Source organism: Meles meles, chromosome 2 (genome assembly GCF_922984935.1).
Source record: "Meles meles chromosome 2, mMelMel3.1 paternal haplotype, whole genome shotgun sequence".
Taxonomy (NCBI): Eukaryota; Metazoa; Chordata; class Mammalia; order Carnivora; family Mustelidae; genus Meles; species Meles meles.
This window is the reverse complement of record NC_060067.1, coordinates 4,997,918-5,142,096: the sequence shown is the minus strand read 5'-3', so window position 1 is coordinate 5,142,096 and position 144,179 is coordinate 4,997,918. Positions and strand designations below refer to the sequence as shown.

At 37.4% G+C, this 144,179-nt stretch overlaps 1 protein-coding gene across 3 annotated transcripts; it reads right to left on the bottom strand.

Moving 5' to 3' along the window:
- Positions 1–23,885: 23,885 nt before the first annotated feature.
- On the bottom strand, positions 23,886–141,389 carry CNOT6L (CCR4-NOT transcription complex subunit 6 like). Of its 3 annotated transcripts, none has more exons than XM_045994840.1 (12): positions 141,071–141,389; positions 99,298–99,419; positions 96,260–96,446; positions 94,792–94,877; positions 75,407–75,496; positions 56,405–56,473; positions 53,599–53,756; positions 51,264–51,418; positions 39,231–39,382; positions 34,591–34,818; positions 32,296–32,498; positions 23,886–27,574 (listed from the first exon to the last, which is right to left on the bottom strand). In XM_045994840.1, exons 2-12 carry the CDS (start codon positions 99,407–99,409, stop codon positions 27,362–27,364), a joined length of 1,653 nt encoding a protein of 550 aa, XP_045850796.1. In that variant the 5' UTR covers positions 99,410–99,419; positions 141,071–141,389; the 3' UTR covers positions 23,886–27,361. The 3 variants fall into 3 exon arrangements, with proteins under 3 accessions (XP_045850796.1, XP_045850800.1, XP_045850793.1); XM_045994844.1 differs by lacking the exon at positions 141,071–141,389 and adding an exon at positions 140,772–140,899; XM_045994837.1 differs by lacking the exon at positions 141,071–141,389 and adding an exon at positions 140,703–140,886.
- Between the last annotated feature and the right edge of the window lie 2,790 nt (positions 141,390–144,179).

Sequence of the window (144,179 nt, the reverse complement as noted above, 5' to 3'; positions counted from 1 at the left end):
AATGGTAGCAGTTTCCTGCTTTTCCTAACTTCAGGATTGCCTCAGTATCTTATTTGGCTTCTCGGTTCTTCCATGACCTCTGTAACTAATCGCTTGCACTGAATTTCTTCTGTTTGTGACACCCAAAGTGGTTTCTGCTTTTCTGAATGGCTCCTTACTGATACAGCTCTTGTTACCAGGAGCGGTCACAGGAAACTGATATTCAGCATGGAACTGGGATTGAATTGTCATCTATTTGACTAGAATGCAATGAAGACTTCCTTACACTAGTAATTCTGCATGCAATGGCATCATAATTACTTAAAATGTAACCTGTGATTTCTTGAAAACTAGTACAGTACAGGGTAAAAATGACTTTGTTCAAGTCAAGTTTTGTTCAAGTAATTAATGCACTTGACCATCTTAATAATTTTGATTAATAAGAATTGTGATTAACAGGCAAAAGTGTACACAAAAATAAGCCAAGACCTTGAACTTTTAACACAAAATCTTAAGCTATGTAGCCATATTCCATAGCCTTATAGCCTTAGGACAGACATGTCTGAGAAGCAAGCCCTAGTCTTAATAACACAGGCTACAAAGTTGCACATTAGTTAAATTTATTATCAAGTATTTTATGTTATGGAAAGGAGTATTTTGCTGAGACTTTGGATGGTGACATTTGGGCAGACAGAGTGGAGGCTGCGGACTCCAAACTCCCCAACTCCCTGGACCTTACTAGTGTAGGGGCCTGATTAGGCAGAGGAACTGTAAACCCTGGATATAGGGGCGGGCCAGGCCAGATAGCCATATCCAATCAGTGGGGTACGCATATATTAACTGTGGTGAGTTGAAATCTCATTGGCCACCTGTCTGTGGGCCGGGCTCAACCACCTCTATAAAGGTCAGTCTGTGAGGCTGGGTCGGGGGAGAAGTAGGAGGTGTTAGAATAGCCGTTGGAGAAGTGGGAGGAGTTAGAATGGCAGTTAGAATAGCAGTTAGAATAGCCGTTAGAGTAGCTGTTAAAGTAGCCTTTGGGAGCCGTTAGAGTAGCCGTTAGGGTAGCCTTTGGGAGCCATTAGGGTAGTCATAGGAGTGATAGCGTCGGGGTCATCGGGAGCAGTGCCGCCCCAAGCCGCGGCCCCGCAGCCGGCGGCCTTGCCGCCCCCAGCTGCAGCGCTGCCGCCAGGGGCCTCGCTGCCCCAAGCCACAGCCCCGCCGCCAGGGGCCTCACCGCCCTGAGCCGCTGCCCTACCGCGACCAGCCTCGACCAGCCTCGCCGCCTCCATCAGCCTCGCTGCCCCCAGTTGCGGCCCCGCTGCCAGCGGCCTCACTGCTCTGAGCCGTGACCTTGCTGGAGTGGCCTGGTCCGGAGCGGCCTCGCCAGAGCGGCGACATTCCGGGGAGTGGCCTCGTTGGCATGCGGCCCCGTCCTTGAGCGGCCTCTTCATCATCGGAAGCGGCCTCGTCCAGTGTGTGGCCTTGTCCGGGGAGTGGCCTTGCTGGAGTGGCATCATGGGGAGCAGAGTCTGTGTCTTCGGGGTTGTTGTCCTTGTCATCCTCGCCTCTTTGTCATCGGGAGTGGCATCCTTGTCGTTGTCGCCTCTACGTAAGAGATGGCCCCGACCGGTCGGTTTGATTCTCGAGCGGCATCGCCCCGTGCACCGCCCAGAGCAGCAGCGGCAGCAGCGCTGCCGCGAGTGATGCCACCCTGAGCCAGAGTATCAGCGCAGCACCGCCGCAAGCAGCCACACCGCCTCGGGCAGCGCTGCCATCAGGAGCAGCCTCTCAAGAGCCAACGGTGCAGCCACGCCGGGAGTGGGTCTGTGGTACTGTGAGGGTGAGGCAGGGAGCCTCCAGGGGGGACCCCAGCGACTGGGAGGTGGTGGTCCCCAGCAAGACTCGGGCACCTACTGGTCAGTTTGGTTTCTGATGCAGTTTGGTTTCTGATGCAGTTTGGTTTCTGATGCAGTTTGGTTTCTGATGCATGGCGTGAAATAAAACTTTGCTTGATTTTCGCTTTGTGTCAGTCTCATTCCTTTGATCACGGACCCTAACAACTAGCTATCAGAAGCAGTTGGTCAATTTAACACCTCACCTGAGGCAACCAATCTTCACTTACATAAATACATTGACATGATTTCACTTGTGGCTGCTGCCTGAGAATGGAATACTGATTCTTTGCAGATGCCATTCTAACTACCCATTGTTGTCTCTAGTCTCACAACAAGAGTTCTATCCAACACAGACCAGATGGAAAAGTGCAGGTCCTGCTCCAATAAGAGACAGCAAACACACCAAAGACTTTCAGAATTCTGTCAATTTGTATTTAAAGAAATCTGGGAAACATGTATGAGAATATGTCTTAGTCTTTTGGGGCTGCTACAACAAAATGCCAAAGACTGGTAGCTTATAAACAACAGAAATTCATTTCTCACAGTTCTGGAGACTGGAAGTCCAAGATCAAGTCATCAACATGGTCAACTTCTGGTGATGCACCTCTTTCTAATTCATAGCTGGCAACTCCGTACTGTGTCCCCACATCGAGGAAGAGGCATATGCTCTCTCTAGAGCCTCTTTTATAGGGCACTAGTACCATTCACAAAGGATCCACCCTTATGCCTTAAATACCACCCAAAGACATCATTTCCTAATATCATCATCTTTGGGGGTAAAAATTTAAACATACGAATTTTGGAGTGACACGGTCATTCAGACCACAGCAAAACATATTCTAAGAGTACTCAGAAGGAAAGAAATAAAGATTGGATCACACTGAATTTATTGACAAAGATACCCTTGCCTGGGGTTCAGGGTTCAATGTATTGGCTCAAGCACCAGGGAGGTAGCATTAACCACCTCTTAGGTCAGTAAAATTAGGCCAAAATGGTATAAAGTAGAGATGGCAGAACTTGCTTGGCACACTGAAGAACAGTGCTATCAGATAGAAATGTAATATGAGCCACATACATGCTTTCTAATTCTCTAGTACTCATGTTTTGATCAAATAAATATTTTTTAAATTATTACTTCAAGTGCTCAATAACCACATGAGGCTAGTGCCTACCATACTGGGCAGCACAGCATAGGCCAAGGAGTCTAGAGATGGGAATTTGGAGCAGATTCTAATGTACAAACTCCTTAGCCACTCCCAACCACACCTTCACTGTGAAGGGTCCAGAAGACATTTCTCTCAGCCCAATATTAAGAAATTCATTGGTGAAAGCATATTCGTATAAATGATAGTTGCATCCTGTTATACAGTAGCAACAGATCATGGTTGTTCATGGATTGGAAGACAGGGTTGTCAGGATATCCATACTCAAAGTGATCTACAGAGTCAATGTAACCCTTATCAAAATCTCAAAGACATTTTTTTTTTTAAAGTAGAAAGGCCCATGTTGAAATTTACATGGAATCTCAAGGGATCCTAAATAGCCAAAACAATCATTTTAAAAAATGGACTAAAGCTGGAAGACTCATTCTTCCTGATTTCATAACTTACTGCAAAGCTGCAGTAATCAAAACACTGTGGTACTGGCATAAAGACAGACATATAGACCAATGGAACACAACAGAGAGATGAGCCAGAAATAAAGTCTCATGTAAATAGTCAATTGATTCTTGGCAAGGGTGCTGAGAGATTTGATAGGAAAAGGACAGTCTTTTCAAAAAATAGTGCTGGGAAAAATGAATATATAATGCAGAAGAAAGAAATTAGACCTTTACTTAATACCAGATACAAAAATTAACTCAAAATGTACCAAAGGCCTAAATGTAAGACGAAAAACTATAAAACTTTTAAAGGAAAATATAGGGCAAAAGCTTCAAGACATTGGATTTTGATAATGCTTTCTTAAATATGACACCAAAGGCAGAGACAACAAAAACAAAAATAGATAATTAGATTTTATCAAAAAGAAAAATTTCTGTGAATCAGAGGACACTATCAACAGAGTAAAAACACAATCCCCAGAATGGGAGAAAAATATTTGCAAATCACATATCTGATAAGGAATTCCTACCCAGAATATATAAAGAACTCCCAAAACTCAACAATTAAAAAAAACAAGCAACTCAATATAAAATGCACAAAAGACTCAAATAGACATTTCTGCAAAGAAGATATATAAATGACCAATAAACTCATGAGAAGATACTCAATATCACTAATAACTAGGTAAACACAAATCAAACCTACAATGAGACATTGCCATCTCACACCCATTAGGATGGCTACTGTCAAAGAAAATGAAACAAAGCAAAAATAACAAGTATTGGTGAAGATGTGAAAATATTGGAACCCTTGTGCTTGCTGACAAGAATGTAAAATGGTATTGCCACTATGGAAAATAGTATGGTGGTTCCTCAAAAAATAAAAACAATTATTATATGATTCAGCAATTCCACTTCTGGGTACAGACTTAAAAGAATTGAAAGCAGAGTCTCAGAAACATTTGTATATACATGTCCACAGCAGTATTACTCACAGCCGCTAAAATGCAGGAACCATTTAAGTGTCCATCAACAGAAAAAGGGATAAGCAAACTGTAGCATATATACAATGGAATATTATTCATTCTTAAAAAGAAATTCTGACACATGCTACAACAGGGATGAATCTTGATGACATTATTCTACATGAAATAAAACCAGTCACAAAAAGCAAATACTGTATTCCACTCATATGAGGTATTTAAAGTAGTCAGAGAGGGGAGGAAGCAAGATGGCAGAGGAGTAGGAGAATGAAATAGCATTAGGTCCCAAGAGTTCAGCTAGATAGTTATCAAACCATTCTGAACACCTACAAACTCAACAGGAGATAGAAGAAGGGCAGCAATTGTAGGAACAGAAAATTGACCACTCTCGGGAAGGTGGGGCATGTGGAGAAGTGAACCCAAAGCAAAAGGAAGATAGACCTCAGGGGTTGAGGCCAGGTCCTAGCAAGCAGTGGAGCAGTGGAGCACAAAATCAGAACTTTCAGAAGTCTGCTCAACTGAGGGAAATTGCTCCAGAGGCTAAGCAGGGATGGAGCCCTCGCAGGGACAATGTGGTCTCAGGACCCACAGGGTCACACAAAGACCAGGGGTATCTCAATGTGGCAGAACTCCCATGTATCAAAGCAAGGAAACTGGTTAGAGACAGAGCCAAAGTGGGGGCCCTCAGCTCAGGGTTATCTTAAACTGTGATCCAAGGCACAGTCAGGCCACTGCTCTTTGAGCAGAGACCCCACAAGTGGCAGATTTGGATAGACTCCCCTCCATCCTCCTCCAGGAGGAGCGGCACCAAAATGCACTGTAGTACTCTGCTGGGTTTGGAGACACCAAATTGGGCTGTGTGCCAGAGACAGAAATGTTCGGTCATAGGCCAGGTGAGCACAGAGAACAGCCGGAGACCAGGGAGACAGGAGGGATTGACTGCTTTTATCGAGGGTGAACTGAGGAGGAGGGCCCCCAGCTCTTGGCTCTTCTGGTTGGGATATTGGGAGGCTGCCATGTTCATTCCCATCCTCCAGGGCTCTACAGAAAGCATTCAGGGAACAAAAGCTACTGAGAGCAAATCCGAAGAGATTACTTAGCCTGACCCCTGGCAAGGGCAGTGCAATTCCACCTTGGACAAAGACATTTGAGAATCACTGTAACAGGCCCCTCCCCCAGAAGATCAGCAAGATCATCCAGCTAAGACCAGGTACAGCAATCAACGAGAACTGCAGAACCCAGAGCTAGGGGAAAGCAACATATAGAATTCATGGCTTTTTCGCCATGATCCTTTAGTCTTACAAAGTTAAATATTTTAATTTCATTTTTTCTTTTTTTATTTTTTCCTCCTTCCTTTTTTAACATTTTAAAAATATTTTATCTTACAAATACCTTTTCTTAAAAAAGCTTTTTAAATTTTCATTGTTATATTCATATTTTATCCCTTCATTGTATGTAACCTTATTTATCATATACATATAGGGGTTTTTTTCTTTAAAATTTTGGGATATAATTTCTTCTAATAGACCAAAATGTACCCTAATTCTAGCTCCAGCCTGATCACATTCTCCCCTATTTTCTTTTCTTTTTCCAATCAGCTTATCTTATCAATTCCTTTTTTAGAATCTTTTTAAATTTTTGTCTTTACCCTCATATTCCATCCCTTCATCGTGTTTACCCTTATTTTTGTATAAATGTAAGTCTTTCTTTCTTTAAAATTTTGGGACATACTTTCTTCTAAGAGACCAGAATACATCCAAAATCAAGTTGGTGGCTCTGTTCTATTCACCAATCTAATATACATATATATTTTTTTTCTCCCCCCCTCTTTTACCCCCAGTTTCGGGTCTCTTCTGATTTGGTTAGTGTACATTTTTCTGGGGTCTTTGCCACCCTTTTAGTATTTTACTCTCTCATTCATATACTCTTATCTGGACAAAATGACAGGGCAGAAAAACTCACCACACACACACATAAAAGAACAAGGGGCAGTACCAATGGCTAGGGACCTAATCAGTATGGACATTGGTAATATGTCAGAACTAGAGTTCAGAATGATGATTATCATGGTGCTAGCTGAGCTCGAAGGGGTATGGAAGATAATTGAGAATCCCTTTCTGGAGAAATAAAATCCCTTTCTAGAGAAATAAAAACTAAAATTTAGCCAAGTTGAAATTTTTAAAAAGTTATTAATGAGATGCAATAAAAAATGGAGGCTCTTACTGCTAGGATAAATGTGGCAGAAGAGAGAATTAGTGGTATAGAAGGCCAAATGATGGAGAATAAAGAAGCTGAGCAAAAGAGAGACAAACAATTACTGGACCACAAGAGGGAGAATTCAAGAGATAAATGATACCATAAGACAAAACAATATTAGAATAATTGGGATTCCAGAAGAAGAAAGAAAGGGGCAGAGGTATATTGGAACAAATTATAGCAGAGAATTTCCCTAATATGACAAAGGGAACAAGCATCAAAATCCAGGAGGCATAGAGAACACCCCTCAAAATCAATAAAAATAGGTCTACAACCCAACATCTAATAGTAAAATTTACAAATCTTAGTGACAAAGATAAAATCCTGAAAGCAGCCCAGGAAAAGAAGTCTGTAACATACAATGGTAGAAATATTATATTGGTGCTGACTTATCCACAGAGACCTGGCAGGCCAGAAAGGACTGGCATGATATATTCAGAGCACTAAATGAGAAAAATATGCAGCCAAGAATACTATATCCAGCTAGGCAGTCACTGAAAATGGAAGGAGAGATAAAAAGCATCCAGGACAAATAAAAACTAAAAGAATTTGCAAACACTAAACAGCTTTACAGTAAATATTGAAAGCTGTCTTCTAAGCAAAGAGGGAGTCTAAAAGTAATAGACCAGAAAGGAACAGAGACAATATACATTAACAGTCACCTTACAGGCAATACAATGGCACTAAATTCATATCTTTCAGTAGTCACCCTGAATGTAAATGGGATACATGCCCCAATCAAAAGACACAGGGTAGGGGCGCCTGGGTGGCTCAGTGGATTAAGCCGCTGCCTTCGGCTCGGGTCATGATCTCAGGGTTCTGGGATCGAGCCCCGCATCGGGCTCTCTGCTCTGCAGGGAGCCTGCTTGCTCTTCTCTCTCTGCCTGCCTCTCTGCCTACTTGTGATCTCTCTCTCTGTCAAATAAATAAATAAAATCTTTAAAAAAAAAAAAAAGACACAGGGTATCAGAATGGATAAAAAAAACAAGACCCATAGATAGGCTGTCTATAAGAAACTCATTTTAGACCCAAAGACACCTCCAGATTTAAAATGAGGGGGTGGAAAACAATTTACCATACTAATTGACATCAAAAGAGGGCTGGGGTGACATTCATTATATCAGATAAATTAGATTTTAAGCCAAAGACTATAATAAGAGATGAGGAAGGACACTATATTATACTTAAAGGGTCCATCAAACAAGAAGATCTAACAATTCTAAATATCTATGTCTCTAACATGGAAGCCAAATATATAAACCAATTAATAACAAAATCAAAGAAACACATCAACAATAATACAATAATAGTAGGGGACTTTAACACTCTCCTCACTGAAATGGACAGATCATCTAAGCAAAAGATTAACAAGGAAACAATGGCTTTAAATGATACGCTGGGCCAGACGGACATCACAGATGTATTCAGAACATTCCATCCCAAAGACACAATACACATTCTTCTCTAGTGCACATGGGATTCTCTGGAATGGATCACATCCTGGGTCACAAATAAGATCTCAACCAGTACCAAAAGTTTGGGATCATTCCCTGCATATTTTTAGACCATAATGTTCTGAAGCTAGAACTCAATCACAAGAAGAAAGTTGGAAAAAACTCAAGTACATGGAGGCTAAAGATCATTCTACTAAAGAATGAATGGGTCAACTGGGAATTTTAGAAGAATTGAAAAAATTCATAGAAACAAATGAAAATGAAAACACAACTTTTCAAAATCTTTGGGTCACAACAAAGGTGTTCCTGAGAGAAAAGTATATAGCAATACAAGCCTTTTTCTTTTTTCTTTTTTTTTTAAGATTTTATTTATTTATTTGACAGACAGAGATCACAAGCAGGCAGAGAGGCAGGCAGAGAGAGAGGAGGAAGCAGGCTCCCTGTCGAGCAGAGAGCCCGATGCGGGGCTCGATCCCAGGATCCTGGGATCATGACCTGAGCTGAAGGCAGAGGCTTTAACCCACTGAGCCACCCAGGCGCCCCAAGCCTTTTTCAAGAAACAAGAAAGTTCTCAAGTACACAAACTAAGCCTACAAATAAAGGAGCTGGAAAAAGAACAGCAAAGAAAGCCTAATCTCAGCAGGAGAGGAGAAATCATAAAGAGCAAAGCAGCAACCAATGAAATAGACACCAAAAGAACAATCAAACAGATCAATGAAACTAGGAGCTGGTTCTTTGAAAGAATTAATAAGATGGATAAAGTCCTGGCCAGACTTCTCAAAAAGAAAAGAGAAAGGATCAAAGTTAACAAAATCATGAGTGAAAGAGGAGAGGTCACAACCAACACCAAAGAATTACAAACAATTATAAGAAATATTATGAGCAAATATATGTCAGCATATTTGACACTCTGGAAGAAATGGATGCATTCCTAGAGACATATAAATTACCAAAACGGAAGCGGGAAGATATAGGAAACCTGAACAGACCCATAACCAGTAAGGAGATTGAAGTAGTCATCAAAAATCTCCCAACAAACAGGAGCCCATGGCCAGATGGCTTCCCAGGGGAATTCTACCTAACATTTAAAGAAAAATTAATTCCTATCCTCCTAAAACTGTTCCAAGAAGTAGAAATGGAAGGAAAACTTCCAAACTAATTTTATGAGATCAGCATTACCTTGATCCCAAAACCAAAGACCCCAGCAAAAAAAAAAAAAAAAAAAAAAAAAAAAAACAGAATTGCAGACCAATATCCTTGATGAATACAGATGCAAAAATTCTCACCAAAATACTAGCCAATAGGATCCAACAGAACATTAAAAGGATTATTCACCACAACCAAGTGGGATTTATTCCTGGGCTGCAAGGTTGGTTCAACATCCACAAATCAATTAATGTGATGCTCTACATTAATAAAAGAAAGGACAAGAACCATATGATATTCTCAATAGATGCTGAGAAATCATTTGATAAAGTACAGCATCCAAAGTACAGATCAAAACTCTTCATAGCGTAGGGATACAGGGCACATACCTCAGTATCATCAAAGCTTTCTTTGAAAAACCCACAGTGAATATCATTCTCAATGGGGAAAAAAATGAGAGCTTTTCTCCCAAGGTCACGAACATGGCAGGGATGTCCATTATCACCACTGCTATTCAACATAGTACTAGAAGTCCTAGCCTCAGCAATCAGACAACAAAAAGAAATAAAACATCCGAATCAGCAAAGAAGAAGTCAAATTCTCACTCTTTGCAGATTAAATGGTACTTTATGTGGAAAACCCAAAGACTCCACTCCCAAACTGCTAGAACTCATACAGGAATGCAATACAGTGTCAGGACATAATATCAATGCTCAGAAATCAGTTGCATTTCTATACACCAACAGCAAGACAGAAGAAAGAAATTTAGGTGTTGATAGCATTTACAATTGCACCCAAAACTATAAGATACCTAGGAATTAACCTAACCAATGAGGGAAAGAATCACGTACTAAGAAAACTATAGAATACTCAAGAAAGAAATTGAGGAAGACACAAAGAAATGGAAAAACGTTCCATGCTCATGGATTGGAAGAACAAATATTGTGAAAATGTCTATGCTACCTAAAGCAATCTACACATTTAATGCAATCCCTAACAAAATACCATCCATTTTTTTCAAAGAAATGGAACAAATAATCATAAAATATATATGGAACCAGAAAAAGCCCCCAATAGCCAGAGGAATGTTGAAAAAGAAAGCCAAAGCTGGTGGCATCAAAACTCCAGACTTTAAACTCTGTTACAAAGCTGTCATCATCAAGACAGTATGGTACTGGCACAAAAACAAACACATAGATCAATGGAACAGAACAGAGAGCCCAGAAATGGACCCTCAACTCTATGGTCAACTAATCTCTGACAAAGGAGGAAAAGAATGTCCAGTGGTAAAAAGACAGTCTCTTCAACAAATGGCGCTGGGAAAATTGGACAGCCACATGCAGAAGAAGGAAACTGGACCATTTCCTTACACTATACACAAAAATAGACTCAAAATGGATGAAATACCTCAATGTGAGACAGGAATCCATCAAAAAATCCTTGAGGAGAACACAGGCAGCAACCTCCTCGACCTCAGCTGCAGCAACTTCTTCCTAGAAACATCACCAAGGCAAGGGAAGTAAGGGCAAAAGTAAACTATTGGGACTTCATCAAGATCAAAAGCTTTTGCACAGCAAAGGAAACAGTCAACAAAACCGAAAGATAACTGACAGAATGGGAGAAGATATTTGCAAATGACACATCAGATAAAGGGCTAGTATCCAAAATCTATAAAGAACTTATCAAACTCAACACCGAAGAACCAATCAAGAAATGGGCGGAAGGCATGAACAGACATTTCTACAAAGAAGACATCCAGAGGGGCAACAGACACATGAAAAAGTGCTTCACATCACTCAGCATCAGGGAAATACAAATCAAAAGCACAATGAGATACCACCTCACACCAGTCAGAATGGCTAAAATTAACCAGTCAGGAAATGACAGAAGTTGGCCAGGATGCGGAGAAAGGAGAACCCTCCTACACTGTTGGTGGGAATGCAAGCTGGTGCAACCACTCTGGAAAACAGCATGGAGGTTCCTTGAAAAGTTGAGCTACCCTTCAACCCAGCAATCACACTACTGGGTATTTACCCTAAAGATACAAATGTTGTCATCTGAAGGGTCATTGATGCATCTGAATGTTTATAGTAGCGATGTCCACAATAGCCAAACTATGGAAAGAACCTAGATGTCCATCAACAGACGAATGGATAAAGAAAATGTGGTGTGTGTGTGTGTGTGTGTGTGTATACACACACACACTATGGAATACTAATGTAGCCATCAAAAGAAGTGAAATCTTACCATTTGCAACAATGTGGATGGAACTAGAGGGTATTATGCTGAGTGAAGCAAGTCAATCAGAGAAAAATAGTTATCATATGATCTCCCTGATATGAGGAATTTGAGGCAGAGCAGGGGTTGTAGGGGGTAGGGCAGTAAAAAATGAAACAAGATGGGATCAGGAGGGAAACAAACCATAAGAGACTCTTAATCTCACAAAACAAACTGAGGGTTGTTGGAGAGGTGGGGGGTAGGGATAGGGTGGTTGGGCTATGGACATTGAGGAGGGTATGTGCTATGGTTATGTTTGAAATGTGTAAGCCTGATGATTCACAGACCTGTACTCCTGGGGCAAATAATACATTATAGGTTAATAAAGTTTTTTTTAAATACAATTTTAAAATAAATAAAACAATTTAAAGTAGTTAAATAAATAGGAACAGAAAATAGAATGGAAGTGGCCAGAGGCTTGGGAGAAAGGGAGAAAGGGGGGTGAATAATGAGTTATTGTTCAATGGGTATAGAGTTTCAGTTTGCAAGATGAAAAATTTCTAGAGATCTGTTGCATAACAATATGAATGTATACAACAGTACCAAACACTTAAAAAATGGTTAAGACAGAAAATGTTTTTTACCACAATAAAAAAAAGATAATGCAAATAAAGTACAAGAAAAAAAAAGATTGATTAAAACATGAGAACAGATGCTGAGTGGAAAAAACAAAAGTGTATGCTAATGATTTGCTTGCTTGTTTCCACACCTATTTCTCAGTCTTTATTCTGAACATACCATGTGAATATTTTTCAGTCTTCTTGGCCAATCACTTCTGGTTAAGTTCAGCCAAGGAGAGACATGGTAGAAAACTGTAAGGAAGAAGAGAGAGAAAGCCAGCATCTTTCTCTTTCTCTTATTGCTACAGGTAGCATTTCCAGCAGATACTTGGGTCTTCTCTGTGATTCCAGCCCTTAAAAGAAAGCTCCTCCCTTTGTGACACCACCTCCCACGGGCAGTGCCTGCCATGGTTCTAACTCCTGATAGGTAACCCCATCTTCTCCTGATTTCCAGTGGCTTAAACATTACAGTGGCTATTAGATGTTGTTAATCCCTGTTTTGCCTTACAACCCACAATTTGACATCATTTTCTCCTTGCCCATTTAACTCATGTCGTATATTCTACTCATCTTGATTGAAAGAGTGTATCTTCTGTTTTTCCAACTGAATCCTAACTAATGCAATCTCTTATTATATGTACTTCCAAACCAAATTCATAAGAAGAGACCATAAGTCCCCATAAATTATACCATTTGACCTACACACCTTTTTTTCCTTAAGATTCCTTAAGAAAAGAAAAAGAAAAGAAAAAGAAAGGGTGCTCATGAGCTGGAGAGGAATAGAGGAAATGAATCTTAAGTAGATTCAATCTCAACTGAGCACAGAGGCAGAGCCCATATGCAGGGCTCAATCCCATGACCCTGAGATCATGACCTGAGCAAAAAGCCAGAGTCCAGCACTAAGTTGACTGAGCCAGATACCCCAGATCTACAGACCCTTAAATAAGGTCTACATATTTGTTTCTATGTTTTCCACATCCTTAAGTGTTTAATATATATTCATGGAATATACACACACATACTAGGAACTTATCACATTTGTCAAGTACTACAGTCTTCTTTAGTAAGACTCTTCTGATCCAAGAGCACTGGTGTAATTACCCACCCTGTGCATATGCCAGGAAAACAGATTGTGAGATGGAGACTGGCACTCAGGAAGTTTTGTGGAGAGGTCCAAGATCAGACCTGGGGGCGGAAGGAATGCAGTCACAACAAAGACCTTGGCCATTGCCATGAGGGTTCTAGAGCTGGCCACATCCATTCAGAACTGTCACAGGTCTATGTGATGAGGCTCAACTCATTAACCCCACTTTCACCAGCCATTGGCCACAGATAGGTATCCCCTCCCAGAACAGGGCATAATGTCTGGCAAGGCAGCTGTCCTTCCTCAGTCTGGGGTACTTTTGATGAATATTCTCAGTGGACATCCCACTCCCAGATGAAAGTCCCTTACCAGTAATCAGAGCACCACCTTGAGCCAGTCACTTGTCTTGTATAATACATTTTGAAAGTGTCTCCATCCTCTGCCCCACAGAATTACAAGGGAAAGTTAAGTAAGATGAACTAGTTTTGTGTTGCAGCTGTTCTCGGGCTACAGTTGATACCCATCATCTCCCTCCTCCACTACCCACCAACACTAAGCTTCCTGTCATTCTCAACCAGCATCTGTGTTCTCAGTGGCTGATCTAGTGGGGTAACCTAGAATTTGGTTACCATGCCTTTTTCATGATTTTTGCATTTGTCAGTTACACTGCAAAATGGAGCAAGGAAATGCCCGGAGTCACCAAGTATACTCCTGGGTGCCAAATATATCCCTCCCTGTGCCCATTGTGTAGCAGCAGCTGGACCTCCAATGCCAGAGGTCTGCATAGCCCAATAAGAAAGGCCACTTGCACTCTAGCCTATGCTTGCTGCCAAGGCCCTTCCCGTCTCCTACACCAACTCATGACCAAGAGCACAAAGCTATTGAGTTGCCTCAATATTGAGTTACCTCATCTAAAAAAAAATTAAGAGAATTACAGTACATATTTTACTGGGCTGTTGTGAAGATTGAATGATTTCATGTATATAAAGCAAAAAATAGTACCTGGCAAAAAAAATCATATAAGAGTAAATTCTAGTTTTTATATTACCTTACATATTTGCCATGATTCACAATAAAGGGATGCAAGTACCTAGAATATGCTTAGAAAGCACAGGACTACTCTTAAGTCTATTTTAATAAGAATTTTATCATTTGCTGTTGTAATTTTAAGTACATTTACTTGACTTGGGTTTTTTACATTTCTTTTCAGTGTAACAGAATTCATTGTTTATGTACCACACCCAGTGCTCCATGTAATATGTACCCTCCATAATACCCACCACCAGGCTCCCCCAACCTCCCACCCCCGCCCCTTCAAAACCCTCAGATTGTTTTTCAGAGTCCATAGTTTCTCATGGTTCATCTCCCCTTCCAATTTTTCTCAACTCCCTTCTCCTCTCTGTCTGCCTAGGTCCTCCATGTTATTTGTTATGCTCCACAAATAAGTGAAACCATATGATAATTGACTCTCTCTGCTTGACTTATTTCACTCAGCATAATCTTCCAGTCCCGTCCATGTTGATACAAAAGTTAGGTATTCATCCTTTCTGAAATTGGCAATGAAGAAGTCAAACTCTCTCTCTTCGCAGATGACATGATACTTTATATGGAAAACCCCAAAGACTCCACCCCCAAACTACAAGAACTCATACAGCAATTCAGAATGTGGCAGGATACAAAGTCAATGTACAGAAATCAGTGGCTTTCTTATACACTAACAATGAAAATACAGAAAGGGAAATTAGAGAATCGATTCCATTTACTATAGCATCAAGAACTATAAGATACCTGGGAATAAACCTAACCAAAGAGGTAAAGGATCTGTACTTGAGGAACTACAGAACACTCATGAAAGAAATTGAAGACGACACAAAAAGATGGAAGACTGTTCCATGCTCTTGGATTGGAAGAATAAACATTGTTAAAATGTCTATACTGCCTAGAGCAATCTATACTTTTAATGCCATTCCGATCAAAATTCCACCGATATTTTTCAAAGAGCTGGAGCAAATAACCCTAAAATTTGTATGGAATCAGAAGAGACCTCAAATTGCTATGGAAATGTTGAAAAAGAAAAACAAAACTGGGGGCATCATGTTACCTGATTTCAAGCTTTACTACAAAGCTGTGATCACCAAGACAGCATGGTACTGGCATAAAAACAGACACATAGATCAGTGGAATAGAGTAGAAAGCCCAGATATGGACCCTCAACTCTATGGTCAAATAATCTTCGACAAAGCAGGAAAAAATATACAGTGGAAAAAAGATAGTCTCTTCAATAAATGGTGCTGGGAAAACTGGACAGCGATATGTAGAAGAATGAAACTCGACCATTCTCTTACACAGTACGCAAAGATAACTCGAAATGGATAAAAGACCTCAACGTGAGACAGGGATCCATCAGAATACTAGAGGAGAACATAGGCAGTAACCTCTTTGATATCAGCCACAGCAACTTCTTTCAAGATATGTCTCCAAAGGCAAAGGAAACAAAAGTGAAAATGAACTTTTAGGACTTCATCAAGATCAAAAGCTTCTGCACAGCAAAGGAAATAGTCAACAAAACAAAGAGGCAACCCACGGAATGGGAGAAGATATATGCAAATGACACTACAGACAAAAGGCTGATATCCAAGATCTATAAAGAACTTCTAAAACTCAACACACAAAACAGATAATCATGTCAAAAAATGGGCATAAGACATGAACATACAACTTCTCCAATGAAGACATACAAATGGCTATCAGACACATGAAAAAATGCTCATCATCACTAGCCATCAGGGAGATTCAAATTAAAACCACATTGAGATACCACCTTCCTTCCACCAGTTAGAATGGCCAAAATTAGCAAGACAGGAAACAACATGAGTTGGAGAGGATGTGGAGAAAGGGGAAGCCTCTTACACACTGTTGGTGGGAATGCAAATTGGTGCAGCCACTTTGGAGAACAGTGTGGAGATTCCTCAAGAAATTAAAAATAGAGCTTCCCTATGACCCTGCAATTGCACTACTGGGTATTTACCCCAAAGATACAGATGTAGTGAAAAGAAGGGCCATCTGTACCCCAAAGTTTATAGCAGCAATGGCCACAGTTGCCAAACTGTGGAAAGAACCAAGATGCCCTTCAATGGACAAATGGATAAGGAAGATGTGGTCCTTGACTTGTTTTAACAGAAGTTCAAGATCCCCCACCACATCATATTTGAGGATAAAAGCTGAACCTAAACAGATGAGAGAGTTAACATCCAGGTAAATGACCACTGACAAGGGCCGAGCAGCCATTGGATAAATCTTCTCCTCTTCCACTCTTCAGGTGGACATTCACAGGTACATTATACTTGGTTCCTTGGAAGGCTCCTGGCAGGTTCAAGCCTTAGTTGCTCACAGAAGTCATCAGCTGAAGAACACACCATTGAATGGGCTTGTGTTCTTTCCCCATTTAATTCTTCCTAGTTCCCACTCTTGTTTCTTAAGATCACATCTCAACATCAACTACCTGCAAGGAAGATCTCCCGGACTCTGTCCTTTGGAGAAACTTGGACCAAGACGGTCATTAACAGAAGGAGCCCAGCAAAGCAGATGCTTCTGGGTCTTGATCACTCTCTAGTCACTCCGTTGTTGGCGGATGACCCCAGTGCACTTTCACTGGTGGTGGATTTGAAGCACAGGTGGCAGAGAAACACCAGCTTACAGGGGAAGCAGTAACACTTCAACCGCACAGTGCAGTTTTAAGTATAAGGATTGTGAGGTTGTCAGGTTCTCAAAATTTACTTTGGACATCTTGAAAAAAGAAAACGACAGGCTCAGATTAGCCAACCTCAACTCAAGACATACTGTGAAAGTCAGATACATCCAGAACAGTGCTTTAACAATTATTTCAGCAGCCATGGGGTAAACGGTGCTAAAGATCAGACACAGGATGTGTGTAACAGTAGCAGAGCCACAACAAAGATGAGCATAATCTTCAAGGTTGTGCAAAGTGAAATTCTAAACCCTGGGATAGGAACACGTGATAGAAAAACCAGAGAAGAGGCACCTGGCTGACTTAGTTAAGCTTCTGATTCTTGATTTTGGCCCATGTCATGATCCCAGGATCATGAGATCGAACCCAGCACTGGGCTCTGCACTCAGCCGGGAGTCTGCTTGAGATTCTCTCTCCCTGTCCCCCACTCCTCACACCCTTTGTCTCAATTAAATTTTTAAAACAAGTGAAAAGCCTGAGAAGCGCAAATCCCCAGATGTCCTGAACTCTTAGGGCCCTCCCCCTTCCTAGGAAAAGAAACTTCCTTTTGCCTGGATAACTTGCAAAGTTCTTACTTGTGAAAGATGCCTCAAAAGACTGTTTGTCCTCTTTAAGACCCACCCATGCCTCCCTCATTTGAACCTGAGATCAGTAATTATGGTGACATCACAGTACCAACTGAATAGACGTATACGGCACTTAACCCGAAAGAAAATAGCTTTCACACCCAAAGACTTCTAAGACCTGACTATGTCCAGGGACTGAAGAAACATACAGCAGTGATCTTGAAAGTGCTGAATCTGAGATACCTAAGACTGCATAAGGAATAACTTATTGATATGGTGGCATTCTATTGTGATTCAAGATTTTAGTCTAGCAAAAAGTCAGTCCTAATATGCTGCTGGCATGATTTCTTGAAATTTGGTGTGGCAGGTTGTGTTCCTTCGGAAGCATCCTCTGAAATAGAGATTAGTGTGTAACTTGTGGGAAACTCTGGGATGGGATGGCGTTTCAGAGGTGCTGAGGTGAACTTAGACTGAGCCTTCATACCCACATATCTTCCAGGCACTGGAGGTCCCCAGGAAGGGGTCATTTCAAGTTCACAATGCTAGTGTACAAAGATTCATCGTTCTGGCACGAAAAAGTAAGGTTGCTGGTACACAACGGGAGGCAAGAATAAGCCTATCTGGAACCCAAGTGATTCACGGAACAGCTCTTGCTTCTTTTATGTCCAGGGATGGCTGGACAACTCAAGCAACGAGGCCCAACAAGCACAAAACATCTTGTTGGAATGAAGGTCTTGGTTGCCAAACCTTAGGAAAGCAATCTAGATCCACTGGTGCAAAGCTGAGTAAAATCTGGAACGCTGACAGAAGAGAGATGGTGACAACTATTCACCATAGCCTCAAAATCGGCGCCGCAGTGGACTCTACCTTGTTCTCCTCCTCCGTATTTCGTTGAGATTACACCGCGTCATTACGTCAGAGTCCTCAGATGCCTCGCATCCTCTCGGCTCACTTCCTTACTGCCATCATAGCTTGGCGACCAGTTGCACACAGGTGTAACTTAGTAGCACTTTGCCTTTTGCTTTCTGTACCACTGCCCACTCCATTTCCCCACGATTATTATATGGGATTCCTGCAGGAACCTACTTAGTGAATTTAATAGATGTTCAAACAGATAGGAAAAAGAATTAACACACTTTTCTCATGGGAGCCCACAAATTCTCTTCTCTCTCATCCCTCATGAAGACAATTTTGAGTGCATTCTACTCAGCTCCTCAAAGGGTCAGTGGCAAGTTTATGTCCCAGTTGCCCAGAGAGGTGATTGGCTCAATATTGCACCCTTGACTTGGCTTTCCCTCTTTCTCTATCGTTATTCCTACACCCTTTTTCTTCCCTGGGATCATTTCTCCAAATAAATTACCTGCATGCAAACTTGTCTTGGTGTCTGATTTTTCTAACATGTCATGAGATTCAATTTCTTACATCCACTTTACCATTAAGGGTGCATTTTTATCAAGGTCACATGATGGAATACAAGGACACTTGGATTCCTCTATTTAAGGAGTATCTTCTTAATAAGCCAGTTGTCCTAAAATCTGGTTCCTCTGAGATACACTCGAAGTGATTATATTTTTGGAGTGCTTCCTAAAGGCTGGCCAGTGTTAAGACCTCTATAACGGAAGGATCCTTGGGATCAGTAAAAATGGCCAGTCACTAGGCACTGAACTAGAGATTTGTTGATGCTCACAATCTGTTTCCACAAAATCTTCCATTACCTTCCCTAAGCACTAAACTGGACAGCTGTTTTTTTTTGTTTTGTCTTGTTTTATGCTCTTCAGCAATAATCTGGTCTCAATCACACCATATCTTAAAATCACTTTTCAACTGAATATCCCTAAACAGTTTCAAAATAGCTATTTGTGAGCCTTTCCCTCCCTCCTTCCAAGATTCTAAAAGTTTAAGACACCTTTACTATAACTAAAACACTTTAATATTTTATGTCATAAAAGAGTGCTTGCAAAGTGAATTCTTAGGAGGATGTGGAACTTGTCCAACTTTATATCCCCAAAGCACTTTTGTTCATAGTAGATACTTGAAATGTTTGTTGAATGAGTTTATTCTGGGTCTTGGGAGGTCGACTTATTGAGACAGATTACTGCTGGTAACTCAGCAGATCTGATGGTTGTTTATCAGTCAGGATGGGCTAGATCATGCTGCAGTAACAAAACTTGACTTTATGAAGACATTGAGATTTGGCTGTTGTTTCTCTCACTTCATTTTCTGTGTATTTCAGCAGGTGACCTCTATTCGTCAAAGTCAAAGATCTAGGATGGAAAGTTGAATCTCAATATACACTTCTATTATCACCAAGGCAAGAAAAGGGAATGTGGCACATTGCAAGCTGGGTCTTAAAGCCTCACTTCTGAGTCCCTCTGCTCAGATGTCTTCAGCCAAAGCAAGTCATAACTAAGGCTAACTTCCAAATCTGTTCTAAACAAAGTACTATTTAAGCAGTAACACAGTTTTCCCGGGGGTGGGGGGGAAGTAGCATGAATTTGTAACTTTTTGCCTGAATTACCTTGGCTTCTTACTTCACTTTCCAAGAGATGTACTGACCTAAAAGCAGACACATACTGCACAAATACAGTAAAAAACCAAGACAAAGGTATGCAGTTGCAAAATGGCCATTTATTGCCTATAGGGGAAGGAAAGGGAGGGAGAGAAGAGGAAGTACACAGGTGCAAGGAAACAAGCATATATTTAGCCCTATACATCATGTGTGAGCAGTACCCAATCTCCAAAATGGAAAAAAGTATTTTGTCATCTGACATAGTAGTTAAGGTTCTTAAGCACCTCCCTCTGAGCTGCCACAAGATTTAAAGGCAGGACTGCTTTGTTTAGTCAATGTTCACATTAATGAAAAAATACCACCACCCAACTGTGTCCTTTTGCACGCACATTTTGTACAGTGTCTATTGTGAAAACATCTAGGCTGAGCAGTTTGCTCAAGTTTCAGACCTCATCAACTGTTTAACTGTTAATAAATAGAAAAATAAAGCAGCTGGTGATTTTGTCAGAGAGAATGTGTTCAGTAAGAGCAGAACCACTTTCTCCAAGGATGACAGAGTGTTAAATGATTAGAACACCACAGAACCAGTCTATTAAACATTAAACACTAGTAAGCTATAATTACATGGCACTTCATTAAGTCTTCTAATTAAAAAGAGAATGAATGAAAAAAGAACACAAAGAAGAAAAAGAAAAAGAAAGGAAAATCTTAGATCTTAAACTGATTACTGGAACACAGTAACAAATTGATTTAGTGCTTGGCTTTTTCTTAGGACAAAAACAAAGTAAATATACAACCTAAAACAGGAGAATTTGTTCTGAAATAGTATCAGTAGAAACCCCCAAGTATTCAGAGGAAAAATTACCAAAATATCTTGTTCAGTTTTAAACTGAAGTGCTTTGCTTACCAACCATTAAATTAGTTACAAAAACACTTTATAGGCCATAGAATGACTCAAATTTAGGCAAAACAATGAAGTATCAACTTACTGCCAAATAATGAAAATAAATGAACGTTTCCCTATTCAAATGGTAAATTGAGTTGAAGAGTAGATCGTCTCATGGATATTTAGTTGGCACTTGTTTTATGGTTGAAAGAAATCACAATGGAAGATATAAATTAACCCATAGTGAATGTGATCAACACCCTGGCCTTTCCGAAAGAGAAGGTACAAACACACACTTTCTCTTAAAAAAACAAAAACAAAAAACAAAACTCCCTCCATACCACCCCATCCAGAGGTAAAAAAGCCAAAGTTTGAAATGCTCATCCTCAAAATATTCCAAGGACTCCAATGAACTCTATTCCTCCACTTCTCCTAGATGAAAGAAATGCCTGCATTTGGACAACTGTACGAATGCCCATAGTGCACTTCTCAGTGCTGCTGGTGTTTACGAAATTTGCCACTCACAACACCGAACAATTCCAGATCCAGTGTGCAGTAATACAGCCATCCAAACTCCTCCCTCCCCGCCCCCCCAAAAAAGTTGGCAGAGCACCGCTCAGGAATTTCACAGGTAAGGGAATATATTTTTAGCAAGTTAAGCACAGAGAAAGAACAGTACAGCTTCTGAATACATACACACCCAGACTACTGCATCACTTACTGTATCAAGACTGAAACAAGTAGCAGGAAACTAAGCCTGTTAAGAAGCAAAGCCATTGTTTGACACATCAATGCTGAGCCAATTGTGTGAGTTAAGATAACTAACTAAACGAATGTGGTACATATAACCATTGTTAGCTTCAAAGAAAATACAGTTACATGTCAAGTAACTAGAAATTAACACAAAACTAAAATGAGCAAGGATGGACCACTTCTGAGAGGGTTACCATGATTCTTATGCTTTTAGAGTTAAAAGTGACAGATACACAAGTAGGAAAATTATCTAAATCTGGGGAGATTGTTGAAACAAAGAACTACTAACAGGTGCCAAACTATGACTTCTCAAAGTTTCGGAAAGCTGTATGTACCAAGGTACTATGCCAAAAGAGTCATATCACTTGGCATTTACATACCCTTTTCAAATGTGATTTATTGTTCCTGATAACACAATTTCTAATTTCGGGACAATGCTACTGAGTTTATACTAAGTGCCATAAAAAAATGAACATTTAATAGACAGAAATGTCCTTATTTCATATGCTTTGAAAGTAAAATTTTACTTAAAAACATTCCATTACTTCCATGTCATAACGTATGCTGAATAAAACCTCAAAATGCTTGTTTTCCTTTGGTTCCAAGAATAACCCAAACAAACTTAGGCCAAAAGGAAATTACTAAGTAGGTTAACCAAGCTTGTATTTCCTAGTTATCTCCCTACTTCTTGCTGTAGGACTTGAGTAATTCAACAGAGAAACTTACATGAAGAAGGCATTTGGTTAAAATAAGAAAACATGCATGCTCTCCCTGACCACCTTCCTGAAAAGAAATTTTGTTCTTTTCATGGATCTTATTCAGAACACCCTGCAGTATAGCTTGAAGAGCTTTCTTTTTTCTTCTTCCCTAGAAGCTTTAAGATGATGCTTATACAATAAACATTTCCAAATCATTCTGTAAAATGAAAGATGCTCTTGCCATCCTGTTCTGGAAACAGATTTCAACTTTGGTAAATAAGCCAGGTTAAAGGTGTACTAATTTATTTAAGTCTCAATTTGAATTTGGTGATCATGATGCCATAAAAAATTAAATCAAAGCAACCATAAGTATAAAAGTTCTCATCTGCCTACAAACTGAAAACTTTAGTTGAAGTTCCTGGCTTAGAAAAATATTCTACTTTTCCTAGTTAATTTATCTACCTAGAATTCTCAGAGTTCTATAAACATGATATAATTCAGAAGGAAAGGGTTAAACAAACCTACACATTAGAAAGTTGATTTTTTTTTCCTAAGGGTAGGGCAGGTCGAGAGAAAGAGAGTACCTCATAAATGTGAGAATTCACATTTCTGTCAAAATATAGGTATATATGAGTGCTACTTTTGAAAACGTGCCATAAAGTCATTGCTTGCTATATAACCATTATTCTATGGCCTGCCAAATGTATCAGAAACTATGTTTTCTGTGACCAAAGCTACTGCTCAGTCAGTACATTTTACAAAGCTATTAAAATCTCTCAGAATAGAAGACTTAAAAACAAATAAGTACTGGTAAGTACTGGACACGGTCAATTTGCTAGAAAACCTAGCCCTGTATTAGGAATGAAAACCACATGCCTCTCGTTCCGTCAAAAAACATATTTAATCTATTTTGTCTTGTGCTTTCTCTACTTCTTGCTAGTTGATTTGAAATATAGATAGCATTTGTGATTTTTAGAAACTCTTGGAAATGCAAATACAAACTTAATTTTTCACCCACTTAATAAGAGATACTTAGGAGATACAATTTTAAAATGGAACACAGTTATGTTGGCCTATGTTCCAGTTTTAATGTGCCACATCCTCAACTCTAATACAACCCACCAAAGAATCAAGTGATATGAGCCTTAGGTATCTTTCAACTTTCTCCCTTCTCTGTGATTCAATACGTAACTGTAACACACCAAATAACAGGGACAAATAAGAAAAGAAGCTTTATATTTCTGCAAACTACAACACTAAAACACAGTGGCTTCTTTAATACATTCACACAGGATGCTTATTAGTAAAATTAAATATCTGCCTATGAATATCAGAAAAGTAATTTGAAAAGAAAGAGCTTGGAACAAGGCAAATGGGGGAGGGGGCGGGAAGCTGGTCTCAGAACCCATTGTGCCATTACCTGACTTTAACATGTGATATTCAAACGAACGTTCACACGCCTTACATCAAAGAAATGAAACAAAAATATTCAGCTACGTTGTACAAAATTTTTTTTACATAAAACATCATAAATCTTGAACAGATTTACTCTATCTGAATTCTAAAAAGTTGCCTATAGAATGGTGCTGGGATTCTGTTCTCTGCTTGCTTTTAGGCAGTGCTGTTGCTTAAAAGTGGACACCAGGCACAATATTTTAAAACAAAGTCAACAAGCAAGGAGCAGTAAGTGGATTTGAGCCTTTCCCAGATGTCAGTCCTGAGGATGCTGCAATATTCCCCATCAAAATGTGTAAAGCTATGAGGCGGATACTGATGCCTGAGAGAGTGGGTGACTTGACATGCACTTGTATGACTGTTGTAATAGCAAACAGTGCAGTTTTCCCTTCCTCAAACAACACTGTTTTAATAAATTTAAAGAACACTCCAGTTCTTAGACAATTATCAGAAATCATATTTAACAGTTAAAAAAAAAACACACACTATCACAACCTAAAAATGCCCAAATTTTCTCTTAGCTTCAGATAAAATATGCAGCAGCCCCAATGGCATAAAGCTTATTAAACTTAGATTCTGAGAACTAGAAAGTATATAAGCATAAATATTTACTTTCATTGAATATATACCATATGTCATTCACCTCTTCCTTTTGGCTTCTCACTGCCAAAGTTCCAAATGGCATGCATTGTAACAAGACAATACTGAGGAGAGCAGCATTTCTGATCATCTGAATTGGCAGCTCAAAACAGATACCACTCCTTTTACAAAGGGAACAAAGGGTGAAAGGTGTGTGAAATCTGGGCAGTGGGCTAGAGGGAAACCGTGCACATGAAATTTGGGTTACCATGCCCCAAGTGTGTGTGCCACCCAAAACATAACACAATTACCTACTTCAACAGAGCTACTACCAACATTTACTAAAACCACATTAAAAATACACAGGATAATGAATGGTTTGAAAGAGTGCATTTGGAAGCAGAGAGAACCCAATTACACACCTTCCTGCAACAGAGTGCCTCGATCATACACAAAATAAACTTAAGCTGTTTACAATGTTTCCCAATTTTTTTTTATTTTTTCCCTCTACATTTAACTATTAAAAAAGTTTTTTATTAATAAATGGGCTCCTCTGTGGTTCATATACAATCATAAGTGAACTTTAAATTCCATTTTATACAAACATCTCAAAAAATATTGGGAGTGAAGTATGGTAGGAAATATTGCTCACATTGCTAATTAACATGCGTATATGAAAGGAGGAAAATGTTTTGTTAGTGCATATACCTCCAGAGCAGAAAACCCACCCAAAACAAAAGATTTAAAATAAAACATACAGTAGCTGATTACAAAAAAAGGTAATGTCCACAAAATTAAGTTTTTCATGCTATTCTACTTTCCAGTACTATGGTTCAGGTAATCAATTTGCATGGCTAGATGTTGAATGTTTGAGGTATATAAGAAGGGATACCTGCACATTGAGGAAAATCTGTCACCTTAACGGTTGTTTCTTTGTTATTTGTTTGTTTATTCGGTACTTTACCATTTTTAAAAGAATATTTTATTTACATCAAACTTCACTCAACTACAATGACATTCCAATTATAATAGATGACAAACAACGCCTCTATCACTAGGCACTTTTAAAAGGAAGTTTAGGCTTTACAGAACCCTTCTGATGCAATCCCGTGTATGACATTACATCATCCCACCACCCTCGTCCCACCAAAATTATCCTTCTGGGGAAATATTATCTTATACAGCCTGATTAAGTTACTATGGAAGAAATTAGTATAAAAGGACCAAAGGAAATGCATCATTTAAGACTAATAAAACAGCCTAAGATGTTAGGTTTGAAAGAGGAGGCAAATTGTATATATTTAAAACTAATTAAATAATTTAAATTTGACCTGTACTTTATATATTAGTGAGACACAAATATAGGCTATTTTCTTTTAAAATTTCATTCACATAATGGAAAATTTCTTGTTTATTAAAAATATCACATTTTGAGACTAGAAACAGTAAAGTGCATGAAAAGTTTAAAATATAAATTTCAGAAAACTCTTATAGCAGCAAAAAAGCAGAATAAAGAAAAACTTAAAAACACAGACACAACCTTTTCCTGTTAACTGTGCCATAATTAACATCAAGTAGCCAACCAATTTTTCCCCCAGAAAACAGTATTACGTTCACTGCCTCTTGAATCACAGATTTTTAACTGGCCCCTCCTGGGCAAAAAAAGGATTCCAACACTTCTAAAGAGCATCGACAGTTGGGAATAAACCAGTAGCTTCTTAATTCAACCCTGACAGACAACGGAAACAAAGATTAAAAGCATATAATGGCCATTTGGCAACTAGAGTCAGGAAAAATGATCCGAGGTTTTCAGCTACTCCCTGTTCTTTCTCCCCCCCGCAAATCCTTTCCACCGTTACCTCAAAAAGCCAAAACTAATAGCCACTTGCCCTACTTTGGGAAATACATGAGATATTTGTATCGCTTTTCCCTTTTAAAACTTGGATCGGGGGTTTTTATTCAGTAGTTTGTTTTTTTTTTAAACATTTGACTATAACAGCAAAAGTTATTATACAGATCATATAATATCTGTTTCTCTAGCACAACCAAACAGAAAAAGGTAGATGAGAATAATGAAAAATACCGGACACTAATTTTGTGGGCATCCTAATATATAACATATCCTATTTTCAAGATGTGTGGCAGTAGAAATTACCCACTATTTCCCAATAAATAAACTGGACAGAAAGGCTTAAAATTAATACTTCTAATGAGGTTATAACTAATGGAGGAACTAAATACAGAGTGATTCCGCAAAAAAAAAAAAAAAAAAAAAAAACAGCGCTTGCCCAACAAACTGTCATGTGCTGTTGAATGCTTGATTTTGAAAGCATATTGTGCAACCATCTTTAATTTCTCTATTTTTCATATTATGGTTAAAGGCTATATCATAGTTTATGTACAGATCTAGCAAATTTAAGTGCTTTGTTAATGTGCAAAAGACTTGGGGAACCAGAAATCAGTTTGTTATAATGGAAAACAGAAATCCAAGAAATTTTTCCTGTAAGGCATGCCATCATTCAGTTTAAAACGTCATATTTATAGTTTTTAAAAATTGCCTTTTACAAAAATGGTTGGCTCATTTGAAACCATTCAAAAGAAAGTATTTGTTTTGGAAAAACAAATACACTCTTGTTGGGCCTTGAATTGGTGATTGATTGATTATGAATGTTGACTCCTAATATAATACGAAGAAGGTCGAATTTAAAAATATGTTAAATTAAAAATTTGGAAAGAGTAATACTTTGGTTCCAGCCCTAGTGCCAAATGATACCAATATGCACAAAATTGTACAAAATCTTAGAGCAAACACATAATGAAAGGAACCTGAAGAAGCAGCTTAAGGATGGCCATACTTCACTCCTACATACTTTGATTTACAACTGTACAGGTCCATAGCAACAGCTCCCCCGGCGTCGCGGGGCAGTACTCCACTACCTCCGGTTAGGCAAGTGAACACCATTGACAAGAGGCAGAAGTGGAGGGTGGAGTTCAAGTTGTGTTAACAGTGAGAAGTGGTCTGAAGGGATGTGAGGGTGTGGACACCCAGTGATGTTGTTCTCAACCAGCCATTGAGGATCTAAAGGCCCCAGGACACCAAGCACGTTCATATGAGTCTTGGAATAGAAAATGTAGTCAATCACGCCCTGGAAAGAGATGGGAGGTTGGGGAAAAAGAAAAATAAATGCTTAGAAAGAAAGAATAACTCAAGATACATAAAGAACAATCCATAATTTGTAAAAGCCAAATACCTGAGTAACCTGTACGTTCGGTACCTGTTGTTGAGACAAGTCAAACAGGACTCAAGTCTTCAGTGGGTATTAACGAAATAAAGAGGGCTCAACAGGGAAATACATGACCCTACTGGTCATAAAGCCCTGCATTTGTGCACAAGTGGTAAGCAAACTAATCTAAACACACCATATTGTGTCTAGGCATCTCTTTAAAAATGGCTTGCTTAGGTCAGTGAAATCTAATACATCAGTATAAACATTATGGGAACTACACTAAATCTATCAGTTTCAACAAGCTGTTTTTATATAAATGCATTTCAAAAAGGTATGACTCAAATTAACTTTTTAATGTTAACCTGGCATTATTTTCAGTTACTTGCACATCAAGATATCCAAATACATCTGAACGAAGTCATGGTAAAGCATGTTTCAGATTTGCCAATTCTACTTCAGCTTTCCCAGATACGCCACATATGTACAAAATACTACATACAGTTAATTTTTTTAATGTCTTCTTTTTCATGTGTTCTCATTTTCACAAATTCTGGATTCTTTACCAAAAAAATTTCAGCAGGGATATATGTGTGTGTGTGTGTGTGTGTGTGTGTGTGTGTGTGTATACACATACACACACCCAACTCTAGATTTCTGCTCAAGTCTTAATCTCAGGGTCTTGATCTCAGGGTCTTAAGTTCAAGCCCTGCACTGTGTTCCACACTGGGCATGGAGCCTACTTAAAAAGGGAAGGAGGGATTATAGTCAAATTTCTTCCTAGATATCAAGATATGGCTGCGCCCAAGTGTGGAGAAATATTTCCAGATACGTAAGTATCTATTTAGAAATGCTACACATAATGAGTTCCAGTAGTATTTTAAATGTTATCACAATGAAATGGGCTACTTAAAATAAAAAGAAAAAAATTTAATGAAAAAAATTGTATTATCGAAATTTGGAAATAATTACTTCAGTTTGTTGGTTCTGACATGACCAAGACCAAAATAACGACATTGTTCTTTTAAGGAAGAAGGCCTCATTCAACATTTAGAAACCATAACCTTGCCACAAATTAAGGTACCTACTTGAATCCAAGAAAAGGACTTTCTGCCATTAATACTCCAAGTTCAAATAGTTAAGAAATGGTATTTGTACAAGGTATTATCCTTTCATTTTGGCTCATGCCCTGTTTTACAGTGACATTTTAGGAAAAGGGTTAATAAGGGTCAGGGTATATTTATTTGCCTTTATGAGACCCCCTTTTTGCTTCAACTATAAAGTTAAAAAAACACAACTGAAATACTCTGTTACTTAGGTTGGATAAACCTAATGACTTTATTAGAGTGCCATTATGCAGATCAACTGCTAGACTTACAGAATCCTTTGCAAACACAGGCCTCAAGTAGATGTTAAACATTCTAGAAAGTAAGACATATTTAATTGGAGGCATCACTTGTAACTATTTTCTCAGTGTGAAACATCCAGAGTAAAATTTCTTATCAGAACCTTTAGCAAGGACATATCTGCAAACTCATCCAAATATCTGTACATATGTATTTACATTTATATACAGCCATATCCAAAAAGTAGGTTATTAATGATTCCTAACCTTTTTCTGACTCAAACTTTTTAAAAGGCTATAACGTAAGGAAAGTAATCTTTATATTAGGAAAGACTGTAATAAGTCTATAGAAACGTATTGGGGAAAAAAAGGTAAAAATAATGAAAATAATTTATGAGCTAGCATTATGCCAAGTTTGTTATATAAAAAGAATGTTAGAAAATTACATACTATAAATTTCATAATGTAATAGAGGAAGATTTACTACTTGACAAAACAAAGAAAGATTTACTACTTGCATCAACTGGCTCAGGCACACCCTTAGATTGGTGGGATAGAGAACAGCAACAGTGAAAAGTCTGAATTAAGCTGTTAATTCAATGTATCTGGTGTTAGAGTCTAAAGGTTTCTGTCCCCCTAAAATTCACATGCTGAAATCCTAACTCCTAATACGATGGAGGTGGGGTTTCAGGGAGTTAATTAGGTCATCAAGGTAGTGTTCTCATGAACGGAATTAGTGCTTTACAAAGAGGCCCCGGAGAGCTCTCGGACTCTCTGCCACTTGACGATACAGGAAAACAGCAGTCTGCAATCCGAAGAGGGCCCTCATCCAAACCCAACCATGCTGGTACCCTGATCTTATACTTCCAGCCTATAGAACTGTGAGCAATGAATTTCTGTTATTTATAAGCCACACAGTCTACGGCCCGTATTCTGTTAGCTATTATGAGGACACCTGGTCTACAAGTAATTCTCCTAACTGCTTACCCACCCTTTGGTATCTTCCCAATTAGTTCTAGATTAAAGGAATCTGACTTCTAAACATCACTTTTCTACATTTCTAAATCATTCAAGGACCAAGAAAGGAAACAAATGCTAAGCCAAATGAGTAAAATTTAACAATACTCTACTGATCCGATGGCAGAATGCTGTATTTAGATCCGTATGTAATGCTAATTACATTATCCTTTTATATTAACTACCCTTTTTTTACTGATTGACTTTAATAATAGGATGGCATAAAACACTTTACATAAAATGGAAACACTCACTGTTATTTGGACTAACAGCTTCATTCTCTGTTGTTAGATACGCCCAGTTTCTCCTCTGGTCATCCTCTCTTTCCCTCCCCAACCACCTGTCCCACCCATCTGTCTATCAAGTCAGCCAGTGTATTTATCTTCCCATGCACACCTGTCTCTCATGGATTTACAGCTCTATCCTTCTGTCTCATCCCATCCTACATACTCAAACATCAAACACTCTCTGAGTCATGCACTTGTGGTTCTTTACCTGTACTTCCTTGGACAATGAAAATGGTTCAATAAGATTTTTTTTTTTTTGGTTCAGTAAGATTTTTGATTCAATTATTAACACATGTATAATCTTTTGAAGAAATATCAACAAAGGATTTTAAGACAATTTGGATGGTTAAGAAAGAAGGCTCAGATTACTATCCCAAATTTTGTTTCTCTAATTTCTATTGATGGACAAGGAAAAATAACATTTATCAAAGCCTAGATGTGATAGAAATGATTTGGTCTTTTTAGCTACACGCATACTATAACAGCAATAAGAGCTGCAAAATTATTAAACATTTATTTTGGGGAACTTTAATTCAGATTTTCTGGGTTGTGCTGGCAGAGATGTATTACATATCACTATAGTCACAAGGATAGGAATTACCCTATGGTAAACTGTGTGCCAGGAAGTCTGGAGGTTTTCCTTGAAGGCTGCACAAGAGCAGGGGTATACTACAGTCAGATAGTACCTGCTTTCTTAATGCCCATCCCCACTCTGAATCCAATGGTATGTTGGGAGCTTGAACTCTACCAGAATGGGAATACTTACACCACAGAAATCAGCAAGCACCTCAAGTTAGTGTTTCCTTTTCTCAGAAAGCTGACTTTCTACCAGCACATGACTGCGTATGAGTGATCTGAATAAAATGAACTATCACTAGGAATAGTACTAACTACTTTAACAGCAAAAATACTAAAATTAGATTCAATTTACTCTACACAATTTTTTCCTCCACCTCATGATCACAAAAGTCAACTAATAACATCACACAGATTTCCCTTCTTCCTATTTGTTCCTTAAAAAGGGGCTAACAAGCACCAAAAACATAAAATGGTTATTGGAGATGTGAAAGGCCATTTCGAGAATTTCCTTTGGTATTTTCATTATATTCCCCCTAGGCTTCTTATATGAAACCACTTTCTAATATCTGCATTTTTTCAAGACAGTGCAAGATTTTAGTATAGATGCCTGAAGTGCCAGAAAGTCAAACAGAGAGGTACAGTGGAGGAGTTACATACAGTCAGAAAGACTGATCAGATCATTGGCAAAGGGAAAGTAATCTTACCTACAGAAAACAACTACAATCAATCTTTCTAAAGAACAATTTGTCTTGTACAGTGGGTCCTCTAAATTTTTTTATTTTGAAAAAATATCTTTTTCTTTCATTAAGCTGGAGTGTTCCACTGCCTGGGAATATATTAATTTGACTACGTGAACATATATATATATATATATATATATATACACATACATACATACATACACACAAAATAGACCCTAAGTACAATCATCTCTAACCCCATCTCCCAAAGAAACTTAGAAAATTTAAAGATAAATAAGACATCAATGGAAAGTACAAGGAAAATTTTGAGAGAATATTATGTAAATTCATTCAAGGTCAAATTACCCATATACCCATACCAGGTTGCTTATTATTTAGATCCTTACTGAAAGTTAGGGATGGTATGGACAAGTGAAGGTTAACTATATTAATAAATATAAAGTGTTCTGAACTAAGCATTTGGAAGTTTTTGTTATTTATCAGTATTACTTCAAATGTGAAAATCTGAAGGTTTAAAAGAGTTCTCAAATCAGTAATAACAAAGAGCAAAGCTAACAGATCTCCTGACATCAGAAGCATACTTAGTCAAGACATTTTGAGAATCTAAAAATTTCTGAAGATTATACAAGTAAGCATTATAAATGATATTTATCTTTCTTGTCCTATGTTTGTATTTGAAATAATTTCTGTATCAGCCCAGAGGCGGTCACTCACTTTGAAATCAAAGGTGTAATTGGTGTAAGGCATCAAGTTATTTTCATAGGCGCTCTTCAGTTGGAAGCCATGTGTGATTCTCCCTTCTGAGCTTCCATTCTTGCCGTTGCAGCTGAAGTTCATAAGACACTCATTGTACCTTAGCTCCTTGAAGTCTTTATGGTTGTCAGCTACTCCTCCATTGCTCAAATATTCCACGACACCTAGTAAAGAAGGAAGGAAAACTACCATTTAGCATTTTAGACCTTCTATAGGACTTTATGACCAAAATTTTGTTGTCAGGTTCAGAATGATTTAATTAGGTTGAGCCATATGCAATTGCCTTTTCGTGGTTGTCACTGTTAAAAGAAAAAAAAAAATCAAACACCAACAATTTCATATGGTTAAATCAGACTGAAGAGTATTTCCCTATTTCAGAACAAAGTATCAGGATCATCCAGAAATATCTTCAGGTTTCTTAATGGTTCTTCAAGCTAAAGATGATTCCCTGAGCCCGAGGTGGCATTCACCAAGAAGGTCTTAACCCTGAAGGCTTTTAGAATATTATCCTAAACCACTATATCTCGTTAGTATTTCACTATTCTATGCAGTGAATTAACAACTTTGGGACTATGTAAAATACAGCATACATAATAAAAAGTCATTTACAACAAAAATAGATTTTGGATCTTCAACACTTTTATGTCTAATGGTTAGGTAGAAAATATTCTTTATTTTGAACTATAGTGAGGCTCTTTCAGTCTCATACTATAAGGGACATTATATGCTACTTGGTCAAAAATATTAGATATTGTATAAAGAGTTAAAAAGAGTAGAAGCATTCGAAAAATATATTGCTTCCATTTAACAAGCAAATATGAGAAATATATCACAACCCTTTTGATGATGATTAGTGAACACTGTTAGCCATCTCTTTCTGTCTGTGTCAGGAATGACAGCAACATATCATGAGTTAAGTGATGAGCACAGTATCAGTACTGTGAATATGTGAAAAGCAACTGTCACTTATCTAGCACTTACTACATGCTAGGCACTGTTCCAAGTGCTTTATACACTTAAACCTCACAAACAACTTTATGTGGTGGATGAAATTGTTATCCCCTTATTTAAAAATGAGGAACTCAGAGACTGCACTTGTAAGTGGTCGAACCAGGTTCCAACCCTGACGGTCTGGCTCCAGAATCAGCTCACCATGCTGTACCGTCAAACGACAGCTCACTGGCTTAAAGAAAGCAAATGAAGCAGGAGAAACTTGTACTTGAGAGCATTCAACTCAAAAGAAGGACTAAGAAAAAAAAAAAAAAAAAAAAAAGAAGGACTAAGAAAGGAAGACATGGTTAAGGTGCCAACTGGGTTAGGTGCTGAAGACAAGTATTCATAAAAGGATGATTCCAACATTTATTCATTGAGGAGAAAAAGTAAAGATATTTTCTAGATTTGTGACTTACGAGTTTCCAACTGCAAGTATTTGTGTTATGTCACATTTACTGTCGAGAGAGTAAACAACTTAAAATAGCTTATTAAAAATATAAAAAATTTAGTAATAGCAAAACAGTAATACTTAAATGTTTTACATTGAACTTTAATATCTAAAATGCAGATATTAATTTTTCCAGAGATCTAAAATAATGTAAGTTAGGACATGAAGTAGTTTAGTGGAGCTCTAGAAGTAATGTCAAATCCAAGGAGAATATGGATCAGTCTTTTGCACCAAACATTAGTAGTCATTTATCTTAATGAATTCACTGAAAAGTTGCAACCCTATTAAACTACCCGTGCTGAGTATTTCCTGGTTGCCTCTTCTCCACTGCGCTCCGTGCCTCAGGAGGCTGATGTGATCAACTGCAAACCCCCCCCCCCCCCCACTCTACCTGCTGGCTGGATTTGGTCATGGGCAGACCGGCCGGAGAGCAGAGTGAGACTCCCACTTTGTTGATGGCTTTGCCTTCACTCCTACTACATAATCCTCTTCTTATAACGACTTTTTCCAAGTTCTGATAAAAGTTCCTACCATTTTCTAAACCCTTAGGTGTAGATGTGGTAAAGGTCCCTAATTCCCTTAGTAGCAGAGGACTGCACCACCCCTTATTTTGTGTACCTTAACCCCGTACACATTTGTGCTAATAGCTTCTATATAAAACTCTCAATTACCCCAGGCCCTATCATCCCTGGATGTGTACTAATACACTCCCTTATACTGGCAGAGAAATTCACTCAAAAGTTGGAAGCTAGCTAGCCCTTCAACTAGCAGTTAAAGCAAAACTGAAAGGAATGAGGAAATGATGTTATAAATACCTGAATCTGGCAATGAGTTAAGATCTGCACATAGCACCAGCGGGATGGAATTAGGATCTGCGGTTGGGCTGCCAGGCCTACTAGAGGCTTTCTCCAGAATGTTTTTAACCTCTGAGACAAACATCATGGTCTGGATGAGTTTCACATCAGAATACTCTGGGTCCCAATGCATGTGGGCATTTGCCACTATAAGCAGCTGTTTGTCTGCAGCATGAATAGGCTTCATACCTAAATTTAAACATTCGAAAAAAGAGGGTAAGATTAGGCTTTATGTATCAAAAAAGCAATTATCTTAAGGTTTTCTCCCAAAAACCCATAGCCCCTTATTTTTTTTCCCATTAATTTGTATCTTCCATTTTATCTCATAATGTAGTTCTCAGAAGCTAAACTGCTAAGATTCTGGTAATCCCACCATGGGAATTACTCCTCTAGATCAGGGTACACAAACTGCAGCCACAGGCTAAATCTGGCCCACCATCTGTTTCTGTACAGCCTGTATGAGCTAACCCTGGTTTTACATTTTCAAAGGAGTCTACAAAAATATCTTCGAAAGACTGTCAAAGAGACTGTATGTGGCCCACAGAGACTAAAATGTTAACTTTCTGGCCCTTTACAGAAAATGTTTGCCAACGTCTATTCTATGTGCCCAAGTTAAGAATTATATCATGATACAATCAAGATTTGATTATAGTTCCTTGATTTGCTGAGTTCTTGGTGTAAACAAGCACTTTGAATGTCTGTGTCATTTAAAGATCACAATCACTTAGTGAGGCAGGTTTTCAGTTATTTGAATGACCTAAACCTTAATTTAAATTCTTCCCACTGCCCAGTACTCACTCACCTTGCGTTTCCTGAGCACATCAGTGATGGATCAATAAAAGGTAATAACACAATATTAACTTACACAAATTAAGTAAGAAAGTTTCCTACCAAAACAAATTCATACTAAAAACCCAAAGAGAGTAATTTTAAAAAGGAGACACGGGAATAGTGTGCTCTCAAAAATCTGAACACGCAGTTTTTGGACCTGGCTTTTCTACTGTTTATTTTGGTGTTGGGATGCTTAACTTTTTTGGTACTTAGGTTCATTTGGAAAGTGAGATATTCATCTAAAAAAGGTTCTTTCTTCCCCCGAAAATTGCTTTATAAATTTTGTCAAAATAAGTGTTAACACAGTATTAACTGTCAAAATGGGAAACAAAGTAGACAATACATTAAAAATTGTGAAAATTAAACTTGGTTAACAGGTAGAGAAAGACATCCATAAAATACTGAAAACACAAAGTTCAATGTGTATGAGGCCATTTAAACTATACATACATATACATACAGTCTCTATTAGTAATGAAATTACTAATAATAAATGAAAGTAAGAAATTAGCAAGAGCTACTCCTAGAGAATATGAATAAGGAACTTCTTACTTTTTATTTTATATACTTTTGCACTACTGCAGTATTAGTAAACATGCACGATTCATTTTCTATTAAAATTTCTATAGAACTACACCAATATCCCGCAATTGTGCTATAAGGTATTCAGTCAAAGGACTCAAAAGTAGTGCTTCTAAGGGATTTGTGCACCCCAATGTTTATAGCAGCATTATCTACAATAGCCAAATTATGGGGAAAGGCCAAATGTCCACCTATTGATGAATGGATAAAGATGCGGTGTGCACACACAAACACACACACACACACACACACAGGAATATTACTCAGCCATCAGAAAGAATGAAATCTTGCCATCTGCAATGATGTGGAATTGGAGAGTATCCTGCTACATGAACTAACAGAGAAACACAAATACTGTATGATTTCATTCATATGTGGAATTTCAGGGAAAAAAGATAATGAACATGGGGGGAAAAGGCCAACCAGAAAACAGACTCTGAACTATAGAGAACACAGTGCGGTTGTGGGGTGGGAGGGCGGGGAAGGGGACGGGCTAAATGGATGATGGGTATTTAGGAGGGCACTTGTGATGAGCACTAGGTGTGGTAAGAACATGATGAATCATTAAACTCTACACCTGAAACTACTATTACTGTATTTTAACTAACTGAAATTTAAATAAAATCTTAAAACTACAAAAAAAATCTGTAGAAATGTCTCTTAAATTTTTCTATTGAAAATATAAAACTCTGCAGAAAAAGACCTAATTTTTAAGTCTACTGTTTTGATAAAATTGTTTCCTTTCACCTTACTAAGATATAATTATCTTCAATGTTGAGTATGAGCAAGTAACTGAAGTGTCTGCTATATGTGAAGTAGACATTTACAAAAAATTCTACTGAGGTATAATCGACATTACATTGCTTTCAGATGTACAACATAATGATTCAATATTTACATACATTGCAAAATGAGTTACCATCTGTCACCATATAAAAGTTAACTCTTGGGATTTACTTTTTTTTTTCCCCCTTAAAGATTTTATTTATTTATTTGACAGGCAGAGATCACAAGTAGGCAGAGAGGCAGGCAGAGAGAGAGGAGGAAGCAGGCTCCCTGCTGAGCAGAGAGCCCACTGCGGGACTCGATCTCAGGACCCTGGGATGATGACCTGAGCTGAAGGCAGAGGCTTTAACCCACTGAGCCACCCAGGCTCCCTGGGATTTACTTTCTCATCAACTTTCAAGTGCACTGCCCTCAGGCCATACAGTATATCCCCATGACTTATTTGTAAGTGGAAGTTTGTACCTCTTGATCCCCTTCTCTCTTTTCCCCGTTCCCTAATCCCTCTCCCCTCTGGCCATCACCACTCTATATTCCTGTATCTGTGACTCTGGTTTTGCTGTCGTGGTTCATTTGTTTTGTTTTTTAGATTCCAGATGTAAATGAGGATATACAATATTTAGCTTTCTCTGACTTATTCCATCTAGCGTAACTCCTCAAGGTCCATCCACATCACTGCAAATGGCAGACTTTTTTTTTTTTTTATAACTGAACAGTATTCATTGTGTATATATACAACCTTTCCTTTATCCATTCATCTGTTGATGGGACACGTAGGCTGCTTTCATGCCATGGCGATTGTAAATAATGACGCAATAACATGGGGGTGTGTATCTCTTTTCAAGTTAGTGTTTTCATTTTTAATTTTTTGTGGAACCTCCCAACTGTTTTCACAGGGGTTGCACCAGTTTGCATTCTCACCAACAATGTGCAAGCGTTCTCTTTTCTCCACAGCCTCACCAAGACTTGTTATTTCTTGTCCTTTTGACAATAGCCATATTAACAGGTATGAGGTGTAACTCATTGTGGTTCTGATTTCCATTTCCCTGATGATTAGTGATGCTGAGCATCTTTTCATGTGCCTGTTGGTCATCTCTGTCTTCCCTAGAAAAATGTCTGTTCAGACACTCTGCCCATATTTTAATCTGATTGTTCATTTTTCTTGCTATTGAGCTTTATGAGTTATTTACATATTTTGGATATTAACCCCTTATTGGATATATGACTTACAAATATAGAAAGTACTTTTTAAAGCAGTTTGACAAGATAAAGTCTTAGAGCCAAAATTCTCTATGCTCCACTCTTTTCCCAGAAATCCTGTGGTGTCACTTCCGGCTGTACATTAAATGTTCACTATGTTAAATATTCACAACGATTAAAAACAACGGAGCCATCAGCACCTTCTATAGTAAATTCCTCTTGTAGGAATAAGAGCCGTATTTCAGAATGTGAAAGTATCTGCTGTATAATTTCTAATTACTTTTCTGAATACTAAAAGGAGAATAAAACTCCGAAAGAAATTCAATTTTCATGAATTGAAGTTACCAAAAAAAGAGGTAACTAACTTTTGAAAAGAGTAAGACTGGAAAGGCCATAAAAGTAGGTAAAAATGGAAAGACCAAAAAAGAAGAAAAATTTAAAATATCTTATCAAAGATTATCTGATGATGGATAAAATAACGAAGAGAAAAGGGAGGTTTGACAGATAGGCATGGTCTGAATAATTCAAACCAATACTCAAGGCAAACATCTTTTCTTCTACAGTAAGAACAGAAAAAAGGTTCAAAAACAAAGCCCTAGTGTGGTCTTAACATCTTCTCCTTGCTCTTGCCTAAAATATACTAATTAAGTAAACAATGAAATGTGCAAAGGCAGGCAGGATAAAGGGGAAAAAAAGGTCTCGATATGCAAAGTACATAATGAGTTTCTGACTTTGAAAGAAGCTATAAATAATCTAAAATGCAAAAGCTAAGTACCAGGTAGATAAAAGATCCCGCTCTTACCCTGACAATGACTGAGATATAACAAAGAAATTAGAGAAAACTTGCCAAGTACTTAACCTTAAAGACAAAAGATTTCACACTCAAGAAGCTAAAAATATGGCTAAAAAGAGAACCAGCTCATCATAATTTCCAAATTCAGCATTTCCTACTTCAAATAACCTTTTGGAAATAATGGCATATTAAATACTTTCCTTTTTACAGATTATCTGGTAAGTAATATCCCTAGATATATATACGATGGTTTACATAATTAGTGTTATTTTCCAGCCCATCTCCCCTAACTTGCCTCAAAGACAACAAAACCACTGTGCAACAAGTAAGGCGGAGTCTACGCGCACTTGTCTGAAATGGAAAGCACGAGACGGTGGTTATTTTTAGTAAGAATACTTTAAATGGTACTCACCTGTTCCAAATAGTTCTTTGTGGACCTCTAATACCACAGCGACACCAATATTATCTTTTGTCATCACTCTGTTCAGCATAGCTTCGGATCCATCTGAATTAGCCATTGCCACCTGGTTAAATTCCACTGTATGCTTTTGCACCAAGGTAAATCTAAAAGGCACAACGCACTAATTAGTATTAGGTATTAGGTACTTGGACTATCGTGCTAAAAGACATTAGATGAGGCTGCACAAGATACACACTATTCACGGTCTCCCTAGTCATTTTCCATCTGCGAGGGGACATGCGATCAATTTCCGCCAGTGAGTCGTAAAACGTGTGATTAAAAACTTTCTTAGAAGTGCCATCTAGCAAAGGCATATGTCCTTTTATGGCTTTATCCCTGTGGTACGCAGCAGGAGGGCAAAAGCCAACCCATTATGGACTGGGAAGCAGATGAAGCACTTCTGGACTACCGTATCTGGACTTGGGTGAAAAAAGTGCCCTTCTAACATTTCTTTAAATTGCTGTTAGAGCTTTCTGGTATTTAAAGGTGAACACAACCTTAACCCAGTTAGCAGATTAATGACAAAGAACAGAGTAAAATCCACCCACCCTGTCTGCAGTTTTATTCTCACCCCATCAAGAGATTTGTCACACCCTAATCTCAACCAAGAAGGCAATTTTTCTAGCTGGCCTTTACTCAAAAGCTGGCATCACATGTATGTAAGGCTTCAGGGGAACAACTTCTATAAGGTGAAAAATGGCTCTCCTGTGACTACAGTTTCTGCATGGATAGTATTTTCTTTCTTTACTTCCAAATTAATAATCGTAGATTTATAGGACTTAACAGAACTGAGTGTAGTACTGACATAGTCATACTGATGACGTACATATGAAAGAGTCATACTGCTTTGGGTCAAGCCATTTAACAACTCTTTTAGCCCAGTTTTATTAGATCTGTAAAATATTTATAAATGGCCAAAACTAACTAAACATACTACTTTTCACTAAATAGTATGTGGAGAGAAGACACCTTTATTCTTTTAACAGGCCTCCATCTCATCCTCCCCCCAGCTTTGAAACAGAAGCACGCACTCCTCTTTACAAGCGAAAATCTTGCTCTGCTGTAGACCACTGTGCTAGATGAAATCGTACTCCTCTCCCTGCCCCAGTTCTCATGCAGAGAAGAACAGAAAGTCAGGTCAAATGCTTATTTCTGACCCAGAGTGATAAAAAGGAGCACAGTTTTCACCTCTACTTTAACGAGGTGACATTTAAACTGAAACATGAAGGATGCGGAGTTACCGAGGTGAAGAATGGAATTAAGAGCATTCCAGGTTGAGGAAGAAGCAAAGATCCTCAGGCAGCAAAGACCTTTGCACGTTTGTGGGATGGAAGAGAATGGAAGGGTATGAAATTACGTTAGAGACGAAAGGCAACAACGGAAGGTTCTAAGCAAGGACATGATATTAAATTTTAAATTTTAAGATCACTCCAGCTGCTTTGTGGAGAATGATTACAGGAGCTGAAGTGGGACCTGTGAGACCAAACAAAGTTTCTGAGGTTGTATCAATGACAGATGACGGTGGCTTGGACTAAGGCAAGAGAAATAGAGAAGAAGGAAGATTCAAAATATGTTCTACAGGTAGATATGACCATTCTCCTTATCAGACTTTTCCAAACATCTAGGCAATAGACATCTTTTTCAAATAGTTTCTGGTAAAATCCCATACATAAATTAAAATGATATTGTTTGAATAAATCAGTCACTTAAAACAACGAATCTGTTTTGATGAATATAAAAATATTAAATCAGAGGGACTGATGATTATAATCTTATATCCGCCTCTGTATCCAGTTTATTTCCGTATTTTTGTTTTAGTTAGAGTATTAACAAAACTCCTGATTCACAGATGGGCACCTGGGTGGCTCAGTAGTTAAGTGTCTGCCGTAGGGCTCAGGTCATGATCCCAGGGTCCTGGGATCGAGCCCCACATCGAGCTCCCTGCTCCACAGGAAGCCTGCTTCTCCCTCTCCCACTCTTCCTGCTTCTGTTCCTTCTCTCTCTCTATCTCTCTCTGTCAAATAAATAAAAAAATCTTAAAAAAAAAAAATCCTGATTCACAGAGACACACAGATATTATTCGTAAATAACTGACTGACCTTGAACTCAGAAAACCTAAGCAAGCAGGAACAACCTTGATTCAGAGGTCTGAAGAAAAACAAGTCAACTAGGCAGCACCTTTGAAACATGTTATTAATTTCCAAGTGTTAAAATTTGGTACTTGACACATTTGAGTGAATATGTTATTTTAAAATTACAGTTTAATTAGTTGTATTTAGTTTTTGAAATATATTCTAAATATTTACAGAACTCTTAAGGCTTATTTACAGGAAGCTTGTAGGAAAGTGTAAAAATCCTGCTTAATGGTAATGTTTTTAGTATTGGAATATTTTACTTCTACCAAAGTCAGGCCATTGTGAGGGAAGGGGGCATCTACTAATTAGAAATGTCTTAACTAAAATTTGTTTTTCTGTACCTTTCTTCCACTGAACCTAGATCAAGATATTTTCTTTAAAAGAATACAGAATAAAAACTAGTATAACTTTACACTACTTTAAATATCACTCCATTACACCTTTCCTAAGAAATGGCCAATTCTTTATATGATATAGGACATTTATGTTCATTTGAACAACTCAAGTTTACCCAAGTTACAGTACCTAGAACTGGGCATAAGTGAACTAGTGTCTTCTTCATTTTAAACTGTATTTCTGTTAGTAAAGACTGAAACTGCACTTAGGTTAATATTAATTATAACCCAAAGAAGAACCAAGATACAACTAAAATTTCCTGGACTTTTCACTCTTAAACCAGTCCTGCATTCCATAGATGCTTAAAAACAAGTAAGTGGAAAAAAATGACCATACAATAAACATATTATACAGACTTGGGAACAAGGAAAAATACAAAGAAAATTTAAAGTTACCTGCAACCAAATATCCCCGCTAAGTCAATATATTTCCCACTGACTTTTCCTGATGCATTTGCATACAAATATTTTTATACAATTGTAATACTCCATAATTTTATATTTCAGTTAATTAATAAATACTCTATCAGGGATAAGGACTTATAAAATTAAATATTATTTAAATTTAATATTTATGATTGTATTATAGTCCACTATACAGATTCACCATAATTTATTTAACATTCTGTGGTAGGAATTTAAATTACTTCTTGATTTGAGCTATTATATTTTTTCATTTTATTTTTTTTTCAGTGTTCCAGAATTCAATGCTTAGAACCACACCCAGTGCTCCATGCCATACATGCCCTCCATAATACCCACCATCAGGCTCACCCATCCCTCCCACACCCCCCAAAACCCTCAGTTTGTTTCTCAGAGTCCACAGTCTCTCATGGTTTGTCTCCCCCTCCGATTTCCCCCAACTCTCTTCTCCTCTCCATCTCCCCATGTCCTCCGTGTTATTCCTTATGCTCCACAAGTAAGTGAAACCATATGATAATTGACTCTCTCTGCTTGACTTATTTCACTCAGCATAATCTCTTCCAGTCCCATCCATGTTGATACAAAAGTTGGGTATTCATCCTTTCTGATGGAGGCGTAATACTCCACAGTATATATGGACCATATTTTCTTTATGTTGTTGATTTTAGCCATTCTGACAGGTGTGAGGTGATATCTCATTGTAGTTTTAACTTGTACTTCCATGGTAAGTGACGATGAGTATCTTTTCATAAGCCTATTGGCCATCTGTATGTCTTCTTTGAGAAATGTCTGTTCATGTTTCCTACCCATCTTTTAATTGGATTATTTTTTAGGTGTGGAGTTGTGTAAGTTCTTTATATATTTGGATACTAACCCTTTATTTGATATGTCATTTGCAAATAGTTTTCCTCATTCTGTAGTTTGCCTTTTAGTTCTGTTAATTATTTCCTTAGCTGTGCAAAAACTTTTTACTTTGATATAGCCCCAAAAGTTTATTTTTGTTTTTGTTTCCCTTGACTCAGGAGACCTATCTAGAAAAAAGTTGCTACCGCTGATTTCAGAGAAATTACTGATTAAGGACACTTTGAAATTTCATTCTTTTTTCCCCAGAAGATTAAACATCCCTACCATTTTTGGTTTTCATAAATGTTATATGTACATATTGGTCTTCTCTGAAATAATCAAAATCCTCAATAGGACAGAATAATAAAAATAATACATGCTGGGGCGCCTGGGTGGCTCAGTGGGTTAAGCCTCTGCCTTCGGCTCAGGTCATGATCCCAGGGTCCTGGGATCGAGTCCCACATCGGGCTCTCTACTCCTCGGGGAGACTGCTTCCTCCTCTCTCTCTGCCTGCCTCTCTGCCTACTTGTGATCTCTGTCTGTCAAATAAATAAATTAAAAATCTTTTAAAGAAAATACATGCTTCTACACGTATTGCACATGTATCTACATGTAGATACTGAGGATCTACTTTGTATCCAGACTTGTGATAGGTACTTGATACATATTAGTCCTAAAATCTGCAAAAACTCTGCAAAGGGTGAATATGGAAACACACTGTCCAGATTCCTCATCAATCTTTTCAGGAATTGCTCTAGTGCAGAGAGCTCCATCACCCAAGGTCAAGTACTTCTAGGAGTGGTGTACGTCCATTTAAAAATCAAAAGCAAAACATAAAAGTTTAGGGATTTTGGTCCCTCCTGGGTTAACTCTGACAGGCCATTCCAGCTCCAAAACTACAGGCAGGGTCAGCTGAGACTGTCAGGCCTGCAACACACCTCCGTTCTCTGCCCAATTTCTTCCCTGTTCCCTTCCATAAGGGAACACCAAACCACCTTATCGTTTTGGAAAATGAGGTCATTTGTTCATCTTCAGTGTCCTAGGAACTTCTCCTACACTGCAACATTCACAATAGGTTACCCATGCCAGTTCTGCAGGCATACTTTCACAAGATTTTTTAGTACCATGGGATATCATTATCTTGATTGGGAAACCTAACTAGTTCGGGCAGTTTAGTGACTCTCTTGCCTTCCCAATTTCCTCTTCGCCTGGTCTTAGTCTTTCCACTTTGAAGACAATTCTCTATAGAGATCATAAAAGCAAAACAGAAGGGGCACAGCTGTTCTATACCTTGATCCTCAATTAGTGATTACACAATCCACAATGGGTATATCCCTTTCTTTAAGTGCATGGTATTTCAAATACCCTTCTTAGCATTTTCACTAAGCCTCTGCTTTTTCTTAGTTTTTTGGCAAAGATCACAGGTTCAGTCAACTTCTTGTTAAAATACATGTTTGTTACTGACTTTTCTTCATTCGAAATGAACCCTGAACAACTGGTTAGTCTATTAAGTCTTCCACCTCCGCCTTCAGTAGTTGAAGGGACAGTGCCCTCTTCTCAAGCACAAATACCAATCTTTCTAATTGGTATAATTAATGATTGTATCACCTCACTTTTGACTTCACAACTTCCCAATCTTCTTGAAGTATCAGGTTTTAAATATCTGTGGTCTCAAAAAGTTCAGAAAAATAAATGAGGTTTCCTAAACAAAATATATACTTATAATTAATACTCCCTTCCTCGGCCCTTCGGTCATACTCTTGAATTTTATCATTTCAGCTTCACCAATAGTTTGCTTTGTGGTTTTTGTTTTTTTCATATTTACTAATTTATTAGAAAGAGAGAGAGAACGAGAGCGCACACACACATCAGGGGGAGGGGGACACAGGAAGAGGAAGAGGGTGTCCTGAGCAGACTTCAAGCTGAATGCGGAGCCAAACACAAGGCTTCATCTCACAACACTGGTATCGTGACCTGAGCTGAAACCAAGAGCTGGATGCTTAACTAAATGAGCCGTCCAGGTGCCACCTCACCGATAGGTGAAGAACCAAAGAGATAGTTGAGCACTACGGAACCAAAGAAAGTTCCTTCTTTACACTTAGAATTAAGCAAGAGCAAGACATGCAGGGTAAGAACATTCAGTTACTCTGCCTTAAGAAAATTTCCAGCACTAGGGCACTAGGGCAGGTAGCTGTAGTCTCCTACACCTTGTCTTGGTTTTGTGTTTATTTTATATTTATAAAACATTTTTAGTACAGTAAGAAATAATTATCCATATTCTATTCATACTATCTTACCAATACTATTTCTGAATTTCCCCTCTTACACGTAACCAAACACACTCCACTGTTTCCATTTTCTGCCTCAAATTTATCTACAGGTGACATTTTGACATATAGAGATGTCTTCCTCATTCCTTCTATTAGACGTTAGTTCTGGATAAAACATACTGGTTTATAATTACTTTCCATTCACTAATCCAAACTATCAATCCTTGTGTTTTGTCTCTATTATCTCTATTATGATATGTCTCTATTATATTTTATTATTTCTATTCCATATCAAGTACACAGATGCTATAAGCATTAATCCTCATGCTACTTTAGTCTAAGAATTCTTCTTTATACCTTTGTGAAAGTCTTATAGAAAGTCAAATGGGCATAGTGAGATCATATATCATAAAGATTGCTAGAATCAAAAAACAAAGACCCCACGCTGCTTACATGATTTGAGGCAGATTATTAGGCTGAATGTTTCAAATACAGGAAGAACATGTCCAAAATAGCCTTCAAACAGAACACTGAGATAACTCAATTTCTTACTAGCTTATGATCCGGAAGTAATTTTATGGGTTGTGATGTGATTAAATCAACGGTAGAGAAAGGACAATGAATGCTAACTATGAGCAAGCAAAACAATATACCCCTCCCTGACTTCATTTACAAGCCAAAACGAACTTGAAAGGTACATAGTCAAGAAATGAGTATAACCACACAAAAGCAAACTATGACCCTTTCTGGATCATATTCCAGCACTCTTAAGCCTAAACCAAACAGAAGTGTTTATTGTATATTTAGGGTAAGATACTATAAAATGTGTTCTTGGGTCCCTTTAGATAATCATGGGAATGCCAGAAAAGAACTTGCTAAAAAAAGTAAGCTTAGACACTGGGATGAATTGGGAAGAAAAGTAGATATGCACTATCCTACCAATCTTTGTACAACTCTTTGAACAACTGAAACCATTTTTACATTCTTGATTTTAGCCCCAGAAGAAACCTCTCGAATTAGGTGAAAGTTATTACTATCTATATTGTGACCCTTGTGGCACAAAAGAGTAATTTTATGTTCCAGATTAAATTTATGGGACAGTGAACAAAAGAAATTAGAAATCACAATCTGGTTTTTTTTTTTTAAATCACACAGACAAATTTTAAATGCAACCACCATTGATGACACAGGATATCAGTATCTGAGAAACCAGTGAGAAGGAATTATCACATTAGGTCATTTTGGAATGATCCTGTAACTTCTGGATGCCCTCTTCTCAAGCGCAGAATTACTGTAATAACATAGGAAGGAAAAGCAAAGACTTGGCCTCACCTGGTTAGTCTCGGATTGGAAGCAGGTTAGAAAGCAGAGACAACAAAGCAAGGAATGAGCACCATGACCACCTGGTTCCAAGTCCTGCTGGAAGAGACTGCTTCTCCACAGTGTCACGGTCACCTGTTCTAACACTGTCTCATCTTTCCCTTTCTCACTGATGTGAAACAAAGCTTGATCACATCAGAACTATTAACTTCAGGAACAGCAAGTAAGTCTAGTATCTAGGTCTTGCTTCATCTCCATTTTTCTCCACTTTCAATTTCTTCAAATTTTGCATCTGGATCTAAGCCCACTTCTTTTTTTTTTTTTCCATTTTATTTATTTTTTCAGCGTAACAGTATTCATTCTTTTTGCACAACACCCAGTGCTCCATTCACAACGTGCCCTCCCCATTACCCACCACCTGTTCCCCCAACCTCCCACCCCTGACCCTTCAAAACCCTCAGGTTGTTTTTCGGAGTCCATAGACTCTTATGGTTCGCCTCCCCTTCCAAATTTTTTTTTTTTAATAAACATATAATGTATTTTTATCCCCAGGGGTACAGGTCTGTGAATTGCCAGGTTTACACACTTCACAGCACTCACGATAGCACTTACCCTCCCCAATGTCCATAGCCCCCTCCCCCTCTCCCAATCCCACCTCCCCCGAGCAACCCCCAGTTTGTTTTGTGAGATTAAGAGTCATTTATGGTTTGTCTCCCTCCCAATCCCATCTTGTTTCATTTATTCTTCTCCTATCCCCCTACCCCCCCATGTTGCTTCTCCATGTCCTCATATGACAGTTGTCTTTCTCCGATTGACTTATTTCACTAAGCATGATACGCTCTAGTTCCATCCATGTCGTCGCAAATGGCATGATTTCATTTCTTTTGATGGCTGCATAGTATTCCATTGTGTATATATACCACATATACACAAAAAAATGGAAAAATGTTCCATGCTCCTGGATTGGAAGAATAAAATATTGTGAAAATGTCTATGCTACCTAAAGCAATCTACACATTTAATGCAATCCCTATCAAAATACCGTCCATTTTTTTCAAAGAAATGGAACAAGTAATCCTAAAATTTATATGGAACCAGAAAAGACCTCGAATAGCCAAAGGAATATTGAAAAAGAAAGGCAAAGTTGGTGGCATCACAATTCCGGACTTCAAGCTCTATTACAAAGCTGTCATCATCAAGACAGCATGGTACTGGCACAAAAACAGACACATAGATCAGTGGAACAGAATAGAGAGCCCAGAAATCGACCCTCAACTCTATGGTCAACTAATCTTCGACAAAGCAGGAAAGAATGTCCAATGGAAAAAAGACAGCCTCTTCTAAGCCCACTTCTGCTAACCACCAAGTGTGTAGGACAAAATACGGCAAAAGGAAATTTAAATTTCTGAGTCTAAAATACTTATCTATAGTAAGTCTTTCCATACACACACAACAACAACAACAACAACAGCAAACACAAATGTATTTTATGAAATACTTTGCACTGAAGATAATAATAGCTACTGAGATAAAGGACAAAGCAAAAGCTGACTTCTAGCATTTTATGAACTGAAACTTCTATTTTCTGGTATCTCCAGGCATCTAGCTACCCAAAAAATGTTTGTAATGATGACCAAAAGGTCCTGCCAAATCTTGAAGTACCTTCTGAAGCCCTGAAGATTAAACTACAAAGAATATGATGCAAGGACTATTTTACTGTATTCTAGCTCTTTGAAAATTGGTCATCTGTGTCCCACTCTTTACTAAGTAATTCCCTATTCTTTCATCACAATGGATAAGAAATTTTTATTACAGTATTTTGCTAAAAACAGTGATTATTATAGTTTCTATTTATGGTTACTTACTCAGTATCACTGTTTCCATGATGGGAAAAACTATCATCAACCTAGAGTGGGAATTTTGAGATACTCTGGTTTTAGGAGAATGAGACTGAGAATGAGACTTGAAGTACTCTTTCTACAGCTGTCTTCTGACTTTGTCGGTTTTGTTAACTACATAGAGAAATGATCTTAGATGGTAACATACAAATAAATACAAATGAGGAAATAAGCCCAGAACGGGAAGTGACTCATTCAAGATTATACAGCTACATAAGTAGGAGAACCACCTGGCTTCACAATTCTTTTCTTTGCACTGTATTATCTCTCCAATCTGAAGAACAGAATAGAATAAAGGCATGGTAGTATACTTTGTGTTAAATTTCAAATAGTTTGGCATTGGACAGTTAGCTCATACAACATCAACAAGTATTTGATACTGCTCACAAAAGAACATAATAAGGTATTATACTCAAAGTATTCATCTGTTACTGGATCCATGTTACTAATCAGGCAAAAAGAGTTGACATATGAAAGAAAACCAAATGATGTACCGAAGTATTTCCTGTGTGCACCTCTTAACTAATTCACAGCATTTTTAATAATTCAAGCTTTGATTTTCAAATACTTTGTTTAAAGTTTCCTAGATAATAGTTGTAACTGTTAGTTCAAATTCTTAACTACCTCTAGTAAATTATCAAGGCATTTTAGATTTTCCTCTCAATCTGTGATGGGAATGATAAAAACCATATTTTCTTCCTTTGGGAAGACACAGTGGCAAATGGAAAAAAACCCTGATGTTTTATCTCAATATTACCAGTATTCTTTTTCCAATTATGGTGTTTCAAGGAAATGTGCTTATGAATATAGGTAACAAACATCAAATTCAAAGCAATTTTTCCAAATAAGGTAAACTTTTAAGAAATACAAGTAATACTGGAAGCTCAATAAGAAGTTTAGTACCATGGTTAAAAGGACTGACTATGAAGCCACACTACTTTCTGTACATTGGTCTCCTCATGTATAAAAGTGAGAATACAGCTGTAACCCTAGCTCTGAGGGTTGCTTTAAAAATTCAGTGAGAGAATCCATAAAAGGCCTAACAGTATATAAAAGTAATATCTATTATTATTCTGAAATTCATAAAAAAAATCATCAACCAACTACAAGAATTCAGTATATTCTAACCTCAAATATTGCAGGCCTATCCACTAATTACTAGCCAAAATGACAATATTTCGATTAAAAATTCACAGAATAAATAAAAATTCACAGAAAAGACAGGAAAATAGGTACAAATAAATGAGAAAAAGTAGGCCAAGCATCTCTCAAATTCACTTATTTGTTTGCTTAACATAATATGCCTGTAATATGCCTGTATCCATAAAAACATGTAATTTCTTTTGTTATAACTGGTATTAAAAGGGGGCAATACTGGAAAATAACATGCTTATCCTATACATAGATGATTCCCTGTCTGTGTCAAACCCAAATGATTAAGCATGGGATTCCACCTCCATCGGATTTTATGCATTTCAGTCTTCTATTGAAGATTCCTTTGTATTTTCCACTATAAAACTGGCAGCCTTTCTGAGGCAAAAAATATGCTTCTCTGTTTTCCGCAAGATGGTAACTAAGTATGTCTGTTATCAACGAGCGACTCAGCCAGCACTCAAAAGGAGACAGATTTCTGAGAGTGTTGTGGCTCTATACCCTCAAGCAGGAAATGCAGTTTCCTAAACCCAATGCAACAAGATAACAAAGGTTTCCACAAGATCATTTATGTATTTTTTTTTAAATATTTTATTTATTTGACAGAGAGAAATTACAACTAGGCAGAGAGGCAGGCAGAGAGAGAGGAGGAAGCAGGCCCCCTGCGGAGCAGAGAGCCCGATGCGGGGCTCGATCCCAGGACCCTGAGATCATGACCTGAGCCAAAGGCAGAGGCTTTAACCCACTGAGCCACCCAGGCGCCCCTCATTTATGTATTTTAATCAGCAGATTCATAAATTCTCAACTTTTACTTCCTTTAATCAAGTACATCAACAGCACTGAAAAAACACAAATCATGTTTTCTCTGTATTTGATAATGGCTGCTTTCCACTGTCCTGTCTCAGTCAATCCTTTAACTCTCCAGCTCCACCAGCTGTGGCTCTTCCACCCTCCCTCATCTATGCAAACCTCTCAGATATATATTATTTTATGTTTATTTTCTTACGTCATTACCTTTTCCTACTAGACCAGAGCTCTGAGTGGGATTAGGAATTATGTCTTGTCTACTTTATGTCTATTTTGACTAGCATAGCACCTGTCACAAAGCAAATAAACGCTCAGTAAACATTAAGTGAATAAATGATTAAATAAATGAAATGTTAATTGAAAGGATGAAAAAGGTTAACAAAATTAATGATTCTGAAAAAGCCAATTACCAAAACAAAGCTTACAGAAAGAAACAGATCACTCATTCCAAATCCTAAAAAGCACTACACTTTTTTTTTAACACCAGAAAGTATTTTACTTCATGAAAATATATTTGGAAATATGATAACACAACATATTCAAGTATATACCTCTCAAAATTTTTAGTATAATTCAGCAATAAAGCATAAAGTACAATAAACATTATTTCCAATACATTCTAAGAAATATAACATGTCCACCAGTTTAAATTTTTACGTCTCTTGCTTTCTAGCTAACTTACTGTTAATTTGTGTGTTAAAGAAGTAAGTATACAGTATTATGCTTTGTTTCCTTAACTCACTTTTCTGTTTTGAAGAATATTGCACAACCGTCCACATGCTTTCTCTCCTGCTCAGACATGATTTTGGCACGTGACTTTGGAGAAAAAAATCCATCATATCCACGCTCCTTCAATGCTGGCAGAAAGAGAGTGAAGTATTGCTCTGTTTCCACTTCCTGAGGTGAAAGAAAAGTTGTCATCGACAAGACAGAGGAGAACTTTAATGAAGATATAAAAATTTTTAGCAGTTTAAGTAAACTGTGACGAAGTTAAAATAAGTCACAGAACAAATATTCTCTGTCCCACCTTACCACTAGCAGCAGTCACTTGATAATGGCAGCTTTCAAACCTGAAAGAACCTGAACTGTTGCCTCATTTTCTCTTGCTTACTAGCTAGTTGGTCCCAAATCTCTTTAGTTCCAATTTAGAGTTCATTCTACTATACAATAATTCCTTAAAACTGGTAAAATTGGACATATTATAGATTAAGCAGTAAGGAATAGTAAGTTTAATTTACAGGGGTAATTTTAAAAAACTATTTCTCTTTCTCAACTGCAATGGAAAGGAATGATACCCAAGAGTGAGAAGTCTAAGATCAATCAACAATAAGTTCAACTTTAAAGAATTTAAGGTACCTGAACACCAATCACCCAATAGTCTCTGTTAATCCAGTATTTTTAAATTAGATTATTTTATTCTTTGACCCATGTTTTTAATCTTTCCAAATGAAATAATTAAATGTGAAGATAATGATTTATGTATGATGATGCTCCTAACATGATTTTATAATGGTAAAAACTAATAAATAGCCTAAATGGTCACCAGTAGGGAAAATGCTGAATCAATAAATATTCATTCATATAATGAATTGGCTTGGAAGAATTTTAGTAATATGGAAAGTACATTAAGTGCAATAGTGTGATCTCAACTTTACTTTGAAAATAGATCTGTAAATAAATTTTAAAAAGCATACAATAAATACTTCAGAAGTTTTAGGGTTTTCCTCCATTATTTTTTCTAAATATTCAATTTCTCTAGAATGAACATTTTATACTATGGTATTACCTTTACAATAAAAAATACCTTTTAAATTATGTTTTTATCCTTCAAACTATACTCAGAAGAATGTAAGGCTATCATTACTACAAATACTAAATAAAAAAGAAGACAACTAACTTTGCCTCCTTCTCCCCCGCGATTCTGCCAGTTCTCCATGTTCAGAAGAAAATTTAATTTTTGAAGATTTTTATTATTTCCCAGGAAGTCATATGAACCACAGACAACATATATTTTCAAGCTACTCTAGTACAAAAAATTATTTAAAAAGTAATACCTTTCTTCTCAGGCTGTGCTAAAAAGCAGCTATAAAATTCTAACACTTAAAATTTTAAAATACCTTCATAAACATGTAAGATGTTTTGAAAGTTGCTAAGAAAAAAGTTATTAAATACTACTAGAAATCTTGGCTATTTATTAGTTGAGTGTTGAAGTGCTAAAACACATATTTCAACAGAAAGGTGTTTCTTCAGTTAAATTCATTATAATAAAGGGGTATAAAACAGAAAAGTCCATTTCAGAGACAGTTTTTAAAATAATGCAAAACTGCATGATTTATAGCACAATATTTGTAAGTGTTTGCAATGTTTATCATTAAGGAACAGTGGACAAATAATATTTTTTAAAGATTCCATCATAAGTTAAATTCACATTCTTAAATGACACAACCTTCTGCAGTCTTCTCTTTCAACAGTAACAGTGATCTGTTCATAAGATGAACTGTTAACATGAAAAATGGATGAGATCATTTTCACTTAATAGTAAATGAGTACAGGTGGACGGCTGTACTCAGCAAAACAGTTCAACCGTGGAAATGTCTCATCTGCTTACTAAAATTGCCCTTTTTTTTTAAAGTATTTTATTTATTTGACAGAGAGAGATCACAACTAGGCAGAGAGGCAGGCAGAGAGAGAGGAGGAAGCAGGCTCCCCGCGGAGCAGAGAGCCCGATGCGGGGCTCGATCCCAGGACCCTGGGATCATGACCTGAGCCGAAGGCAGAGGCTTTAACCCACTGAGCCCCCCAGGCGCCCCTAAAATTGCCCTTTTTAAGATGAGAGGAAACAAGTCCTTTTGAGCTGTTTTGAACACAGACTCTCTCCTGGAAGTAAGATCTATTAAGTTCATCCTTAAGTTTCAGACAATTGAATTTCCTTTTTTTAAATTTTTTTAAGACTTTATTTTTAAAGTGCTCTCTATACCCAATGTGGACCTCAAGCTCACAACCCGGAAATCAAGAGCCGCTTACTCCACCAACTCAGCCAGCCAGGGGCCCTCAGACAATTAATGTCTATGTGTTACCTGAAGACTAATGATATCTGCATCACAGTTAACAATTTCTTCCATAATTCCCTTTTTCCTGTATTCCCAGTTTAATGCCCAGGATGGGCAGTAGCCGTATAGCTGCCGGGTGGCGTATTTATCACATAACACATTGTAACACATAACCGTGAATGATGCTAAGAAATGGGAGGGGAAAAAAAAAAAGACAAAAGGGAGAAAATTAGGCAAGAATTCAAAGAGAAGTTATCATATGATACCAAAACAAGCACAGAGGCACACAAACCTATCCCAAATATCACCATTGTGAAATGCCTTCGGCAAAATTCTGTTAAACTTTATCTACTAAGACTTCATTGAAGTCCATCACATCAAAGTTCTTTCACTAGAATTAGACTTATAGTACACATTTTAGATTTTTAGGAAATTTATTTTAATAAAAATTCAAATTCTAAGTCAGGATGCTAATATTTTGCACATAATTTTTTGAGCAAAGCTTTATTTAACTGGAACAAAAGTGAATTTAGTTTTGTTCATTAAAAGACTCTAACTTCATTTTTACTAACAAAATACCCATTATTTAATACTTTTGGGAGCCTCTTACTACTCTTATCACTCTGAGCCAGAACACTGACTAACAAAGTTTAGTTGTAAGAGAATTCTTTTTGCCAAATCATATATTCATTTTTGAAACTGAATTCTCATTTTAAAATGCCCCTGAACTATAGAAGGACTGTGAACAAACTAACAGGAGAACACAATTTATAGCCTTACTACCAAAAAATGTGCTCTGAAGACCCAAAGCATCCGTTATCACCTAGGAACTCAAAAATACAGACTCTCTGGTACCACAAAGACCTACTAAGTCAGAAACTGCAAGCTAACAAAATCTCCAGGTTATTAATATGGACATTAATTTTTAAAGCCCTGATTTTTATCAGTAATTCTCTATCCAGGCTGCCCATTAGAATCACTCTGTACAGTGTTTTTTAAAAGTTCTCATTCCCAGGGCCCTGCTCAAGACTAAGTAAGTTAGTATATTTAGGTCTAGATATACATATTTTTAAAAAGATCCCAAATAATTATAGTGGGCAGTAATGGCTGTGATTCACATACTTAAATAAAAGGTGAGGAATACAAATAATGAAGTAATAATACTTCACTGAAGTTGGTTAGATTCAGGTAATGGGGAAAGTATTAAGAGAAACTCAGTTCAGTGGTCCCTGGGGATCACACTGGAGGCCATTTCGTACACTGTTAGCTTTTTCACTATATGGTACTGATTCTTACAAAATAAATCCTAAGTATTATATGCATCTCCCTACTCACCAGAAGTAAAAGCCCCTTTATTTAGCACTCAGATTCTACTGAGGAAAGTACAATACCTCCCAAGGAAAATCCATACTCATTTTTCAATAAGGAAAACCCAAGAACACATTACTTTGAGAATTCAACAAATGATGAGATCATGTTTCTGTTGTTCTTTTTCTTAACGAAAATGTATGTATGCAGTATTAGGAAAGCTTTTCTTCAAGATTATGTTCACTAGTGCTCAAGAAAGGATTACTCTGAAGAATCAGAAAATAGTGTTTTTAGAATCAGAAAGGGAACAATTAATTATGCATTAGGGAAGGTTAAACAAAATAAATCCACCAAGTTAAGACTCTGCAGAAAACCTCAGGTATTCCTTTTCCTCAGACCATCACTGTGCATCCTGTTAATACAAGTGTTCTTGCAATGGACCAACAACACAGTGCCTCCTAGAACAGGCTCATCCTGTGACTCTAAGAGTGTGGTAGTGTTAAAATTACTGTCCCTGGAAGACACAGAAATGTACTGCTTATGCTGTTATTTATCAGTGTTATTATAACACAAAAGAACCACGAAGATGTTATATTTCCTACATTTCCCAATTTCAAAGCAAATAATTTTTTCTGAATCCTCTTACTTTAAAAAAAAGCACACAAACAGAAGGGCTTTAGAAGTACATAAGTTCTATGATTTACCCTTTAAAAATTACTAATGTGTCGGTATTCAGTGACTGATCCAACCTGGGTATTAAAGCAGTAAAATTTTCATTTGTTAATTTTAAAATGAAATTAGATATAATGAAAACTTACTCTTGAGATTAAAAAGAAAGCATCTGGAGAAATACTAATTCATAACTTAAAGCAGAACTCCCATTACTAAAATGTCTAATAAGCAGTAAGAAGAACTATAAATGATGCCAAATCATTATTAGTCTCCACAAAGAGATAAAAGGTTTATATTTTCTACATTACCGCAATTCTAGAAATGCTAAACTAGATCTTTAAACTGCTTATTCACGCATGCTCGACCTTTTCTACACCACTGGCCTAGTACCATATTTTGTTTCCAATATAGCAAATATAGACTCAGTCGAAATTAATCTTTCAAAAGCGTTACTACTCTAACTACTGAAGAAAGATGAAGTACCCAAGTGGTTTAAAATTTTCAGAAAAAAATTATTTTTCATTTTTTCTATTTAACTATTTAACTCACCCAATACCCTAAATGAAGAGGCCACTTGGAAGGCTTAATTTATTTTCTTATTTGTAAGGCTTTATTTACAAGGAATAATTGTAAAACCAAGAGCCATATCATTGTGAAAGATAAAGGAGATTCCCACACACGGTGTTAATGTGGGTTTTATACTTTCAAATCTACCTATCAGTACTTTTTGAAGCTCATCTACCTTGTGGACATAAAATGAAGGCTTGTTATACTTGTATCACAAAGCCCAAATGGCATTTCCAGTATTTCTGGGGAAAAAAAAAAGTCAAGAAAAATATGAAAAACTATTTACCTGATGGCAGAATTTGGTCTCGTTCTTTTAATGTAATCCATGGCCTCGGAGGAAGCTGCTCTGGATGAACTGGGGGGGCGGGGGAGGGGGGGAGGAGAAAAATCTTTCTTAAACATAAGTTATTTTCATGTGCTTCTAAAATCAGTATCATTTACTTTATAATGTCAAATCAACTTCTGTTTTCTCTTCAGCTATAGGGCCCATAACTGACTTAAAAATCTAGCACTGAAATACAGAGAAGATTTAACAGCCAAAGGAAGTTTGAGCAGACTTAAGCAGAAAACACATAATAAATTTATGAAAAGAACATTAGGAAACTCATTATTCGCAGTTCCACTTACACAGTATTTATGAGAAGTACCTTTTTAAAACCTTAAGATCAGGGCACCTGGGTAGCTCAGTCAGTTAAGCATGTGACTCTTTTTTTTTAAAGATTTTATTTATTTATTTGACAGAGAGAGATCACAAGTAGACAGAGAGGCAGGCAGAGAGAGAGAGAGAGGGAAGCAGGCTCGGTGCTGAGCAGAGAGACTGATGCGGAACTCGATCCCAGGACCCTGAGGATCATGACCTGAGCCGAAGGCAGCGGCTTAACCCACTGAGCCAGCCAGGCACCCCTCTTTTTTTTTTTTTTTAAGATTTTATTTATTTACTTGGGGGGGGGGGCATGAGAGAGGGGAGGTCAGAGGGAGAAACAGACTCCCTGCTGAGCAGGAAGCCTGTTGTGGGACTCGACCCCAGGACCAACATCATGACCTGAGCTGAAGGCAGTCGCTTAACCAACTGAGCCACCCGGGCACCCACACATCTGACTCTTGATTTCAGCTCCAGGTCTTGGGATGAGCCCAGCCATGGCTCTACTCTCAGCAAGGAGTCTGCTTGGGATTCTCTCCCTCTCACTCTGGTCCTCCCCTGTTCATACACACTGGCTAAAGTAAAAATCTTAAAAAAAAAAAAAAAAAAAAAAAGAAAGAAAGAAAACCCATAATCTTAAGTAGCTCTTATGTCTTAATTACAAATGTAAATAGTATAATTTCTCTGCTGAGATATCAAAGCTATGTGAGGTTCCAAAATACTAATGAACCGAAATACTCAAATACTGTTAAAATAGAAAAAAAGAGAGGAGGAATAAGATGGCAGCAAAGGAGAACTAAATTTCATCTGGTCCCAGGAATTCAGATAGATATTTATCAAACCATTCTGAACACCTACAAACTCAACAGGAGATCAAAGGAAAGAATAGCAGCATTTCTAAGAACGTTAGAACAACCACCTTCTGGAAGGTAGGACGTGCAGAGAAGTGAGAGCGAGGTGATATACGGGAAGACAGACTATGGGGGAAGGAGCCTCCTCAGCTGGCTCACGGCCAGTGATAGAGCAGCAGAGCACAAAATCAGAACTTTTAGAAGTCTGCTCCACTGAGGGACATCACTCCACTGGCTAAGTGGGGGTGGAATCCTTACTGGGACGGTGTGGTTTCAGGACCATCAGAGTTACAGAAAGACAGGAGCTGTCTGAGTGGGCAGAGCTCCCAAGTCTTGGAGTGGGGAAGCCGCCTCAAAGATGGAGCTGAGGAGTGGGCTATCAGCTCAGGGTTGCCATAAGTCGTGATCCATGCTCCAGTCAGGCCACTACTCTTCAAGCAGGGACCCCACAAGCGGCAAATGCAGGGAGACTCCCTTTTACTCCCAGAAGGAACAGCATGGGAGGGCACTGCAGGAATCACCTGGGTCTAAAGACGGCAAATGGAGTTGTGTGCCAGAGACAGAAAGGCTCTGTCATGGGCCAGGTTGGCAGGGAGTGCCGCCAGAAACCAGGGAGATAGGAGTGATTGACTGCTTTTCTCTGAGGGCTCACTGAGGAGTGGGGCCCTGAATTCTCAAGTCCTCCAGGGCCAGAGAATGGGAGGCTGGCATCTTCATTCCCATCCTCCAAAGCTGTACAGAAAGTTTTCAGCCAACAAAAGCTACCATAAAGCACACCCAAGCAGTTTATTGAGCCTGGACTCTGGCAAGAGGAGATCCACCTTAGACAAAGACATTTGAGACTCACTGTAACAGGTCCCCTTCCCCAGAAGATCAGCAAGAATATCCAGCCAAGACCAAGTTTGCCAATCAATGAGAACTGCTTAACTCCAGCACTAGCAGAGTACAGCACATAGAATTCATGGCCAAAACAATGAACACTGTTATGCTGTAAATAAACAAATAAACGAATTAAAAAAAAAAAAAAAAGAATTCATGGCTTTCTCCCAGTCTTCTTCAGTCTTACAAAGTTTTTTTTTAATTTTTTTTCTATTATTTTATAATATTTCCTCTTTCCTATTTTAACCATCTTATTAATCCCTTTTTAAAAATCTTTTTCTTAATTTTCATCCTTACAATCATATTCTATCCTTTCATTGTATTTAACCTATGTTTTGTATTTATCTGTTTTTTTTTTTAAATATTGGAATACATTTTCTTCTAACAGACCAAAATATAACCCAATCTAGTATAAGGCTTTATTCTAGTCTCCCGCCTGATCACATTCTTTTTTTTTTTTTCCTCTTTTTTCTATCAACCAACTTCTCAATTCCTTTTTTAAAATCTTTTTTATTTTCATCTTTACATTCATATTTCATCACTTCATCGTATTTACCCTTATTTTTATATATATGTAAGTTTTTCTTTCTTTAAAATTTTCATAGGCACTTTCTTCTAACAGACCAAAACACACCAAAGATCTAGTATGTCTCTCTGTTCTATTCACCAGCCATCAGGCTGTTAGAAAAAAACGTATCCCAAAATTTTAAAGAAAGAAAAACTTATACAAAAAAATAGGTCAAATTTCAATGAAGGGATAGAATATGACTGTGAAGATGAAAATTTTAAAAAGATTTTTAAAAAAGGAATTGATCAGATAAGATGTTCATTAAAATAGGAAAGAAGAAAAATTCAAAAAATATATATATATTTTCCCCCTTTCTTTTCCCACCAATTTCATGTCTCTTCTGACCTAGCTAGTGTATTGTTCTGGGACATTGTTACCCTTTTAGAACATTATGTTCTTTCATTCATATACTCTTCTCTAGACAAAATGACAAAAATTGAAAAAACCTCACCTCAAAAAAAAGGCAGTACAAACTGCCAGGGATATAATCAATGTGGACAATACTAAAATGTCACAACTAGAGTTCAGAATGACAATTACAAAGATACTAGCTAGGCCTGGAAAAGACAAGGCACTAGAGAATCCCTCTCTGCAGAAATAAAAAATCTAAAATCTAAGTCAAAATCAAAAAGGCTATTAATGAGGTACAATGAAAAATCAAAGCTCTAACATTTAGAATAAATGAGGCAGAAGAGAGAATTGGTGATAAAGAAGACCAAATGATGGAGAATAAAGAAGCTGAGAAAGAGACAAAGTACTGGACCACAAGGGGAGAATTCAAGAGATTAGTGATACCATAAGACAAAAACAGTATTAGAGTAACTGGGATCCCAGAAGAAGAAAGAAAGAGAGGGGCAGAAGGTATATTGGAGCAAAATACAGCAGAGAACTTCCCTAATTGGGGGAAGGAAACAGGCATCAAAATCCAAGAGGCACAGAGAACACCCCTCAAAATTAATAAAAATAGGACCACACGCCATCATCTAATAGTAAAACTTACAAGTCAGTGAGAAAGAGAAAATGATGAAAGCAGCTCGGGACAAGAGGTCTGTATCATACAACAGTTGAAATATTAGACTGGCAGCAGACCTATTCAGAGACCCGGCAGGCCAGAAAGGACGGGCAAGCACTAAACAAGAAAAATATGCAGCCAAGAATACTGTATCCAGCTAGGCTGTCACTGAAAATAGGAGAGATAAAATGCTTCAGGACAAACAAAACTAAAAGAAGTTGCAAACACCAAACCAGCCCTGCAGGAAATACTGAAAACAGTCCACTGAGCAAAGAGAGAACCTAAAATTACATAGACCAGAAATGAACAGACAATATGCAGTAACAGTCACCTTACAGGCAATACAATGGCACCAAATCCATATCTTTCAGTAGTTATGCTGAATGCAAATGAGCTAAATGTCCCAATCAAAAGACACAAGGCATCAGAATGGATAAAAAAAGCAAGACCCATTAATAGGCAGTCTGCAAGAAACTCATTTTAGACCAAAGACACCCCCAGATTTAAAGTGAGGGGGTGGAAAACAATTTACCATGCTAATGTACATCAAAAGAAGGCTGGGGTAGCAATCCTTATATCAGACAAATTAGATTTTGAACCAAATGCTACAAACACTATTATAAGAGATACAAAAGGACACTATATCATACTTGAAGGATCTGTCCAACAGGAAGATCTAAAAATTGTAAATATCTATGCCCCTAACATGAGATCAACCAATTATATAAACTATATATAATACATATATTATATATAATATAATATACATAATATAAATATAAATTAATCTACAAAATCAAAGAAACACATTGACAATAATACAGTAATATCAGGGGACTTTAACAGCCCCATCACTGATATGTACAGATTATCTAAGCAAAATACCAACAAGGAAAAAAAAGGCTTTAAATGACACAGTGGACCAGATGGACATCGCAGATGTATTTAGAACATTCCATCCCAAAGCAACAGATTACACATTCTTCTCTGGTGCACATGAGACATTCTCCAGAATACATCACATACTGGGTCACAAATCACGTTTCAACCAGTACCAAAAGACTGGGATCATTTCCTGCATAGTTTCAGACCACAATGCTTTGAAAGTAAAATTCAATCACAAGAGGAAAGTTGGAAAGAACTCAAATACATGGAGGCTAAAGAGCATCCTACAAAAGAATGAATGGGTCAACCAGGAAATTTAAGAAGAATTTTAAAAATTCAAAGAAACAAATAAAAATGAAAACACAACTGTTCAAATCCTTCGGATGCAACAAAGGCAGTCATAAGATGAAAGAATATAGCACTAAAGCCTTTTCCAAATATACAACCTAACCCTTTACTTCAAAGAAATGTCTCAAATATACAACCTAACACTTCACTTAAAGGAGCTTCAGAAAGAACTTCAAATAAAGCCTAAACCCAAAAGGAGAAGAGAAATAATAAAGATCAGAGCACAAATATATATATATATATATATAGACATATATATATATAAATATATGTATAAATATATATAAGTATATATATAAATATATATATAATTAATATAATAAATATACATTATATTTATATACATTTATATTATATATATTAATATTATATTAATATATATTATATATATTAATAATACAATATATATTTATATATAAAACATATAATATAAATGTATATAAATATAATATAAATGTATATATAAATATATATATTTTTTATATATTTATATATAAATATAAATATATTTATATATATAAATATATTTATTTATATATATAAATATAAATATATATATATAGACACCAAAAGAAGAATAGAACAGATCAACAAAACTAGGAGTTGGCTCTTTGAAAGAATAAGATCGGTAAACCCTAGTCAGACTTATCAAAAAGAAAAGAGAATGGACCCAAATTAACAAAATCATGAAAGAGGAGAGATCACAACCAATACCAAAGAAATACAAACAATTTTAAGAACATATTATGAGCAACTATACGCCAGCAAATTTGACAATCTGGAAGAAATGGATGCATTCCTAGAGACATATAAGCTACCACAACGGAGGAAACAGAAAACCTGAACAGACCTATAACCAGTAAGGAGACTGAAGCAGTCATCAAAAATCTCCCAACAAACAAGAGCCCAGGGTCAGACAGCTTCCCAGGGGAATTCTACCAAACATTTAAAGAAGAATTAATACCTATTCTCCTGAAACAGTTCCAAAAAAATAGAAATGGAAGGAAAACTTCCAAACTCATTTTATGAGGCCAGCATTACCTTGATCCCAAAACCAAAGAGCCCATCAAAAAGGAGAATTACAGACCAATATCCCTGATGAACATGGATGCAAAAATTCTCACCAAAATACTAGCCAATAGGATCCAACAGTACATTAAAAGGATTATTCACCACGACCAAGTAGGATTTATTCCTGGGCTGCAAGGCTAATTCAACACCCACTAATTAATCAATGTGATAAATACATTAATAAAAGAAAGAACAAGAACCATAGGATATTCTCAATAGATGCTGCAAAAGCATTTGACAAAGTACAGCATTCTCTTGATTAAGACTCTTCATAGTGTAGGGATAGAGGGTACATATCTCAGTATCATAAAAGCCATCTATGAAAAACCCACAGCGAATATCACTCTCACTGGGGAAAAACTGAGATCTTTTCCCCTAAGGTCAGGAACACAGCAGGGATGTCCACTATCACCACTGCTATGCAACATAATACTAGAAGGCTTAGCCTCAGGAATCAGACAACAAAAAGAAATTAAAGGCATCCGAATCGGCAAAGAAGAAGTTAAATTCTCACTCTTTGCAGATGATACTTTATGTGAGAAACCTCAAGGAGTCTACCCCAAGCTGCTAGAACTCATACAGGAATTCAGTAAAGTGTCAGGATATAAAGCCAATGCACAGAAATCAGTTGCATTTGTATACACCAACAATAAGACAGAAGAAAGAGAAATTAAGGAGTCAATCCCATTTACCTACACCCAAAACCATAAGATACCTAGGAATAAACTTAACCAAAGAAACAAAGAATCTATACTTAGAAAACTACAGAATACTCAAGAAAGAAATTGAGGAAGACACAAAGAAATGGAAAAACGGTCCATGCTCATGGAGTGGAAGAACAAATACTGTGAAAATGTCTATGCGAACTGGAGCAATTGATACCTTTAATGCATTCCCTAACAAAATACCATCAACTTTTTTCAAGGAAATGCAACAAAGAATCCTAAAATTTATGTGGAACCAGAAAAGACCACGAAAATCCAGAGGAATGTTCAGAAAGAAAACCAAAGCTGTTGACGATACAATTCGGGACTTCAAGCTCTATTATAAAGCTGTCATCATTAGGATGGTATGGTACTGGCTAAAAACAGACATATAGATCAATGGAACAGAACAGAGAGCCTTATGGTCAACTAACTAAGCTCTATGGTCAACTGATCTTCGACAAAGCGGGAAAGAATGTCCAATGGACAAAAGACAGTCTCTTCAACAAACAGTGTTGGGAAAATTGGACAGCCACAGGCAGAAGAATGAAACTGGACCATTTCCTTACACCACACACAAAAATAGACTCAAGATGGATGAAAGACCTAAATGTGAGACAGGAATCCAACAAAATCCTTAAGCACAACACAGGCAGCAACATCTTTGACTTCAGCTGCAGCAACTTCTTCCTAGAAACATCGCCAAAAGCAAGGGGGACAAGGGCAAAAACGAACTACTGGGACTTCATCTATCTAAAAAGCTTTTGCACAGCAAAGGAAACAGTCAACATAACCAAAAGACAACTGACAGAATGGGAGACGATATTTGCAAATGACATATACGATAAAGGGCTAGTGTCCAAAATCTATAAAGAACTTATCAAACTCAACACCCAAAGAACAAATAATCCAATCGAGAAATGGGCAGAAGACATGAACAGACATCTCTGCAAAAAGATCAAGAGACACATGAAAAAGTGCTCAACATCACTTGCCACCAAGGAAATACAAATCAAAACCATGGTGAGATACCACCTCACACCAGTCAGAATGGCTAAAATTAACCAGTCAGTAAACAACAGGTGTTGGCAAGGATGCAGAGAAAGGGGAACCCTCCTACACTGTTGGTGGGAATGCAAGCTGGTGCAGCCACTCTGGAAAACAGTAGGTTCCTCAAAAAGTTGAAAACAGAGCTATCCTACAACCCAGCAATTGCACTACTGGGTATTTGCCCCAAAGATACAAATGTAGTGATCCAAAGGGGCACGTGCACCCAAATGTTTATAGCAGCAATGTCCACAATAGCCGAACTATGGAAAGAGCCCAGACATCCATCAACAGATGAATGGATAAAGAAGATGTGGTGTGTGGGGGTGTGGGGGTGTGGGGGTGTGTGTATACACACACACACACTCAATGAAATATCATGCAGCCATCAAAAAACCCATAATCTTGCCATTTGCAATGATATGGACAGAAGTAGAGGGTATTATACATGGAACTAGAGGGTATTTTGCTAAGCAAAATAAGTCAATCAGAGAAAGACAATTATTATATGATCTCACTGATATGAGGAATTTGATAAACAAGACAGAGGATCATGGGGAAGGGAGGGAAAAATGAAACAAGATGAAACCAGAGAGGGAGACAAAACAAACTGAGGGTTATTGGAGTGGACCAGGATGGGAGGGATTGGTTGGTTTGGTGATGGACATTGGGGAGGGTATGTGCTATGGTGAATGCTTTGCATTGTGCAAAACTGATGAATCACAGACCTGTAGCCCTGAACCGAATAATACATTAATTTTTTAAAAATCAAATGATCAATGTCAATAAATAAATAAATAAGTAGGAAAAAACACATGTGAATGCATAATAAAAATTAATGAATTTTATAATGGGGCTTTTATTTCCTAATTTTAAATTTTATAACATCCATGCAAAACAAGAGATTAGAACAAATTACACAGGAAAAAAGAAAGCACTGGTTAAACATTAATTATTACTCAGATATGGTTATCAATACCATTGAACTAAAAGTTACCCAACTATCAGATGAGAGAAAATTCACTAAGTTAAGATTTAACTACACTTTTACTTTTTCCTTTTAAGAACACTGACAATTACAGGACAATTAAATTCAAGTTTGCAGATTTTCCCAGGGAATATAGTGGCTGAGAAATGTATTCCTTTAAAACAAAACACTCTTACCTTTATCCAGCCACAGAAATTTTACCAGAGTATTTATGATCTTTGTAAGTTTCACTTTACTAACGATTTTGGTGTTCCAAAAGCCCATCTAAAGGATGCATGTTTTAGCATCCATACTTTTCACAACGTGGAATGAACATTATTTTGCATAGTCCATATCTTGCCAGGAAAGGAATGAAGGTTATCATAAGATGACAAACAAACCATCCAGCTGAATCAACATATTGAATCCTGGAAAGAATTATGCCTGCCAGGAGTGCCATGCCCCAATTATAATAACTATCTAAAAAATGGAAAGCTCAATATATAAATACAATGAAGTGTAAAGAAGGAACTTCCTAGCTGTTGGGTTCCTATCAGTAAATGGTTAAAAATTCAGAAATCAAAAAATCCTCAAAACAAGTAAGATGATACTAACACTCTGGTGCTTCCCAAAACTTTACTAACATATTTTAATTAATACACCATACTATATCAGTATAAGTAAAGTGCATAGTATTCACCAACAATATCCAAACAGCCAAAAACTTATAAAAAACACTGCATCTCACCAGTAACCAGGAAAAATAAAAAGATGAGAGAGCATGTTTTTAATCCAGGTTGTCCCCAAAATTTTAATATATGCGGAATTGATGATGGTGGTAAGATATGAATACTTGCACATATAGCTGGTATGTGCTACCTCAGAGAACAAGCTGGACCATCTTTTAAAAATCTAAACATCCTTGTCCCTATGACTCAGCTATTTTATTTCCTGGGATCAGCCCTATCTGCTAAGGAAGCATTCGAATAGATACTCATTGCACTATTGTTTATAACAGCAAAAACAAGGGTAAATGACTAATATCCATTTTACAGAAGTCTATGCTATAGTTTTAAAGGATAAATACATGTCTGCCAAAGTGGAAAGCTATACAACTAATATTGAGCAGAAACAACTAGAAAATATATAATGATGAGGCACCTGGGTAGTTCAGTCAGTTAAGCAGATGACTCTTGATTTCAGCTCAGGTCATGATCTCAGGGTCCTGGGATTAAGCCCTGCATTGGACTCCACACTCAGTGGGGAGTCTGCTTGAGATTCTCTCTCTCTATCTCTGCCCCTCCCCCTGCTTATGCATGTACTCTCTCAAATAAATCTTTAAATACATACATAAAGATAAAATAGAGTATGTTTTATTTGAAAACATTTTAAAAACACGCATGAAAAGTAATGTCATAACATTTCTACTGGTAAAATTTTTATATGTAAATGTCGATAAAAATATCTACAAGAACACCCAACTTAAAAGCATGTTCACTTACCATGGAGGGAACATGGAATTAAAGGTAGTGGTCAAAGAAAAATTTTAGTTTTTTACAAGTAGAATAATATATTCATTGTGACATACACTTAAAATTTATGTTTATAAGATGAAACTGCAATGTCAGTGTAGGACAAACCATCAAATAAAAACTGTTTAATAGATATATACGGTCCTAGAAACAGTACTAGAATTTGGATCAATACATAAGTCTGTTCTCATGAACAGAAGAGACAGCAGTTAACACAGTAACAGGTCTCTCAGGATCATACCTAAACCGTGATGAAACAGTAATCCTCCCATTTTTATCTCCCATACAAGCCACACCAGGTGCTAGACAGCCCTGCAACCAGCCCTGGAGCCATGCGGAATAGATTGGGGGCAGGGAGTGGGACAGCAAGAAAATCCTGATCTCTCTGGCCAGTGAAGCCAAAAAAAAGAAGTACAGCAAGTATTAGGTGGGAAATTCACACTTAGTGGAAGTGGTAATCCAACATGCTAATGGCAGTCTCTCTAACAAAGCCCAAGAGAGCCAACCCATCCCACCTCAGTGACCAGCAGCAATAGGCCTGGTTTGCCCACGGTTAGGGTGTCAGCTGAACCTAGAAGAGCCGACTGAGCCCACAGGCTAAACCCAAACCGGGCAACTGCCTGCTAAAACTGAGATCTGATTTTATCAAGAGTCTTCAAACATAACATTCAAAATATCCAGGAGGCAAGTGAAAATCACTCATCATACCAAAGACCAGGAATTATCACAAATTAAAAGAGAAAAGACTATAACAGAGACCAACACAGAGAAGACTCAGATGTTGACAATGACAGAGATTTTAGAGCAGCCATCATAAAGCTGCTTCAAGAGTAATTACAATTCTCTTGAAGCAAGTGAAAAAATAAAAAGCCCAAAGAAGCAGTTCTACTTTTTTGAAAAGATCCAAAGTGAAATTACTCAACTAAAAAATACAATAATCAAAACAACAAAACTCACTGGGAGGGCACAAAAAAAAAAAAAGTGAATCTGAGAATTCCATTTGAACAGTTAAAAGGAAACTAAAAGGGGCGGGGGGGGCGGAGAGAATAAACAGAGCTTGAGAGACCTGTCGAACTGTAACAAAAGTCCAATGAAGACATACAAATGGCTATCAGACACATGAAAAAATGTTCATCATCACTAGCCATCAGGGAGATTCAAATTAAAACCACATTGAGATACCACCTGACACCAGTTAGAATGGCCAAAATTAGCAAGACAGGAAACAACGTGTGTTGGAGAGGATGTGGAGAAAGGGGAACCCTCTTACACTGTTGGTGGGAATGCAAGTTAGTGCAGCCACTTTGGAGAACAGTGTGGAGATTCCTGAAGAAATTAAGAATAGAGCTTCCCTATGACCCTGCAATTGCACTGCTGGGTATTTACCCCAAAGATACAGATGTAGTGAAAAGAAGGGCCATCTGTACCCCAATGTTTATTGCAGCAATGGCTACGGTCGCCAAACTGTGGAAAGAACCAAGATGCCCTTCAACGGATGAATGGATAAGGAAGATGTGGTCCATATACATGATAGAGTATTATGCCTCCATCAGAAAGGACGAATACCCAACTTTTGTAGCAACATGGACGGGACTGGAAGAAATTATGCTGAGCGAAATAAGTCAAGCAGAGAGAGTCAAGTATCATATGGTCTCACTTATTTGTGGAGCATAACAAATAACATGGAGGACATGGGGAGATGGAGAGGAGAGGGAGTTGAGGGCAACTGGAAGGGGAGATGAACCATGAGAGACTATGGACTCTGAAAAACAACCAGAGGGTTATGAAGGGGCGGCAGGGGGGTGGGGTGGGGTGGGAGGTTGAGGAACCAGGTGGTGGGTAATAGGGAGGGCACGTACTGCATGGAGCACTGGGTGTGATGCCAAAACAATGAACACTGTTATGCTGTAAATAAACAAATAAAAATAAATATAAAAAAAAAAAAAAAGTTCTATGACTCGTATCATCAGAGTCCAGAAGGAGAGAAGAAAGAACGTGGGCTTAAAAAGTATTTTGAGATAATGGCTAAAATGTCTCAAATTTGGTAAATGACATAAACCTACAAACTCAAGAAGGTGAACAAACTTCAAGTAGAATAAATGGAAAGAAATCCACACGAAGAGACATCATAAACTGCTGAAATCCAAAACAAAAACAACAAAACCAAAAAAAAAAAAAAACCTCATGAACATCAAAGAGAAAAGACACATTACCTATCAGGAAACAATGGGTTTCTTTTCTGAAACCATGGCAGCCAGAGGAAGTGGTACATTTTCAAGTGCTAAAAGAAAGAACTGTCAAATCACAAATTCTGTATCCTGAAAAACTTCCCTTCAGAAATCAAGGGGAAACTGAGGCACCTGGGTGGCTCCATCAGTTAGGTGTCTGCCTTTGGCTCAAGTCATGATCTCTGAATCCAGGGATCCAGTCTCTGCTTATCAGTGAGCCTGCTCCTCCCTCTTCCTCCCCCCCCCCCCCCCCCCCCCGCTTGTGCTCACTTTCTTTCTCTCAAATAAAGTCTTTAAAAATTTTTTTTTAGGGACGCCTGGGTGGCTCAGTGGGGTTAAGCCTCTGCCTTCGGCTCAGGTCATGGTCTCAGGGTTTGGGGATCGAGCCCCACATCAGGCTCTCTGCTCGGCAGAGAGTGCCTGGGTAGCTCAGTCATTAAGCATCTACCTTTGGCTTGGGTCATGATCCCAGGGTCCTAGGATCCAGCACTGCATTGGGCTCCCTGCTCTGCCAGGAAGCCTGCTTCTCCCTCTCCTACTACCCCCTGCTTGTGTTCCCTCCCTCACTGTCTCTTTCTATCAAATAAATAAATAAAAATCTTAAAAAAAAGAAATCAAGTGGAAATAAAAATGTTATAAAAGGAAAACCATGAAACTTGTTGCTAGCAGACCCGCCCTTAAAAAATGGCTAAAGGAAAGCTCTCTAAACAGAAAGAAAATGGTAACAGAAGAACTGGAACATCAGAAAGGAAAGAACAAGCAATGAGTAAAATTAGGGATGAACACAATGGATTATCCTCTCCAAGCCTCTTTAAAATGTATCTAATGGTTAAAACACAAATTGTAACATCTGTGTGATACTCTGTGTAGGTAGAGGAAAGATTAGAGACAATTACATTTTAATAAAAGTGGGGAGTGTGAAGGCACATAAATGGAAGTAAGGCAACAATAATGCACTTTAGCTGATAAAACACCACTATCAGGAGACTATGCTAAATATGTATATTGTGATATCTAGAGCAACACTAAGAAAAGAATTTCGAATCAGAACTCTAAGTTTCAAAAATAGCATAAATAAAACAATGTAGAATTCTAAAAAAATGTTTAAGTCACCCCCAGGAAACCAAGACAAGATAAAGTAAGGAGGAACAGAGGAAACAAACAGAAAACAACTTAAAAAATGGAAGACTTAAGTTCTACAATCAATAATTACTTTAAATTAAATTATCTAAGTATACAAATTAAAAGAGCAGAATCCTGGCAGGACAGATATAAAAACGTGATACATGGCTCAACTGTATATTGTCTACAAGAAACTCATGTCAAATACAACGACATAGTAAAGTTGGAGGAGGATGGAAAAAGATACACCATGCCAGTATTAAACAACAACAAAAAAAGCAGAGTGGTTATATTAACAGCAGCTAAATCAGACTTCAAAGAGCAAGGAAAATACTAGAAACAAAGAAGATCATTACATAATAATAAAAGTTTCAAACCACCACATTAGAATGTACTAATTCTAAATATGTATATACCAAACAATATACCTTCGAAACACACGATGCAAAAACTGACATGGCTGAAAAGAAAAATACACAAATCTACAATTACAGTTGGGAATTTCTACACTATAATGTCAGTATTTATAACAGCACTAGATAAAAAAATTAGAAAAGATAAAGAAGAATAGAATAGCACCCCCAACTAACATGATCTAATTTAATTTATGTTTAAAGAATCATTCACCAACAATAAAACAAACCCCAGAAAATTTAAAAGAACTAAAATAATGCAGACTATGTTTTCCAACTGGAATCAGACAAGTATAAAAGAAAGAACAAGAAATTAAACAACATGTTTCTAAATAATCCATGAGTGGAAGAGGATGTCTCAAAGGAAATTTTTAAAAATACATCAAATAGAATGAAAATACAACATATCCAAATTTGTGGGGTACAGCTAAAGTAGTTCTGAGAGGAAGAACTATAATGCTACATGCTTGCATTTATAAAAAGGAAGAATTTCAAATCAAACTAAGTTTTTCCTTCAAATAAGAAAAAGAACAAAATAAAACCAAACAGACAGAAGGAATTACTAGGATATAAGGAAACAGAAAGGTTAAACATACAAGAACAGAAAAAAGTATACAGTGCAAATTCTACCCAGAAAGAACTTGCATAGCTACATATTTTCATTAGTCATATTAATATTAAAGTAATAAGAATAGCATCAGGAGCTGATAAAACACTTCAAATAACCAGAAAAATGAAACACATGAAAATATACCCTCATTATATGTAATTAAAAAGAAATACTAAGAACAAAGAAAGTGATTACATAATGATAAAACAATCAATCCTTTTGATCCCTGCAAGAGCTATAAGAAATAAACAAATCTACAAAGGGGGAAATTTTAACACAGGTCTACAAATAATGAATAAAAACAAAGTACCAAGTATATATGTCTTATTCAAACAATGAACAAACTTAAACTAATATTTATAGAATATAATACCAAATAACTACAAAATGCATATTCTATTTCAGTGCATCTTAACATTTAGAAAAATTAAGCATATGCTGGCTAATAAATAACACATTTTAAAAATTTTGATCATTTAGAGTACTCTCTGACCACAATGAAATTAAGCTAGGAATCAATGACAAAGAAAACATCTCCCCTAGAAATAAAGATACTTCTAAATGATTCATCTAAAAAGAAATGATGAGAGCTATTAGAAAATATAAACTGGGTGCACCTGGGAGGCTCAGTCGGTTAAGTGTCCGTCTTCAGTTCAGGTCATGATCCCAGGGTCCTGAGATAGAGTCCTACACTGGGCTCCCTGCTAGGCAGGGAAGTCACCGCTCCCTCTCCATCTACCTCCCCCCTGCTCTCCCTGCTCTCACTCTCTCAAATAAAATCTCAAAATATATATACAGATATAAAGTGGATGATAATAAAAATAATACAAATTAAAACTTGAAGGATGCAGCTAAAAGCCATGTTTAAAAGGAGATTTATAAGTAAATACTGTGAGAAAAAAAAGAAAGTCTAAAAGTTAATGATTTAGATGTTAAGAAGTTAGAAAAAGAACAGCAAAGGAAACCCAAAGAAAGGCAAAGGAACAAAAATTTAAAAATCACTGATATTAAAAATAAGAGCACACCAATAAAGTAAAAATTGGTTCTTTTTTCCAAAGAAAATATCAATAAATACCTGGACAAGACTATGCATGAAGGGCAACATAAATAACTAATATCTGGAATGGAAAGAGACATCCCTATATATCAAATAAACATTAAAAGATATTCTGAACAACTTTATGTCAATAAATATGAAGATTTAGATAAAATGGACAAATTACAAAAAAACACAACTTTCAGAAACTGATAGAGAAATGATGAATCAGAACAGTACTATAGTTATTAAAGAAATTTAACCAGTAATTGAGAATTTCCTTCAAAGAAACCCCAGACTCCGATGTATTCTATAAGACATGTAAGAAGTAAGAATACCTTGGGCACCTGGGTGGCTCAGTTGGGTAAGCATCTGCCTTCAGCTCAGGTCATGATCCCAGGGTACTAAGATTGGGTCCTGCATCTGGTTCCCTGCTCAGTGGGGAGCCTGCTTCTCCCCCTCTCTCTGACCCTCCCCACTTTGGACCCACACATATATGCACACACATGCTCTATGTCAGATAAATGAATAAAATGTTTTTAAAAAACCCCAATCTCAAATACTCTTTCAAATAACAGAAAATAAACTTTACAATGCCAGTATAATCTTTTTATTAAAACCTGACAAGGATGGTGAAAAAAGAAAAATATCAGCCACTCTCACTCAAACTCACATGTGAAAAATCCTAAGTAAAATATTAGCAAACTGCATAAAGGAATACATGAAAAACTTTATTACAACCTATTTGAATTTATTTTAAGAATAAAAAGGTGGTATAACATGAAAATAACCAATGCATTACCAAAGACAGAAAATATGTCTTCATCTTAACAGAGAAAGAGCATTTGAAAAATTAAACATTTGTTCATATTAAAAAATTAGAAACTAACAAACTAGAAACAGAAGAAAACTTATTAATCTGATAAACTTCCTTAACTTATATAATGGTGAAGTTCACATTTAGTTGTAATTAATAAAAGCTAATAAATTTTGAAATTAGACAAATTATCACTACTTTGAGTTACCATCTACTGGTGAGCTTAGCAAGTGCAATAAGGCAAGAAAAAGAAATAAAAGATATACAAGAATTAGAGAGTAATAAAAGTGTCATTATTCACAAATTATACAATTATAGAAACTGAAATAAAAATACATTAGGATTAAAAAGAAGTTAGCTAAGTGGCTCAGTATGTATTTACCAAAGGCATTTACAAGTGTTCAGCAAAGTATATGAACACCAATAAATATATAAAACCCAATTATGTTCCATAAATAAGCAATAATAACCTTATTAAGATTCATTTCTGAAAAGACGGTTTATGAGGCCATCAAAAAGTCAATACCTAGCCTGGGTGATGGACATTGGGGAGTGTATGTGCTATGGAAAGAAAAATAAAATAAAATAAAAAGTCAATACCTAGAAAAAATGGAATAAAAAATGTGAAGACCACTACACAGAAACCTAAAACTCAATAGCGGGAGAGATTAGAGAAAGCACAATAAATCAAAGAATATTCAACACTGTTAGATTAGAAGATCCAGTGTTGTAAACATGTCAATTATTTCCAAAGCAATCTATAGATTCAATATATTCTCAACCTAAATCCCTATCTTTTGGGGAGGGGAGAAATTTGAAAAGCCAATTCCAACAATTTTAATGAAAATACAAGGTAAAGGAAGCACGGGCCTAAAACTAGCTTAGACTTCAGAATCAAGTCAAGAGGGAAGACCCAGTCTACTGAATCTTAAGACATTTTATAAAAATACCATAATTAAAGACACTGTTATACTGTCGTAAAGACTACTAGAAATGAACGGAGGATACAAAACATCAGAAATAAACCCATACATACAATGAAAATTTATGACAAAGATGGCAATTAAAAGCAGTAATGAAAGGACAGTCTTTTCAATAAGTGACTCAAGGTCAATTTAACCTCTATTATGGAAAAGTTATAAAAATTGACTCCTGTGTTACACAAATTTCAATTCTAGGAAGATACTAGCTTTAAATATTACAAGTGAAAGATGGAATGTTTAGATACAGGAAAATATATCCTTGAGCTTGAGGTAGGGAAAAATTCTTAAATAGCACACAAAAGCAATGCCATAATAGAAAAGATCAATAAATTCAATTCTTTAAAATGTCTTCTGTTCATCAAAAGACAAATTAAGAAAGAGGAAAGGCAAACAACAGCATGGGGGAAGATACCAGCAATATATACACCAACAAATAACTTGTATCTAAAGCACTGAAGAACTCCTTAAAAATTACACACACATACACCCATATCAATGGATCAAATGGCTACATCTATTTAGACAATGGAGATATGTATTTTTAAAGCAGAAAGGAAATAGTGTACACATACATAGCTAAATTAAACTTTTAGCCATATATTGTTAATTTTTTATTGAAAAGACTTGTTTATTATCTCTCTCCCCCCAAATTTTAGTCTTTATAAAGCCAAAAAATGCTAGATGACATTAATTTGGTTTTACATTATTGTAAATACTACTTTTTTAAAAAATGTATATGTAGGTGTCTTCTATGATGGAGAGAGAATTAAAAAGAGTATATGTTCTGTAAAGGAAGATTAAATTTCACACTTTTCTTTAAAAAATAGGGGGGTATAGACAACATACTGCGATGAGGGCTTCATGTTAGAATCTAGATTTCTCTAGCTCTGTTTCAGGATTCTGTATTTTAGAAAGACATTATTCTAAGAAAAAGATCTGAATTTAAGCATCTACATACTTCTCCTCATATTCTGAGTACTTAAGCAAAAAAAAAGGTTGTGTCAATACTTAAAAGATTTCTTACAGAGAAAACTTCCCTTTGGAATACAACTAATTTAGTCAGACGTGTTCTTAATCAAAATCCTGCTCACAAAATCTCCACAACTGTGTAGTGAATCAAACTGTAATTTCATGCACAAAAAGTGTGTACAGTGTATGTGATCCACGTAATCTCCATCAAATTTAAATAATTAATAACTACATATTTGTGATCAAGAGCAAGACAATCTTGGGTTCACAGCTCTGGCATATATCAGCTGTATTAACTTGGGAAAATTAATTTATTCTCTGAATCTTAGAACTTGTATGTGTACAATATCAGTAAAAATTTGGACCTCTTAGATTCTTGGGAAAATTAAATGAGATAATTTAACTAAAGCTCCTAATATATTGCTTGGTAAATAGAAACCACTCAGTATATGAAAACAGTGTCCCACTACCATGGGATACAGTTAACAAAAGAAAATCTAAAAAAGCTATTAAAAAAAAAAAAGCTTAAAGAAAGCTTAAAGAGCATTTGACTTATTATCTAGAAGGAATACATGTAGAGTTCACTGACTGATCATTAAGAGTTACCTGCAAGATTGTCAAGCATGAAGTTCAGTAGCTTTCGGGTTCCATCTGGGTCCTGGTATAAATTGAGAATATCCTGTGATAAAGGATTGCCTAAAGCAGAATACAAAAAAAAAAAATCTGTAAGACAGACAAATGTACACAATAAAATACTAATTTTGTAAAGTGAATTTTAAAGTATTTAATCTGTTACATAAATTTAAAGAAATTATGTGAATCTAAAGAAATACTTTGAGATAGTCATAAAACTTCAAAAATGTTCTTTCCAGATTTCAGTGTTTATACTATATACTTACAATTTACGTTTGCCAAAATCACATATATAAACATATATACTAATGTTAAGTCAATTCTGAAGTAATATCACAATTCAGCACCCTGAATTAACCTTTATAAGTTCTATTTTATCTCTGAAGACAATATTCTAACTGAAAGACAAACAGTCCTATATGAAAAAGAATGAATGCTATCATTTAAAAAAAAAATCTCCTTTTTTTCTTCCTAGTTAGAATATTTATATTACATATGGAGAAAGGAAGACATTTCAAGTGAAAGGAAAACCAAACACAAGTTGGTAAAATATGAGAGGAAAGTAAGAATTTTTTCATGATGGTGATCAGGAATATCTGAGTACTAACAGTACAGATGTATCAAATATTAAAAAAACAAACAAACAAGCTATTGTTAAGTCTATATATTCCCTTAAGAAATAAAAGAGGAATTTGTTCAGACAGGCATGCAACAACAGTCTTGCAAACAGATCTGAAAAGACAAAAACCATGGAACTTCCAGAAACAAAGGTTTTAACTACTGAAGCAAACAAAATCTTCAACACACACTCAGCAGAACAACTAAAATTTTAAAATATTGACCAAAAAAGGGAGCCTGGGTGGCTCAGTGCGTTAAGCCACTGCCTTTGCTCAGGTCATGATCTCAGGGTCCTGGGATCGAGTCCCGCATCGGGCTCTCTGCTGAGCGGGGAGCCTACTTCTCTCTCTCTCTCTCTCTGCCTGATTGTGATCTCTCTCTCTGTTGCATAATTAAATAAAAAAAAAAATATTGACCAAAAAAGTGACAGAAAAATGTAGGGTACTTGGAACTCTCATATTGCTAGTAGAAGTATAAAATGCTCCAACTGTGGTGAAAATCTGGTTGGCAGTTTCCAAATGACTTGAAAGAGAAAAATGAAATTTCCTGGTGTGACAAAAATGCCTATATCTTAAGGTAGGCAGTGGTAACACATGTGTATACTTTTATCAAAATCAGGCACAGTGCATACTAAAATATTGGGATATTTTACTATATATAATTATAACTCAAAGTACTAGGCGGGGAAAAAACTATGATCAACGAGCTAAGCAGTACATCAGACACAACTAAAAATAAAATTAGTGAACAGAAAAAAGTACATTCAAAGAAACTACCAAAAATGCATCACCAAGAGTCAGAAAGATAAAAAGCAGGAGACAGTAATAGATATGTTAGATAAGAAATCTTAACATATATTAAATTTGAGCTCTAGAAATAGAGAACAGGAGTTGGGTCTCTGGCTCAATATATAAAGAACTTGGAAGTTAGTCACTCCTGTCCCCACAATTGAAGTCATAAGGCAAACTGCTGCCATGAACACAAACAAGCAGATACAGAGAATCACAGCCGAACGGCAGCAAAAGTCCAGATATAGGAGCCCAGGAATAGAACTAGGATCAACGGGCACACTTTAAGTCATAAGGGACAAATTGCTGGAGCTTTGGAGAAAATTAGCTTGAGAGTTAAAAAAAAAAAAAAAAAATCAAAGGCACACAATCTTAGGAGCCTCCAACAGTTCCCTGAGTTTTATTTCCAAGAGCCCCACTAGGTTTTTAAAATAAAAACTGGAAAAAAAATCCTCTTGTGTTTCTGGGGGCAAAAATGCTCCCATTAACAAGTCCTGCATGCAAGGAAAACTATTTTAGCAGAATATAATCAGGTCAGTTTTTACCATTTAATCTCAAGTAAATATCCAACACTCCAGCCCCCTCTAACCTGACCTGGGGAAGAGAGAGTAGGAAGGAACAGACCTACCTCAAAGACCCATTAAAAGACTGAGACCTAATCATAAAACTACAGGACTCTTCCTCTCTTTCCACATCTTAAAACCGCTTGAGTGTTGCTCCTGTGTAGTAAGATAATTATGGTAAACTGAACTACGAGCCTCAGAGTCTCTAGGAAAACCCAAATGCAACAACCAACAAAGGAGATAAAAACAAGAAAACTGAAGGAAATTTTAGATTCTGACACACAACAGCAGAACAATAAACAATGGCTAGTCTAAGTCCTAGCCAGAAAGAAAGTTTGGAAAGAAGGGAGAAGATGCGGTTATTTTAAAAGAAAAAGGCAACAAACTTTCAAAACAGAATTTTTTTTTTAAATGACTAAACTGACTGAAGAAGCACAATGTATACAAAGTAGTATATGAAAGGATTTCATTTTACGTTGTACTGCAAACTAGAGAATGCCAATTGCAAGCAGAAAACTTTAAAACCTATTAGGAAAAATAACTAATTACTTAAAAACAAAACAAAAACATGGTAATGGCAGTAAAATCCATGAGCAAGAATGAAGCTGGAATACAGTGGAATAGTATTTTCAAAGGCTGCAAAACGGTGTTCCAGACTTCAACACTCCTCCACTAATTATCAATAAAAGAAGTAACAAACAAAGTCAGTAAAGATGGAGATCAGAAAAACACATAAACCAACTTGACCTGATATTTATGTAATACTGAGGAAAATATACAATCTTTTCAAGTGTACACAACAGTCGCCAAGACAGACCATATTCTGGTCCAGAAAACAAACTGTAACATGTTTTAAAGAAATGAAGAGCATACTGATCATTAAAAACTATGAATCAACAACAGAACTAGAAAATCTCCAAATATTTTAAAATTAAATATCACACTTCTAAGTAATCCATGGCTCAAAGATAAAAATAGATAAAAATCACAAAAAGTTTTAATTAAAATGAAAATACATTACCAAATTATAAGACGAACCTCAGTACCTAGAGAGAAATTTCTAACATTAAATCCTTATATTGGAAAAAATATCTAAAATTAAGGACTTAACTTCCATATTAAGAATCTTAGAAAAGGGGCATTTGAGGGCTCAGTTATTAAGCACTTGCTTTCAGTTCAGGTCATGATCTCAGGGTCCTGGGATCGAGCCCCCATTCAGGCTCCCTGCTCCACGGGGAGCCTGTTTCTCCCTCTCCCACTCCCCCTGCTTGTGTTCCCTCTCTCACTGTGTCTGTCAAATAAATAAATAAAATCTTAAAAAGACAAAGAATCTAAAAAAAGAAGAGCAAATAAACTCCAAAGAAACCAGAAAGAAAAATAAAGAGCAGAAATCAATAAAATTTATAACCAAAAACAAGAGACTACTACTGAGCCTAAATATGATACTCTGAAAAAGAAAATTGATAAACCTACATTTGATCAAAAAAAAAAGACACAACTCATAAATATCAAGAATTAAATAAGGAATAGTCCTTGAGGCATTAAGACAGGGAATACTAAGGAAACTTTGTTCTTAAGTTCAACAACTTAGAGAAAAATGATCAAATTCTTTGAAAGAAAATACCACACATCACTCAAAACAAAATAGAAAACTCAGCCAAAAATGGCAGAGTAAGGACCTCCAAAAATCTGCCCCTTCGTAAGAGCAAATGGCAGAATATGGGTAAGGTAATTGTGGAGTTTGACTTCTTCTGGGCCCTCACTGCCAAGGCAGCCTGGCAACCACTGAAGTAACCAAGATGAAACTAGAGCCTTTCAAAACCTGAATCTCAAAACTAGCCATTATCTGACTCGTGTGCTGGTAGTTCCTTGACTCCTGCCAAGTCCTAAAAGCCTTCTACCTGAAGTGGGAGAGGGTCTAAGGGCACATACATCTGTGGAAATCATTACTGGTAAATGATCTAACTTATGGCTGTCTGAGGTCACTGAAACACGTAAGGCAAACAAAAGACTAAATACTTAAAAGGAAAAGCTTTGGAGTAAGATGTCAATAAGGGCTTTATAAAGTTCTGACATATTCCAGGTTATCTAGAAAACCATAAATGTGGGCAGCTTTGCATATGCTTAGGAAAGACCTAAAAACAGTCTAAGTTCTCACTTCTTCCTGATCTTGAGGCTGTGCACAAGTCAGAATCTGAACAGTGAACTGGATAGATTTCAATGCCTCAGTCAGTAGAATATGTAGCTCTTGATCTTGGGGTCATAGCTTCAAGCCCCATGGTGTGTGCAGAGATTACTTAAAAATAAATCTTAAAAAAAAAAAAGAAGAAAAGAAAAGAAAACTATGGAGGCCAAAAGGTAGGAGAATGACATATTCAAAGTGCTGAAAGAAAAAAATTGCCAACTAAGAATTCTGTATCTAGCAAAAATATCCTTCTTAGATGAGGGAAAAATTAAGACATTCCCAGATAAACAAAAACTGAATGAGTTTGTGACTATATCAGTCCTACAGAAAATATTAAAGGGATTCCTGGATGGTAACTTGAATCTGTATGATAAAAATAAAGAGTACCAATAAAGATAACTACATAGGTATCTATGATGACAGTATAAATATAATTAGTGGTTTTATCACTTTTCAATCTAAGAGACAACTACATATAGCAATAATGATAAATCTATGTTGATGGCCACACAATATACAAAGATAATACTTATGACAGTAACAGCATAAATGAGAAGTGAATGGAGTTATATAGACGTGCAAAGTTTCTTTTTTAACATTACTGAAATTAACTTGATATTAATCCAAATTAAGACTACCATAAATAAGATGTTACTTGTAATCCCCAGGGTAATCACTAAAAAAACAGTTCAAAATAATATAGCAAAAGAAACAAGGGAATGAAATTGGCACTCTGGAAAATATTCATTTAACACGAAAAAAGAAGGCATTAATTGAGAAACAGTGGAACAAGAAGGAACTAAGATACAGAAATAGCAAAATGTGATGAAAATCCTACCTTATCAGCAAATACATTAAGTATAAGTGGATTAAACTGATTAAAATGCAGAGATTAGCAAAATGAATAAAACAATTTTATGCTATCCACAAAAGATACACTATAGATTCAAAGACACAAATAGACTGAAAGCAAAGAATAGAAGGTATGCCATGCAAACAGAAAAGAGGGAAGTAGCTATACTAAGAAAGCAATAATCTCAATGTCCTTTACCTGTGAAAGAAATTGAGTTAGTAGTTAAAAACCTTTCAACAAAGAAAAATTCCAGGTGCATATGGTTTTACTGAAAAATTCTATCAATCAGTTAAGAAAGCAGTAATACAAATGTTATGCAAACTCTTCTAGAAAAAAGAAGTGTTAGTTACACTTTCCAACTCATTTTATGAGGTCACCAGTATTCTGAAATCATATCAAAGACATTTTAAGACAATGTCTTATGATCACTAATGTATATCTTCTCAACAAAACAGTATATATTTAGACACATATGAGTATATATATTTAGATATACACTAGTACATATATTTGGCATATATTTAGGTAATACATTTCAATATATTAGAATGAGAATACATAATGACCAAGTCAGTTTTAAAATGGGAATAGAGGCTGGCTCAAGATCTGAAAATTATTTAAGTAATTCAACATATAAACACAATAAGGAAAAAAAGTTACAAGATCACCTCTTAGTCTCACACAAAGTATTGGATCAAATTCGACTTGCATTGATGACAAAAACCTTCAAGCAAAAATTAACTAGAAGGAAATTTATTTAACCTGAAAAAGCATCTACCAACAAACTTGTCACTAATATAATTAATGGTAAGAGACTGTTTTTGCATAAAATTGAGAACAAGGCAAGGACACGCACTGTCATCACATGTATTTAATACTCTCCTAATACTTTTGCCAATGTGATAAGGCAACAAATTAAAACAATATGTATCAGAAAGGAAGAAATGAAACAGTCTCTATTCACAGATTAAAAGTTTGTAAAAGTTTACAGATGTTGCAAGAGACCAGGTCAATGTATTTAAAAAACAATTGTATTTTAGTTCTATAGTATCAATGAATAAGTAGAAATTCAAAAAGCAAAAGTATCAATAAGTATAATATAGCAAAATATTTATAATATTTTAATAATATTAATTATTAAAATATTAAAATATTATTTATTAATAAGATAAAATATTTTATTAATATTAATATTTTATAATTTAATAATTTAATAGATCTGCATGCTGAAATCTAAAAAGCATTAAAGAAATAAAGCAGACCTGCATAATTAAAAGATATACTGTATTAGCAGATTGGAAAACACAATCTTAAGTCCTAAGATTAAGTCCTGAATCTCCTCAGACTGATCTATGTGTTCATCACAATCCTGAAAAAAGGATTTTTAGCAGGATATTCTGCAGAAATAATAAGCTGACTCTATAATTTATATGGAAATGTAAAGCATCTAAAGGTATAAAAGCAAATGTGAAAAATAATCACTAAGTTGGAGATCGCATGCTACACAACCACAAAGAGTAATATCAAAAGGTAGGACAGTCTGAACCCACATTAAAAACAAAATAAAGTCAGAATGGATTTTTTAAAAAAGTCCAGGAATGTCTGGAAGGCTCAGCCGATTAAACACTGGACCCTTGATTTTGGCTCAGTTCATGATTTCAGGGTCCTGGGATCAAGTCCCAGCCTGGGCTCCCCCTGCTCAGCAGAGAGTCTGCTTGTCTCCCTCTCCCTCTGCCCCTCCCCCTGCTTGAACACACACTCTCTCTCAAATAAATAAATCATAAAAAAAAAGCAAAGTCCAGCTATATACTATTTGTAAGAGATACACCTAAGCATGAGTACACAGAAAGGTTGAAAGTAAACAGATGATAAAAGATATATTAGACAAACATTAACCAAAAGAAAACTTGCACAGCTGTAATATTAGACAACATAGACCATAAGATGAAAATACTTAACAAGAGAGGAAGAGGATCACTACCCAATATCAGATTCTATTTGCCAGAAGGTATAGCAATATATACAACACAGCAAATATACAACAATATATAGGTGTACATGGTATACCTAATAAAATAACCTCAAAGGATATAAAGCAAAAGCTGAGTAAACTACATAGGCAAATTAGCACACCCACAATTTTAGTGGATATTTTAGCATTAATCACCTTAATTACTAAAAGAGCAGAGTCAAAAATTTGTAAAGATATACAAAACCTGAGCAACAAATCTGATCTAAAGGACAAATATATAGACCTATGCCCAACAATTAGAAAAACAATATTCTTGCAGATGCAGTAAAACATTTACAAAAATTGATCACATACTAGATCATATACTAGATCACATATTAGGTCATAAAGTATGAATCAATAGATGTCAAACAATGGATTCATACAGATTACCCTAACTGCCTATAATGCAGTTAACTTTAATGCTAACAATAAAAAAAATATATTTAAAATCATATATGGATGGAAATGTTAAATAACTAATGGGTCAAAGAAGATATGATAACCTATATTAAAAGTACTCAGGCCAAGACAAAAAGGAAAATACTTCATATCAAAATTGTGGGATGCAAAAACAACAACAAAAATAGCCAAATAGGCACATTTATAGCCTTACTTAAATGCTTACATAAAATAAGAAAATCTAAGTATAAACTAAACCATATATCCAACTTAAAAAGAGAAAAAAAGGAAATTTATATCTAGACAAAACAGAATAAAGAAACACAGAAATGAACCAGTTTTTGAAAAATAAAAGACAACATTGATTCAATGGAAATAACATAACGGACAAATCCTGGGGAGGCTACATCAGAAAAAATAGCACAAATAAACAATCTTAGAAATGAAGAGGGGTGATACAGCTATAAATAGAACACTCTAAAAATGTATCAAGACAGTATTATGAACACTCAAGCAAATAAACATGAAAAATTAAAAAGCTAACAAATTCCAATAGTACACATATGGTCCAACAAAACTGACTCATTAACAATCAGAAATCCTCAACAGTTCTTAAAACTACAAATATATTGGGGTGGTACTTAAATATCTTCCACAAAGAAACAACTGGCAATGAGAGTTTTACAGAATTATTCAACCAAAATTTTAATGAACACATTAGCTCAATCTTACACAAAGTCTAAGAAAAACCAATTAAGAATCTTATTTAGGTCTGTCTTGTTCATGAGCGTATGTTTAAAATTCCTAAAAATTTTTTTTATTGGGAGAGGCAGGCCACCAGGGACCTGTGCTTCCCTATTCATTCTTGGTGAGTGTGACAGATTCTGAGGCTTATGAATTTGATGCTGAGCAGTTTCTGTAGCTAGTGATACAGGCAACGAAATAGGTTAAGGCAACCACAGCAATATTTCCATGTAACTCTTTGCTCCCCACCCCCCTACCCCCAGGGAATCAGAACTAGTTTTTTACTGCTTACTACAGTATTCGGTGCTAGCTTGAAAAGTGCTAGAGTGTTGGACATTAACCACTCAGCTACAACACAAACTCACTGTGTACACAGCATATGTCTGGGCCCATCTTGTGGCTTAAAGTGATAACATTTTTTGTCTCTGACCCAGAAGTCTCACTGTCTTCTGCCACTACCTATGAAACAATAATTGCCTAACTTATTAGCAGGGTAAAATCTCAGGGCCTTCACACACCCTGACAGATATTACCAGAATAAATCCAGTATACAGAAGCACCAATTTGGACTTATTTCAGTAAGACAAGTGAGTTTAAACTGGGTAAAATGGGGGCATCTGGCTGACTCAGTCAGAAGAACATGTGACTCTTGATCTCCGGTCATGAGTTCAAGCCCCACATTGGGTGTAGAGATTACTTAAATAAACTTAAAAAAAAAAAATAAATAAATAGGAAAGAATGTACAGATATAATTTATTAACTCAACCTATGAAATGAGAAAATTATCCCACAACAGACGAAGCATTTAATAAAATTCAGCACTCACAAAAGGATTAGCAAAACAGAAATAGAAGAAAACTTTTAGAAACTAAAAAAATGTGTTTTACCAAAAATATAAAGCAAATATGGAAAAATCCTAGAAGCACTTCTTTTAAGATTGGTAACAGAAGCATGCTTACCCAGTACTAATGCTTCTACTCAACACTGTACTAAACATTCTGGTCAGACATTAAAGTAAGAAACATGTAATAAGAGTTTGATACCAAACTGCCATCAGCACATGAAATGATTAACTGCATACACAACTCAAAAAAAATTTGCAGACAAATTTTCTGAAAGATAAAAATTTAACCAAGAAAGCCTACCACAGATCAGTTTTTTCTTTGTATTTCTATACCCCAACAGCTAAACAGGCAAAGAAAAACTTTATAAGTAATTATAATAGGAAAAAAAAAGTATAAGTTACCTAAGAAATAAATCCAACATATGCCTGAGCAAAAGTCCAGAAAGTTAAAAAACTGTATTTGAAGACATTTAATAAGATCTAAATAAATGGAGAAGATGCCAAAATTCACAGATAGGAAGACACCATATATTAAGATGTCAGTTCTTCCTAAACTGATCTACACATTCAATGCAACTCTGAAGTCCCAAGAGCATTTTTTATTAAACATGACAAGCTGCTTCTTATGCATGAGTAATCCAAGACAGCCAAACTGCCAAGACACTATGAAAGAAAAATGTAAGGGGAATTCCCAAAGCAGGTATCAATTCTTACTATAAACCCATAATAATGACTATGATCCAAAAACAGACTGTGACATAGCTGACAGGTGACTCCATTGACGATGGATGGGAAAAGAGAAAACTACTTACGACATGACAGTGAGACTGTTGATCATTCATAGAAATAATGGTTACATCACTCCCTGAGACCCCTCGTATCATATTAAAAAATCAGTTCCAAAAGAGTACTGGAATACAACAGGTAAATGCAATAGGTAGTGCAAAAGAATGAAACTGGATTACTTTCTCACACCATATGCTAAAATGAACTCAAAATTGTTTAATAACCTCAATGTAAGACCTGAAGCCATAAAACTCCTAAAAGAAAACATATGCAGTCAAGTCTTGGACATTGGTCTTAATATCTTTGTGAACCTCTCTCCTCAGGAAAGGTAAACAAAATAAGTAAAATAATTAACTGGGACTACATCAAACTAAAAAGCTTTTGCACAGCAAAGGAAACCATCAACAGAACAAAAAAGCAACTTAATGAATGGGAGAAGATATTTGCAAATGCTATATCTATAAAGGGTTAATATCCAAAATATAAACTGAACTCATATACATCAACACCAAAGAAAATCTGATTAAAAATGGGCAGATGACCTGAATAAACATTTTTCCAAAGAAGGGCTGAGAGATACATGAAAAGATGGTCAATATCACTAATCATCAAAGAAATGCAAATCAAAATCACAATGAGTCATCACTTCACACCAGTCAGAATGGCTAGTTTCAAAAGACAATAACCAGTATTAGCAAGACTGTGGAGAAAAGGGAACCCTTGGTAGGAATGTAAATTGGTACATCCACTATGGAAAACAATATGGAGGTTCCTCAAAAAGTTAAAAATAGAAACCCAATAAATTCTAGTAATTCCACTTTTGCATATTTACCAGAAGAAAATGAAAACACTAATTCAAAAATATGTATGTGGTCCTATGTTTACTGCAACATTATTTACAACAGCCAAGATATGGAAGCAACCCAAGTGTCCATCCATAGCTGAATGGATAAATAAGATGTAGTGTGTACATATATGTGTGTGTATACATGTGTATATACACAGGTACATACACGTATACACACACAATGGAATATTACACATATGTATACACATACATACACACATATACATATACACACAATGGAATATTACTAAGACGTTAAAAAATGATATCTTGCCATTTCAGACAACGTGGATGGGCCTAGGGAGTATTATGCTACCCAAAAGAAGTTAGAGAAAGACATACCATATGACTTGATTTATATGCAGAATCTAAAACACAAAAACAAATAAACATACAAAAAGCAGAATCAGTCCTATAAATACAGAGATGCCTGCCAAATAACTGCCAATGGACAAAATGGGAGAAGGTTCTCACTTATGGAATGAATTGAGTTAGCAGAATATAAAGTACATCATAGGAAATATAGCCAGTGGTATTTAAATAATGTTACCTGGTGACAGATGATAGCTACACTTGTGTGGGCACAATATAATTTATAGAGTTGTTTAATCACTAAGCTGTACACCTGGAACTAATGTAACATTGTGTGTCAAGTACACTCAAAAAAAAAAAAAAGAAGAAGAAACAGTGGACCTTAAAAAAGATATACACATTCCTGTTAATTGCAGCATTATTTATAAGAGCTAAGATACGGAAACAATGCAAGTAACCAATGATAGATGAATGGATAAAGATGTGGTATAGATATACATACAATGAAGTAACACTCAGCCGTAAAAAAGAATGAAATCTTGCCATTTACAAAAACATGAGTGGGCCTAGAGGGAATTATGCTAAGTGAGCTAAATCAGAGAGAAAACAAACACCATACGATTTCACTTAGATGTGGAATCTAAAAAAAACAAAAGAGGGCACCTGGCTGGCTCAGTCTATAGAGCATGTGACTCCTGATCTCAAAGTCTTGAGTACAAGCCCCATGATGGTCTTAGAGCTTTCTTTATATATATATAGACACACAAACACACACACACACACACACACACACACACACACACACACACACACACACACACACGGGTGCCTGGGTGGTTCAGTCAGTTAAGCAGCCAACTCCTGGTCTCAGCTCAGGTCATAATCTCAGAGTCATTATATCCAGCCCCACATAGGGCTCCATGCTTAGCAGGGAGCCTGCTTCCCCCTCTCTCTCTGTCTGCCTCTCTGCCTGCTCATGATCTCTGTCTGCCAAATAAATAAATAAAATCTTAAAAAAAAAAAAAAAGAATAAACTTCCAATCTTAAAATGAATAAACCACGGGGATAAGTACAGATTAGGGAATATTGTCAATAATACTGCCATAATGCTATGTGGTGACAGGCAGTAACTAAACTTAATGTGGTGAGCATTTTTAATGTGTGTATACACACATACATACACACACACACACACACACACACACACAAACTGTCAAACCACTATGTTGTACATCTGAAACTATGTCACCTACACCTCAATTAAAATTTTTTTCATTTCAAACGCCTGAGAGAATTTACTACAAAGAGTAAAACTTGATAGAACTTTTAGGAATATAGCAAAACATTTTTCTGATGTGGGGTAGGGTAGGATTTCTTTCACAAGTTATGACTTCATAAAAGAAAAGATTTTTAAATTCAACTATAATAAAAATATGAAACCTACTCATTAATATACCTAAGAAAACAAAAAGAAAAGCCAGAGTAGAAGACATTTACAATACAAAACACACAAAACTTAAAAATTTCTATAAATAAATACTTCAAGTGAAAATGAGCAAAGACATCGACAGCAACTTCAAACAAGAAACATGGCCAATAACTATTATGAAAAGGTGTTCAATTTTACTAGCAATTAAGAAAACACAAATTTAAGAGAACTATAAACTATTTCACACTCAGTAACTGACAAAACTTTCTTAAAAAGTTGACAATACTATGTGTTGAGAAGAAGACAGAAAAATGAAAACTGTTATTTACTTTTGAGAGTGTATTTTAGTACAACTACTTTGCAAAACATTATGGCATCACCTAAGAGAGCTCAGGAAGTAAAAGCAGATCTCTACGACCCAACTATTCCACTCCTAGGAGCTCTATCAGAGATACATACAAGAATGTTCATGGCTGCACTGCTTATATTAGCCCAAAAAAAGGGCAAATAATCTAAGTATCTACTGTGGAATGAATACATGTATTAGAGTACAACACAGCAATTAAATTACAACTGCATGCACGAACACGGCTGAATCATAAAAACATTAAGCTGAAAACAAGTCACGAAAAACATATTCAGTAGGATCACATTTATTTACATAAAGGTTAAAACATTGGTAATAGTTACATATATAACCCAAGCATCTGGCACATAGTACGTGCTCGTCAATGTTCAACTGAAAGAAAAGTAAAGGAATAACAAATGCAAAATTCAGGACAGTAGCAACCTCTGGGCAAACGGATAAAAATGTAATCATGAAAAGGCACACAGGAAAATTGTAAGATGCAGGGGATCTATACCAACAAGAAGTGATTGTGCCTATTTCCCATAATCTCACCAATAGTAATTCAACAGATTTTTGAAATTCTACCGATCTAACAAGTAAAAGCTGAATAGTCCCAATTTACATTGTATTATTATGCTAAGTTGATGAACTTCCTATGTTTTAAAGCCTCTTGTATATCCTCTTATATACCCTCTACTAGATTGTTCTCTTATCAATTTCTAGAAGCTCATTATAGAACACAGAAATGAGTACTTTGCCTCCTATATGAAGGTGTATTTCTATACTTTTAATCCAAGAATGCTGGCAACATTAAAGTACCACAAAATGTGTAACTGACAGATTTTCAAAGTGCATTTCTTAAAAATTTACTGCAAATATGTAATGGGTTTCCAGTTATTCATCTTATTTTCTTTAAGATGTAGGTTATGCTTTTTCATTTCATGAATACAAAAACATGCAGAAAAAGCATTTGACAAGATACAGCATCCATTCCTGATTAAAATAATTCAAAGTATAGAGATAGAGGGAACATTCCTCAACTTCATAAAATTTATCGATGAAAAGCCCACAGCAAATATCATCCTCAATGGGGAAAAACTGACAGCCTTCCTTCCCTTTGAGATCAGGAACACAAGAACGATGCCCACTCTCGCCACTCTTGTTCAACATAGTACTAGAAGTGCTAGCAACAGCAATCAGACAACAAAAGAAATAAAAGGTACTCAATTGGCAATGAAGAAGTCAAACTCTCTCTTCGCAGATGACATGATACTTTATATGGAAAACCAAAAGGATTCCACCCCCAAACTACTAGAACTCATACAGCAATTCAGTAATGTGGCAGGATACAAAATCAATGCACAGAAATGCTTTCTTATATACTAACAAATACAGAAATACAGAAAGGGAAATTAGAGAATTGATTCCATTTACTATAGCACCAAGAACCATTAGATGCCTGGGAATAAACCTAACCAAAGAGGTAAAGGATTGGTACTTGAGGAACTCGAGGTACAGAACACTCATGAAAGAAATTAAGAAGACACAAAAAGATGGAAGACCATTCCATCTCATGGATCTGAAGAATAAACATTACTAAAATGTCTATACTGCCTAGAGCAATCTATACTTTGAATGCCATCCCAAACAAAATTCCACTGGCATTTTTCAAAGAGCTGGAACCAACAATTCTAAAATTTGTATGGAACCAGAAGAGACCCCGAATTCTAAGGAAATGTTGAAAAAGAAAAACAAAACTGGGGGCATCACGTTGCCTGATTTCAAGCGTTACTACACAGCTGTAATCACCAAGACAGCATGGTACTGGTACAAAAACAGACACTACACCAGTGGAACAGAGTAGAGAGTCCAGATATGGACCCTCAACTTTATGGTCAAATAATCTTCCACAAAGCAGGAAAAAATATACAGTGGAAAAAAGACAGTGTCTTCAATAAATGGTGCTGGGAAAATTGGACAGCTAGAAGTATAGAAGTATAGTATAGTATATATATATATATATATACTATATATATATAGTATAGTATAGAAGACAGCTAGAAGTGTAGAAGAATGAAACTCGACCATTCTCTTAGACCATACACAAAGATAAACTCCAAATGGATAAAAGACCTCAAAGTGAGGCAGAAATCTATCAAAATCCTAGAGGAGAACATAGGCAGTAACCCCTCTGACATCAGCCACAGCAACTTCTTTCAAGATATGTTTCCAAAGGCAAGGAAACAAAAGCAAAAATGAACTTTTGGGACTTCGTCAAGATCAAAAACTTCTGCACAGCAAAGGAAACAGTCAACAAACAAAGAGGCAACCCACAGAACGCGAGAAGATATTCGCAAATGACAGTACAAAGGACTGATATCCAAGATCTGTACAGAACTCCTCAAACTCAACACACACAAAACAGATAATCATGTCAAAAAATGGGCAGAAGACAGGAACAGACACTTCTCCAAAGAAGACATATAAATGTCTACCAGAACATGAAAAAATGGTCATTGTCATTAGCCATCAGGGAGATTCAAATTAAAACCACATTGAGATACCATCTTACACCAGTTAGAATGGCCAAAATTAACAAGACAGTAAATAACATGTGTTGGAGAGGATGTGGAGAAAGGAGAACCCTCTTACACTGTTGGTGGGAATGCAATTTGGTGCAGCCACTTTGGAGAACAGTGTGGAGATTCCTTAAGAAATGAAAAATAGAGGGATGCCTGGGTGGCTCAGTTGGTTAAGCAGCTGCTTTCGGCTCAGGTCATGATCCTAGCATCCTGGGATCGAGTCCCGTATCGGGCTCCTTGCTCGGCAGGGAGCCTGCTTCTCCCTCTGCCTCTGCCTACTTGTGATCTTTCTCTGTCTCTCTCTGACAAATAGATAAATAAAATCTTTAAAAAAAAAAAAAGAAAGAAATGAAAAATAGAGCTTCCCTATGACCCTGCAATTGCACTGCTGGGTATTTACCCCAAAGATACAGATGCAGTGAAAAGAAGGGCCTTCTGTACTCCAATGTTCACAGCAGCAATGGCTACAGTCACCAAACTGTGGAAAGAACCAAGATGTCTTTCAATGGACAAATGGATAAAGAAGATATGGTCCATAAATACTATGGAGTACTATGCCTCCATCAGAAAGGATGAATACCCAACTTTTGTATCAACATGGACGGGACTGGAAGATATTATGCTGAGTGAAATAAGTCAAGCAGAGAGAGTCAATTATATGGTTTCGCTTATTTGTGGAGCATAAGGAATAACACGGAGGACATAGGGAGATGGAGAGGAGAAGGCAGTTGAGGGAAATCGGAGGGGGAGACGAACCATGAGAGACTGTGGACTCTGAGAAACAAACTGAGGGTTTTGAAGGGAGGGGGATGGGGGGTTGGAGAAGCCTGGTGGTATTACGGAGGGCACGTATTGCATGGAGCACTGGGTGTGGTAGATAAACAATGAATTCTGGAACACCAAAAAGAAATAAGTAAAATAAAAAAACACGTTATTCTTTTATATTTCATGAAAAAAAATTTCACAAGTAAAAGAAACAACATACTGTTGTTGCTATGGTTCATTTTATTTTAAGGGAGATAAGTAATTCTTGGAAGAAAGCCAGAAATCTTCACAACTACTGAAGTTCTAAATAGTTTACAACCTGTGACTTCAATGTTTAATGTGTGAGGACAACTCTTTGGCCCATAGGTCAGAAAAAGTATTGCCTTACACCTTGGCATAAGTTCTAAATTATTTAAAATAACTGTGGAATAACTGCTTTTACTTCCTTGTTCTATAAAATTAATACACTCTGGATTTTTCTTTTAAGTGACTTAACAGAACCTTTCCAAGTTACTTGACTGGCCAGGCCTATAGTTTTTAAATTGGCCTTTTCATCCTAACTCCTCAAACACTGCATATAGCCTTCACACACACTCCTCAAATGTCAAAATAGAATCTCTAGAAATTAGTTAGTCCAGGATGATCAAACTTATTATCAATATTTCCCTATCTGTGCTTCAGAGGAAGACAAGGAAATAGGAAAAAGGTATTCTTTTTTTCAGTTTCAAGACAAAATGGCATCTCAGAGGTTATGCATTCTGTTTCTTTTAAATAAATCACAGTGCCATTTTAAATGCTCCACTCTGCTCCCTCCCCTTTTCTAGACACAAAGCACCACTATGTGACTACTAAAACAGATTAGGAAATTATTTCAATTTTTACCTTCCTAAGAATATAAAGTTACTATTCATCAGGGACATTTTACTTGTTCTTTTGCTTCATAAAACCAATCCTGTTTTGGGGCACCTGGGTGGCTCAGTGGGTTAAAGCCTCTGCCTTCAGCTCAGGTCATGATCCCATGGTCCTGGGATCGAGTCCCGCATCGGGCTCTCTGCTCAGCGGGGAGCCTGCTTCCTCCTCTCTCTCTCTACCTGTCTCTCTGCCTACTTGTGATCTCTGTCTGTCAAATAAATAAATAAAATCTTAAAAAAAAAAAATCCTGTTTTTACCATCTCAATTTTTTGAAAAATGGCAGAAAGGGCCGCATTTCCTTCATTCTAAAAGGTCCTTGGCTTTTCTATACCAGATCACCTGAATGGAAAGTAGCACTACCATAAAAACTGACTCTCAAAGAAGGGGGAAAAAATGCATATAGGTAGGTATTTACCATACAACAAACTGTAGTTTAATGAAAAGAATTTACTTACAGGCATGAACAAAGGTAAGTTACAGTTCACAAGGCAAAGATGGTACCTAATCTCAAAGACTAGCAGCCTAAGAAGAGAGTTTAACAAATATGACTCAGTAGACAAAACGACACCAGGATCAAAGACCAGCAAAAACAGTAGTTTGGAAGATAAAGACTTTTAACTAGTAAAACAGAATGAAGGCCTGAGGAAGTAAGAGAGATTCAGAATGATTCATTCAGTTGATGCTTAGTATAAATTTTATGGGAATGTATCTTTACGTGAGATAACACAGAACAGAGTTATGAAACAGTAGGACATGTAATATTTGCTTTTTCAGAACATCACATGGTACAAAAAAGGGTAAATCACGGAGTTCAACAGTAAATTATTCATTTGTCACTGATGTGTTCTCCATCTATATTAGCAAGAGGAAAACAGCTGTTCTTATTGGTGTTAAAAGAAACAATACGTTGTTCTGAGAGACAAAAAAACTATTACAATCAGTATTATAGTGTAAATTTCATACTTCATGAATCTAAGATTATAAAAAATGACAATAATTCCGTAATATTATTTAATAGAAAAGAATTGACCTGTTCCCACTCCAACTCTAGCTGGATGGTTATTTCAACTATTTTTGTAAGAATAAGGTTTAGCATATATAGATTAAGGTGAAGTGGCCCAAAAGTTGCCTTGGGTTCAACCTCAAGAAAATATTTTAGATGTACGTATCCTCTGGATCACTTCATATGTAACAGAAAATATCAATGAAGTCCTAGAGAGAAACTAAGAACACAAGACAGACCATTCATATAATTATGTAATTTACAAAGGGTTAGCTGTTCAAAGAAGTCTAATACCATTTCTGTCATTTCAACCAAAAATGTCAGGATTCTTTCTATTCATATTGAAGCTTCATTCTTTTTTTTTTTTTTTTTTTTTTTTTTTTTTTTTAAAGATTTTATTTATTTATTTGACAGAGAGAGATCACAAGTAGATAGAGAGGCAGGCAGAGAGAGAGAGAGGGAAGCAGGCTCCCCGCTGAGCAGAGAGCCCGATGCGGGACTCGATCCCAGGACCCTGAGATCATGACCTGAGCCGAAGGCAGCGGCTTAACCCACTGAGCCACCCAGGCGCCCGAAGCTTCATTCTTAATAGTCCATTATATGACATAAGCAAAGCAAACAGAACATGTTCACAGAGACTCAAACGGTCTTTGAAGAAGGAAAACAGTACAAGTGTTTACTTTGTAGGGCTTTGGTTAATGTTCATTCCTCATGAGCACAGAATAAAAAGTTAAAGCAGTACAGTACGTCGCATTTGGTCCTCGGAATTCAAAATAAACTCTTCTACCTACGCTAGAAGAGGAAACTATGACAAGTTTCACTATTTATATGAATTAAGAAGGACTTTCATTCCAAGCTGATTAAGATGAGATTATCAAGGAACATATATTGTGGATTGATACATTTTAGTAAGAATAATCAAACTTGTTAGGTATTGTTCATTTTACCATTATCATTTTCTCTCTCCTATCCAATATGTCAATGCTACTTTATCTACTCTATCAAAACTTGAATGGATCATTCTGGTTAGGGTTTACTCTATTGAGTCATTCCTTTAAAAGGGCAGTGGGGAGAACCAGAATGTTAAATTTAAAATATCTCCTCTAATACCAGATTTCTTAGAGAATTAAACATGACATACAAAAAAAAAAAAAACCTCCCTGTACAAGTTTATTAAAATGATGGCAGCATGCTGAAATCCTGAAACTCAATTTGATCATGAAAACCCACTTTATTTCAAAAGAAAGCATATTTACATTCTCAAAACTGTGCTAAACCTGACCCTTATTGTAACCAAAATTAGCTTTTAAAGGCTCACAAACACTTCAATACTGAGATCCTGTCATCTCTTAAAAAATCACTCACCTTTCAAACCTAGAGTTTGTAGCTGGAAGAGCCGACCAAGTTCATAAGGCAAAACCCGTAACAGATTGTTATTTAAAAGCAATTCCCTGTTTTTAAAAAATAACAATAAAAACTGTTTAGTTAAATATATCAAACTTTATTAATATATAGTTTATTAATATATAAATATATAAAATATATTTTATATATAAATATAAATGTATAATATATGATAAATTTATTAATAGAGAAATATATATTTATTAATATATAATTGTTTTCTTAACCTTCCCTAATATACTATGAGTGATACTTACATTCAAGGCATATTTTTATACTTTTAATCCAAAAATGTTGTGCAATATTAAAGTACCACAAAATGTGTAACTGCCACAACTGTTAACAGTGTTTCTATAATTTACACATTCTCTAACACAGGTTATTAAAAAGTTGTAAGAACTGTATATCATTCTCGGGCTAAATCCATCCCCTTTTTTCTCTCACCCAAATGTCCAAGAGATACAAATCAGAGTGACAGGTATTCTCAGTACCCAAAGACGACCCATATCCTTGAATCCAGTCTAATCCATAGGAAAAAAAAGCCAATCACCTTTCCCAATTTTTATATCTGATAACTGTAATCACACTAAGATACTATGATGAATAATCACTGACACAGAACATACACACTGAAAATAAAACATAAGATAATACAGATAATAGGATAATACAGATAAGACCCACATTTATGATTTTGAAATTTTGGCCAGACTACAGACAAAATAAATAGCCCCTCATTAGACAGCTAAAAAGTACTTAAAAAAATAAGAAAGAAAAGAAAACCAACAAAAACATACAATAAGGAGACGGTGAGGAGCAAGATTCTAAAACAATATATATTTTAAATTTAAAAAATTTTTTTTAATTTTTAAAATTTTTAAATTTTTAAAAAATTACTTCTCAGCGTACAAACATAGAAAAGCAATCTCTGTTGATACTGAGAACATTTATACAAGGTCTTAAGTGACCTACAATTTTTTCCTATGAAGAAATTCTTAAAGAATCCGGAAAGACTAGAAATAAATGCACTTATTATCAAGTTTTAAAGGTTTCCTTTAAGAGCTGTGATATGTGGGTATACTTTGCCTTACAGAACAGAGATATGTTCCTAAAAGTTACTACAAGAACAGAATATTTTTGCAATTATTTACAATTATCACACACTTGAGCCTCAAGGGAGACTTAGTATTTTAACCCCACCTCACCTCAAGTGTGTCAAAAAGAAACAGAAGCACATTCTAGCTAGAAACCTTTAAGTTAAAGGAAATATTCAATGGAAGCCAACTCAAGCGCTATGTGTAGACAGTTTATATCACTTATGTTAAAAACATATGGAAATCCTCCTGTAAGAGGAGTACTAGCCCATAATTTTCTTATTTGGTAAATGTAGAATTTTATATAGTAAGTCGTGTCTATAATATTTCCTTACCTGAGAGACACCATGTTTCCTAGTTCTGCTGGTAAACTTCTGAGTTTATTGGATGACAGATCCAGGTAAACCAGATTATGAAGCTTGGCAATATCAGGTGGAATGCGACTAAGGTAATTGTCATTTAGGTGCAGTGCCGTCAAGTGTGTCAATGACCAAAGTGATGTACTTAAGCTCCGCACTCTACCTAAAAGGCAAAATACTGAAGCATTAAATTCAACGCCTAAGACAAAGACTAAACTTTAAGAAGTAAAAAGTAAAGGGTAAAAAAAAGAGACTACAATGTATACAGATACTATTTATCTTTGACATTTAATTTTGTATTAATGCCATTTGATTGCTTCCAAACACACCTGGCCCTTCTTTAATTTCATCCCATTTCTGCATGACAACCATTATTTCCTCATGAACCTCCCATGCATTAAATGAGATGTAGCATAATGAGACCGCTGGAGTCAGGGTGATGATAAAGTCTCAAGAAAAACGTGCGGCCGACTTAAGCTTTTATGATAGAATAGTCTTGAATTTTATTTTAAGGCACAGTCCTAACAAAAGTATTTCTTACATACTCTACAAAAATTAATAGTGCAAGATTTATCCATAATTTGGGCCTGGGTTATTCTACAAACTTAAAAAAGATAAGAGTAATAGATTTAGAACCAACCTTAGATTGACCACTAGAAAACCATTTTACCCCTAAAGGACTTACCTTTCCCCAGATTTCTGATGGTGTAATTAACAACTCTGATTTAAGATTTTGCATTAAATGCAACATACTCAAGTGAAATGGTCACACTTTAAGTTTTAGCAATCAGCATCCGACAGCTCAATGGCGGAACGTGTATTAGAAAACAACAGAAAACCTATTTCAGAGTCCTTTTACCATTTACTAGCTATATAAACCTAGGAAAATCACCCAGCCACAGCTGCTCCAAAATGTGTATTATCTTAATAATTTATAAGAAGATCATTTTATAAACATTACAAAAGTAAAATAGAATTTAACTTTATATCAGTATTGAAATGACAGACTTTGCTTAAAAGAGCAATGGAAGGTAGAGAGGGCACAAAATCTCAAACAGTAAATGCTAGCTACCAACCAGTAAACTCAAGCTTACATCTGTCCGGGGTTCTTTCTCTCACTGGTTTCTTTATGCTGTCTAAAAGCAGGCTTAAAGTGCCAGTTAGGATTTTGTATTTATAGGACAGAAAGTTTTCAAGTGAAGAGAGGCTCTGGAAAAAAACTTATTTCAGTTGTACCTAGGATTTAATCAAGTGGTTCTCAATCAGTGGCAATTTTACTCCCTAAAGGACTTTGGCAATCTGGAGACATTCTTGGTTGTCCAAACTAGAAGAATGCTACCAGCATCTAGTGGGTAGAGGCCAGGAATACTGCCGAACACTATGCTGTACAAATGAAACTAATGTATCATTGTGTGTCAGCTATACTTCAATTTAAAAAATTATACTTTATGTAAATTATAGTCCTAAAGATCTCCACTGGTACGTATTATGGCAATCTTTTGTCCCATGTGTGTTTTAATGGAATTCTTTACAAGATGGCACTATCTCATGCTAATACTCACATGTATTTAAACGTTATATATGTTAATACTAACTTATATTTAAACATATATATACAGAAAACAATCACATTAAGGACCCAAATTGCTGGATAACTATTTTCATTGTCAAAATTCCGGTATCCTGTCTACCTTGCAATTAATGTTCATTAAATCTTTAAAAAAAGAGACAAGTGGCGCTGCGGGCATCTCGTGGGTGAAGACCAGGAATTGCTAAACAACCTGTAGTGCACACGACTGGCCCCGACCACAAAGAACTATCTTGGCCCTACGTGTCGGCAGTGCCAAGTTGAGAAACCCTGGGTTAATCTGGTAGGATTTACTCATATTCATTCTGCTCATTACCAATCACCTATCCACCCAGTTACCTTTTAGCTAAATGTATAGGTAATTCTTGCTATTGACACTATAATGTGGGTTTAACACTTCCAAATGAAAGCCTACTGGAGGAAAAAAAAACATTCTACATATTATTTGTATTGTACCAATTCATAAAACAAAGGCAGTAATTATAGTCTATTTTCAATACTTTTAACTTTATAATAATTTTAGATTTACAAAAAAATTACCAAGATAATAGAGTTCCTATCTACATCTCATACAGTTTTCCACTAATGTTAGCTTCTTATAGTACCATCGTACATCTGTCAAAACTAGGAAACTAACATTGATACATTACTTCTTTTATTCGTATATTACTAATTTACAGATTTTATTGATTTCACCAGTTTTTACACCTTTTTGTTTTAAGAGTCAATTCAAGATAGCATTTTGCCATTTCATCATCGTATCTTCGTCCCCTCCAGTTCGTGACAAAGTCTCACTCTCTCCTTGTTTTTCATGACTTTGACAATTTCGAGAATTACTAGTTAGGTATTTTGTAGAATGTCCTTTAGTTTGGGTTTGTCTGATTTCTTTTTCTCACTAGTAGACTGGGCTGTGAGTTTTTAGAAATCATATTCTATTTTTTCTATTTGTTTATTTTCAGCGTAACAGTGTTCATTGTTTCTGCACCACACCCAGTGCTCCATACATGAAAGGTCACGTAACAGTGATTAGTTATTTGTAGAATAAACCAGTAGCCGCTAGGTTTCCTACTCTGCCAAAACTAGGATAACAGAAGAAGTGCAAAGATTTCAATTTGCAAAAATAATTACTCTACAATAGCCAAAACAAAATCCAGTCTATAAAAGAACCTGGTTTACTGAGAAACTGAATTCCCAATGTCCTCAATTACAGATGCCAACCCTGGCCCAAGGTATTATCTCAAAAAAATGAACAGAAATAAAGGTATTTAGTCACAGGTAAACTAAACACTAGTACTTCTGCATCCCGTATTTTCTCAGTTAGTTCACCTATTTTAAAATGTACAACAAAGAAATAAATATGACAATATTCAACTCATGTTCATTATCGCTATTATATCCTGGATTAAATGCTTCAGATTCCACTCACCCGAGATTTCTAATTCTGCCCAGTGAGATTTTTTCCCATTGGCTACCTCCTCTGCTGACATGATGGTATAAATTCTTCGAGGATCTGGAGGATCATATTTTTCCTTTGGCATCCCTATTAGTCTGTTTAAACAAACAAAAAAGATGATCATCAATTACTACAGTCTTATAGAAAAAAAAAAAAAGAAAAATGGAATGGTACTTTTTCTTTTCCTCTCCCCTTGCCAGGCTAAGTCATTTTATACTACAAATTCTCACTAGAAGGAAAACACATCTGCAGTGTGTTTGACTCTTGCAGAACCTCCTTCACAGACGCCTACGGGAAAATGCCAACAGTGACACTGGATTAACACTGATCTCTGTGGTTGCTTCCCAAACATCCATTCCCTTCTCCTTCCTTTAGTTGTCTTGCTTTCCTAAACTGACTGACCCTCCACCCGTTTTCTGAATGGACCCTGACTAGTCAAAGAATACCAGAGTAATTCATGCTCTTGCCTCAGTGATATTCAAATATCTTGTATCTAGGACAATCAACACATGACATTCCTCTTATCGCAGAGATTCGTTCAGAAGGATCTAATAATCACGAGGCTTAAGATTCATTCTATGCTTATGGAAGGAGCAGTCTTCTCTCTCCTGCTAGTCATGGAAGAAGAATATAGTCCACATGGCTACTGGGAACCATCTGACAACTATAAGGGAAACCAGCCATAGAAGTAAGAGTCTAGAAAACAGAGAAACAAAGAGCCCCCACCAAATCATACCAAAGGGCTCCTAAACACTGGGCTTTTTGCATACACAAGCCAATATACTTCACTTGTTGTTCAGGTTGTGTTTTCTGTTACTTATAGTCAAAAGCATCCTACATAATGATATTTTCTTAGTATGAGCCAGTCTTGGTTTGATCTGATGTTCTTAAGTAATGTAAGTCCTTTTCTCTCTCAAAAGTGTCCAACTTGGATGGAGGGTGCACCTGGATGGCTTAGTCATTTAAGCGTCCAACTCTTGACCTCAGCTCAAGTGTTGATCTCAGGGTCCTAGTTCAGCTCCATGTTGGGCTCCACACTGGGCGTGGAGCCTAATTAAAAATAGTTTTTTGAAAAAGTGTCCAAATTTGAAGCTGGAATTACATGGCCACCTTAACTGAAACTAATATTATATAATCTTGTTCACGTAACTGCCAGAATAATCACCAAACAATCATGAGCAAGGACAACTAGGTATAAAAGTCCTCAAGTGTGCAATGTATGAAGCATATGACAAATGGCCCTAAAAGTAACCATTCAAGGGATCCAACACAAGAATTACTGCTTAATAATTGGCAGAAAATAAAACTGAGTTCAGAGCTAGCAAGAAAAGCAAATGACAAAGCCCCAAGCCTAATTAAAATCCTGCATGCTATCTGTAAATCACCTTGTTTTTTTTTTGTAGTTGGTTCTTTGTTCATATTCAACACACACACACACACCAAAACCAAATGCCTAAATATGGGAGTGTTTCCAAGTAGAGTTTAGAACTTATAATTCAATGGAATTTACTTTCAGGTGGTCTGAAATTTGTTACATACAGAGAATAAAGAAAAATTAGTGGTATCCTAATTGTTTCAAAAATACAGCTAGTTCATAAGAACACAATCAAAGTTTCCTACACCATATCTACTCTTCGTATTTCTGAAGGTAAAATAGTCACTTTCCCTTTACCAAAAGGTGAAAAGAGAAAGTTCTCCAGATTTCTTCACCTGTAACAGTAATTTGCTTCCAAGTTCCCCAGGTTAAGCCCTCTGCTTTAATCTTACCACACAATTTGGTTAATACTAACCCATATTTTATTTCCCATACATATCCCAGATCTTTGCACAGCACAAAGAATAGGATCATTTTCCACAGGGGAAAAAAAAATTGACTTCTACCACATTCAACCTATGTGAAATACTTTCCCTTTTTTTTTTTTCATTTTATTTATTTTTTCAGCGTAACAGTATTCATTGTTTTTGCACAACACCCAGTGCTCCATGCACAATGTGCCCTCCCCATTACCCACCACCTGTTCCCCCAACCTCCCACCCCTGACCCTTCCAAACCCTCAGGTTGTTTTTCAGAGTCCATAGTCTCTTATGGTTCGCCTCCCCTTCCAAATTTTTTTTTTTTAATAAACATATAATGTACTTTTATCCCCAGGGGTACAGGTCTGTGAATCGCCAGGTTTACACACTTCACAGCACTCACGATAGCACATACCCTCCCCAATGTCCATAGCCCCCTCCCCCTCTCCCAATCCCACCTCCCCCCAGCAACCCCCAGTTTGTTTTGCGAGATTAAGAGTCATTTATGGTTTGTCTCCCTCCCAATCCCATCTTGTTTCATTTATTCTTCTCCTTTTTTGAAAGAGTTTGTCAGAGAGAGAGAGGGAACAAGCAGGGGGAGTGGCAGGCAGAGGGAGAAGCAAAAGCTCCCCACTGAGCAAAAAGCATGATGTGGGACTCTATCCCAGGACCCTGATATCGTAACCTGAGCCAAAGGTAGGTGCTTAACCAACCAAGCCACCCAGGTGTCCCATTTCTAAAATAAAATTTTTAGATGAGAAGGTTTTCAGAATTTCTACTGTGCACAAGGCACGTGTATCTCTGTGAGTACTTCTGCAAGCTAATACAAGGTTCCACAAAAACACAAGATTAAGCAAAGCCAAATCAAACAGATCCAAAGTCAGTGACATGCTACAAATCCATTTACTATATTGCAGATGGGTAAAAAATAAAGACAGCAAAATATGCAAAAACAAAACAAAAAAAAACAAGGGGCGCCTGGGCGGCTCAGTGAGTTAAAGCCCCTGCCTTCGTGTCAGGTCATGATCCCAGAGTCCTGGAATCGAGCCCCCCATCAGGCTCTCTGCTCAGCAGAGAGCCTGCTTCCTCCTCTCTCTGCCTGCCTCTCTGCCTACTTGTGATCTCTCTGTCAAATAAATAAATAAAATCTTTAAAAACAAAAACAAAACCCTGTTTCATTAATTTTAGATCATTTTCATAAACCATAGAGCATGGGATCAGATATCAACTTAATGTGGCTTTTAATCATGGTATGTTCCTTAAGGGGATTATGAGTTATTTCTGTGTGGAGGCATATCCTTTTTCTATTGCTATATAGTTCCTACCACAAAGTAGGGACTTAATATGTATTTCTGGGAGAGTATATGCTTTATAATTCTAAAATCTGCCACATTTCATTCTTCCTGCCTTTTCCACCTCACAATTTTCAGTCAATACTTTTCTAAAAATCAAATCCAGGAAATGGTAATTAACTCACATATTCAACTCCCCTAAATATTTTAATATCTAGACAAGTCAATAATTGCTGTATCTTCCTGGCCATCTAATTTTGAAAACAGCTACTTTACAAAACCTTTTTTTTTTTTTTTCATAAACTTCCACCTTCCTAATTCCATTAAAATTTACAAAATCTGTTCCCGCAAAACAAATCCATGAAATGTTCACCAGTGTTTACATGTAAAACCAAAGTAATATTAATACTGTCGTATTAGGGGTCAGAGATGTCTTTCAAATTTGATTAGGAAGCCAATGAAAATACAAGTCACTTAATGCAAAGTGAACATAGATTTGGAGAATCTGATTAAAGCTGTAATCTAGGGACATCTGGGTGACTCAGTTCTTGGGTGTCTGCCTTTGGCTCAGGTTGTGATCCCAGGGTCCTAGGATTGAGCCTCTGCATCAGGCTCCCTGCTCGGCGGGAAACCTGCTTCTCCCTCTCCCACTCTCCCTGCTTGTGTTCCTTCTCTCACTGTGTCTCTCTGTCAAATAAATAAATAAAATCTTAAAAAAAAAAAAGGCTGGGGGCGCCTGAGTGGCTCAGTGGGTTAAAGCCTCTGCCGTGGGCTCAGGTCATGATCTCAGGGTCCTGGGATCGAGCCCCGCATCGGGCTCTCTGCTCCGCAGGTAGCCTGCTTCCTCCTCTCTCTCTGCCTGCCTCTCTGCCTAGTTGTGATTTCTCTCTGTCAAATAAATTTGCAAAGGCAAGGGAAGCAAGGGCAAAAATGAACTACTGGGATTTCATCAAGATCAAAAGCTTTTGCACAGCAAAGGAAACAGTTAACAAAACCAAAAGACAACTGACAGAATGGGAGAAGATATTTGCAAACGACATATCAGATAAAGGGCTAGTATCCAAAATCTATAAGGAACTTAGCAAACTCAACACCCAAAGAACAAACAATCCAATCAAGAAATGGGCAGAGGACATGAACAGACATTTCTGCAAAGAAGACATCCAGATGGCCAACAGACACATGAAAAAGTGCTCCACATCACTCGGCATCAGGGAAATACAAATCAAAACCACAATGAGATATCACCTCACACCAGTCAGAATGGCTAAAATTAACAAGTCAGGAAATGACAGATGCTGGCGAGGATGTGGAGAAAGGGGAACCCTCCTCCACTGTTGGTGGGAATGCAAGCTGGTGCAACCACTCTGGAAAACAGCATGGAGGTTCCTCAAAATGTTGAAAATAGAACTACCCTATGACCCAGCAATTGCACTACTGGGTATTTACCCTAAAGATACAAACATAGTGATCCGAAGGGGCACGTGTACCCGAATGTTTATAGCAGCAATGTCTACAATAGCCAGACTATGGAAAGAACCTAGATGTCCATCAACAGATGAATGGATAAAGAAGATGTGGTATATATACACAATGGAATACTATGCAGCCATCAAAAGAAATGAAATCATGCCATTTGCGATGACGTGGATGGAACTAGAGCGTATCATGCTTAGTGAAATAAGTCAATCGGAGAAAGACAACTATCATATGATCTCCCTGATATGAGGACATGGAGAAGCAACATGGGGGGGTAGGGGGATAGGAGAAGAGTAAATAAAACAAGATGGGATTGGGAGGGAGACAAACCATAAGTGACTCTTAATCTCACAAAACAAACTGGGGGTTGCTGGGGGGAGGTGGGATTGGGAGAGGGGGAGCGGGCTATGGACATTGGGGAGGGGAGGCGAACCATAAGAGACTATGTACTCTGAAAAACAACCTGAGGGTTTTGAAGGGTCAGGGGTGGGAGGTTGGGGCAACCTGAGGGTTTTGAAGGGTCAGGGGTGGGAGGTTGGGGCAACCTGAGGGTTTTGAAGGGTCAGGGGTGGGAGGTTGGGGGAACAGGTGATGGGTAATGGGGAGGGCACGTTTTGCATGGAGCACTGGGTGTTGTGCAAAAAGAATGAATACTGTTACACTGAAAAAATAAATAAAATGAAAAAAAAATAAATAAAAAAAATAAATAAATCTTAAAAAAAAAAAAAAAGGCTGTAACATCTTACATTTGGGTTAACTAACAAGCAATTTAGTAGAGTCTATAGTTCTGGTGATCATTACTGTCTCAAACATCAGGTTTTCAAATATGCTACCAAAAACGTAGAGAATTCAAATTTGGGTAACTTAATTAAGTTATACATGAACTTAATTCAGTTAATATTGAAGCCTCCTATTCAGCTTTATTTTCCCTCCTCAGTTCCTCAGCATCAACTTTTCACATTGGAGACATATCACAAAAGCCTACTTCAAAATAATGTGAAATATAAAATAATTCAAATGTAATTTAACTCTTTAAACACGACACTGATAGTGTGGTTTCAAATAGTCTCACAGGTCATGCTAAGGCTTAAATACTGAGTTTTTCTATCCAAATAGTGATATTTTTCTATCCAAAAAATAGGAATGTATTATTTTGGAAAGCCTAGCTAATTCCTTATATTATTTTTCAAACTGATGAAACAAGTAGGTTTTTGAATTGGTTTTTCCATGGGTTCTAATTTTTACATCTTATATCAGTTCCTAAAAGATCCTACTGTTCCATCAACCTAATTTATACTAGGGATCCTGCTCATGTAACAGAGTACAATAAAAGCCCCTTTACAACACAGCCTGTTTAACCTCCCAGTCTCAACCCTGTTTCAACACTATAAAAAATATTCCACCTAACTCCCCAATGCTAACTACATAAGTTTCTTTAAACCTGCCATCCACTTTCCATTCTCTGAACCTTTCCATAATCTGAACCCCAGATTCTACTGCAAAATTTCTGAGAGTTACCATCAGTCCTGGACCAAGAACCTAATTATGTCCTACTTCTGAGTTACTACATGAATTACCCTAAAAGTAAACTAGTCATAATCTCCACCACTTAAGACTGATTAATCACTACCACACAGTGAAGATTTTCATTAGTTTATTTCTCAGTCTTCTGTTCCACAGAAAAAACATCATGTAAACTCATAAAATACAAACTGTATGGAAAATGTACTCCAATTTTTTTCAGTTATGAGCAATATTTAAGATTTATTTACTTTAGAAGGAGAGAGCATGCGGGGCGCCTGGTGGCTCAGTGGGTTAAAGCCTCTACCTTCGGCTGAGGTCATGATCCCAGGGTCCTGGGATCGAGCCCCGCATCAGCCTCTCTGCTCGGCGGACAGCCTGCTTCCTCCCTCTCTCTGCCTACTTGTGATCTCTGTCTGTCAAATAAATAAAATCTCTTAAAAAAAAGAAAAAAAAAAGAGAGAGCATGCAAGAGCAAGCAGGAGGAGGGGCAGAAGGACAGAGAATCCTCAAGCAGACTCCCTTGTGAGCACAGAGCCCAGTCTTGATCCCAAGATCCTGGGATCATGATCTGAGCCAAAATCAAGAGTCGGCCGCCCAACCGAGCCACCCAGGTACTCCCAGTTACAAGCAGTTTTATACATAGCACTTGAGCTACTTTGCCCTAGAAAAATTTAAATTGGATTTTCCAAAACCGTAAATAAAATGCAAAATGCTTATATATCATGTTGTTTCAGTGAATAGCATATTATAAAATATATATGAAATACACCCAAATATAGTATTACTAAGGAATCCCAAATCTCAGAGTTTATATCTGAGGCTAATAAAATAACGCAATTTAACTTCTTCCCTTCCAAAACAAACAAAAAAACCTCATCTGAGCCAAATCAGAGCAAACAATTAAAGGCTAGAACTGAACTTCTGTTATTAGTGGTTATCCAGAGCAACTTATAAAAAAAGAACAGCCAGTATAATACATATAAAGATGTATGTTTTTTACTGTTACACCAGAGCTTCCCTCTCACCATCCTATCTAAATTTAAGGTCATTTTATCCAAGTCTATAGTTCACCACAATTACTATTATTTCATTTAGAATTCAGTATAAGAAAGAAAGAATGCTACAACTACCATAGACTGCTTCATAATGAATCAGAGACTTCTAACTACTCAACCCTAAAATACAAATCATTAGACACATATTTATTTCCATACAAATATTAAGTGGTCATCTCAACTGCAGAAGACAAAGCAATCTTTGGCAGAAATACTGCTGGCAAAGTTCCCAAAGTTGGAGAAAGACAAAATTCAATTTTTAAAGATTTTATTGATTTGAGAGAGAGAGGGAGAAAGATAGATATCATGGGGGGGGCGGGTAGAGGTAGAAACAGACCCCCCACTGAGCAGGAAACCCAAAACGGAACTTGATCTCAGGACCCTAAGATCATGACCTGAGCTGAAAGCAGACGCCTAACCAGCTGAGTCACCCAGGAGCCCCTGGGGGAAGATAAAATTAAGCCCACATTAGATATTTCTGCTTACATTTTAGAGCAAGATGTCAATGATTTATACATTTTACATATTCTCAGATAAATCTGTTCTTATACTGGCATTTATTCCCAAAGGTTATGAAACACATTATTTGTTATTTAGTGCATAACCCACCTAACATCCATGCTTCCCATCTGGTCTAAAGCATTAAGACTGTTTTCCTTTCTGGGCACCTGCGTGGCTCAGTTCCCAGGATCAAGTCCCATATCGGACTCCCAGCTCCATGGGGAGTCTGCTTCTCCCTCTGACCTTCTCACCTCTCATGCTCTCTCTCACTGTCTCTCTCTCAAATAAATAAATAAAATTTAAAAAAAAAAAAGACTATTTTCCTTTCTGAAAAAATAAATCTAAGTTTACCTTCTTTAATGAAGCAAAGTAACCGTGAAGCTGCCAACATTTCTGAAGTGTCTCTTTCCTCACCAGTATCTAGTTTTAACTACATACAACTGTTTTTTTTTAAGATTTTATTTATTTATTTGGCAGACAGAGATCACAAGTAGGCAGAGAGGCAGGCAGAGAGAGAGGAGGAAGCAGGCTCCCCACTGAGCAGAGAGCCCGATGCGGGGCTCAATCCCAGGACCCTGAGACCATGACCTGAGCCAAAAGCAGAGGCTTTGATCCACTGAGCCACCCAGGCGCCCCATCTATACACAACTCTTAATCATTACAACTGTCACATAAAATTTGTACCTTCCCTGAATGGGCTCACCATCTGATATTAAAAAACAGTACCTAGCAAATCACACTACACATAGTAGGATCATATTGTTAAAAATAAAGACTGATGACGCTCAAGAGCTTAGAAGAAATCCTGAGATAATGATTTCACTAGCATTCTCCACTCTACTTCTATATATTCAACTAAAGTCCACAGATCATAATAATGCAAACATTCAAAAAGAACCCCAAAGTTTTCATGAGCATCTCCCACTCTGAGCAAAACACTAAACACTATTCTAAACAAAGCAAAACAAACCCATGTTTCAGGACAGTAAAATCACACATGATTATGAAAAAAAATAATCTCGGATCTTTGGAATTTCATGTTTCTGACCAGTTTAACATTTATTCAACAAATATTTATTGCAGGTCTACTCCCACCATGTATTACACCAAGCACTAAAACTTCTACAGTAAACAAGATAACCAACATCTTTGCCCTCATGGAGCTTACACCATTTTCATAGCACTACTTGAAAAATAAAGTTATAGAATATATATTTTACTTTCAAACAATGCTATAAAGAATGTGGCATTTCTTGTAATTCCTTTTCACTCTTACCAGGTAATTGCATTACTCCTTCTTGTCACTATGCTGAAAGAGTACAACTAAAAGGAAAATAAAACATCCTTATCACAAAGGATGAGGGTAATGAAGCTAATCCTTGAACAACGCTGGGTTTGAACTGCTTAGGTCTATATCTAAGCAGACCTTTTTTTAATAGTACCATAAATGTATTTTCTCTTCCTTACAATTTTCTAAATACCATTTCCTTCTCTCAAGCTTACTTTATATCAAAGGATAAGTATATAATACATATAACTGTTAATTGACTATTTATATCAGTAAGGCTTCCAGTCAACAGCAGGCTTTTACTGGTTATGTTTCAGGGCAGTCTAAAGTTATACCTGAGTTTCTAAATACATGGGGGATTGGCATTCCTAACCTCCAAGTCATTCAAGGGTCAACTCTAGCAGGTAATCTATACAATGGTCAAGGACAGGTGGAGAGAGCATAGTTCCCACAATAAGAATGGCAAGTTTTAATATTGGGGAACAGACCAAAGACAACCAGGTTAAAACTTACCAGTACATTTAATATAAGGTGATAGCAACTACCTGCTGAACCCAGAGACATTATTTCCTCTATGATCCTGAGAAACCAAATTTTTAGATAACTGTTTAGTAACGAGGACTGTTTTGATCTTTAAAAATACTTGGACTTGGGGTGCTGGCTGGCTCAATCAGAAAAGCATGCAACTCTTGATCTTGAGGATCATGAGGTTAGCCCCATGCTGGGTGTAGAGATTACTAAAAATATAAATTTAAAATAAATTTTAAAAAATAAAAATACTTGAACTCAATAGGTCTTCTTTCTAGTTGGCTTATTCTTAAGAATCTTCTTCAAATCCCAAACCAAACTAGTTACCTACCCAAACAAAATGCATAGGTATACAGGACAATAAAGCCCCTGGACAAAAATGAGATGTCATAACAGTTGCTATATTTCAATCTAAGGTAATATGGTAACGCACAATGATAGCTAAAGGAAACTTCTAATTCTATAAAGGGGTAAAGGCACAGTCTACTTGTCAGCTAAAGTACTACGAAGACAAAAAAAAAAAAAAGCATCAGAATATAACTCCTTTTCTACATATTGGAAATTTTCTCTCATATGTGGGATACCAGAAAACAAGAGCAGCAACTCAAAACAAATAAACACTAAAAGGAAAAACAGAGACCTGGGATTATAAATCAATCACTTCAAAATTCCAAAATAGGGGCGCCTGGGTGGCTTGGTCGGTTGAGCATGTCTTTGGCTCAGGTCATGATCCTAGGGTCCTGGGGTCCTGGGATCGAGCCCTGTGTTGGGCTCTCTGCTCAACCGACAGTCTGCTCGTCCCTCTCCCTCTGCCTGCTGCTCCCCTTGCCTGTGCTCTGTCAAACAAATACATAAACTCTTAAAAAAATTTTTTTTTCAAAATATTTAGATGAGTTTCATTTTGTTTCATCAGCCTCCAATTTGAATAACCAACGCTTAAACTCTAACATTCCAAATTAGGTCTTGGTCTCTACCTAACAGTCACTATGCTTTAATGCCTCTTATATTTACTTATTACTCCCTCCCACCTACCTAAACATACTGAATACAACCTAATTATCCTGCAGTAAACAAGAGGTAATTAGACTAGATTAGAATTTTCACATCAATTTTTCCAGAACTATGATTTCTTCCTCCCCTTTTAATCTTTCCACTTTTTCTGGTGTAGCTTTTGTTTTCTATTTCCTATGATATATACATTTTCATTTCTTTCAATTCCTATCCACACTTCATGGCTCAAGTCCTCCGTCGCCTCTTCTTCAGACTATTTCCCCATTTAAAAATCAACAAGCTAATTCTAAAATTTATACAGAGGAATCTAAAATAGCCAAAACACTTTTGAAAAAGAAATAAAACTTGTGTGTACCCACTATCTTAATGTCAGCACTTACTATAAAGATCTAGTAGTCCAGACAGTTTTGTATGGATGAGGGGATAGACTTACGTAGTTCAAAAGAACAGAACTGAGAAACTAGAAATAGAACCACACCTATACAGCCAATAGATTTTACATAAATGTGCAAAGGTAATTCCAGAGAGATTAGTTGTTCTACCAGCATTTGCTGAAAAACCTGACTTCCACATGCAAAAATAAATAAGCATCCATCCATATCTTATACTATAAACAAGCTCACAAGGATCAAAAATTTAAATGTAAAATCGAAAACCATAAAACTTGTAGAAGAAAACATAAAAGAAAAATCTTTACGACCTTGGATTAGGCAAGTATTTCTTAGATAAAACACAGAACGTATGATCCATTGAAGAAAAATACTAGTAAACTGAATTTCACAAAAATTAAAACTTCTCCTCTTTGAAAGATGAATGAAAAGGCATGCCCAAGACTGAAAATAAGTATTTACAAAACACAAATCTGAAAAAGTGCTCCAGAATATATAAAGAACTCTCAAAACAAAATCATAAGAAAAACAACCTAATAAAGAAACTGGCAAAAGATTTCAACAGGCACTTCAGCAAAGAAGATACATAGATAAAAAATAAGCATATGGAAAAAATGCTCAACTGTAAGCATTTGAGAAATGCAACTTAAAACAATAAGATATCACTACATGCCTATTAGAATGAGTAAATTATAAACTTACAATACCTATGGCCAACAAAGACGCATCAACACCCATCCTTGTGTGTATGTTTATATATACATATACATATTCATTTATATTTTTATAAATAATATTCATGCATGCATGCATACACACACACACACATTCATATACTCTCACATTTCACTGGTAGAAAGCAAAACAGTACTGCCACTTTGGAAGGGAGTTTGGTTGTTTCTCACCAAGTTAAACATACTCTTATATAACCAGCAATTCCACCCTTAGGTATATACCCAAGCAAAGTAAAAACTTACATTCACAAAAACCTGTCATAAATGTTTGCAGCAACTTTATTTATTAGCCACAACACTTGGAAACAACTCAAATATCCTTCAACTGACAATTAAACACTAACTATGGTTCAGTCACCCAATGAAATACTACTCAGTAATAAAAAGGACAGAATTAATGACAAAAACAATATGGATGAATGTCAAATGCATTATGCTAAATTAAAAATACTATTACCATACATAAAAGGCTATGTATAATGTATCTCACCATAATAAAGGCCATATGACAAGCCCACAGCATATATATTCAATGACAAAAGCTGAAAGCTTTTTCTTTATTATCAAGAATAAGACAAGGAAGCTCACTCTTGCCATCATTAATGAACACAGTACTGGAAGTTATAACCAAAGCAATTAGGCAAGAAAAGTAAACGGCATCCAAACTGTAAAGAAAGTAAAACTGCTTGCAGACAACGTGACAGTATATATAGAAAACCCTGGAGATTCCACCAGAAAATTGTCAAACTAACAAATTCAGTGAACTTGCAATATACAGAATATACAAAACTGTTTCATTTCTATACATTCATTAATTATTAGAAATAGAAATTATGAAAACAATCCCATTTATAATTGCATAAAGAACAAAATACCTAGGAAAAAATTTAACTAAGGAGATGAAAGATCAGTACAATGAAAACTGTAAGACACTGATGAAAGAAACTGAAGATGACACAAAGAAATGGAAAGATAGTCCATGCTCATGAATTGGAAGAATATTATTAAAATGCCCCTAATACCAAAATAATCTACAGATTCAAAATAATCCCTATCAAAATTCCAATGGCACTTGCCAGAGAAATAAAACAAGTAATGCTAATTTGTATGGAACCACAAGACACTAACAGCTAAAGCAATTTTGAGAAAGAAGAACAAAGCTGGAGACATCATACTCCTTGACTATGAAGTATATTATAAAGCTATAATAATCAACACAGCATGGTACTGGCATAAAAAGACTTGTCAATCAATGGAATGGAATAGACAGTCCAGAAATAAACCCATATATATGATCAATTAATTTAAAACAAAGGAGCTAAGAATAAACAATGGGAAAAGGACAGCCTCTTTAACAAATTATGTTGGGAAAACTGAATAGGCACATGAAAAAAATGAAACTGGATCTATATCTTACACTGTATACAAGAACAACTCAAAATGGATTAAGGACTTGAACATAAGACTGAAACCATAAAATTCTTGGAAACTCCTTGACACAGGTCTTAGCAACAATTTTTGGATTTGGTACCATAATCAAAAGCAACAAAAAACAAAGATGTGGGAGTACATCAAACTAGAAACCTTCAGCTTGGTAAAGGAAACCCATCAACAAAATGAAAAAGCCTGCAGAATGGTAGAAAATATTTGCAAATCATATATCTAATAAGAGGTTAATATCCAAAATATACAAAGAACCCACACAAATCAACTGAAAAAACAATCCAATTTAAAAATGGGTAGACAATCTGAATAGACATTTTTCCAAGAACACCAACAGATAGAGGACAGCACTAATCATCAGGGAAATGCAAATCAAAACCACAATGAGACAACACCTCACACCTATTAGAATGGTTATCGTCACAAAGACTAGAGAAGTGATGGCAAGGATGCAAAGTAAAGGGAACCCTTGCGCACTGTTACTAGAAATGTAAACGGATGCATGCAACCACTAGAAAAAAAACAGTATGGAGGTTCTTCAAAAAAATTAAAAATAGGGGGGCATGGGTGATGCAGTTGATTAAGCGTTCAACCCTTGGTTTCAGCTCAGGTCGTAACTTGAGACTAAGTCCTGAGTGGGGTTCCACACTCAGCCTGGAGTCTGCTTGAGATTCTCTTCCTCTCCTTCTGCCTCCCCCAAATAAAAAAATAAATCTTTAAAAAAATTAAAAATAGAACTACCACATGACCCAGCAATTCCACTTCTGAGTATTTAGGAGCAAGATCACTATCTCAATATCTGCACCCCCATGTTCACTGTAGCATTATTTACAACAGCCAAGACATGCAAACAAACTATCCACCTACTGGCAAATACCCACAAGAGAAAATGAGGTCTAATACACATACACACACACACACACACACACACACACACACACCCCAACACAGTGGATTTTTATTCAGCCATAAAAAGGGAAAAAAGTCTTCTCACTTCCAACAACATGGTTGTCCTCTAAAAGGTACTATGCTAAGTGAAATTAGTCAGACAAATACTATATGATCTTATACATGGAATCTAAAAACAAAAATCCTGAATGATAGATGCAGAATAGACTGATGGGCAAAATAAGTAAAGGAGGTCAAAGGTACAACTTCCAGTTAAAAAGCATGTCCCAGGCTGTAATGCACAACATGGTAATTACAGTTAATTTGTACCATACACGTAAAAATTGCTAAGAGAATAAATACATCTTCAGGGGCACTTGGCTGGCTCAGTAGGTATAGCATAAGACTCTCAATCCTGGGGTGATCAGTTCTAGCCCACATCGGTTGTGGAGCACATTTAAAAATAAAAAGAGAGAGAGTAGATCTTTAAAGCTATCATCACAAGAAAAAAAAATATGTGGTAATGGATACTGACTAGACTTACTGTGGTAATCATTTCACAATATATACATATATAAAATCATTATGCCATACAACTAAAACTAACAGAACATTCTATGTCAATTCTATCTCAACTCCTTGGGGCTATATACTAGATGAATCCATTTATAGGTCATTCCAGAACAATCAAAACTATTGAGACAGTAAACTGGTAAGTGGCTGGCAGGGGCTAGGGGTAGAAGGAGGGATAGACTGAAAAAGGAATGAGGGAATTTTTCTGTGATGTGAACGAGATATACTGGCTAATTATAATTACCCGTAATATTACCATGAGAAATACACTTGGGAAATAAACTAATAAATAATAAACTAATAAACTGAGAAAAAAAATTGCTTTACCATCCAAGAAAGCGCGAAGAGAGTAAAAAAAGGAAAATAAGCTAACAGGATATAGGATTTCCCTATCTCTAACTTCTCCTCGAGGCATTTATAAATATGTTAGCCTAAAAACAGCATTAATGGACCAGCAAGTAAAAATCACCTAAGTAAAATGCTGTGGATTTAACTTACTTAATGTCAAAGAGTCACAATAAGTCAACTATATTATTGACTTAATGTCAAAGAGTCACAATAAGTCAACTATATTATTGACTAATAAACACCAACAGGGTTTATGTGACCTCGGTCATTTGAGAAGTAAAACCCCTCCCTCTCTCTTTCCCCTGCCCACAACACACAGAGGAGAGGGGGATTACAAACAGTTAAGGATTGCTAAAAATTATCACACCAAGTATGGAGAAATTGCATTGTATATGAGAGCAGAGAAAAAATCATGGGAAATTCAAAAATCTGTTTTGCTTTCCTGACTCCTTCCGATAGATTGTTTTCCTAATATAAATGCCTGCCAGCCATAAGAGAATCTAATAACAAACATGATACTATTAATCCTTGTTGCCTACTCCTTTCACTCCCTTTTACTTTCTTCTGCTCAACAGCATTTCTTCTAGTCATACTTCCAAATGGGTCCGTATCGTCTACTGAGTCAGCTGTCACATTCTTACAGAAATTATAAATGCCTTAAAAGCCCTATACTTGTATGAAATATAAAAATAATCTTGTCATTTCCCATCATAAAAGCAAATTACAGCACAGCATTGACTTCTCATCACATTTAACCCAAGACTTTTAGCCTGCACAATTATAATTATTAATGTAGTAAACAGATCCAGTTAGCGTAAGATCCAATTCTAAAATGTGTACTCATAATCTTCTTTGAAATTGAGAGACTCCACTTAAATAACTTCTAAATTCGGGATTCTTTAGGGTCAGCATCTAGCCTATCTTCTAGCTCTAAAATAAATCTACCAGATTTTGAAAACAAATGTGAAATATATATATGAAAAACTACAAGAAATAAACGTAAGTTAGGAAATCTAGACAGACCACTCATCTAAAAGAATGATTTTATACCTCAGAAGAAACAACAAACTCCCAAATTTATGCTTTATGAGAGTTAATGAAAAACTCCTACTCAGCGATGCTTGATCATAATTTTTTTAAAGATTTTTATTTATTTATTTGACAGAGAGAGATCACAAGTAGGCAGAGAGGCAGGCAGAGAGAGAATGAGAGGGAAGCAGGCTCCCCGTGGAGCAGAGAGCCCGATGCGGGACTCGATCCCAGGACCCTGAGATCATGACCTGAGCCGAAGGCAGCGGCTTAAACCACTGAGCCACCCAGGCGCCCGCTTGGTCATAATTTTAGAAAAGTTTATTAGGCCATCTGAAATTCCTATTCAAAAATTTCAGAGTTAGGGGTGCCTGGGTGGCCAGTAGGGTAAGCATCTGCCTTGGGCTCAGATCATATTCCCAGGATCCTGGGATTGAGCTCCATGTTGGGCTCCCTGCTCATTGGGGAGCCTGCTTCTCCCTCTCTCTCTCTCCTGACTTGTGTTCTCACTCTGTGCTCTCTCAAATAAATCAATCTTTAAAAAAAAAACACTTCAGAATTAACATGTATTTAATGAAAAACACTATAATGTATACATGAATGGTTGCATTAAAAACATAAAATGTCTAAATTAATACTTATTTAATAAAAGACATTGCAATTTAATTTTTATACATGAATACATCAAATACAGCAATTCAGTTTCATAAAACTAAGGTAGACAAATGAATTGCCTTAAAGGAAAAAAAAAATTCCTAAAATTCAGTTGCCTCATGATTCCCTTTTAAGATGGGAAATTAGAGTACAAGAAATATACCAAATAATAAAACCCTATATTCTTTAGGAGACAGTTCTGATATGAATAAGTGAAAAACAACTCTCCAATGATGGTTAGGAAGTGATGCCAGTCATTCCAGAATGGTGACAAAAATATGTAGAAGAGTAACTAAAAGGTTATATATTCGATACAATGTTAATACAATTAACTTTAGTCAATTATTCTCCTTGCTTTAAAGATAAGAACTAGCTTCCAGGGGCGCCTGGGTGGCTCAGTGGGTTAAGCCTCTGCCTTCAGCTCAGGTCATGATCCCAGGGTCCTGGAATCGAGCCCCACATCGGGCTCTCTGCTCAGCAGGGAGCCTGCTTCCCCCTCTCTCTCTGCCTGCCTCTCTGCCTACTTGTGATCTCTGCCTGTCGAATAAATAAAATCTTAAAAAAAAACCTAGCTTCCAATAAAACCAGTAATTTGGTAATAACTATTTCGTGTTGATAATAACTACTATAAGTTTCCTTTAACAACTACCTGAAAATTCTATTATTTATTTAAACATATGGGACTTAAGTAAGGAGTTTTTCAGAGTTACACAAAATATAAAATACTACAAAAATTATTTACCCAGGATTCTATCAATTGATTCTAATACCTACCATCTGTGCTAATTTACAGTCTGCAATAAATAATCCCAAAGAAAAACATTAAGTTGCAATCAGTATAGTGTGGATATTTACATTTTTGTAGCCTAACCAGAAAACTGGTAATCTTTATTTAGTAAAAAGCATCTCTCCATAAACCAGAACAGTCTATTTTCCAATTGTGGATGGGCCCTAATTCAATTTTTAAAAATCGTTGAACATCTAAGTATATGGGAAAGCATTCAAGATGTATCACTAACTCAAAACAAAAACTGACTGCGTATACCATAATCCCATTTTGCAACAAAACAACATATATATTATACACACACACACACACACACACACACACACAAATTGTGTAGCAACATGTACGAAAAGAGGTAGGAAAGAATGATAGGATTATGGATAATTTTTCTTATTTAGTTATATTCACTTTTATACATTGTTAATGTATTGTTCTTATAATATGAAGAAAGGACTTTAAATTAATAAACTTCATTTTTTAGGGAAGTTTTAGGTTTTAGGTTCATAGCAAAACTGAGCAGAAACTAGAGAGTTCCCATAAGCTCTCCTTGTCCCCCACATGGTAAAACCTCCCCCACTATAAACATTCAGCACCACAGTGGTACATTTGTTACAATCAACGAACTTTTACTGACACATCATCACCCAAAGTTCATAGTTTACAAAAGGGTTCACTCTTAATATTTTACATCTTATGGATTTCATCATATCTATAATGACATCTACCACAGTAACATCATATAGAATAATTCCACTGCCCTAAAAATCCTCTGTGCTCTATTCATCCCTCCATCCCCTCTAACCCCTGGCAACCACTGATCTTTTGACTGCATCTACCTGCCTTTTCCAGAAATGTTATATAGCTGGAATCATACATTGTCTAGCCTTATCAGACTAGCTTCTTTCACTTAGTAATATGCATATAAGGCTCCTCTATATCTCGCCATGGCTTGATTGCTCATCTTAGCATGTTATCAATACCGAGAAAGTTATATATTACCTACAGACACCTGCAAAAATTCAAGATAAATAACAATCTTGTACTCTAAAAAATACAAAGATAAAAAAATACAAAGATAAATAAAAGGAATTCTGCCAATAAGAAAGGTAATTTAGAAAGAACTTAGGGGGCACCTGGGTGGCTCAGTGGGTTAAAGCCTCTGCCTTCGGCTCAGGTCATGATCCCAGGGTTCTGGGATCGAGCCCCGCATCGGGCTCTCTGCTCGGCAGGGAGCCTGCTTCCCCCTCTCTCTCTCTGCCTGCCTCTCTGCTACTTGTGATCTCTGTCAAATAAATAAATAAAATCTTTAAAAAAATAAATAAATAAAAAGAACTTAGGTTCACACAAAAAAAAAAGAGTTATGTATATACACATATATACATATGTATGGATGAATAAAAACATCCATATTTTCTTTGAGTAAAGACAGTATTTTTAAGTATTTTTGTGAAATGTTTAGCTATTAAAAGCCTAAAGGCATAAAAGTAATACTATGGCATACAATTTCTCTAAGGTTTATTCATCTGTTATACCCATAGTATTCTCCTAAAGCTTTTTCCATATTTTGATAAGGAAATAACCTGATTCTCCTTGAGCATTACGTAGGCTATGAATGTAGTATATTTTCCTCTATAAATCATTCATATATATGTAACACAGTATTTTTTTAAAACTGTGAAAAATACTTCATCTAAAGGAAATGCTAAATGTTTTTAGAGATTCAAAACCATAGTCTTCCCAGAATATAGATAATATACACATCTAAAACATAAACATTATTTTTAAAAGTATGTTTTAATAACATAGTACCAATAACACTTCACTATGTACTTATTTTTCAATTATTCAATAATCTTAATTCAAATAAAATTTTATAATTTGCAGAGATTTACTTCATTCCTAAGAACATAACTGATTTGTACTGATATAGGAAAAATAATAAACTGGATTATTAATATTTCCTCATCACTTTCTTAAGACTAGACAATCAACAATTTAATCTCTATTTGTAGTATGTGCCTATTTCTGTGGTGCAAATATCTCCATGTGGTTTTGTGGTACAAAATTACCCTTATTTTGGGGCGCCTGGGTGGCTCAGTGGATTAAGCCGCTGCCTTCGGCTCAGGTCATGATCTCAGGGTCCTGGGATCGAGCCCCGCATCGAGCCCCGCATCGGGCTCTCTGCTCTGCAGGGAGCCTGCTTCCTCCTCTCTCTCTGCCTGCCTCTCTGCCTACTTGTGATCTCTCTCTCTGTCAAATAAATAAATAAATAAAATCTTTTAAAAAAAAAAATTACCCTTATTTTGAAAGGCAGGTTTCAAGCTGTTAACAGAATGCCTAGTAACATATCATCATATTGATTTCAGAAAAAAGTAACCTCAAAATCGTAACAGTAAAATATAGCAAAATAAGTAGAAAAGGATGAGTTTTCAGGATTTGTTTCTAATATGGTTTAACTTTATGTTACGTAATTTAATTTTTAATAGGTTGGATTCGATAATTGCCTTGCAAAATTCCTGAAAAATTAGCAAGTAGCTCTTTCAAACCAACCCAAGCCAACACTAGCATAGCACTAAGTCTATGCAATCCTGATTTCCATCTCCTCACAGTTCCTTGGACTCATTCTGCTTCACCAAAAAATTCCAAACATTAACTTGCTCCATGCTTTACCTGGCAAAACTTAACTTACTTCTTTCTACTCCATCTCCAAGGAGGTTCATTCATCAAATAATAAGACATGAGTTGTTCTTTATGAGTGAGAAAAGAATTAAAATTTTACAAATAGAAACAGATGATCATATACAGTCCAGTGGTTTTCAACCCTGGATAGCCTTTAAGGAATAAGACACAATGTGATTCTACACAAGCTCTTCCACAAAGTTGGAAGTGAACATTACATAATATCAAAACCAGATAGCACATGAAATGTTCTTGTAAAATTTTAGCAAATAAAATCTATAAAAAGGATAATACATCATGCCAGGTGGTGATCATCTCAGGAAAAGAAGGGCTAACATTTTTTTAAAAAATCAATATAATCCACTAATATTCAGATTAAAAAGCATTTTGAAAAATCCAACTACTATTCCTATTTAATAAGAACTCTCATTTAAATAATAAAGGGGGAGGCCTGGGTGGCTCAGTCGTTAAGCCTCTGCCTTAGGTTCAGGTCATGATCCCTAGGTCTGGGGATCGAGCCCCACAAGTGGCTGCCTGCTCAGCAGAAAGCCTGCTTCTCCCTCTCCCACTCCCTGGCTTGTGTTCCCTCTCTCACTGTCTAACAAATACATAAATAAAATCCTTAAAAAGAAAAAAAACAAAAACTACAGGTCTCATCATACTTAACAGTTAATCTCTAAATGCTTTCCTGCTAAAATCAGGAACAAAGCAAAGATGTCTGCTCTCACTTCTTTTCAACTTTGTACTGAATATTCTAGCCCACACAATTAGACAAGAAAAAAGCATAAAAGGCATTGAGCCCGGGAGGAGGAATTAACTCATCTTAGATCTCAGACAACAGGTTTGTGTAAATACAGAAAAGCCTATGGAGACTACAAAAAGATTCAAGAACTAACTAGTAAGTTATTTAGTGTTTCCCCCAAAATCTGTATTATTTAATATATATATAAGTAACAAGCAACCAGAAACTGATTTTTAAAGTAGGCTTCACAGAGAGCATGGAGCCCAACACAAGGGCTTGAACTCATGAGCCTGAGATCAAGACCTGGGCTAAGATTAAGAGTCTGATACTTAACCAACTGAGTCACCCGGGTGTCCCAGAAACACATTTGTAAAATACTATTTTGCATCAAAAATTATAAAATACTTGGGGATTAATATGAAAAGAAATGTGGAAAAATAGCATAATCCATACAACTTGTAAAATCACTAGGCTATATACCTGAAACTAAAATAACATTGTGCCCACTATATTCAAATTAAAAAAAAAAAAAAGTTTGCAAAGTCTCAACACTGGAAACTATAACATATACTGACAAAAATTAATGAGCTAAATAAATGGAGACATGCATCATCTTCACAGAACAGAAGATTCAACACTGTTAAGATGTTAATTCTTCCCATACTGATCTACAGATTCAGTATAATAATTTCAACCAAATCCCAGCATGTAATTTTTGCAGAAATGGACAAACTCATTCTAAAATGTCTGGAGGATGTCACCTGGTTATCTCAGTCAGTGGAGGAAGCAACTCTGGATCTCAGGGTCATGAATTCAAGCCCCACACTGAGCATACAGATTACTTAAAAATAAAATCTTAAAGATAAATAAATAAAAACAAAATGTATATGGAAGTATAAAGGACCTAGAATAGGCAAACAACTTTGAAAAGTAAAAACAAAATTAAAAGTTTACACTACCTGATTTCAAGAGTTATTATAAAGCTATGGTAATCATGGCAATGAGATATTAGCAAAAAGATAAACGGATCGAGAGAACAGAAGAGTCCAAAAGTAAATACACATATATAAGGTCAATTAATTTTTCAACAAAGGTGCCAAGGCAATTCAATAAGGGAAAGGGGAATCTTTAATAAACACTACTGGAACAACTAGACTGCCATATTCAAACAAACAAGCCGCAACCTTCACCTCATACCACATACAAGAATTAACTCAAAAAAAGTACCATCTATTCATTTTCATGCATTATTCATTCACCAATAATCACAACTATTCTAGGTTGTAGGAGTTTTCATAATCTCTTATTCAGAGAAGCGGGAGGAGCTGTAAATACAACACCTGTTACTGTGCAGCTGACCATTCATCAAACTTAGAGATAATACAAGAGAAACCACTTTCCCATTTCTCTAACGAATTCTCACACTAGCAGTTCCTTTCTTTCATTTCCTACTTCCTCACTAAAACAGATACAAAATAAACAAGAAAAAAATGGTTTGGGATTTTTTCTATTTGTACTATCCTCCAAATTCACTGTCAGCCTAACTCCAAGAGTATACTCACATCCCTCTTAAAAAGACAGCTATAAAATATCCAGGCGAGCAAGAAAAAAAAACCACAGATGGACAACAAAGTTTCCACCCTGTTATATACTCGAGATGCTATTATGTAGTCAAGACAGAGCTATCCAGTATATCTGGCCTGTGTTCAAGGATAAACATGGAAAGTCATTTGTCTACCTCCAGCATTCTCCTTAGCATACTGATCACCAAAGATCACTCTATCAGACCGCTACAAATCCTCATTTGAATTTTTTTCCCTACAGTAAACCTACTAAAGTTAAGTGGGAGAAGGCAAAAACGAAAGCAAGAACACTATATTCACAAGGACGTCTACAATTAATATCAGAAAATTTACTTCAAGCATTCTCCTAAAACTACTAATCAGTAAGAAGTACTGCCCAAAGAAAAGTATTCTAAATCAACTGGCTAAGCAAACTAAAAGATGCATAGACAAGAATCCACAGCAGTGTCTTCAAACCTACCAGAAATGAAAACATCTTTGCTGCTATAAACAAAGAGTAAATATGTCAAGAGTAAATATGTTCAGACTCAATTGCAAGGGCAGCTGTAAAAAGATCACAGATCACCTACATAAGCTATATTGTTAGAAAGTAAGCACATCAACAACTGAGACTTCTTACCAACTTTGACAAATCCACTAGAAAAACCGGACTCAACCAACCTGTTTAAATGTAGAAAGAAAAAAAGAAAAAAACCCTAAAGTAACATTCTAATACTTAATACAAAATAAAGTAATTCACTTTTTTTCTTTCTCCTGCCTTCTAATTTCAGGCTTTCCCTCTCTGATAAATAAAACCAAAGAATTTAATATTTCACAAATATAATGTCTTGAGTTTATTTACAGAAGCAAAATATCATGTGTGTATTAACTAAGAATATATACTGCATCAAGAAAATATAAACACGAATCCACGAAACTGGTTTCTGTTGCTAGAAAACTGAATCTGATAGGATCCAAAGAATTTAACTAATGAATCTCCTTCATAATGAATAGCTTTCTAATTATTTTAGCTTTTCTATTTATTTAGAAAATAATTGTCTTTAAATCTTGACTGATATGAAAGTCTGCAAGTAACCAAAGTAACTATCCCATACTTTTGACCTGAACCACATAATAACAATGCTTAAGCATCAGATATACTCAGTAAGATACACACTTAAAAGGTGTTAAAACTAGTTTGATATATCTGAGAACCAGGGTTTACAATCTGAAAAAGCCATATCTAAATGTACAAAATTCCATTAAAAATAGCAGAGTAGGAGTGCCTGGACAGCTCAGTTAAGCATCTAAGTTTTGATCTCAGCCCAGGTCTTGATCTCAGGGTCATGAGTTCAAGCCCCACGCTGGGCTCCAAGCTGCGCATGGAGCCTATTTTAAAAAAAGAGAGAGAAAAGAGAAAAAAAGAAAAGAAAAAATAGCAGAGTAAAACAGAAAAACCTTAGTAACCAAATTCTAAAACCTGATAAGGCACAAAGAAAAGCTCCATCCAGGAAAGGGTTCCAAGGTGCCAGCATCTTAATCATGAAAGAATTTAAAAGGCAGAGCCAATGCTGACTCACATTGAGCCAAACAGATAGCATCAAACAATAGAGCTAATCCTTAACTTTCTGGCAAGCATAAATGCCTAGGAGAGTACCACTCTACTCACAAATGACTGCCAAGAAAGTGGTGCTTTGTACTAAGCGGAAAAGGTTGGAAGGGAAGGGGTGTCAGCTTTAAAATAGTTCCTAAAATAGTTGCTTAAAAGGATAAAGAATAAGAACTTACAAAGGCTTTCAGTTAAGCTTGGTTCCAGGAAAAGGATACTTTGGCCCTATGTGAAAGCAAAAACCAGCCATTGTAAAACACAGATACCCAGATTTTGTCAGCAGAAGGAAAAGTATTGTTCATCATTTCCCACAAAGGTAGCAGAGTCTTTAACTTGGATTCCTACTTTTTTTCCTGGCAGGTAGATAGCTCTGCAAAAGCAACAAAGCAAACTAAATATAAAACTCTTCTGAATTTCAATCCTGCAGTCAAAATGCCAACTTCACAAACTCAAAGGTCACAGAGAAACAAATTTCCTGTTTTATTACTTAAATTCATTACCTTCCTCCTAAACTAACCAATACATTTTCTTCTTGTTTTGAGGCTGACAAAATGAGGACAGTATACTTGCAACATACTAGGAACAACAGGCAGCTCCCCAGAGTCAAGGAATAGAATTTGATATCATTTTCTAAAACCCAATTATAGGGGCGCCTGGGTGGCTCAGTGAGTTAAAGCCTCTGCCTTCGGCTCAGGTCATGATCTCAGGGTCCTGGGATCAAGCCCCGCATCGGGCTCTCTGCTCAGCGGGGAGCCTGCTTCTTCTTCTCTCTCTGCCAGCCTCTCTGCCTGCTTGGGATCTCTGTCTGTAAAATAAATAAATAAAATCTTTAAAAAAAAAACCCAATTACATATAATCTATGTCTATTATTTCTCCACTTGAGAAAAATCTAAATATTATTATTAGCAATTTTTAAAACTTTATTTTGAGGTTATTTTATAAAAAGAAGAAAGTGCAATGCTTTATAAACATTTGTCCAAAAAATGCATTATAAATATCTGTCAAATATCCATTATTTCAATTATTAGAACAGTGTTCACTGCCCTAAAAACCTTATCGTCTAGGAAAGATAAGAAAAATGTAAACAATGATTATTATAAACATTTATGTATTTCCCATCTCTTTCTAAAATACACGAAGGATATTCTACACTGTTACAAGTAATTATAACTTAATGAAAAATGTGTACAAATTTTATAAGGGGCTACCAAGAAGAATAAAATACAAATGGAGAGGTAGTATCTGACCAGTCTAATGGATTAACTGTGAAATGTGCTAAGAGTACTGTAATTCTAAGAGTAAAAATGACCGAAACTTGTCTATAATTTATAACTTGTCTATGACTTGTCTATACACATATACATATACTATGTATTAGTATTCCTATCCCCGTCCTCTTACTAGCATCCTAACAATGAAAGAAAAAGGAAGAGTTACAACTATTTTTCTAAGATATAAATAATGATGGATAATGTCCCATATGGCTTTATTTAGTCTTCACCCTTTAAAATATGGCTCTCTCATCATTCCAATGAAAACTCTTATTCTTAAACATAAATGACCAAAAAAACCCATAAATGACTTCAATATTACTACATCAACTTTCAATCCCCCTCTAGTCAGCTCATCCTGTATAATTTCTCTGATTTTAAAAACTGAGGACCACCCTCTACTTCGTAAAACCTGCCCTCCCCTATCTTCCCAATCAGATTATAAATAGGTTGAAGGAAGAGAGCTTGAGTGGGAGCGGTAAGAAAACATGTATCGAATGCCCAGCCTGTGTTCAAATACTGTGCTAGATGATTTGCACACATTATCACATTTAACGTCACTAAAATTAAAACTATGTGTTATTAATTCCCACTTTACCAATAAGGAAGCCAAAGACCAGAGAGGTTGTAAAACATCCAAAAATTCATTGTTAATAAGTGACTAGAGACATGACTCCAACCACAACATCCAAGATTCTTCTACTAAACTGTGACAAATTTAATTCTAAACATATATAGAGGAAAATGCAGAATAATAATCTTTTAATCTTGGAGTGCAGAAAACTTTTCTAAAGGTCAAGACCATAAAAACAAAAGAATGACAGATTAAACGATACAAAAAAAAATTAATGTCTGTAAGGCAAAGAGCCAAGTCATACAGTCAGAAGATCAAAAGGAAATGGGAGGAAAGTCTCTGTAATATTTATAATGGATAAATCAGGTAATGTTTCTAAGATATAAACAGCTTTTACAAATCAATAAGAAAAAAATGTAAACACCTCAATAGAAAAACTGGGAGTAGAGGTCATGATCAGGCAAACCACTAAAGACTGGCTCAAAAAAAGTGAAAAGAAATACAAACCCCCAATTAATCAAATAATTGCAAATTTTACAAAACATATGACTATTATCAGAAGAGGAAAGATTAATAATGTAAGTTTGGGGAAACAGGCACCCGTCACACAGCTGATGTGAATATAGTTCTATACATTTCTAAAGGGTAACCCAACAAGGTGCATCAAAATCTTAAATGTGCAATCATTTTAATCCAGCAAGTCCACATCTAGAAATTTATCCTTTAAAAAAGCGTGAAAGGGGAGCCTATGTGGCTTTCTCAGTTGAGCATCTCACTCTTGATTTGGGCTCAGGTCATGATCTCGGGATCGTGAGATCAAGCCCACATTGGGACCCCATGCTTAGTGTGGACACTGCTTAAGATGCTCTCTCTTCCTTCCCTTCTGAGGCCCTCTCCCCCTTAAAAATAAATAAATAAATATAAATAAACAAGTAAGTGTGAAGTGTATGTATGAATCTTTTCTCTGTGTTAGTGTTGATAATTGTCCAAGATAAGGAAATAAATTGCCAATCAGTAGGGGACTGAATTATAGGATATCAATAAATGAATTACAATTCAGCCCTTAGAAAGCATAATGTGTGGAAATGTAAAATGCTGCTGCTGCTGCTGCTGCGAAAAAGTTTGTCAGTTTTCAAAAATTAAAAGAGAACTGCCATACTTAGTATATATCTGAGAGTGCCTTACACTCTCAGGTATATACCCAAGACTAAAAACAGAGGTCCATACAAAAATGTGTACACGAATGTTCAGAGCAGAATTATTTATAACAACCAGAAAGTAGAAACAACCCTATCAGCTAATGAACAGATGAACGAAATATGATATACTCATATGATGGCATATTACTCAGCCATAAAAAGTAATTAATACTACTACATGTTACAACATGAAATAATCTTAAAAACATGACACTAAGTGAAAAGAAGCCAGACACAAAAAGTCACATATTGTATGATTCTGTTTATATTTAATGCCTGGAATAGGCAAATCCATAAGAGGAAGGCAAATCCGTAAGAGGAAAAGTAGACTGGTGGTTGCCAGCAGATGAAGCAATAGGCCAAGAAGAATTGCTAATAAGAATAAGGTTTCTTTTGAGGGTGATGGAAATGCTCTAGAATTAATAGTGATGGTTCACAAAAAATAAATAAATAGTGATGGTTCACAACACAGTGAAATACTAAAACCACTGAAGTATATATTTTAAAACAGTTGTTTTCATATTATGGTGATCTCTCACTTTTTAAAAAATGTTTACAACTTTTTAAAAGCATGAGGCGTATCTATCGATGGAAAAAATGACTGTAATATGCTGTTAAATCAGGAAACAAATGTAAAAAAACAGTATACAGAATCATTCTATTTATATACGTTTTTGGGTATATACACATATTGCCCAGAAACAGACAATGGTTCCATATTACTAAGAGTCTTCATTGCAATGAGATAGGATGACCAGGAAATTATGCTCTTCAGTATTTTTTTTATATAAGGACACGTATTTCCAAAAGCAGACATGAAAAAATATTGCTGGGGGGGGGGGAATACTTTAACAAAAATACACAAAATAGATGGAAACCAGGAAATACAAGCGAAGATTACTAAACTGGGGGGGTCCGTAAACCTCAGGAAATCTATAAATTTGCATAAGAAATAAATTACATCACCATTTTCATTCATGTCTAATGAAATGTAGTACCTCTTTTAATTAGAGCTAAGACACCTGCCACGATACTAGCAATACCTGTGATTTTGGTCACTAACACAAGTTATATTTTCGTATCACATTACTGTTGTTACAGATATCTCAAAATACCATCCGTACGTACTACTACTTCAAAATTATGTTATTATACTCACTACTAGATCTTGTAATTTACATGCATTGATAAAGAGGCACATATATCACAAATTCTTTATAAATTTTACTACTTTAATGTAACAGGTTCCTTTTTAATCTTATTTTCTTTCATTCACTTCAAATCACTATATTCTAAAAAGGCTCCACTGCCTTCCCCAGTCTGCCAAAGGGTCCATGCCACCAGACTTTCACCTATATCCAAATACACCACTCATCCATTAGAGGCAGGAAGGGCCACCAATCACAAGGATATTCTAATTATTCAGGCATAAAGCAGTTAGTGCCTAAATCCAGGGAAAAACAGAAATCATCCCAATTTTAATTAATTTGTCTAACAGAATTCATAATTTTCTTCCCCAAATTGTCTCTCCCTCCTTCTGGTTTCTCAGTCATCTCTGACTTCTTCCTTCACACTGAATCACCAATGTCACGTTATTAAAAGCTCTAGCTATCCCAACTGACAAGAGATTTCTTGACTTACCACTTCACATTTTAATTCTTTAAAAAAGAGCTTCCCTCCTTCCATTCTAATCTCAAAGGATTCTGCATACCTACCTCAACCATGTAATCTTCTTAAATGGTTATTTAAACTGCCACCAACGGCTCAAACTCACTCAATGCTGCCAGTGCATTTAACAGTCACATTGGTAATTATGAGATTCTAGAACCGTACTTACACTCACGATTAATCAAAAGTAATACATTGCTATGTTCTATAAAGTATCATCTAAAACAACATTATAACAAAATTCAGGCATTAGTAAGAGAACCTCAATTTATAGATGTGAAAGACTACCCACTGCTCTAGCGTAGAACACGGGATAAAACTAAAATGCCTTACCTAGGCATTCAAACCCCTCCCTAATAATCAGGCTCCAATTTGCCTTATCAGCCTCCTTGTTGTCACTGAAGCTCTGGAAGTTAACCAGAAATTAACTAAATTTCCCTCTCATACTTGAAGCTGGACATGGCCTTTCTCCTACTACATATTTGCTGATGTCATTTCTACCATTTGCAATCCCATTTGATTATTCATTCATTTAGTAAACAGTAACTAAGACTCTATACTAAACACTCGGTACACTGATATACACAGTAGGGGTTTAACCCCTACAAACACGAAGTTATCTCCGCCCTTAAAAACTCACAGTTTAATGGAAAAGCAGAAACAGAAGCCAAGTAAATACAAGACAATATGGTAAATGTTAGGAAAAAGGAATGCACAAGATGCTAGGAAAGCACAGAGAAAGAACATAAAACAAAGACTGGAAGTATCTTCAGGCAAGATTTCTCAAGTACGAACAATGTAAGGTAAATTATTTAAAAAGTCAATGAGGTCATCACGTAAAGTACTGTAGGCACATACAAACCATAGACCAAGCTGTAACTCACTCAGTATGGCAAGCCTAGGGAGTATGTTCAGGAGAGAGGAGTAATAAAATGATAAAACTGGAGAAGGACAGTAGCACAAGATCATGATGGGTCTTACACATAATCCTATGAAATCTCCACTTCCTTCTAAAGAAAATAAGCAGCAGCAGGATATCCTGGAAAGTACACAGGTTTAGGAATTCCAAAGACCTAAATCTGAATTTGAGCTGTTATTTCCTTGTTATGTGCATTTCATCAAATTTGCCTCTCTGAGCTTCAGTATGCTCAACTATAAAACACGGATTAATAATATAAATTTTGCCAGGATTCTAACAAGAATTCATGTAAGTCTCCTAGTAGAGAGATCAGCAAACTACAGCTTGGTTTGTCAGCAATGAATGGTTTTACGATCTTAAAGTATTGGTAAAAAAAAAATAATAATAAAACTAAAAAAAAAAAAAAAAACAAAGAATATAGGAGAGAGATCTTAATGTGACCCACAAGGCCAAAATATTTACTATGTAAGGTCCTTTACATAACACCAACTCCTGTCCTTAGCACATAGGATACAACCAAAAAATATAACTATTACTGAAGGATTTTAAGAAAACTTAAGCACCGTCAAATGAATTTTCCAAGTATTTCTCTGATGACAGTTTATACAAAGAAGCAGAAGTTAAAGAAACAATAATGGATGCTGGGAGAACAAGCAAGAAGGATGCTGCAGTGTTCCACTACCTTTTTCCTTTCCTTCCTCCTCCTAACCATAAAGGAGAGATCAACTCTACCTCCTCTTCATCCGTGTAGAGTATGACACAGCACTTAATGGTCTTTGTTAGTGAGCATATTCTGCTTAGACTTTCTATTGATTGGGGCTTAGATCCCTCGTAAGTAGTGTAAGAGTAAGTATTCTGGAGTCAAACAGATCCTATTCTAAATACTGATTTCACCAATATTTAAGACTTGTTATTTTACTTGTATGGATCCTAACAACAAGAAACAGAAATGGCTAAATTATACTGAGTTCTAAGCTTTGTTTTTTACTATGGATTCCACATACTACTTTTCTAAGCACCTTATAGATACACTTGATTTAATCCTCACAACAATCTGCAAGATAAGAACTATTATTATCTCCCCATTACACATGAGCAAACTGAAATATGGAGAAGGGAGTCTCCCCAAGAGCTAGGAAGGATCCAAGGGCTCACATTATTAACCACCTAATGTATGATAATCATACTCCACAGGATTTTCATGAAAACTAATTCAGATTACTATTTTAAGGGAAAGGATGGCTTTTCACAATCCTTAGATCTCAGCAGTCCAATTTCTTAGTAAAAAAAAAAAGATTACATTCCAGGGGTGCCTGGATGGCTCACGGGTTAGGCCTCTGCCTTCAGCTCAGGACATGATCTCCCAGTCCTGAGATCAAGCCCCACATTGGGCTCTCTGCTCAGCAGGGAGCCTGCTTCCCACTCTCTCTCTGTCTGCCTCTCTGCCTTGTGATCTCTCTTTGTCAAATAATTTTTTTTTAATTTTAAAAAAATAAAAAAAAGATTACATTCCAAACTTTATTGCCCAGAACCCTGTATACAATAGCTGGTAGGCAGTACAAACTTAATATTTATTAAGTAAGATATACTTTAAAGTGATTAAAATCCTTGTACTGTTTCAAGATCATATTTTGTATATTCTGTATTCACAATATATTATTTCATAAATCACAGAAGACTGCACTGACAGGAACCTACAGCAGAACACACTCTTACCAGTTTTTTGGTTTTAAATATAAACATTATGATCAGACAGCAATGAATATATAAAGATCTCAAGAAAGTCATTGTACAGAGAGACATTACAGTTAGTATCCCTATATTTAGTTCTATTCTCTTAGTAGTATTTGTAACTGGTATTATGTAACTGATCTATGTTACTCATTTAGGGAATCTATTTAAGTAACGTGGGAAGGGAAAAAGATTCTAAACTGTAAGATTACAGACAGAGGTTCTCTCTGCAAAAGATGAATATAAGATAAAGTGCTGTAACTTCAACTTTGTGTCACTAATTAGTGTCACTATTTTCTTCTGTTAATAAACAATGCGAAAGCCCCAAAATACCTGGCATCTATTCAGTATAAATGAGTCCCTCACAGAACAAATTGAACTAATCACTTCTTCAAAAAAAAGAAAAATAAATTTTAATCTGTAATGAGATTTTAATGTGGTCTGGAAAAAAAAATGAAATACATCCTGCTACAAAAGAGAATACAAAACAAAAAATCTATTACCACTTTCTAATTCTGACTTGTAAACAGGAAGACTCTTGGCTAACCCAAAATTATTTAACTTCTGCAACGTGTAACATGGGGAGAAATAAATCTTTTTAAAATATTTTTTCTAATCTGGGGGTGCCTGGGTGGCTCAGTGGGTTAAAGCCTCTGCCTTCAGCTCAGGTCATGATCCCAGGGTCCTGGGATCAAGCCCCGCATTGGGCTCTCTGCTCAGCAGGGAGCCTGCTTCCCTTCCTCTCTCTGCCTGCCTCTCTGCCTACTTGTGATCTCTCTCTCTCTGTCAAATAAATAAATAAAGTCTAAATATATATATATATATATATATGCATGCATGTATGTATATATATATATATACACACACACATAATCAGAATGTACACAAAGTTCCAAAAATTAAAGGGTAATCACCACTTCAAATGAAACATAACCTTACTTTGCAGAACAGAATTTCTCAAGCAAGCTATCAAGTTTTTTTAGAAAACTTAAAAAACAAAACCATTCATGCTGAAATATTTGGGTAAAAAGTCAGTTAACAGTCAGATTCATGGTAAATATGGACTTCTTCATTAACCCTACACTCAATAGTCACAAAAAGTGTTTTCATCTTTTTAATCCTATGATTAGTTCTTCAATTATGATTTAGTTTTCTGCTTAACTGTGTTCCCCATCGAACTAGCTACCAATGTAACCAGAAAAAAAGTTTTTATTAAATGTTTTTCAAAAGAAACAATATTCTCCACTATTCAAGAATGCTGAATTATCCGTAAAAATCTTCAAATTAAGAGACCTCCAAATGTATATACGGATGGCATATACACCCGTATATACATATGTAACTGCAAGGGGAAGGCCGTTAGAGGACACTGAAGGAGTAGGGAAGGGAGGCAATAAGGAAGAGGGAAAAGGAGGTGGTGAAAGCTAGTTCCTCTTTCTCAAACAAGTTAAGCATTATGACCCACCACATGACTTGACAGAGTATCTTCACTTTTGTGATCCCCTCCTTCATGCTTCCCTCAAAACTCAACCCTAACACCCCGGGATCCCTTCATGAGAGAACTACTCAACAAACTAGAAACAGAACTTCATCAACCTAACAAACAGCATCTATGAAAACCCCACAACTAACATCATACTTAATAGTGGAAGCCTTAATGCCTTCCCCCAAGATCAGGGACAAGACAAGAATATCTGTTCTTCACACTTCTTTTCAACAATGTAATGGAGGTTTCAGCCAAGTCAGTTAGATAAGAAAATGAAATAAAACACATCCAGACTGGAAAAGAAGTAAAAACTATCTACAGGTGGCATGACCCCGGTTACACAGAAAATGCTATGGGGTGAACTAAAATATTAGACCTAATAAACAAGTTCAGCAAGGTTGCAAGATCCAAGATCAACAGACAAAAATCAATTGTATTTTTATACACTTACAATGAACCCCTTAAAAAAATTAGGAAAACAATTCCATTTATAATAGCATCTAAAAGAATATTTAGGAATAAATGCAGCAACTTAGACTCTGAAAACTGTGAAATAGTGTTGAAAGAAATCAAAGAAAATAAATAAATGGAAAGATCCCATGTTTGCAAGTAGGAAGACTTAGAATTATTAAGATGGCAATGCTCCCCAAATTGATCAGATTTAACACAATTGCCATCAAAATTCCTGCTGACTTCCTTGCAGAAATTGACAAGGTGATCCTGAAATTCATATGGAAATGAGAAACACCATAAAAAGCCAAAACAATCTTTAAAAAGAAAAATTTGGAGGACTCCCCCTTCTCAATTACAAAGCTATAGTGGTCAAGACAGTACTTGGTATAAGGAAAAATCAAACAGATCAAAGGAATAAAACTAAGTCCAGAAATAAACCTTCTGTTTATTGTTAATTCATTTTTGAGAGGAATGACAAGATAAATAGGCAAAGAACACTCTTTTCCACAAATGGTACTGGGACAGCTGAGTATCTATATGCAAAAAACAATGTTAGACTCCGTACATCAGGTCATATGCAGAAATTAACTCAAAATGGATCAAAAATCTAAATATGTGCTAAAACTAAAAAACTCGGGGGGGCGCCTGGGTGGCTCAGTGGTTTAAGCCGCTGCCTTCAGCTTGGGTCATGATCTCCCGGTCCTAGGATGGGTCATTATCTCCCGGTCCTAGGATTGAGTCCCCATATAGGGCTCTCTGCTCGGCAGGGAGCCTGCTTCCCTCTCACTCTCTCTGCCTGCCTCTCTGCCTACTTGTGATCTCTGTCAAATAAATGAAAATCTTTATTAAAAATTATTAAAAAAATTTTTTAAATGAAAAACTCTTAGCACAGAAGGATATATCTCTATGACCTTAGATTAGTAAATAATTTCTTAGACATGACATCAAAAGCACAAGCAACAAAAAATAAGACTTTCTTCAAAATTTAAAACTTTTATTCTTTAAAAGACATCATCAGGGAAGTGAAAGGATAACTCACCAAGTTGGGGAAATATTTGTATCTATAATATTTGTGTCTCTAATATGCAAAAGACTCTTACAACTCAGTGATCAAAAGATAGACAACAAACAATTAAAAAATGGGCAAAGGCACATGAAAAAGTGCTCCACATCACTCGGCATCGGGGAAATACAAATCAAAACCACAATGAGATATCACCTCACACCAGTCAGAATGGCTAAAATTAACAAGTCAGGGAATGACAGATGCTGGCGAGGATGCGGAGAAAGGGGAACCCTCCTACACTGTTGGTGGGAATGCAAGCTGGTGCAACCACTCTGGAAAACAGCATGGAGGTTCCTCAAAATGTTGAAAATAGAACTACCCTATGACCCAGCAATTGCACTACTGGGTATTTACCCTAAAGATACAAACGTAGTGATCCCAAGGGGCACGTGCACCCGAATGTTTATAGCAGCAATGTCCACAATAGCCAAACTATGGAAAGAACCTAGATGTCCATCAACAGATGAATGGATAAAGAAGAGGTGATATATATACACAATGGAATACTATGCAGCCATCAAAAGAAATGAAATCTTGCCATTTGCGACAACATGGATGGAACTAGAGGGTATCATGCTTAGTGCAATAAGTCAATCGGAGAAAGACAACTATCATATGATCTCCCTGATATGAGGACATGGAGATGCAACATGGGGGGTTAGGGGGATAGGAGAAGAATAAATGAAACAAGATGGGATTGGGAGGGAGACAAACCATAAGTGACTCTTAATCTCACAAAACAAACTGAGGGTTGCTGGGGGGAGGGGGGATTGGGAGAGGGGGAGGGGGTTTATGGACTTGGGGAGGGTATGTGCTATGGAGAGTGCTGTGAAGTGTGTAAACCTGGCGATTCACAGACCTGTACTCCTGGGAATAAAAATACATTATATGTTTAAAAAAAAAATAAATAATTTTTTTTAAATGGGCAAAGGGTGTGAATACATAACTCTCAAAAAATATATGTACAAATGGCCAATAAACAAATGAAAAGACACTCAGCATCTTCAGGGAACTGAAAATCAAAACTGCAATGAGATACTATCTAACACTCACGAGGAGAGCTATGATCAAAAAAGACAGTAACAAATGTTGGCAAGGATGTGGAGAAACTGGAGCCCTCATGCACTGCTGGTAGGGACGTGCGATGGGGAGGGTGCTTTGGGAAACAGCAGTTCCTCAAAAGTTTAAACACAAGAGGCACCATGGGGCACCTGGCTTGCTTGGTCTGTAGAGCATGTGACTCTTGATCTCAGGGTTTTGAGTTTGAGCCCCACGCTAAGTGCAGAGATTACTAAAAAAGTAAAATCTTTAAAAAGTAAAGAAAGAGAAAATAAACATAGAGACATACAATCCAGCAATTCTATTCCTAGGCATATACCCAAGAGAACTGAAACTATGTACACAAAAACTTGTCTATGAATGTTCATAATTGAATTATTCATAATAGCCAAAAAGTAGAAATAACCCAAATGTCCATTAGCTGATAAACAAAATGTAATATATATCCGTATGATGGCATATTATGCAGCCATAAAAAGAATCAGGTACTACAACATGGATGAAACCTTGAAAATCGGGGCACTCGGATGGCTCAGTCATTAAATGTCTGCCTTAGGCTCAGGTCATGATCCCAGGGTCCTGGGGTTGAGCCCCACATGGGGCTCCCTGCTCAGCAGGAAGCCTGCTTCTCCCTCTCCCACTCCCCCTGGTTGTATTCCCCCTCTCGATGTCCCTGTCAAATAATAAAATCTTTAAAAAAAAAAAAAAGAAACCATGAAAATGGGGTAAGTGAAACAAGCCTGTAATAAAAGACCACATATTACATTAAGATTCCATTTGTATGAAATGTTCAGAATAGGCATATATAGTCAGAAAGCAGATCAGTGATTGCCTAGAAATAAGGGTATGGAAGTATGGGGGTACGGGAGGGTACTCTAAAGGATACAGGATTTATATCTCAGGTGATATAAACGTTCTAAAATTAAGATGATGGCTGCACAACTGTGAATATACTAAACACCACTGAGTTACATATTTTAAATGGGCAACTTCTATGGTTTAAGTGAATTCTATCTCAAAAAGCTGTTACAAAAAAAAAAAAAAACCTCTCAATTTTTTAAGTAGTCCCTGACCCACCCACCATTCCATTTCATGTTACTCCCTCTCAGAACGTCTACAGTTTATATTGTAGACTTGGGTTTGTTCATTCATTGTTTTTGAAATAACTAAATTATATGTTTTATCTCCTTTCTGCATAACCTACAAGCTTTGCAAGGGTCTCCTACTTCTTTCATACTTTAGAACCGAGTATAATAATGGATATGGAATGGGCCCTCAAATAAGGGCGTCAATTTTCAAAATACAAAATATTAAAAATATGTACCATGGAGAAGCTAACAAGACTACTCAAAAATCTTCCTTTGGAGGAATACAGATATATATTAAACTCCTCAGATCCTTAACCAAACTGTTCAGAATAAAAATAAGTGAAGGAGAACATAGAGCTAAGGTTTCACATTACAATAATCCCAGGTAATGAAAGAATAAGTTATGATTCAATTAAAATTAAAGTTGTCCAGAGATAAAATTCATTTAATATATTAGAGGCTCACTGTTAGCGCAGTTAATCAAAGAAAGTTGTAGCATTTATCATGAAACAGCAGCACAAGTTAATAATTAAACCTTTGTTGTTTACTCGATTTTATTGTTCTCAGGGAAGTCTCACATATATTAATTAAAATGACTCTAGAGGGGTGTCTGGGTGGCTCAGTGTGGGTTAAAGCCTCTGCCTTGGGCTCAGGTCAGGGTCCTGGGATGCCAGGGTCCTGGGATAGAGCCCCTGAATCTCTGCTCAGCAGGGAGCCTGCTTCCTCCCCTCTCTCTGCCTGCCTCTCTGCCTACTTGTGATCTCTGTCAAATAAATAAATCTTTAAAATAAAATGACTCTAGAATTATAAAAACAGCTATAGCAAACAACAAAACAGAGTTAGGTCCACCTAAATATTTCCTTAACGTATAAAGTAATAATAATAATTTATCTTAAAGAGAAAATGAAAATTCAAAACCGTGTTTCCCATGAAACCCTAAACCAGAAACTGAAATTCGAGGTCAACTGATTTCAAAGTACAAAGAGAAAAACTCAAAGAGCTAGAACCCAGTAGATCACAATGACAGTTGATAGCTAGATAGTAAAGGAGAGACCTACTGAAGGGTATAAAATCCAACTGTTATGTTCTCTATAAAATCTGTATCCTTAAACAGATAGATTTCACTTGTCGTTCAAACTCATAGAAGAGAGCTCTTCCTCCTTTGTGCCTTTAACTCCTTCCTTCTCTCACCCTCCCACCTCCACGGCCCCAATTTTACTCTTTGAAGATGGAAAGCAATTTTTAAGGATTATAACTCACCTTTCTGACATAATTTCATAAATACATGCTACCATCTAAAACAACATCATGAAATGCCCTAAGCTGTCCACCATCTGGGGACTACGTTCCCATTCCCTTCACATTCAAATAAGGCTCTGAGACAAATTCTCACCAGTCATATGTGGGCAGATGTTTGTCACTTTAAGTCTGGTAGTTCTTAAGAAATGGCCTGTAAGTAACATGCAAGGCTCCAAGGCCCTAAATAATGCCAAAGCCATAGATGTTAAGGAGTGTGGGTCCCTCAAACGCCACATGGAGGAAAGCCACTGCTAACCAGGAACACCTGCAGAGAACTGTTACATGTGAACAAAATACAAACTTACATCTGCTAAGCCACTGAAATTCTGGTGTATTTATTACCTAATTAGCATTATCCAAAGTAATACATGCACAAAGTCTGAAGTATTTCAATTCCCCCTAATTAAAGACATTTGTAAGGGTTATTTTGGAAAGATTGTTTAAAAGCCCATTAAGTAACATTAAATTTTAAAATCTAAACAATTTTCCACCTTGATTTTTTGTAACATAATTACTTTAAACAATGAGAGTATGAAAAGTTCCATTGTTAATAAATTTCACTGTCCACAGGTCTTAATATTTTAGTTCAGTATATTTTCATGATTTCATGATTAAAAATAAATATCTTCTCAATTTCCCAAATTAAAAAATTTGGGAAAAAATACAAAGTATTTTAAAACATTGTAATTCATAATGTCTAATTTGTTATATCTAATATCTACCTAAACGCAAAATTCATTTCTATTTTATAGCTCTTAAAGTATTAAAAACTATCCATAATTTCAGTGTATCTATTTCTTTACTTATTTTATTACCATCTATAATTCTTAAGAATTCTTCCTTTAAATACTACCACATGGCAGATAATTCTGTTTGTTGTAAATGCACACATACTCATAAGACACATACTTTAACAAAAGCATGACATTTCGCGTTCTAAAAAAGCTCTCCCTAATATCCTTTACAAAAGTGTTAAAATTTTAGTACTTTACAGGGTTTTTTTAAGTTTAATATTGCTGATATAAATAAAAATAAGGCCTAACTGGGAAACGTGTCATCAGTAAACAGAGATAGTACAAACTTAACCCAATGAAACTCCTCCCACATTCTCTTCACCCTGCCTTCACCAAAGAAAAAAAGAAAAAATCCTTTCTTAACCTCTCCATTGCCTTTACACTAAACTCGGTATCATTTTTTCCCATCAGAATACAATTAAAAAAATTTTTTTAAAGATTTTATTTATTTGACAGACAGATCACAAGTAGGCAGAGAGGCAGGCACAGAGAGAGGGGGAGGCAGGCTCCCTGACGAGCAGAGAGTCCGATGCGGGGCTCGATCCCAGGACCCTGGGATCATGACCTGAGCCGAAGGCAGAGGCTTAACCCACTGAGCCACCCAGGCGCCCCTACAATTAAAATTTAATGAACAGCACACTTACTACTCCACACAGAATAAAAATGGAAAACTATTGAAAACTGAGGATTTTTCCTTAAACCATTCAGGAAAATATTCCAAGAGGTTTATGTTTACCAAGTCAGTCAATGTGAACTAAAAGAATTACACAGCAATTTTGGGGGCACTATTCTTTGTGAATCTATAAAGGCAAATTAGACTCTAGTTTCTTGATCCATTTTAATGCTTGACTGTATTGGAATATATGTGCTACGTACGGTGTAAACAATTTTTCCTAGAGGTATACAGCCAAAATTCATAAAAAGTAGTGAAACTGAGAGACAGCCTATTCAAAAATATGGGGAACAAAAAGAATGACTAGATAGTCTCTATAAACTAATATTCTAGGCCACTTTAGTAACAGTCTCGTTTCTATGAAAGACATAAAATAAACATTAAAAGTTGTTTATATATAACGTAGGTATTATCAAAGGACTCTGAAATGTTCTATTGTCTTGATTTTTAACCTACAGTTACATAATATTGCTCTCAGCTGTCAGATGGCTATTTGGACTTACACATGTTTTCCGGTGCCGACAACCAGGGCTGCAGGAGGAGGAATATTTAACTAAGCATCTACTATGTGCCAAACGTGTTTTCTCATTCTACCCTCGGGACAACCTTACTATAAATGTATTATCTCCATATGACAAAGGAGAAAAGACTGAGGTTTGCAGACATTGGGTAAGCTGCTAAGGTCAAACCGCTAAGAAAAACGGCCCGGCCAGAGTTCCGAGGCCTGTGAAACAAGCCCTTCTTTCCACTCAGCCACCTTGTTGTTCCCCCGCAGCCGTCACAGGAAACAGCTCTCCGCTCCTCCGCTTCCCTCCACCGGCGCTCCCAGCGAGCGGCCTGGCACGCTTGGGAGACCGGGTTTGGAACCAGGGCTGCCGGCCACTCTACAGAGCGCGGTCCGCAAGGACCATCGTGACTTCGGGGTTTCAGCCGCACGAGCTGAGTCCGCGCACACGGACAGCGGGTGCGGTACAGCAGATGAGCAAGGATTATCCAAACAGCATCCGTCCTGGGGTCCACGAGGCACTGCACACCCCCCCGGCAGCTGCGTCTTCACAGCCCCGTTCCGCCTAGACCGCTCTCCGGACGGACACTGGGTCCACCGGGAAGGCTACTCGCTCGGGGTCTGCAGACACTTGTTGGTCTGCGCGCTCCGGCCGGACACGTACGACCGGGAGAGGAAACGCGGCGGTAAACCGTGGTGCCGGCTGCGGGCGCGCGCCAACGGCTCGGCGGAGCCCCCCGACACAGCCATCGCCGCCGCTAACCGGGCCGGGCCGGGGACGGTGACAGCCCCGGGAACTTCCTCGTCCTCGCGACCCGCCCGGCGCGGCGCGGACCCGCCTCTCCCCTAGGAGGCAGGAGCTAACCATTTCGGACGCACAAAACCGACCCAGCCGCAGCGCCGGCGGACGGGAAGCCGGACTCCCCTGCTTCCTCCGCCTCGCAAGGAAAACCTCCCTTAAAAGCAGCGCACGGACTCTCCACGCGAGAGCATCCGCGACGCGGGAGCCGAGCCCGCCTCGGCCCTTCCACCCGCCTCCGGGGAAAGACGGAAGCCGCGAGCTCGAGCCGCGCGTCCCCGAGAGGCACCGCTTGGATTCACTTTCCCTCGGGTCCCACCGCGGGCGAGGGCCGGGGCTGGCAGCTCCACCGCCAGAACACGCCTTCGCCTCTCCTCAGCAGACGCGGAGGCGGCCGAGGCCACGGCGATCGGCGCGTCCCGCCTCCGACCCTCACCTGCCCAGGCCCGAGGCAGCGCGCTGTGCCCCCGCGGGCCCGACGTCCCGGGAGGCATCCGAGGCGGCTGGCGGGAGGCGAGCGCGCCGGCAGGCGGGCGGGCGCCCAGGCGGGTAGGCCGCGCTGCAGGCCGGCGCGCTTCCTGCCGGGCCCCGGGCTCAGCGGCTCTCCCGGCCCGGCCGCCCAGCGCCCGCCGCGCACACTCACCCTCCCCGGCCGGGCCACGCCACTCGGGGGTCCCGGACACACGAAAGCCGCCCCCAGAGTCCCGGGCCCTGGGCGCGGACCCCCCCCATACACACACACCCCGGAACCTCCGCCGCCTCCGACAGCGACGCGGGTCAGCCCCGCGCCCGACACACACCCACTCGCTCTGGGTCCCCGGGCCGCCTCCCCGCCCGCCGGAGTCCCGACTCGCGCACCCACACGCGCATTTGTCCCTCTCCCACCTCATGTCCCCGGGGACGCGCGGCTCTTCCCAGCACTCCCGGGCCGCCGGACGCACAAAAACACTCTACCTCCTTCTCCCCGTCTGGCCCGGGAGGAGCAGCAGCAGCCATTTCCCCGCGGCCGGGACACACACACACACACTCACACACACGCGCGCGCGCGCGCGGCCCCCACAGATGCTTCCCCTCCGGAGCCGCGGCCGCAGACGCAAACACAAACACCCACGGGCGGGCCTCGCTCCCGCCCGCCCCGAAGGGAAGCCGCCGCGACAGGCAGGGCCCGGACCCCGCTCGCGGGCGGGGCGGGGCGGGGGGGGGCGGCAGGCGCGCGGGCCCGGGGTCGCGGAGGGCCTGCGCCCCCTCCTCACCTGCATTCAGCGCGCCGGGGTCCGGGCGGCGGCGGCGGCGGCGGCGGCGGGGCGGCTGCTGCTGGTGCTGGTGCTGCGGCGGCGGGGGAGGCGGCGGCGGCGGTGGCGGCGGGGCTGAGGGCAGCAAAGACATGCAGGCAGCCCGCCGGGGGGAGAGGCACCGGCCGGAGGGGACGCGGGGCGGGCGGGCCGGGCCGGGCCGCCTGAGGAACAGCAGAGGCGGCGGCGGAGAGGACGGCTGACGGGAGCGGGGAGACGGGCGGGGGGCGGGGAGGGGGACGAGGGCCGCGCCGCCGAGCTTCGCGGACGGTGACCCCGGGCGCTCAGCAGAGGCCCCGCGGCCGCCGACGCGAAGGCCCCCCGCCGGAGGAAGCTGCGCCCCCACAGCCTCCGAAGCCGCGGCTGTTACTCCGAGAGCCGCGCCGAGCCTGGCCTTGGCCTTGGCCTCCCGGCGCTGGGGCTGCTGCCGCTGCGGGGGTTGCTGCCGCGCCTGCTGCTGCTGCCGCCGGGCCCGAGGCTGCCGCGCAGAGACGCCAGCTTTCGGAGCCTTCGTTCTCGCTCACACACGTTCACACCCCCGAGGCCGGGGGAGAGGCGTCCGCGCGATATCGGTATTGAGATTAATAACAAGGTGCAGAGAGTGCGAGAAGGAGGAGGGTTGATTGACGTGGAGGGGCTGGCGAGAGTCAGTCACTCCCCTACGCGGGGCGGGGGGGGGGGGGGGGCGAGGCAGGGAGGAGGCGGAGCTCCAGGCCCGCAGCTCGGCCCCGCCCCCGGCCTCCGCGTTCGCCCCGGCGCGCGTGCGCGCGTGGCTGCCAGGAGTTGTGCCCATTTTCTCCTTCAGCCTTACCGCCTTTTTACTCTTCTCGGCTCGAGTGGCGAGCGGACCCGGGAGACCGGCGGCCTGTCAGAAACCCGCGGCCGCAGGGCCCTGCTGGGGAAGAGACCGGCGGACCGGCCTCACCCGGCGCTCGCTTCCCGCCCGCCCGGCTGGCGCGGGTCTGGGTCGAACGAGAGCCAGGTGAGGGGCCGTGACGGAGGCCGAGGGGTCCCGACACCTCCGACGGGCTGTCGTGCGCGTGTGGTTTGCGAACGTGACACGTCCGTGAGTTGTGCCGTGAGCGGTGAATGAAGAGCCTGCGGCGCTCGGCGACCACCGCGTCCTGTTCCTCCGCGAACCTCCCTTCTCGCGATAGAGCGCGTTCCTGGGGCCGTGCCCCGCCGCGGGACGGGGACCGCAGGCGCGGGAGAGCGGGGGACGGGAACCGCCAGCGGGGGACAGCGGGGGGCGGGGACCGCAGGGCACTGGGGACGGGGGCAGCACGGCGCGGGAGAGCTCGGGGTGGGGGGAACGGGGACCGCACGGCGTGGGAGAGCGGGGGAGAGCGGGGCGCGGGGACCGCAGGGCACTGGGGACGGGGGAAGCACGGCGCGGGAGAGCTCGGGGTGGGGGGGAACGGGGACCGCACGGCGTGGGAGAGCGGGGCGCGGGGACTGCACTGTGGGGGAGAGCGGGGGGCGAGGACCACACTGCGCGGGAGAGTGAGGGAGAGCGGGGCGCGGGGACCGCACGGCGCGGGAGAGCGGGACGGACGCTCGCTTGCTGGATGTGGCCGTGACCTCTTAGTTTCCCGGGTTTAGTTATGTTTCTGCAGGTCAGCTCCTGCGGTTCCCCACCGGTAGTCGAAACGAGACCCGCCGTGCAGGCGGGATCCGGCTAGTGCGGTGCACGCTCCGGGCGTGCGTACTCGGACGCGCCGCACGAGGCTGGCTTAGCCGCGAGAGTATTACCCCACTGCGGTGTTGTTTAGCATACTAACCGTGTTGTTTTGCTGGCCATTGATTAAGCCTTATTGAGTGCCGAAGGCCTTCATTTCCGGGGGGCGGGTGGGGGGGTGGTACCTACAAATCATCCTGGAGCCGGAGCTCGTCAGAAATTAGGAGTCACCGTTGCAAAAGAGCCTTTGCACCGCTTTCATTTTGTCACGGAAAGTGAGTAACTAAAGAAGCCCCTTAGGATATAGAAGACTTTGGGCGACTTTGTTTTCTAACCGTATTGAGTTTCTATTTCCCTCTCCAGCAACCCCATTCCAGCTTCTGGGACAGGTGTCCACACGGCCTTAATCCTGGAGGAAGCCTCACTCCTTCCCAACTATCCTGAAGTTTTAAGCGTCTTCAAATACCTGTGGATATGTAAATTCCTAGTTATCCACCTATATACAATAATGAAAGATCTGGGGCACCTGGGTGGCTCAGGTCATGATCTCAGGGTCCTGGGATCAAGTCCCACATTGGGCTCTCTGCTCAACAGGGAACCTGCTCCCCCCCACCCCTCTGCCTGCCTCTCCGCGTACTTGTGATCTCTGTCAAATAAATAAGTAAAATCTTTAAAAAAAAAAAAAAGAAAAGAAAAGAAAGATCTATGTAGGAGATACTATGTTCCAGACATTGTATTTAGCCTCAGAAACATAAAGATAAGCATATATAGTCCCTCTTCTTAAGTAGCTCACAATGATTGTAGGGGAAACAGACTCTAAGCAGGAAATTCTCACAGAACAACCAGAAATGAAATTATGGAAGGTAACACAAAATAGTCACAGCAGTACCCAGGAGGACAGGCTGATGGCCCTGGCATTTTTACTGGAGCCATATGATACCTGTCACTCTCACAGGCTGACTGGCAAGCAGTGATGGGTCAGGAAAGAGGGGATCGCCTTTGTGGATGTTAAGAAAGCACTGGTGTGTGGGGCGCCTGGGTGGCTCAGTGGTTTAGGCCTCTGCCTTCAGCTCAGGTCATGATCTCGGGGTCCTGGGATCGAGCCCCACATCGGGCTCTCTGCTCCGTGGGGAGCCTGCTTCCTCCTCTCTTTCTGCCTGCCTCTCTGCCTAGTTGTGACCCCTCTCTCTGTCAAATAAATAAATAAAATATTTTAAAAAAAAAAAGAAAGAAAGAAAACACTGGTGTGGTTTGCTGGTCCTGAAGCTCAGGCTTGTACGGGAAATGTTCATTGTTGGTTTCTAAATTTTATGTAGTAAATGATCACAAGCCACTGAATAATTATAATTGTGACATTCAAAGTTGAGAATAGTAGGTGATTTGTGTTTTGTT

Bases quoted from the DNA above. Each gene is read 5' to 3' on its own strand.
- CNOT6L (XM_045994837.1), bottom strand. The intron at 75,497-94,791 runs GTGAGTGATTTT...ATTCTGCTTTAG, and splicing joins ACAAACTCTAGGTTTGAAAG to GCAATCCTTTATCACAGGAT. The intron at 51,419-53,598 runs GTAACACATAGA...CTTTCACCTCAG, and splicing joins CAGATATCATTAGTCTTCAG to GAAGTGGAAACAGAGCAATA.